Source organism: Marmota monax, unplaced genomic scaffold (assembly GCF_021218885.2).
Source record: "Marmota monax isolate L192 unplaced genomic scaffold, Marmota_monax_Labrador192_F-V1.1 WCK01_AAM20220418_F8-fsc00037, whole genome shotgun sequence".
In the NCBI taxonomy this organism is placed as follows: domain Eukaryota; kingdom Metazoa; phylum Chordata; class Mammalia; order Rodentia; family Sciuridae; genus Marmota; species Marmota monax.
This window is the reverse complement of record NW_026693245.1, coordinates 7190340-7334518: the sequence shown is the minus strand read 5'-3', so window position 1 is coordinate 7334518 and position 144179 is coordinate 7190340. Positions and strand designations below refer to the sequence as shown.

At 34.6% G+C, this 144179-nt stretch overlaps 1 protein-coding gene and 1 non-coding gene across 3 annotated transcripts; both read right to left on the bottom strand.

Moving 5' to 3' along the window:
* Positions 1 to 9694: 9694 nt before the first annotated feature.
* On the bottom strand, positions 9695 to 9804 carry LOC124100773 (U6 spliceosomal RNA). Its single transcript, XR_006854404.1, has one exon. It is a non-coding gene; the product is annotated as a U6 spliceosomal RNA (small nuclear RNA).
* Positions 9805 to 33855: 24051 nt separating this feature from the next.
* Ndufs4 (NADH:ubiquinone oxidoreductase subunit S4) lies at positions 33856 to 141298 on the bottom strand. Of its 2 annotated transcripts, none has more exons than XM_046456346.2 (5): positions 141149 to 141298; positions 95620 to 95698; positions 63572 to 63744; positions 52618 to 52691; positions 33856 to 34075 (listed from the first exon to the last, which is right to left on the bottom strand). In XM_046456346.2, exons 1-5 carry the CDS (start codon positions 141244 to 141246, stop codon positions 33972 to 33974), a joined length of 528 nt encoding a protein of 175 aa, XP_046312302.1. In that variant the 5' UTR covers positions 141247 to 141298; the 3' UTR covers positions 33856 to 33971. The 2 variants fall into 2 exon arrangements, with proteins under 2 accessions (XP_046312302.1, XP_058439101.1); XM_058583118.1 differs by lacking the exon at positions 33856 to 34075 and adding an exon at positions 41116 to 43279.
* Between the last annotated feature and the right edge of the window lie 2881 nt (positions 141299 to 144179).

The window sequence follows — 144179 nt, the reverse complement described above, 5'->3', positions numbered from 1 at the left end:
ATTCCACAAGGGAGAAATAGGGGCCTAGCAATAAGGGACAGTACCAAAGCAAGACCAGAAAAGAAGGCCTGAAGCTTCACTTACAGACTCTGGGGCCCATGGCACTGTGATGTTCTCCCCAAAGCAGGTATGTAGCCCTGCCCCTATGGCCTTGCTGATTGCAGCTCACATGTCCTCTTTATTGGCTAATTTCTGCTTGATTACTGCAGTTTTCCTTGGCAGTCATCCCACACGAGTGGCATCTCTTAATCTTGAGGATCTCCACTGAAGCCTCAGCTTCCTTTTCACACCTTCATGCATCACTCTCACAGGGACTCCAACCCTGCTACACTTTGTCTGGTCTTCCATGTCTTCCTTTGAAATCTTGGTAGAATCTTCCATGACCCTCTAACTTCAGCATCCTGAATTCCTACAGAACCAGCACTGTGGTTGATGCCAAGGTCTGTCACCATCTTGAGCAGCAGCCAAACCCCCTGGGACCATGATGAAACTGCCTCTGAGTGCTTGGGTGGCTAAGAATGGTGAAAAAATTTGCTAGGCCACCCTTGTGCAAGAAGTGTGACCCTATTGTATCTTCTTAAATGAATTATTGCTTTTATATCCCTGAACCTGAGATGAGTGTGGTATTGCCAGTTCCTGAGATGTCCTCAAACCATCTTTTCTTTTGTCTTTCTTTCTTTTCTTTTTCTTTTTCTTTTTTCTTTTTTTCCCTCTGTGCAAAGTAGTTAGCATCTGTTTAGTAACCATAGTGTCTTTAACAACAAGAACTTCCTTATCCCCAATTTCACTCACACTTTTCTGGCAAAATTGAAAGTTTTCAAGTATTTCTCCTTTGATTTCTGCTCCTGATTATCATAGGAAATGTGGCTAAAAACTGCTGCCTTGAAATGTCCTCTGCCTGATTAATTAGTCCATAACCTTTAAATTCAACCTTGTAGAAAGTCTCAGGATATGGGAAAAATGTAGACAACTTAGCCAGAACAAAATATGAATGACCTCTAGTCCAATTTCCAGTAGAGTCTGTCTCCCCTGAAACCTCATGAGCCAATCTTTACTGTCCACATCCTCTTAGCATTCCGGTCTTTTGAGATTTCGGCAGAATTGCTCATTAAGCTCCTCTTACAACATTTACAGCTTGTATAGTTTGCTTTTCTAAATTTTTGAAAATTCCTCTCCCTGCAAACTAGCATCAAAGGCTACTTAACCCATGGGCAGGTTAACCAGCAACAACCTCAGTTCTTGGTACCAATTTCTATTTTAGTCACCTTTTTCATTGCTGTGACTGAAAGACCTGACAAGAACAACATAGAGGAGGGAAAGTTTATTTTGGCTCATGGTTTGAGAGTTTCACTCCATGGTTGGCCAACCCCATAGCTCTGGGCCCAAGGTGAGGTCAGAACATCATGGTAGAAGGATGTGGCACAGTAAAGCATATTAGAACATTGAAACCAGGAAGAAGATAGAGATCTCCTCTCACATGGAACAAAATATAAACCCCAAAGATATTTCTCCAAAGACCTACTTCCCCCAGCCATACCCTACCCACCTACACTTACCAGCTAGTTAATCATATCATTGGATTAATCCACTTATTAGGTTATACCTCTCATAATCTAATCACTTCTCTTTTGACATTCTTGCATTGTCTCACATGTGAGCTTTTGGGGGACATTTTTATCTAAACTATAACAAGATACTCCCCCAAAATAACACTCTAGTTGTTTCTGGACAAACAAATTACCCTGGGATTCTCTTTTCAAAAGACTTTGAGCATGAAAGTTGTTTTAGTCAGCTTTTTCACTGCTGTGACTAAAAAAATACGACCAGAACAACTGTAGAGGAGGAAAAGTTTATTTGGGTATTTCTGGTTTCAGAAGTCTCAATCCATTCCTCAGGGCCTGAGGTGAGGCAGAACAACATGGCAGGACGGTGTGGCAAAGGGAAACAGCTTACATGATAATCAGAAAGCAGAGAGAGAGAGACTCCACTCTCCACATACAAAATATATACCCCATAGCCACACCCCCAGTAATCCCCTTCCTCCAACCACACCCCACCTGCCTCCAGTTATCACTCAGTTTACCTCATCAAGGATTAATTCACTGATTATGTCAAGGCTATAATCCAATCATTTCTCTTCCAAACTTTATATTTCTGTTTCACATGTGAGCTTTGAGGAAACACCTCATATCCAAATCATAACAAAAGTCTTTGAAATATATTTGCATTTCTACATATCTGAGCCTATGATAACTAATGAGTTGGCCATTTTCTGGGTTCTCTTCAGGCTTTTTTCTATTTTCCCAATGAAAGCACTTGACTTCTTTTTAATGGTGTTAACGTCCTTAGCAACTGCACCTGCCTAGCTGCAGGTTTAAATGTGATCCTTTTCTAGCCAAACTACAAGTTTTTCAAGTCTTTCAGCTCTGTTTCTTTTTGCTCCTGATTCTCACTATAAATTGGGCTAAAAGCAGCCAGTAATACCCATGGTACTACCTGTATGCTTTCCTGCTTTTCTACCAGATAAACAAGTCCCTCACCTTTAAGCTCAACCTCCCAACAACTGCATATCCAGAATGCAGACAATCACTTTGCCATGGTTTAGCACAGACAGCCTCTAGTCAAATTCCCAAGAGTCCTCATTTTTATATGAAACATCCTCTGTGTAATCTTTACTGTACACATTTCCATTAGCATTTTGGTCTGTTGAACTCCTCCTGGAATCATCTAGTAAGATCCATTTACAGGCTTCTAGGCTTTTGTAGGCCTGCTTCTCCAAGCTTTTCTAAATTTCTCCCATAAAACAGCTTCAAAGCTTCTTTACACTATCTCAGATATAGTTATACCAACAACCTCACTTCTCAGTACCAATTTTCTGTGCTAGTCAGTTTTCAATTACTTTAGTTAAATACTTGAGATAATTTATAAAGAGGAATAACTTATAAACTGGCTTACAGTTTTGAAGGTTTCAGTCCATAGTCAGTTGGCCCTTTTGATTTGGAGGCCTATGGTGGAATATTCATCACCTCATATACTTACATTTCTTTGTGCCAAGAGCAATTCAAAATCCTCTCTTCTAGTTATTTTGAAATAGACAATGGGGGAATGTGTGACAAAGCAAAAAGCCACTCATCTCATGACTGAGATTCAAAGGGAGAAAAAAGGAGGTCCAGGGTTCTGATATTTCCTTCAAAGTCATGTCCCTAATGACCAGAAGACATATCAGTATTTCCAAGGTCTTAAAGTTTCCATTACCTCTCCATAACCCCAAATTAGGGACCAAGTCTTTAACATAAAACTATAGTACTGACCAAAATCATCTTCTAAGATACATTGGTGTGATGCTGGAATGTTTTTCTTTTTCTTTTTCTTTTTTTCTGGACAAAATTAGGAAATTTTGTATATGTACATATTCAAATTTGTATACACACAAAGATATATACATACACATAACATATTTTAGAAATCATGAGTTTACATTGATACATTCAATTCTAACTGGTCCCACAAAAATTCTTTTTTTCCTTTTCTCATTTCACATTTGTATGTCCCTTCTTCCTTAGTGAAAACTTTAGCTCCCAAGAATATCAACACATTTATTCATTTGGTTAGTCTTATAAATCATTCAAATTTGTTTTGGAATCTTGTTGTCTATACCACTACATAAAACAAACATAACAACAAAAAAAGAGTTTAATGATTCATTTGAAATTCTCCCCCACTATCCAGCCCCATCCAATACTGTAAATATAAAGTCAAATGCTGTGTTCAAAGTAACTTGAATAAGTTCTTTCTTTTCTTTTCACCCTGGTTATGGTTTTAATTATAAGTACATGTGGGATCATTTGTTTCAGTTTGCTTTACATTTTAGGATTTCTTTTTTTCTTCTCATCTTTATTAACTTATGTTTTAAAAACATGTAAAATGTTGCATGCTGCCCCTTTTCATGCCTATGCCTTGGAGGTCAAAAATTTCATTATTTTCTTCATTTCACAAAAAGTAGAACTATATGGTTTGTGTACGGGTATAATGTATGCGTATGTGTACAGATCTCTATATCTGTATATATAAGTGTGTATAATGTATATTATGTATACATGTATATACACACATACTTTGTAATACCTGTTTTCCAGTAGATAATAATAACTCCTAAAAAATCACTCCATATCAATTCTTACAAAAGTTTTTTGCTCTTTTTCTTTAAACATGTAAATAATACCTGGTTGTGTTGATGTTCACTCAGCCAATTTCTTTTTTCGAATTTTGTTTTTAATTAACACATAGTGATTGTACATATTTATGAAGTAGAGTATGACATAGATGTACACCTCACATACTTACATTTCTTTGTGCTAAGTTAAATCTCCTGATTCTCAAAATCCTCTCCTCTAGTTATTTTGAAATAATCAATGCAATATAGTTACCATAGATAGTCATCTTATTGTGCAATAGGACAGCAGAACTTATTTTTCCAAAATTTAACTTTTGATCAATCTGACATTTTGATAGTTTCCAATATTGTAAAATTATGTTTAATTCTGTGATTAATCACTTTGTGTATATGTATGTATTTTTGTGAGATGAAGTTGTGTCTTTAAGATAAATTCCAATAAGTATGATTCCTGAGTCAAATAGTAAATTTACCTGCATTTTGTTATATATTTCTTTTCATAGGTGCTAGAGTTTGGATCTTGACTCTCCCTAGGCTGATGCTATTAGGAGGTGGAGCCTAATATGAAATCCTTAGGTGTTAGGGGTGTGCCTTTGAAGGAGATAGTGGAACCCTGGGTCCTTCCTCTAATTCTTTTGTTTCCTGGCCCTGAGATGAGAGGTTTGTTCCACTGTGCATCACCATTGCCACCTTGCATCCCCACCAGAGGCCAAGAACAATGGGCCTACTCAGTCATGGATTCGAACCTCTAAAATCAGGAGTCAAAATAAACCTTTTGTAAGTAGCTACCTTAGGTATTTTCTTATAGCCATGAAAAGCTGATTAACAAAATAAGCCTGTATCATTTGGCATTCCCAATAGCAATATACAAGAGTGCTTATTTCTCCATTACCTCAACAAAAAAGTATATTGTGTACTTTTTACCAATTAAATGGGTAAAAATATAGCATCTCAGGGTACTTTTGAGTGTGTATGGCACTGGAGATTGAACTCAGGGGTGCTCTACCACTGAGCTATATTCCCAGGCCTTTTATTTTTGAGAAAGAGTCTTGATAAGTTGCTGGGACTGGCCTCCAACTTGTGATTATCCTGCCTCACCCTCCTGAGTTGCTGGGATTATAGGTGTATGCCACCATGCCTGGCTCCTAGAGTGGTTTTAAATAGCATTTTGCCTTATTATAATTGAAATTATGTTTTTATCAACCACTTTCGTCTCTTCCTGTGAACTTGTCTATTCATGACTTTTGCCTATTTTTCTATAGAAATTTTTGTTCTTTCTGCCCTTAACTCTTAAAAATCCTTAGTTCATTTGGAATTGGCCCTTTAATTGTGATTTACCTTGGAAATATTTTCTCCCAGTTATGTGTTTTAATTTTTTTAAAAAATGTGTATATGGCTTTTTTGTTTTTCTTTTTTGTTACTGGGGATTGAACCCAGGGTTGCTTAACCATTGAGCCACATTCCCAGCCATTTTTTTTTTTATATTTTATTTAGAGACGGGGTCTCACTGCATCGCCTAAGGCCTTGCTAAATTGCTGAGGCTGGTATTGAACTTATAATACTCCTGTCTCAGCCTCCCGAGCTAAGATTATTGTGTTTTAATCTTGCTTATGATTTTTATATAAAAGATTTAAATTTTTATGAAATTAAATTTATTATTTCCTTTATTGCATCTGGATTTTGAGTCATAGGTTTAAAAGCCTTGAATTATAACTAAGAAGCCTATTTCTACCAAGGCTGTAGAAAAATTCACCCATGTTTTCTTCTAGAACTTACCTAGTCCATCTGCCGCCCTCCCTCTCTTATTATAATCTCTGACCCATTTGGAATTAATTTTTTGTAAGGTGTAACCAAATTTTTTTCTTTTCCAGCACCATTTATTTAAAAGGTCATCTTTGCCCCAAGTATTGTGAAATAATACCTTTATTGTATACTAATTTCTATCTGTAGTTTGTCTTCTTTTATCCCATTGGCTTATCCACTCATGCACCAGTAGAAAACTGTTTAATTATAGATTTGTGGTACATTTAAGTATCTGATAGAGATGTGATCTCCTCAGTTTTTTAAATTTAGTATTTTAAATGGATTTTTATATGCAAACTTTAGGATCAAATTATTGAGAGTCATTAAAGAAACATTGAATATTTTACTGGGATCACATTATATTTATAAATTAACTTAGGGAAAACCAACGTCTTCATGATGTTGAGATGTCCTATCAAAAGGATAATAGTAATACATACACATTTATGATTACAGCAGCACCATTCACAATAGCCAAAGTATGAAACCAGCTTAGGTATCCATCAATGGATGTATGAGTAAAGAAAATGTAGTATATATACACAATGGAGTTTTATGCAGTTATAAAGAAGAATGAAATTATGTCATTTGCAGGAAAACAGATTAAACTTGAAAGCATTTTGTTAAGTATAAGCTAAATTTAGAAAGTCCAGGGTCATATATTTTCTTTAATTTGTGGAAGCTAGAGAGGAAAAGGTGGAAAAGAGGAGGGTATCTTATGAAGGGAGACCAATAGAGTGGAAGAAGAGACCAGGGGGAGGGAAGGAGCAGAGCGAAAGAGGAGGTAGTGGGTAATGAAACTGAGCAAATTAAATTGTTGTCTTGTGTGCATGTATGAGAATATAACAAATCCCACTGTTATATGTAATTATAATGCATCAAACATTTTAAAAAATGTCATGATCAATTTTCTCTCCATATTTGATTAAGTTGCTTTTTGGTAACAGCAACTTAAGTGGAGTATGATTATATATTCTACATGTAAACACAAAATTTAGAGGAGAGTTCTCACAAAATGAATATATATATATATATATATATATATATATATATATGTATATATTAAATCCTAATAAAATGTCATTTCTGATCTTTTAAAAAACTAAGGATATCTCATCTATTCTAGTCTATTTTTGTGTCTTTTGGGAATGTTTATAATTTTCTTTATAGAAGTTTTGGACATTTCTTATTAAATTTACTTCTGTATATTTTATCCTTTATATCCTTTGTTACTATTACAAACGGGGTTCTCTCATTTATTTTCTCTTCTAACTGGTTGTCATTTGTATATATGAATGCTATCTGATTCTTTTATTGGGTAAACACATAGCATAAAATTCACCATCCTATCAATTTTTGAGTGTATTATCCAGTAATGTTAAGGATATTCATATTGTTGTGAAATGTATTTCCAGGACTTTTTTTTTTAACCTTATAAAAATCATCCCTGGTCTTTACCTTACATGGTTCCTAGAAGTATATTCAAGAGAATGTGGTAGACTCCCCAAACTCTGACATTCAGGAAGTTCTCACTCTCAGGCTGATCCACGCTCAACCTCCAGTGCTTGTCAAAATTGCTATCTAAGTATTCCTGCTAGTTTATGGCTGCATTAACTTTTCAAGTTAAACTGGTTTTGGCCATGGCTTTCTCTCCAGTTGTCTCAGGGGTCCAGGGAAAATTCCTAATTTTCAGCTTGTCTACTTCTATCTTACATGGATGTAAATGAAAACTTCTTACGTTTTGATATATTGGAGCCAAGACAGAGTACTTCATACTTCTAAAAGTTGGTGCAAAGATATTCTGACACCAGAACATTTGAGAACCATCGCTTTATGCTATCATTTTCTTCTTTTTTAAGATTAAAAAAAAAAGAATTTTTAAAACCAACCTTTTAGCATTTGACTATTGCTCTTTTCTTCTCTGGAATTTTATTATTCTCTCCACATCTCTTTAAGAGCTGTAACCTAAAACAAAATGCTCTATGGACTTGATCCTTCAGAAGCTTAACTGAAGCAACTCTTTACTTACTCCACATGTGTCCTTTGTCAGTAGAGTAACATGGCATTATGTGCTCCTCAGTGTCCTCAGTTATGTATTTACTCAACTCATCTTATGGTTCTCTGTTAATTACCCTTTGCCACCTCATTTCTAGCAATCTTCTTCTTTTTTGTGGAGAGTTCGATTATTCCTGTCTTGCATTCGTGTAATTTATGTTCCCCAGAGCACTCCCCTGTGTGCCTTTGGGGGAGCTGCCATTGTAAGCAAGTCTAGAGCTTGCCACTAACTGCAGCACGTACTACTTTAAACACACGTGGAAAGCTCTAAGGAACCATTTAATAGCTTTACATATTTACAGTAATTTTCCCTATTTACTAAATAGGTAAACTGGTGTCAAAATAATTTTGTTTGGTTTTCATATTTGTTGCCTTTACTTAATATTAACAGTTTAAATTGACTGGCTCATGTTTTTGTCAATTACTCTCATAATTACATGTACATTACTTATTTAGAAAGGCATAATACAAACTCTTGGCTTACCAAGTAATCAGAGGCTAAAATAAACCATTTATGAATTATATCATTGTTATAAAAAACAGAAAATGATGTTCATCCTGAAGAGGTGATCGGTCAAAATGTAAAGATCTGTTTTGTGAGCATCTTTTTCTATTATACATATTATTTCTTCATTCATACATACTTTATCAAGACAAAATCTTGAGATTCAAACTCTTTTAGGAGCTGATAGTTATGTATTGTCTTAGTCAGCTTTTTCACCACTGGGACCAAAAAACTGACAAGAATAATTAGTTAGAGGAGAAAAAGTTTATCTGGGGGCTCATGGTTTCAGGTCTCCACCCATAGATGGCCAACTCCATTTCTTGGAGCTCAACATGATGCAAGACATCATAGCAGAAGACTGTGGTGGACAAAAGTAGCTTAAAACACCATACCAGGCAGGAGAGAGAGAGAGAGAGAGAGAGAGAGAGAGAGAGAGAGAGAGAGAGAGAGAGAGGTCTACACAACAAACTATACACCCCAAATGCACATCCCCAGGGACCCACCTTCTCCAGCCACACCATACTTCCTCACAGATACCACTCGGTTAATCTGTATCAGAGGATTAATTCGCTGATTAGGTTAAGACTCCCAGAATCTAATCATTTCACCTCTAAATCATCTTTCATTGTCTTATATATGAGATTTTGGGGGACACATATCTAAACCATAACAGGTGCTCAAATTGAAAAATGCCTGTAGATATTATGTTGTAATCTTATTGGCAATTTTCTTGAAAGATTTTATTTACATGTAAATTTGAATGAGATGCTAGTAACAAAATCAACTATACCACATTACTCTATATTCACACATTGTTTCCAAGTCATTGCTCATTCATAAAATAATTACTTCAAGAATTTACAATTGGTCAGTGACATTCTCCATTTTTAAATTAATTTTTATTTGTTTTAATTGCATTTGGTACATAATACATAGATGGAGTATAATTTCTTATTCTTCCAGTTGTGCACAATGTGGAATCCCACTGGTCATATAGTTAGTTATATATGTACATAGGGTGATATCTGATTCATTCTACTCTCCCTTCTACCCTCATACTCCGCTCTCCTCACTTCACTTCCCTCTACCTAATCCAAAGTAACTCTCTTCTTCCCTAGCCACCCGCTTATTGTTGGCATCCACATATCAGAGAAAACAAAAATATGGAACACTTCACGAATTTGCATGTCATCCTTGCACAGGAGCCATGTGAATCTTCTATGTGTCGTTCTAATACAGCAAAGTCCTCTTTATTCTCAATTATAAGCATAACTTATGCTAAGTCTGATGAAAGAAGCAGATAGTTGAGAAGAAACATGATTGAACAAAGAGGGTATAATCTGATGGTAATAAATTGGGGAATCTTTCAAGGCCTGTTTGTTCAGATTCTTCTTGGCCTCTCTGTGTGGCGTTCCTTTCTTCTGGGTATAAAGCAGGACATCCATCACATGAAGGTCTTATGGTTACAGAGTTGGGGCCTTCTGAAAAACTGAGGCAGTGCAAAGACCTACCCTTCAAACCTCGATTCTTGCAATCAACTCAGATTTCAGACATATGAGTTGATTGCAATGAGAGGAAAATGGAAAGGGACACTCTCAAGGGAGAAAGTGGGTCCTCTCAGGAGAGGGACAATGTGTCCTTCCTGCACTCCAGTTTTATCCAGGATCCCAGAGATGTTTCCAGAGAGTCCCACCCAGGTCCACCTCTTGATTTTTGGCTGATAGCAGGGTGACATCAGACTTTCAAGTATCAATTGCCATGACAATTCTAGATCACTTTGGCCTATGCTGAGCAGTTCTAACTGGATTATTAATCATTTTTACAGGTTTTATGGTTAGGAGGAATTATCTTATCTTCCAGAATCTGGTCTGTGAAAAGGATCATTAAAATCTTTCCCTTCAAAGTAACTTGGTTTCCTCTTATCAACTTATTTCCTTCCTGCATTTCCTTGTAGATAACAAGTAGTTTGCTGAGGAAGGTGACATATCTTATCCACGTAGGCTAGGAAGGACTGCAGGTAAATTGCTTTTTGGCAAAGAAAGCACAGGGGATCAGCATAGTGGGCCCATTTTATCAAATTGTTCTGTGAACCTCTTATTCCCACCATCCTCATTTGTCCCTCCCCAAACATTATGACTGACTTTCAGTGGAGGTCCTTCAAAGAATGACCTTTCTAGGTCTTACGGCTTGATTGGGAGAAAGAAGTTCTAATTTCTATGACCTGCCTTGGAGGGGAGGAACTCTGGTATCAGTGACACCCATTGGGGAAGAAAGGATACTTCCACTGCCCTTCATTTGGAAGTATTCAACATGCCACAGTATCATACTTTGGGGTATTATCCTCTGAACCATGAAAACACTTAGCAATCTATACAGATGTGTAGCTGTTGAGCCTGTAAAAACTGTTCCTTGAGAGCTTCCAATCACTCCTGCAAGGTAGGCGGGCCTGCGACCCACCGGCAGAAGAGGAGCAGCGACCTGCTGAGAGGCAGAGCCGCCCCCTCCCCCTGCACCGGCAAGGTAGAGGGAACTGTGACCACGCACAGAGCAGGCCCAGCGGCCTGCTGAGGGGCAGAGCCACCCCCCACCCCCCGCGCCTGCCAGGTGACCACCGACAGAAAAGGCCCAGTGGCCCGCGGCGGGACAGAGCTTCCAATCACTCCTGCAAGGTAGGCGGGCCTGCGACCCTCCAACAGAAGAGGAGCAGCGGCCTGCTGAGAGGCAGAGCCGCCCCCTCCCCCTGCACCGGCAAGGTAGAGGGAACTGTGACCACGCACAGAGCAGGCCCAGCGGCCTGCTGGGGGGCAGAGCCGCCCCCCACCCCCCGCGCCTGCCAGGTAGGTGGAACTGTGACCACGGACAGAAAAGGCCCAGTGCCCCAAGGCGGGACAGAGCTTCCAATCACTCCTGCAAGGTAGGCGGGCCTGCGACCCACCGGCAGAAGAGGAGCAGCGGCCTGCTGAGAGGCAGAGCCGCCCCCTCCCCCCTGCGCCTGCAAGGTAGACGGAACTGTGACCACCATCAGAACAGGCCAGACCTGCAACCGAGAGACAGAACAGGCCCAGTGGCCTGAGGAAGGGTAGAGCCGCCCCCCCCCCCGCGCCTGCAAGGTAGGCGCACCTGCGACCCATTGGCAGTACAGCCCCAGAGGCCTGCAGAGGGGCAGTGCCGCTGCCTGAGCCTGCAAAGTAGACAGAACTGTGACCACCGACAGAACAAGCCTAGCGGCCCGCAGAGGGACAGAGCCGCCGCCCACGCCTGCAAGGGAGACTTTGCAACTATACAAGACCAATATAAATATATAGGGGGAAAATTCAATAGCACAACAGTTTCACCAAGTAGAAAGGAACGCGAACAGTATGAAGAGACAAGGAAAGAAAGGACCACAAGCATTGCAGGTCAACTCAACGTTAGAAGAGGTAATAGCTGCAGCAGATGGAATGTCAGATAAAGAATTCAGGATATACATGCTTCAGATGATCTGGAGTCTCAAGGAAGACATCAGACAGCAAAATCAGACAATGAAAGATCACTTCAACAATGAATTACATAAACAAATCCAAGAAGCAAAAGATCAACTATACAGGGAAATAGAGGTTATAAAAAACAAACAAACAGAAATCCTAGAAATGCAGGAAGCAATAAGCCAACTTAAAAACTCAATTGAGAATACTACCAGCAGAGTAGAAAACTTAGAAGACAGAACATCAGACAATGAAGATAAAGTATTTCAACTTGAAAAGAACATAGACAGCTCAGCAAGACTGTTAAGAAACCATGAGCAGAACATCCAAGAAATATGGGATAACATCAAGAGACCAAATTTAAGAGTCATTGGGATACAGGAAGGGACAGAGTTTCAAACCAAAGGAATGAGCAATCTATTCAATGAAATAATACGAGAAAACTTCCCAGACTTGAAGAATGAGACAGAACCCCAAATCCTAGAAGCCTACAGGACACCGAATGTGCAAAATCATAAGAGACCCACACCTAGACACATTATAATGAAGATGCCCAACATACAGAATAAGGAGAGAATTTTAAAAGCTACAAGAGAAAGGAAGCAGATTACATTTAGGGGTAAGCCAATCAGGATAACAGCTGATCTTTCAACACAGACTCTGAAAGCTAGAAGATCCTGGAATAACATATTTCAAACACTGAAAGAAAATGGGTTCCAACCAAGAATTGTGTTTCCAGCAAAATTAAGCTTCAGGATGGAAGATGAAATTAAAACCTTCCACGATAAACAAAAGTTAAAAGAATTTGCAGCTAGAAAACCATCTCTTCAAAACATCCTTGGCAAAACATTACAGGAAGAGGAAATGGAAAATAACAATGAAAACCAACAGTGGGAGGTAGGACACTAAAGGGGGGAAAATAATCAAAGAGGAAAACAAACCATGTTTAGTAACATAAATAAACAAATATGGCTGGAAGAACAACCCATATCTCAATAATAACCCTAAATGTTAATGGCTTAAACTCACCAATCAAGAGACACAGGCTAGTAGAATGGATCACAAAACAAGACCCAACAATATGCTGCCTACAGGAGACGCATTTGATAGGAAAAGACATACATAGGCTGAAGGTGAAAGGTTGGGAAAAATCATATCACTCATATGGACTTCGGAAACAAGCAGGAGTATCCATACTCATATCAAATAAAATAGATTTCAAGCCAAAGTTAATCAAAAGGGATAAAGAGGGACACTACATACTGCTCAAGGGAACCATACATATGCCCCAAACAATGGTGCAGCTATGTTCATCAAACAAACTCTTCTCAAGTTCAAGAGTCTAATAGACCACCATACAATAATCATGGGAGACTTCAACACACCTCTGTCACCACTGGACAGATCTTCCAAACAAAAGTTGAATAAGGAAACTATAGAACTCAATAACACAATTAATAACCTAGACTTAATTGACATATATAGAATATACCACCCAACGTCAAGCAGTTACACTTTTTTCTCAGCAGCACATGGATCCTTCTCAAAAATAGATCATATATTATGTCACAGGGCAACTCTTAGACAATATAAAGGAGTAGAGATAATACCATGCATCCTATCTGATCATAATGGAATGGAACTGAAAATCAACGATAAAAGAAGGAAGGGAAAAGAATACATCACTTGGAGAATGAACAATAGGTTACTTAATGATCAATGGGTTATAAAAGACATCAAGGAGGAAATTAAAAAATTCTTAGAGATTAATGAAAACACAGACACAACATATCGGAATCTATGGGACACATTGAAAGCAGTTCTAAGAGGAAAATTCATTGCTTGGAGTTCATTCCTTAAAAAAAGAAAAAACCAACAAATAAATGATCTCATACTTCATCTCAAAATCCTAGAAAAAGAAGAGCAAAACAACAGCAAAAGAAGTAGAAGGCAAGAAATAATGAAAATCAGAGCTGAAATTAATGAAATCGAAACAAAAGAAACAATTGAAAAAATTGACAAAACTAAAAGTTGGTTCTTTGAAAAAATAAACAAAATCGACAGACCCTTAGCCATGCTAGCGAAGAGAAGAAGAGAGAGAACTCAAATTACTAACATACAGGATGAAAGAGGCAATATCACAACAGACACTTCAGAAATACAGAAGATAATCAAAAATTATTTTGAATCCTTATACTCCAATAAATTAGAAGATAGTGAAGGCATAGATAAATTTCTTAAGTCATATGATCTGCCCAGATTGAGTCAGGAGGATATAGACAACCTAAACAGACCAATATCAATTGAGGAAATAGAAGAAACCATCAAAAGACTACCAACTAAGAAAAGCCCAGGACCGGATGGGTATACAGCAGAGTTTTACAAAACCTTTAAAGAGGAACTAATACCAATACTTTTCAAGATACTTCAGGAAATAGAAAAAGAGGGAGAACTTCCAAATTCATTCTACGAGGCCAACATCACCCTGATACCTAAACCAGACAAAGACACTTCAAAGAAAGAAAACTACAGACCAATATCTCTAATGAACCTAGATGCAAAAATCCTCAATAAAATTCTGGCCACTCGGATACAAAAACTTATCAAAAAAATTGTGCACCATGATCAAGTAGGATTCATCCCTGGGATGCAAGGCTGGTTCAATATACGGAAATCAATAAATGTTATTCACCACATCAATAGACTTAAAAATAAGAATCATATGATCATCTCGATAGATGCGGAAAAAGCATTTGACAAAGTACAGCATCCCTTTATGTTCAAAACTCTAGAAAAACTAGGGATAACAGGAACATACCTCAATATTGTAAAAGCAATCTATGCTAAGCCTCAGGCTAGCATCATTCTGAATGGAGAAAAATTGAAGGCATTCCCTCTAAAATCTGGAACAAGACAGGGATGCCCTCTCTCACCACTTCTGTTCAACATAGTTCTCGAAACACTGGCCAGAGCAATTAGACAGACGAAAGAAATTAAAGGCATCAAAATAGGAAAAGAAGAACTTAAATTATCACTATTTGCAGATGACATGATTCTATACCTAGCAGACCCAAAAGGGTCTACAAAGAAACTATTAGAGCTAATAAATGAATTCAGCAAAGTGGCAGGATATAAAATCAACACGCATAAATCAAAGGCATTCCTGTATATCAGCGACAAATCCTCTGAAATGGAAATGAGGACAACCACTCCATTCACAATATCTTCAAAAAAAAAATAAAATACTTGGGAATCAACCTAACAAAAGAGGTGAAAGACTTATACAATGAAAACTACAGAACCCTAAAGAGAGAAATAGAAGAAGATCTTAGAAGATGGAAAAATATACCCTGTTCATGGATAGGCAGAACTAACATCATCAAAATGGCGATATTACCAAAAGTTCTCTATAGGTTTAATGCAATGCCAATCAAAATCCCAACGGCATTTCTTGTAGAAATAGAGAAAGCAATCATGAAATTCATATGGAAAAATAAAAGACCCAGAATAGCAAAAACAATGCTAAGCAGGAAGTGTGAATCAGGCGGTATAGCGATACCAGACTTCAAACTATACTACAGAGCAATAGTAACAAAAACAGCATGGTACTGGTACCAAAACAGGCGGGTGGACCAATGGTACAGAATAGAGGACACAGAAACCAATCCACAAAACTACAACTACCTTATATTTGATAAAGGGGCTAAAAGCATGCAATGGAGGAAGGATAGCATCTTCAACAAATGGTGCTGGGAAAACTGGAAATCCATATGCAACAAAATGAAACTGAATCCCTTTCTCTCGCCATGCACAAAAGTGAATTCAAAATGGATCAAGGAGCTTGATATCAAATCAGAGACGCGCCGTCTGATAGAAGAAAAAGTTGGCTACGATCTACATACTGTGGGGTCGGGCTCCAAATTCCTCAATAGGACACCCATAGCACAAAAGTTAATAACTAGAATCAACAAATGGGACTTACTCAAACTAAAAAGTTTTTTCTCAGCAAAAGATACAATAAGAGAGGTAAATAGAGAGCCTACATCCTGGGAACAAATCTTTACTCCTCACACTTCAGATAGAGCCCTAATATCCAGAGTATACAAAGAACTCAAAAAATTAGACAATAAGAGAACAAACAACCCAATCAACAAATGGGCCAAGGACCTGAACAGACACTTCTCAGAGGAGGACATACAATCAATCAACAAGTACATGAAAAAATGCTCACCATCTCTAGCAGTCAGAGAAATGCAAATCAAAACCACCCTAAGATACCATCTCACTCCAGTTAGATTGGCAGCCATTATGAAGTCAAACAACAACAAGTGCTGGCGAGGATGTGGGGAAAAGGGTACACTGTACATTGCTGGTGGGACTGCAAATTGGTGCAGCCAATTTGGAAAGCAGTATGGAGATTTCTTGGAAAGCTGGGAATGGAGCCACCATTTGACCCAGCTATTCCCCTTCTTGGTCTATTCCCTAAAGACCTAAAAAGAGCATGCTACAGGGACACTGCTACATCGATGTTCATAGCAGCACAATTCACAATAGCTAGACTGTGGAACCAACCTAGATGCCCTTCTATGGATGAATGGATAAAAAAATGTGGCATTTATACACAATGGAGTATTACTCTGCATTAAAAAATGACAAAATCATAGAATTTACAGGGAAATGGATGGCATTAGAGCAGATTATGCTAAGTGAAGCTAGCCAATCCCTAAAAAACAAATGCCAAATGTCTTCTTTGATATAAGGAGAGTAACTAAGAACAGAGTAGGGTCGAAGAGCAGGAGAAGAAGATTAACATTAAACAGGGATGAGAGGTGGGAGGGAAAGGTAGAGAGAAGGGAAAATGCATGGAAATGGAAGGAGACCCTCAGAGTTATACAAAAGTACATACAAGAGGAAGTGAGGGGAAGGGGAAAAATAATATAAGGGGGACAAACGAATGTCAGTAGAGGGAGCAGAGAGAGAAGAGGGGAGGGGAGGGGAGGGGAGGGGGGATAGTAGAGGATAGGAAAGGCAGCAGAATACAACAGACACTAGTATGGCAATATGTAAATCAATGGATGTGTAACTGATGTGATTCTGCAATCTGTATATGGGGTAAAAATGGGAGCTCATAACCCACTTGAATCAAATTGTGAAATATGATATATCAAGAACTATGTAATGTTTTGAACAGCCAACAATAAAAAATTAAAAAAAAAATTAAACCACAGAAAAATTGAATGTATCATTAAATATTTATCAAATCTCAAAAAAAAAAACAAAAACTATTCCTTTAAAAAAATTATTGGCCTCCTCCATTTCTTATTTACCACCTCCTCTTCTTCATTTGCTGGAAATACTTTTCCCAAGAGGCTATTCTTGACCCCTTCTTTCTCTTTCTCACAATCTTACCCTTATTACACTATTTACTCCCATAGCTTTAATTATTACTGAATAGCCAGTAATTCTGTCCAGTTGGCTAAGCTCCAGACCCACATTTCCTATTGTTTATTATGCACCTTTGGCTGGATAGCTCTTTGGCATTTTGCAGTTGATATAACTAGAAATAAATTCATATTCCCATGCATAGGTTTATAAACAGAAGGCCAAATTGCAACAAAAAGCAAATGCTTCATCAAATAAGGTATGTTAAGAATTTTTCTTTGTTTTGTTTTTCATAATAACGGAAACTAAAGAAGTATCTTATTCCTTGGTTTTTGCAGAGGCCAGTTTTGAGTAATACTTCTTCCAATATTTCTTCATTTTGCCTGGCTCCATATGGGCCATCCTAGTCATGGTACAAATGATTGCAGGGATGGAAAAATCTGACTTTTGGATTATTCTGTATGTGAATTCTGACAATATGATATTCTCTACTGAGTAAGAAATTAATTCAAGTAACTTAGGTTGCAGTATTCTGACTTATCTTCCCTATAAATGTATTTCTGGATACTAAAAGAAGTAACAAAATCTTGAACTTCATCTGTATAGTTTGTTGCTAGTGGAGTTAGAGCAGCAAATTAAAAACTATTGTGTATGTATTATGGGGTAGAGCAAATGATTAAATTCACTGGTGTTAGAAATGGGTGGAGTGGAAGGAAGAACTCTAAGCTACTAGGCTGGAATTGGTTATCATGACATTGTGTGTGTGTATGTACAAACTCTGTCCACAACGTGGGCCTGTCAATGTACCAATGAGAACCTCTTCGTCTTGATTTCTACATATTAATTTCCATTAAAATGAAACATAGCTCCTTTGAGAAATGACTGATTCTAGGTAGAGAGGGAAATGTACAAGAAAAATCTTGAAGGTATTCTTCCAGATATCAACAAAGGGTCCCAAATAGATGAAGAAACATAAATAACATAGGAGTCAGTTTGAAGGAGCTCCCAATGGCCAACTCTGAGCCACTAAACATGACAATAATAAACAGAATTTTGCCCAGAATTCAGGTGGAAAAAAGCAAAATATAATTAGTGATCTTTGGGAGAAAATATGTTATTAAAATTAACACATTGTTACCAAGTGCCATAGTGTCACACTTTATTTGCGGAATCTACATCACATGCTTCCTCCAATAATGAAATCTCCTGGATGCATTCCTGTTAAATGCCTTAAACAATTGGGAATCCTGAAGCTTCTCCTCAGTTTCCTACAGTTGCCATAGATCCCAGTTTTCAGTTTCTTCAGACTAGATCTGCCTTCAAACAGAATCAAAAAGCAGTTGGGGACTGGGGATGTGGCTCAAGCGGTAGCGTGCTCGCCTGGCATGCATGCGGCCCGGGTTCGATCCTCAGCACCACATACAAACAAAGATGTTGTGTCCGCCAAAAAAACTAAAAAATAAATATTAAAAAAAAAAAAAAAGCAATTGGATTGCTTCTCTATTCATGGGTGATTAATTAAATCACAAATCAGAATCTAATTTTTCCTTTCAATTTTGTGTTTTAATTTAGGATTTAGACTTACTGTCAAAGAAATCTACTCGTAATAATTTTACATGGAACATTTTAAATTTTTGAGAATTTATGGGAAATTATTTTTAAATTATTAAAGATAGAGCACATCAATTTTTTTTAAAGAAATTGAGTCCTAAAATGACAAAATTCATTTGTAAAATACTTTGAATGTTCAGTGTGATTTTTAGATGAGTGTAAACAACTTTAACTTTAAATAGTTGTTGAATAGAGTCCCAGTAAATATCTACTTATAGTTTCAAAGAGATACCAGATGAAAACCAGAAGAGAACGGGACATACCAGCTTTGGTTTGCATTCAGAATTGTCCAAACAATCAACCAACCATGGTTTATCGAGTTTTCCTGAGTGTATGGCTTTGTGGAAAATATTGAGAAAGAAATTACATTTCTTACCCTTCTAGTCATTCACAGTCTGACGGGAGAGGTAACAGTTTACGTATTAAGATATAAAAGTAAAAACCTTTAATGTAAATGAAGTCATCTCAGTGTTTAAAAAATGGAAGATTATAAAGTCTAGATATTAATTAAACACCGTGTTGTAGAACCATGTCATAAGAAAACAAAGAACTGAGTGAAAAAAGTGTTTTAATTAGTGTAGTTTTCTTTCTTTTTAAAGTACAATGCAACTGGAACTTTATTTTATAAAAGCAAAAAAAATGCACATACATAGAAACATTACTGGAAGTATATCTATCAATTGTAAAACAATGATTATTTCAGGAAGGTATTATTTATGATCATATTCTTCTTTATGAATTTCTGTATCAAATACTTTTGCAACATTTTCATCATCAGAACACAAATATTTTAGATAGTTAAATACACACTAAGCACCAGAGGAATTGTTAGTTCTGTAAGACTGACTTCATTGGGCTGAAACACTCACGAGTGACTTCCAATTCTAGAAGGCAATTCCCACACAGCACGATGCACAAGGCCTTGCGTAGCACAGGAAATGTTCTGAATAAACACTTCAACAATTAGGCTATTAGTGCCGAACAGTCACTCTGACTACTTTATTAAATCTTTACTTACCCCATTGTGGAGATGAGGAAACTGAGACTGTAAGGAATGTAATTAATTTTATAAGGATCACCAAGCTGCTAAATGGTTGAACCACAATTCAAACCAAAGTGGCTGAACTTAGCCTATACTAAATCATAAGCCACTACTGGTGGAATATAAACTCTCTGTTCACAAGTTACATAAGAGCAGGGACTGTGACCCCAGTGTATTACATAGTATATAGTAAAAACACACACACACAAAAAAAATCCCTTAATTCCATTAGTGAATGGATTTTTCTTTTTCTGTTTTTTTGGTTTACAACCAAAAATCAGATTACATAAATGTGGGGATCAGATTCAGGATTCAGTCAGTAAAAATAATAGCTTGATTCCTATGGACATGATCAATTGAATTGTTAGCACTAAAAATTTGAAATTAAAATAGTGTGAAAGAGTAAGGCAGATGATATTAAAGGTGATTAAAATATTTTTATACTGACATTTAAACTTCTCACTGAAATATCTGTGGAATTTCTTTTCTTTTGGCTAAACTAATACAAATGTATTTCTCAAGTTCTAGAGGCTGGGAATTTCAAGATTCAGGTGCTTGATGCAGTTTCGAGTGAGGGATCTGCTGGCACAGGGATAGTTATGTCTTCCCATGATGGATAGACAGTTACCTCTCTCCCTCTTCTTATCAGGCCACAGTCCTATCAGATTAGAACCTCATATTTATTATCTTATTTAATAATTTTTTTAGCCTTAAAATTTTTTTACTTTTAATTGGTTAATAAAAATTGTACATATTTCTGAGGTACAATATGTTTTGGACTACACGTGGAATATACATTTGGGTATGGTCAGTTAGAGCCATTTAACATAATTTCAAAAGACACTAATCTTCTTTTGTTGTTTTTTATTTTACGTATGTATGTGCATACATACATACCAGGGATTGAACCTAGGAGCACTTAACTACTGAGCCACATCCCCAGCCCATTTATTTTTTATTTAGAGACAGGGTCTTGCTCAGTTGCTTAGGGCATTCCTAAATTGCTGAGGCTGGCTTTGAACTTGTGATCCTCCTGCCTCAGCCTCCAGAGCCACAGGGATTACAGGCATGTACCACTTCACCAGGGTTTTCACAAAATCTACTTTCACAATGCCTATTATCCTAGCTATTCAGGAAGCTGATGCAGGAGGATTGCAAATTCAAGGTCAGCATGGGCAACTTTGAGAGACCCTCTCTCAAAAAAAAAAAAAAAAAAAAGATAGGGGGCTGGGGATGCAGTTCCATCCTCTATATGGTAGTGGTTGGGGAAGACCTACTCAAGAGTGTAGTTGCTAAGAAACCTTCCTCGGCAATTTTTAATAACCTTGTTGGGGCTGGGGTTGTGGCTCAGCGGTAGAGCACTTGCCTAGCCTGTGTGATGTCCTGAGTTCAATCCTCAGCACCACATAAATAAATAAATAAATAAACAAACAAACAAAGGTATTGTGTCCAATTACAACTAAAAAATAAATATTAAAAAAAGAATAACCTTGTTATTGAGTCTGGCCAGTACATTGTACAGTAATGTCTTGAACTCACTCTTCCTACCCAACTTAAAATATGTATCCTTTCACCAACATGGTGATAGCATTCTATGCTTTGCTTCTATAAGTCAAAAGTTTCATTTCATTTTTTAAAGAATTTTATTGGGGCTGGGGCTGTGGCTCAGTGGTAAAGTGCTTGCCTTGAATGTGTGAGGCACTGGGTTCAATCCTCAGCACAACAAAAAAATAAATAAAGATACTGTGTGTTCATCTACAACTAAATAAATATTTTTTAAAAAAGAATTTTATTGTGTATATTTATGGTACACAAGATGTTATAGTATACATATAGATGGCAAAAAGTTCACTATGATGAAGCAAATTAACATCTACCATTTCAATTAGTCTCACATTTGTGTGACAATAGCAGCAAAAATATACTCATCTAGCGTGAATCACAACTATATTAGTTTTATTACTTGCAGTTCTCAAGTGGTACATTTCAACTCTCCAGACTCATCATCCAATGTACTTGCTACTTTGTATCCTCTGACTTACATCTCCCCTTACCCTCCCAAGGAAACCAAACCACTGTCCTTTGTCTCAGTATATCAAATTTTATTTTTAGATTTAAAATATAAGTGAGATCATGTAATATTTTTCTTTTTGGCCTATTTCACTTAGCATAAGGTCCTCTCATCTTATTCATATTGTAACAAATGCCAAGAGAGTGTGTGCTCCTACAGCACAGATTTTTTTATCCATTCATCCACCAACGGACACATTGGGGCGTGTGTGTGTGTGTGTGTATTATTGTGAATAATTATATTATTGTGAATAATGCTGCAGTGAACATGGAAGTGTGAATATCTTTATGAGGTGATGGTTTAAAATTTCCTTTGGCTACCTGCCCAGAAGAGGAGTTGCTAGGTCATAGAGCAGGTTTGCTTAAAATTTCTTTGGAAAACATAATACTACTTTCCATAATGGCTGTAACAATCAACAATCTCACCAACAGTATGAAAGTGTTATCCTTTTCCCACAACCTGGCCAATATTTTATCTTTTGACTTTTTATAACACGCATCCAAATGAGGTGGTATCTCAGTCTGGTTTTGATTTACACTTCACGATGTCTATAATGTTGAGCACCTTGTCATATACCTGTAGTTTTATGTCTTTAGAAAAATGCCTATTCAAGTCTTTTACCCACACCCATTTTTTGTTAGGTGGTTTTTTGACTATTGAGTTATATGAGTTCTTTATAAATTTTGGGTATTAACCCCTTATCAGATATACAGTTGGCAGATATTTTCCCCCAAGCCATAGGCTGCTGTTTCATTTTGTTGATTGTATTCTTTCTGGGAAAAAGCTTTTTAGTTTGATATAGGCTCACTTATTTTTGCCTTTATTTGCTTTTGTTGGTGTGATATATAAAAAATATGGACAAAGACCATGTCTAGGAGCTCCCCCCATGTTCTTTTCTAGGAATTTAATATTTTTGGTCTTATATTTAAGTTTTTATCCATTTTGACTTGTTTTTTATGTATGAGGTCAAACAAGATTCCTGCTTTGTTCTTTGGCGTGTGGAAATCTAGCTTCCCCGCACCAGTTATTGAAAAAACTGTCTCGCTGTCCTTTGCCTTTATCAGAAATTAGTTGACTACATATTTTTTAAATCAATTACAGGGTTTTCTATTCTGTCCCACTGGTCTACGCGTTTGTTTTTATGAAAGTATCATATCATGTTGATTACTGTAACTTTGTAATATAATTTTAAATCAGAAAATGTAATGTCTTCAACTTAGTTTTTCTTTCTCAGAATTGTTTTGCTTATTCTGGGTCTTTTATGGTTCCAGCAAACTTTAGGATTGTTTTTCTATTTCTGTAAAAAATGCCAGTGGTATTTTGATATATATTATGTTGAAACTATATATTGTTTTGGGTAGCATGGATATTTTAACAATATTAATTCTTCTGATTCATGAGCATAGGTATCTCTCCACTTATGTCTTCTTCAATTTCTTTTATCCATGTTTATAGTTTTAGATGTAGAGATCTTTCACCTCCTTAATTAATTCAGTCCTAGGTATTTAAATTATTATATTATATTAAATAGGATTTCTTTCTTGTGGCTTCATTTTGTTATCATTATTTGTTTATAAAATGTTTCTGGTGTTTGTATGTTAATTTTGTATTTTGTATCTTTACTGAATTTATTAGTTATAATATGGTTTTTGTAAAATATTTGGCAGTTTTTAAATATGGTAGTGTCATTTGAAGTTGAGATAATTTTGCATCTTACTCTCAGATCTGGATGATCTTTCCTTTTTTTTTTTTCCTAATTGTTGTTGCTGGTACTTACAGTACTTTGCTGAATAGAAGAGGTGAGAGTAGGCATCCTTGCCTCATACTGAATCTTAGTGGGAAAGTGTTTTCCCTATTGATTATAATGCTAGCTGTGGGTTTTCATGAAGAGTCTTTTTATTTTGAAAAACTTTCTATACCTAAGCTCCTGAGTTTTGATTACGAAAAAATATTAGACTTTGTTGACTGCTTCTCCTGTATCAACAGAGATGACCATTTTTGTGTGAATATATATGGGCAATTCTGGGGATTCAATCCAGGGACACTATCACTGAGCTACTACCCCTGCCCTTTTTATTTTTGAGACAGGGTCTCTAGGGTGTTGAGGCTCTCCTTAAGCTTACAATCTCCTGCCTTAACCTCCTGAGTTGTGAGTTAGCATATGCCAAAGCGCCTGATGAACCTATGGTTTTTAATCTGTCATTCTAATGTGAGGTAACACACTGATTGATTTGTACACCATCCTTTTATGTCAGGGAATAGCCCACTTAGTCATGATGAATAATCTTTTGGATGCATTGCTGGATTCAGTATGGAAATATTTTATTGAGGATTTTTGCATTAATGCTTATCAGAGAAATTGGCTTTTAGTTTCCTTTTATTGTGATGTCTTTGTCTGGCTTAGGTGTCAAGGTGATGTTGACCTTGTAATGTGTTTGAAAGTTCTCCCTTTAGTTTTATTTCTTGGTAAGAGTTTAAAAATATTTCAAAATATATTAAATATATTTCAAAGAATATATCTTTGAACATCTAGACAAATTCAGCTAAAAAGTCTTTCTGTTTCTGGGCTTTGTTGTTGGGATGTTTTCCTTTTTCGATCTCTTCATTTGCTATCGGTCTATTCAGCTTTTCTGTTTCTTCCTGATTCAATCTTGGTAGGTTTTTTCCTAGGAAGTTATCCATTTCCTTTAGGTTAGTTTGTTGACATATAATTGTTCAATAATGATCCCCTGTGATCCTATTTATATTTTGTGTCTGTTGTAATTTCTTCATTTGTATTTTTATTTTGAGTCCTTTTTTATTTTTTAAAGTAGCTAAGGGTTTGTCAATTTTTAGTTTTTAAGAAATCAAATAGAGATCCAAGATGGCAAGCTAGGTCACTCTGGGACCTGGGATTCAAGTAGTGGGAATATTGTTTCTCTGTGAGTGATTAGAGGACACCTAACAGCTGTTCTGTGCAGGATTCATAGCCTCAGCGCAGGTCTCCAGGCTTCAAAGTCCATGCAAGTCCTCTGGGTGCCCAAGTAGGACCACCAGCATTAGCACTTGCACAGGACACCTGGCTGCCCACCCATGCAGGAATCTTGATGGCTGGTTCCTGTGCAGAAAACCCTGCTGCAGGCCACATGTAGGAACTCCGGCCATCACTCCTGTGTGGACCCCCATCTACCAATGTGGGGCTCCTCCAGTTGCCTCCATCTTGGGGCACTGCAACCACTTCCACAGTCTTCTACATGTGGTAGCCTGCACTTGGGAAACTACACTGGGACCGGTGACAGCTGCCAGTCACAATACTTCACACCAGAGCTGCATCTCTGAACAAGCGGCTCAATGACACTGCCCGACCCCACCCGAACCGGCACCACATCACTGAAAGCAGCCACCTCCATCTTGGGACACCTTCGTCGCCATCTTCAGTTGGGGCAACTCCCAGATTAGAACACTGGCTGTGGCTTAGAAGCAATATCAAGGTACCAAAAGTCCCCAATTCTCCCCCTCTCCCCGGGAGGCAGCGGATGATATACACAAGTTAAACAGATCAGTTGCAAGCTATGAAATAGAAGATGCCATCAGAAGCCTACCAACAAAGAAAAGCCCAGGACCAGATGGATACATAGCTGAGTTCTACAAGATCTTTAAAGAAGAACTAATACCAATACTCCTCAAATTATTTCATGAAATAGAAAAAGAGGGAATACTTCCAAACTCATTCCGTAAGGCTAATATCACCCTGATTCCAAAACCAGACAAAGACACATCAAAGAAAGAAAACTTCAGACCAATATCTCTAACAAACATAGATGCAAAAAACTTCTCAATAAAATTCCAGCAAATCGAATTCAAAAACACATAAAAAAGTAGTGTACCACAATCAAGTGGGGTTCAACCCAGGGATACAAGGTTGGTTCAACATAAGGAAATCAATAAATGTAATTCATCACATCAATAGAATTAAGAATTATATGATCATCTCAATAGATACAGAAAAAGCATTTGACAAAATACAGTACCTTCAGGTTCAAAACACTAGAAAAAATAGGGATAACAGGAACGTATCTCAACATTGCAAAAGCTTTCTATGCTAAACCCCAGGCCAACTTCATTCTAAACGGAGAAAAATTGAAAACATTCCTTCTAAAAACTGAAACAAGACAGGGATGCCCTCTTTCACCACTTCTATTTCACATAGTTCTTGAAACTCTAGCCAGAACAATTAAAGAAAAGAAATTAAAGGGATACAGATAGGAAAAGAAGAACTCAAATTAGCACTATTTGCTGATGAAATGATTCTATACCTAGAAGATCCAAAAAATTCCACCAGAAAACTTCTACAACTAATAAATTTGGCTAAGTAGCAGGATATAAAATCAACACCCATAAATCAAAGGCATTTCTGTATATCAGTGACAAATCCTCTGAAAGAGAAACTAGGAAGTACCACATTTACAATAGCCTCAAAAAACAAAACAAAACAAAACAAAAAACCTTGGGAATCGACAAAAAAGGTGATAGACCTCTACAAATAAAATTATAGAACACTAAAGAAATAAATTAAAGAAGACCTTAGAAGATGGAAAGATCTCCCTTGTTCTTGATAGGCAGAATTAATATTGTCAAAATGACCATACTACCAAAAGCACTATACAGATTTAATCCAATTCCAATCAAAATCCAAATGGCATTCCTCATAGAAATAGAAAAATGCAGTCATGAAATTCATCTGGAAAAATAAGAGACCCAGGATAGCTAAAGCGATCCTTAGAAAGAAGAATTAAGCAGGAGGCATCACAATACAAGACCTTAAACTATCCTACAAAGCAATAGTAACAAAACAGCATGGTATTGGTGCCAAAATAGACTTGTAGACCAGTGGTATAGAATAGAAGACCCAGAGACAAATCCACATGAATACAATTATCTCATTCTAGACAAAGGCACCAAAAACATATTGGAAAAAGGATAGCCTTTTCAAGAAATTGTGATAGGAAAACTGGAAATCCATAGGTAACAAAATGAAATTAAGCCCTGGTCTCTCACCATGCACAAAACTCAAAGTGGATGAAGGACCTAGGAATGAAACCAGAGACCCTGCATCTAATGAAAGCAAACGTAGGCCCAAATCTTCATCATTTCAGATTAGGCCCTGACTTCCTTAATAAGACTCCCATATCACAAGAAATAAAATCAAGAATAAATAGATGGGATGGATTCAAACTAAAAAGCTTCTTCTCTGCAAAAGAAATAATCAGTGAGGTGAATAGAGAGCTATGGAATAGGAGCAAATTTTTACCCAATATACATCAGATAGAGCGCTAATCTCTGGGATATATAAAGAACTCAAAAATCTTAACACCAAAAAACAAACATATAACCCAAACAATAAATGGGCCAATGAAGTGAACAGTCCCTCAGATGATATATCATCAATCAACAAATATATGAGAAAATTGTTCAATATCTCTAGCAATTAGAGAAATGCAAATCAAAACTAAGATTTCATCTCACTCCAGTCAGAATGGCAGCTATTAAGAATACAAACAAAAGTTAGTGTTCATGAGGATGTGGAGAGAAAGGCACACTCATACATTGCTGGTGGGGCTGCAAATTGGTGAAACCAATATGGAAAGCAGTATGGAGATTCCTTGGAAAACTTGGAATGGAACCACCAATTGATCCAGCTATCCCACTCCTTGGTCTATACCCAAAGGACTTATAAACAGCATACTATAATATTGCAGCCACATCAATGTTATAGCAGCACAATTCACAATAGCTAAATTGTGGAACCAACCTAGATGCCCTTCAGTAGATGAATGGATAAACTGTGGTATATATATATACACAATAGAATATTACTGAGCATTAAAAGAGAATAAAATCATGGGATTTTCAGGTAAATGGATGAAGTTAGAGAACATTATGCTAAGTGAAGTAAGACAATCCCAAAAAAACAAATGCCAAATGTTTTCTCTTATATGAGAATGCTGATCCATAATCGAGATGGGGGGAGGGAGCATTGGAAGAAAGAGGAGGGAGGGGAAACGAGGCTGAAGGAGGGTGTAGAAGATGGTGAAATGAGATGGACATCATTACCCCAAGTACACGTATGAAGACACAAATGGTGTGACTCTTACTTTTTGTACAACATGAGAAATTGTGCTCTATATATGTACTATAAATTGAAATGCATTCTGCTGTCATGTATAATAAATTAGAATAAATTAAAAAAAGAAATCAAATGACAATTTTATTAACTTTCTATGTTTTTCATTTTCTAATAATTTCTTCTTCTACTAGGAAGGAAAGAAATAATAATAGTTCCATTTCTAGTTCCTTCAGGCATGATGTTAGATTGTTTACTTGGGATTTTTCTTATTTTGTAATGTAGGTGTAAATTTCCCTCTAAGAATAACTTGTGCTGTATCCCTATAAACTTTGGTATGTTGTATTTCAATTTCTGTTTGTCTTAAGGCATTTTTTTTAGTTTGTCTTTTGATTTCTTCTCTGACTCATTCATTGTTCAGGAACATATTGTAAAATTAGATTTCATCTGTGAAATCTTGTTTATATCATTGTGGTCTGAAAGATACTAGACTTTAGTTTTAATTTTATTAAGATTTGTTTTGTAGCCTAACATATGGTCTATCCAGGAGAATATTCTATGTGCACTGGAGGAAATTTTATATTCTGCTGAATATAAAGTTCTATATATGTCTGCTCTATCCATTTGATTAAAACTACAATTCTAGTAATTTATTTTGTCTGATTTAATTACATATTGTCAAAAGAGGGGTGTTAAAAGTTCTCTACTATTACTGTTTTACTACGTATTTCTCCCTTCATGTTCATTAACATTTGCTTTCTGCTGGGGATAGTGGCGCATGCCTGTAATTCCAATGACTTGGGAGGCTGAGGCAGGAGGATCGTGAGTTCAGAGCCAGCCTCAGCAACTTAGCAAGACCCTAAACAACTTAGTGAGACTTTGTCTCTAAATTAAAAAATAAATAAATAGATAAAACAGGCTAGGGATGTGGCTCAGTGGTTAAGCATCCTGGGCTTAATCCCTGGTACCAAAACTACAACAACAAAAACAACAACTACAACAACAACAAAACCTCGGTAACAACAACAGCAGAAAAATGGCTTTTTGTAAGTCCTCCAATATTGGGACAGCTTTTGACTTTATGATTATTTTATCAAAAACAAATATAGCCACCCTGGATTTCTTTTGGTTGCCATTTGCATGGAATATCTTCTATCTTCTATCCCTTCATTTTCAGCCTGTGTATCTTTAAAGCCTAAGTGGGTCTTTTATAAGGATTTTGTTTTTTATTCATTTAAACAATCTGTTGATTGTAGTATTTATTCACATTCAACACTAGTAGAGATAGGTAAGAACTTAATACTGTCATTTTAACATTTATTCTGTGGTAGTTTTATACTCCCTTTGTTCCTTTCTTCCTCTTGGTGTCTACCTCTGTGATATGGTAATTTTCTGTACTTAGTTTTGTGGTTACCATAAGGCTTATATAAAAGCTCTAACAGTTATAATCTACTATTTTAAGTTGATCATTTCTGTTGCATTCAAAAACCATAGGCTTTTTTGATGTCACAATTTACATCTTTTTATATTGTGTATTCTTATCAGTTCATTGTAGCTTTAACTATTTTCACTATTTTGTCTTTTATCCTCAGAGTAGAGATTTGTGTGGTTTACACAATGTCATAATAGTAGTGGAGTATTCTGGATTTGACAATGTATTTATTTGCCTCTACCAGTGGGTTTATACTTTCATATGTATTTAGGATAGTAATTATTGTCCTTTTGTTTCCACTTGAACAATTTCCTCAAGCATTTCCAGTAAGGCAGGTATAGTGGTAATAAATTCCCTCAGCTTTGCTTACCTGAGAAAGACTACTCTTTTATTCCTGAAGAATAACTTTTGCATGGTATAGTGTTCTTGGCGGACAGATTTTTCTTTAGGCACTTTGATTGCATCATCATGTATTCTCATGACATGTAAGGTTTCTGCTGAGAAATCCACTACAGTCTAATGGTAGTTCTCTTGTATGTGACTTGATGCTTTTCTCTTGTTGCTTTAAAAAGTCTCTTTCTTCAACTTTTGACAGGTTATAATGTACCTTATAGAGGACCTCATGGGGCTGAGTATACTCAGAGACTTTTGAGTTTCAATCTGGATGTTCTTATCTATTTTTTCGGAAAACAAAAATTCCCCCAATTGTCTCCCTCTTAAACTGCTATACTGTAGATACCTGTTTGTTTACTGGTGTCTCATATGCTGTCTTTATTTATTTTCCTTCCTTTTTTCTTCTGATGGAATAATTTCAGAAGACCTGCTTGGTTTTGCCTGAAGCTCCCAATTGTACTTGTTACTTCACTGATTGGAATCTTCATTTTCTTTTTTAATAGTTAATCTCTGTTGAATTTCTCATTCAGATCATAAATTTTCATGAATTCATTGAATTGTCTATTTGTATTCTCTTGTATTGTTTTCTTAAAGTTATTATTTGAATTGAATCCCTTCTTAATTTGTAAATTTCCAATTCTTTGAAATGTTACTGAAGTATTTTGTTCCTTTGGCATTTGACATTTTCATATTTCTTATGTTCCCTTGTTAATGTCTGTGTATCTAGTGGTGCAGTCATGTATTCCAACTTTGGAGTGGCTAGAGAGAATTCACCCATAGATAGGTCTAAGGGTGCCAGTTGGGCAAGGTATGGTAACTCTGGTTTTGTGTGGTTGTGGTGGTGTGGTTTCCAAGCAGCTTCTTCAATTGTGATCAATGCTAGCAATGACTATAAATGCGTCAGTGGTCTAGACAGTGACAGTGGCTGTGCAGGTTATCAGGGTAAGGGCTTTAGGGATGGATGTTCTTTTCCCTATCTTCCCCACAATGGGGAATCTTAACTGAGGGAATTTCTTTGGGTGCTGGGTGTGACCACCATACAGGTGCTTAGAGCAGCAGTGGAGTCAGGTTTCTGGGTTTAGCACATTATGAAAATACTGTAACATCAGTGACTTTGAGTCTTGGGTCCCTGAATAAGCCTGAAGCTGTTTCTCTGAGGTATCCTCCAGTAGCTCAGGCACAAGGGACTGCAAGATAGCCTTGATTCTTACCTACGTGGGAGGGGCACAGCACTGGTATAGCTCCAAGGAAGAAAGGATGATCTAGGGGCTTAGGGAATAGCTGTAGTTTAGAACCAGAAACCAACAGAGCACATGGCATCTTGTGCTTTGAGGGATAAGATACCATGTAGTTATGACTCTGAGCCCTCAGATGGTGGGACACAGCAGTAGGACAGGCTCTGTAAGCCAAGGTAGAACAGTAGCAAGGACCCAGAATTGGCAAGATGCTGTGTTAATTTGGGCCTGGGGTTACAGAGCTGTAATGTACCCACTCCTGAGGGAGGTGGGGTGCCTTAGGAAGCTCAGAATGCAGGGGAATATTCTACCTCTAGATAGGTGAGAAAACTAATAGCTCCACTCAGTCAGTGCAATTTATTCCGTGGCATGTTGAGCACCAAGAAGCACAGCTACATGGGTCACTGGACTGTCTGCATAATTAGGGATGGGGGTGCCACATCAGCTGTGATACTGGTAGGTACTAGTGCTCTGCTCTGATGATTCTAGAGGCCTGGAACCCCTGGGCACTGCTTCACAGGAAGGGGAGGGGTTACTTCCAGTGTGTAAGTAGCCCGAGTCCCCAGGAGCCAGGGTGTCACATCTGCTCTGGAGCCAAGGATATTGGTTTCTCCCCACACCCATACCTTGTAATGCATTTGGTTTGGCTTTGTGACAGGGGCAATGCTGACTTTGTAAAATAAGCTTGAAACTATTTCTTGCTTTTCAATTTTTTGAAATTTTTATTAGTTCTTTGAATGTCTGGTAGAACTCAGCAGTGATGCCATAGGTTCTGGGCTTTTCTTTGATGACATTTCTTTACCAGTTATTGGTCTGCTCAGATTCTGTTTCTTCATGCTTCAGTTGTGGTAGGTTGTACATGTCTATGTATTCACCCATTTCTTCTAGGCTAATTTGTTGGCATATATTTGTTCATCGTTATATGATCCTTTCTATTTCTGTGGTTAACAGTCTCTTCTTTTGTGATTTTGAGTGTGCCCTTTTTTTCCTAACTAAATGTTTGTAGTTTTTTTCTTCTTAGTTTTGTTAGTTTTTGTTGCTGCATCCCATAAATTCTGTATGTTGGAATTCCATTTGTCTGCCTAAAGATATTTAAAAAATTTCCCTTTTAATTTCTTATTTCACTCATTTGTTGTTCAAGAGAATGTTAATTTCTATGAATTTCATAAAACTGTTAACATCTTAACAGCTGTATTTTTTCATTGCTCAAAGTTTACCTTTCACCTGAAATAAAATTCTAATGTATTAGTTATTAAACAACACATATTTTCAAGAAAAGCTTAAGATAGCCAACATGAATTATAGTGAAACTTCATGTATATAACTGTGTATATATACAGGTGTGTGTGTGTGTGTGTGTGTATGGAAACATTTGCTACCCTGTCACTCCCACATGTCACTTATTATTCTTGTTTTTTTTTTCACATAGCAATATACTTGAACATAATTCTTAAAAGTTCATAGATATTTCTTGTTATTTTTAACTTCATTAAATAGACAGTTTCAAATTATTAGCTTTTAAAAACAATTCTGTAATAAATATCTTTGCATATTTATCTCTCTGCGTACCTTCATATTGTCTGCCTAGAATTAAATTTTTTAGAATTAACATTTTAAACAAAGATTTTCAACATGTTCTCCAAAACAAAGTTGTATAGATTAATACTCTGATGTATTTTCTTATTGATCTAGATCAATGTGCTATTTGTTTTTATGAAATGCAATTCTGAGAAAAAAATATAACTTTAAAAACATTAAAGAACATATTAACAATCCAAAGAAATAAGCTGCCATTAATCAAATCTATTTCTTTGTAACCATAGTAGTTAAGGATATTTGCTTTAAAGACAAGATACAGGTGCCAGTCCTAGCTTTGGCATATAAGATCTGTGTGATCATGAGCATGTTATATAATCCTTGTAAGCCTTGATTTATGTTTTTCTTGAGTAAAATGTGAAAATAATAGTACCTATCTAATGGTTATTATGAGGGTTAGTCTACAAAGGTTTATTAAAGAGCTTAAGAACATATAACCTGATAGTTAATCAATAAAAACATGTATTTACTTATATTTTCAAAAAACTACAGAGAACACTAAAGTTCCCAACAATGAACTGTTTTTTTTTTTCTTTGAATCTTTCATTTCCTAATTATAAAATATTCACTGGACACTTCACAGTCATGAAGTGTTGATGGGCAGAAATTAGTATGGAACACAATTCATTCAGTTTTATAAAAGCTTAGAAAATAAAAAAAGTTCTAATTAAAAAAAGAGAATTTTAATAAGGAGATTTGGGCTAATGTTTATCAGATTGTAGTGTTATATACTTCTCTACTTATGATAGAACAGAAGAATTTCTAAACATTTTAATAATGATGGCCGATATCTTAAACACCATTAACATGAAAATAGCTATATAAAAAGCCAAGCACAAAACTTCAAGGTTGCAACTGATTTCAAGCATTCCCTTTTATAGATTCTAAGTACCACAATTTCCTAGAAGTATGATCACCTAAAATCTCCTCTCTACATAGGAAATTGTAACGTGTTTGAGACATTAAAAAACAAAACAGAAACTGCAAAATATATCTATAATTTTAAGGTCAAATTTATTAGGTGATTAAGAGATGTATACATGGGCGATAAATACTGCACAGCTGACTTTATTCACAGTCAAGTAGAGATACAGTCAGTGCCAATCTATTTTGTGGATACTCTTGTTCTTTTGTTCCAAGAAAAGTTTGCACCGTAAGACTTGGACGTGGGTTTCGGAACTTTCCTCTCTTCAATGTTATAGCTCCATCCTAGTGGGGGAATAAACAAAAACATAAACTCAACAGAAACAGAATTTAAGAGGATAACTGAAGAACACAGCAAGCAGTGGCTATTATAATTTAATGTTCATTTACCAAGTGTAAATGTCAACACAACAGAAATATAAATACTTAGTAATTTGTTCCTTTATAATCCTCTGTGCCAAGACGGTCCAAACATTATCTGAATATGACTTATCAGATCTCAAAGGTATAATTTATGATTTAATTTCTCCTTACTCAAGTACTGATGGTTATGTGTTATTTAAAATTTAGTTTTCTCTATGAAGCTTAACATGTGACTTCGTTAATAACTGCAACGAAGAACACCGAACAATAAAATTCATCTCACTGTTCTTCTAAACTTGGTGTCTGTATGTGAATTTAGAACTCATCTGAGATGATGGAAAAACTTTGTGTGTGTGCGCTGTGTGCACAGGGCATACACATTCAGTTCCATCACCAGTTTTTTCCAACATGTGTTTCAGGGGCTATCTGTATCAGAATAGTGTGGAAGTACTTGAAAACTACAAATGGTTAGGCCTGACTACAGGCCCATTGGATTAGAGTCTCTGGTTGGGAACCAGAGAGCTGTCCTTTAACTCTCAATTCCAGAAGCTTTTATGCATGGAAAATTGAGAACCACTGGTCAAAACTATCTCCTAATTTCCTACAGTTTACAGTTTCTCTATACATTCTTTTCAAGGTTTATAATTTTGAAAACCGGTTTTATTTATGTCTACATATTCTTCATGTCCTGTCCTTCAGTCTAAGAAAAGGGGAGAAGACTGAGCAACCCCTTTAACTTTTACTTTTCATCATAAGATCCATCTTCTATTCCTGTAATTTATCATTCTTCTATCTGAGGACTTTCTTCACACAACTCACCTTGAAACATCTGATTCACGTAAGTCATGTATAAAATGTTCAAACTGAATATCATATAGTTCAAATAAGTGTCTCTTGATCTTATTATGTTCCAAGGAACTCTAGTGCCTCTTCGTGAGTACAGTACTTGCTGCCACAAAGCTTAAGTTTCAATAATGCCTTAGCCGAAGTTTAATTTTGTCACAAAGTAAAATCTTTGAAACTTAAGTCATTGAAATATACTACTTTGTGTCCAAAAAAGGAAAATAATAACATTTAACACAATACTTCAAATTGATCCTTTAAACTACCCTATTCCTAATGCTAGAACTCCATCTTCAAAGAAAAGTTCATTAGCTATATAGAAATGGGAAACATGAAGGCAAATTAAACATCAAAATTTGAGAGAGAAAATACTGATTCAATAATTTGCTCCATATAACCTTACTTTCAGAGCAGAAAAAATTGTTTTGAGTACTCCCTACTCAAACTCACTCCTATAAAGTAAGTATATTTATAAGTAGTTATTTCCCTTTCAAACAATTTACTAAAGAACATGAAATAGTTCCTACTTCATAAGGCCGTCATGAGGATTAAGCAAATGTATGTAAAGTGCTTAGAAAGCATTGGCACTTAATCATTTATTGAGTTCTATGAGAAAGGTACTTTTTCTAAAACCTATAAATAAATTAATACTATTCCCTTTGTATAGCTGAGTAAAACAAGGGTCAGACAGGTTAACTAATACAAGGTCATTCAGCCAGGAAGGGGTACAATTAGGATTTGAACATTTGATTCTAGAGCCCATGCCTCAACTATATTGCTGTGTTATCACTTGTGATTTATCATAAGCACTCAATAAAGGTTAAGCTATTATCCTAATTAATAACTTTTGTATAAAGGGTGGACGTGAACACATTTCCATCACATTGGAGTTCATTAAATTTTAATTTGCAATGTTGTGAGAAGTTTGCTATAATTTAAACTAGTTATTTACTACAGACCGGGGCTTCGGTTTTCAAATAAACTCAGCATAACTTCATAAATTTCTTAAGTACATCCCACAATAATCAGCAAATGTTAATAATTACAAAAAATACTCAACTCAATACAGCAGGTATAACCAATAATACTTACTGAACATTTGCTATTCACTTAATTACTGATTGCCTAATTTGTGTCAAGGACAATTTTCAGACACAGAATGCAAGACAATAAACAAAACAAAAATTTCCCAAACTTCTTTAGGTAGAAAAGAGAAATTAACAAGTAAGTGAATAATATACTAAGTTCTAACACAGTAATGCCTAAATTAAAATACTTATTATAGGCGAATGAGCACTAAGGAAACAAGATTTCAGACCAGAAAGACAAAGAAGGCTCCTTTCTCTGAGAAGGTAACATTTCAGACTTTCAGGAGGTCAGGAATGAACCATGTCGACATCCCTGAAAAGAGCTTTCAGACAAGAGAACAGCAACAACTACAAAGGTTTTGATATAAGAACATACATGGTGTACTGTTCTATGCTCTAGACCCTGTGTTAAGTGCAAAAAATGTACTTTATATATATATATATATATATATTTAAGTTTGTAAGTTCCTTGAATTATGAAGTATACCTTAATTTTATATTTAGTCATGAGGAAAAATAAAGCATAGAGAAAATAAATCCTAAGTTCACATGGCTAGTGAGTCCCAAAGCCAGAATTTTAATCCAGGTTGACTTTAAAGCTATGCACCTAATCACCTCATACAGATAACTAAATTATTTTAAAATTCCAAAATTGCAATTTTTATTTTGCCCGTTTCCTTTCAACTCATGTGACTGTATAAATATTTTCCAATTAAAAAAATATTTTGAAAAGACTTAAGAATCCCTGGAAAATAAGTCTGTTTCCCCAGTCCCTGCTGCTCCATACCCAATTATGGAGAACATACATAGGTTCAAGTATAGTTTTATATTTGGTTATAATGGCTATTAGCAAATTACTCTATGATCTTTTTGCTAAGTGATGGGAGTGAGAACTTGTGTTCTTTTCACCCTCAAAGGTTTCCGAATACACCTGCCAGATCAATAAGAACATTATGAGAGGAAATGCAGAAGAAACGAGAGAGCATTCGGAAATATTTAGGAATCGGAACTACACACAAACACACAATTGAGAGAAAAAGAATTCATTCATTTTACTACATCAGAACTCGGACATAGGTCTGATATCTGTTGTGGTCAGAAAGTTTCAAAATGTTGCCAGGGTCACTGCAATGTGAGAAGACTGGAGTTGTTCCATAAAGGAACAACTGGTTTGGGTTTTCTCCTGGGAATTGTGAGCCAGATTCTAGTTGATGGTGATGGTGATAACAATAAATAGAAGTATCATGATAGTGTTTAGAATATGGATGCAAAAAACACCCTAGGAAAAACTAACAAAAATACATGTGGAGGAAACCTGCATTTACCAACATAATCTCTTTATTACTATGCTACAACCATCTATGATTGTTAGGTTTATCTCCCTCACATTTTTCTGTGGAAAACAACTTTGTTACTAAAGATGAATAAACAACCATGCTTCTCTCATTAAGTCAAAGCAAAGAATGACATGAGGGAGTTTTATGGCAATTCATAGTAGAAATGGAAAATAAAACAAGACTAGAAAACTTTTGGTTTTTCTATCCATCATTCAGAAAACTTTTCTACTATATACGACTGTTATTACAATAAATTTTGCTCCTTTTTGTTATACTGTAAAGAGTCTGATCATATTTTCAAGCATCACCCCTCCAAAGTATTTTACCTTCCAGTGACTAGAAGAACACATTTACTGGTCTCACTATACTTGAACGTAAAAATTACTGGAGTAAGTGGTAAACTTTGGCCAAAAAAAGACAAAGTAAAAATAACAGCACTTGAAAAGACATTAAACATATACTTACCAATGGGAAAGTTACATGAATGACACTTGTCTTTCCTATATACACTTGAAATTTGTTTGTAAAAGGGAATAAAGCAATGTATCTTGCAAGAAATAAAGTACTGGAATTTAGGAAAGAAATAATATTTTTTAGCTTTTTTATTTTTTTAAATAACCCAAACATTTTTCTGATGAGTTCAAATGAAAACACTTGTACCCTCAAAAGAATGCTTATATGAAATGAAGGTACAGTCTAAAACAATGGTCCCATATGTTCTCTTTTTAGGACACTTAAAAACTAGCCTTTACTCTTCCCAGCTGCGCAACAGAAGATCAAAGCAACTGAGTCTGAGGCAACAGCCCAAAAGGATGGGGTAAATCTCTTAGGGCTGCCATCATTTCCCTCTGAGCAGAGTAGCCATATGGCATGGATTTGCCACAAATCCAACCACCAGCACCTAAATGATAAGTAGCTGATTCCTTTTGCTGTTTCACACTGGAATGCTTTAAACCCTACTATGGGAGCAGTACCTCTGGAAAATGTTCTAGTAAAATTAAAACGTGATCTTTAACAGCCAATGTCCAATTTTTTTTTCAAGAAACATGTCAATTTATTTTGTAGATAACCATATTGTGGTTGGAATGTTCTATTTCCTACGATATGACTGTTTGGTGTGACCTTTTCATACACCAAAGAAAGAAAAAGCCCCTGAACAAAATCAGATAACAGCAATGAACTTAACAACTTCCACGTATGAGACAAAAAGAAAATTAATTCCATTCATCTTTGTTTATGGAACCATTTTGTTTACGGTTCAGTAATGCAAAAATAAAGACAAAATTTCATTGATTCTTTTATTGTCTTACCTCTAATAATATTAATTCATGTCCTGTGAAAGATCTTGCTCCTTTAATAATATAATCTCAACCCTGACTTTAGTTTGGAAGTGAAGTTTAATTTATGCCAGAACAAGAACCATCACATAATTTGGCACAAGCTGACATAACTGGAAGTTACTGCTAACTATGGGATCAGAATAGCAAAGCTTTGGGAAGCTAAAGAGATGGACATTGGAACTTGCAATGTTTCAAGATTCCTCATTAGGCTGTACCCTGACATTATACCTGACTGAAAGCAAAGCATAAACCTAATATATATTTTAAAGTGGGGGGATAGTTTTTCAAGAATTTCACTTTATAAAATGTCCCTTGACTACTTTGAAATTAACCAAGTATCTAATATAGCGATTCCAAGAGAGAAGGTTTAGAATAATTTAAAAGTATCTTAGATATTCTTTTAGGAAATATTATGGAGGAGATATAATAAAGTTTTGTACACGGGCAAAGCAGTTATTTCCATGAAATTATCTATGATTTCACAAGCAAATAATGTGCAAACATGAGGCACATTTGAAATATATATTATTAATATCCTACAGTTACAATACCTCTCTAAACAAAAACTTTGATATCAGTTTAATGATCCCCTTAAATTTTATCTTTTCAAATAATAACTTGCTATATAGTTTATTCTTATTTTCAAAGCAGTAACTGGAATCAATGGTATTCAGAATTTGCCACAAATCAAAAGATTTTAATTATTGTAGCTTTGTGTTCCAAAAGTACATTTGAAACAATTGTTAGAAATTCATAACATGTTTTCTGAAGAAAGAAACTATACATGAATAGCCCCAAAATCACTCCCAGAAATTTTGATGTAATTGATTTGGGTATGGGCTATGCATAGGAATTTCCAGAATTGTATTTAACCCATAACACACTAAGCCACTATGTGTAACTCTACCAATATGAGAAAATTGATTTCAAACTTCTCTTCTTCCTCCACCCCTTTTGCTGCTTCCTTCCTGCCTTCCTCCTGAGCCCCTGGGATTAGAGACTGGAAGGAAAAGAGCTAGGTTAAAAAATAAACACATAAAACCCCAAACCTTTGTAGATACAAATAAACCTCATTATTTGTGAATTCATTTACTAAAATTTGCAACTCCTATATTAACACTCTTAGTGGTCCTATGGTCATTTATGACATGCACAGAATGGCAAAAAATTTGAGTTGCCCAATACACGTTCCCAGTTAAGGTCAAACAAGGTAATGTTCTGCCCTTCTTGTTTCAGCACTCACACTGTAAACAAGTGTACTTTTCAAGGTCTATTTAGAGTCACATTTTTTTTTTTTTGGTGTGTGTGTGGGCCCCCCCCACACACACACACGTGCACGCACGCGCACACTTCTTTTTGGTGATTTCATTTTTTAAAATGGTCCGCAAAGCATAGTGCTGAAGTCTGTCTAGTTTCCCTAAGCACAAAAAGATTGTGATATATCAATATGGGTGTTAGATAGGCTTGTTCGGGTATGAATAACAGTGTTGTTGGCTTCAAGTTCAATGTTGATGAATAAACAATACATATTAAATGAGGTGTCTTAAACAGAAGTACTTAGTATTGATCTGTTAATGAAAGGACATAACCAGAGGCTTGTGGAAACCCATGTGTGTTATTTCCTTAGGAACAATTGTTCAATATTTGCTAATTTGGTGTTCCTGGTGACTTTACAAAACATGATTATCATGAATAAGGTGAATCAACTGTAACTGACAGATACAGAAATTTTGTCCTGTCTCATTGTGATTTAATTCACCCTCCCACTTACCCTAGTCCTGGAAAAAAACAGTTTTGTTTCCATTTGCAATTTATCTCAATATTCCTTTACCCCACATAAACTTGTGTTGTCTTGACTTGTTTGAACTGGTTTATAACATCTGCCAGAATCACATAAATAACATAAATTATTTAATACATGTTCATTTTTATATTTATGTTTATGTTATGACTATTTTCCTGAAAATTTTCTCTCTACAATTTTGGAAATCCCATTGAGACATCCAACAGATTCAAAAACTAAAAGCAGGCAAACTTCTCCACCAAAGAAATGGCACACCCATTCTTAGGCCCACATATATCTTTTCTTGTCTCCATGAAGTGAATCCAAAGCAGCAAGAGACCTTTGCTGACTGTTTTGCTATCTTTGATTTTGAATTAATTTTGGGAATTGGTTTTACAACAGTTTGACCATTAGATGATCCCTGTAAGCAGATTAATAGTTTATAGAGGTCTATTCTTTGTTGGGTAAGGTAAGAGAGAGAATCTGGTTTATTAGTTCTTTGTATTTTGAGCTCAAATCAATTAAGAATTTATACTCAGTGAGAAGAGAACAGCTCTTTGGCATGAACCAGTATATTTCACAATTCTGTGTTTATTAACCCTTGGCTGATACTTTAGAATTGAAGTAATACTCTGTGTGACTGACAGAGCTACCAACATACAGTCATTACATACTATAATACAGAAAAACCTTTTCTGCTCAAGTGTATGTAGGTAATGTCTTTCTACCTCCACATGACATTAATGAATTAAATTATAAAATCTCTTTAAGTTCTGTTCTGATTAGTTTATACAGAAGTTATACGAATTGAATAACCCTAAAATTCTAAAAAACAAAACAAAACAAACACCCTGAATTTCTAATATCTTCAACCTTCTAGATTTACAAAGTATTATTAAAGAGATTAACAAACATTTTAAGAATTCAAGTTTGCATAATGTAGGTAAATCTTTGGCAAACAAGACTAATAATTTTGGCTTAATAAAAACAACTATGTTTTCTGACTGTCATTGTTAGACAAAATACAAACATGAATTATTTTACTTCAATATGTTCTTTCTAAAGCTGTAAGAGTTTACTGATGGAATAAATTAGCATTTTTGTTTAATGTGTATAGTCATGAAAAATTTAAATCTGTATTTTAACCAACTTGATCAATTTTTCAGGAATCTTTGTTTCAAAAGCAATTATATTCTACAGTTATGTTACCTTAAAAAATAATTTCTAAGATTATTCAGTAACTTAAAAACTTGGATGGTATTAATGGACATTTATTAGATACTTAGGTCATTTCTAAATAAGACAGAATACTGAGCCATTGATTATAATGGGGCTCAGAATACATTACCTCCAAATGTGCCACCTTGGCATTTAAGGAAATAGCAGAAGCAAAGGGCAACTCTTTCTAAGCCCTTATCCTTTCAAGCAGTACATAAAAGAATTCCTTGGCTTTCCTGTCATTTATCCTATACCCAGAAGAAAGGAATGCCACAGAGGGACACAGGATAATCTGACCAGGCCTAAGTTCTCCTAGTTTATTACCATTGGTTGTTCAATCAAATTTCTGTACAACTATGCACTACTTCATTGAAACATACGGATTTCCCTTTCTGAGTATTCATTTCTGAAGTCCATGTCACATAAAATTATATTAAATGAATTTGTGTACTTTCTCTATTTAATCTGTCCTTTGTTATAAAGTCTTAGCCATGAACCTAGTAATGAATGAGAAAGAAATCTTCTCTCCTGTATAAGCACTAAGCTAAATTTTGAGTTCATACATACATTCTTCTCCTTTTTATATGCTACTGACAGGCTCTATCTTTGCTGAACATGTTCATTTTTGCCACTTGGAGAAGCTGTAGCATGAATTCTGCCAGTTGACTAAAATACTGGTAAGTTTTAAAATTATTCCAGTTTCTCTATGAAATCAAAATAGCTTTGGTTAAAAGATACAATGATAGGAAAGGTAGCAGAATACAACAGTTACTAATAGGGCATTATGTAAAAATGTGGATGTGTAACCGATGTGATTCTGCAATCTGTATTTGGGGTAAAATTGGGAGTTCATAACCAACTTGAATCTAATGTATGAAATATGATATGTCAAGAGCTTTATAATGTTTTGAACAACCAATAAAAAAAATTAAAAAAAAAAAAAAAACAAAAAAAAAAACTCTTCATTAGGGCTGGGGGGGTGTGGCTCAAGTGGTAGCGCGCTCACCTGGCATGCAGGAGGCACTGGGTTCCATCCTCAGCACCACATAAAAAAAATAAAATAAAGATATTGTGTCTACCTAAAACTAAAAAAATAAATATTAAAAATAAACCTCTTCATGAATACTACTTCAGTTGCATCATTGCATTGAGGAACCATTGTTTATGCAACCATTCCAGTACTGTCAGACTCTCCCCTCTTGGATGAGTTTGACTCTCTCTGGAAAGTCTTCTCTGCTCCTATTGTCTCTTTTTGACTCCCTAGTGCCTGACAAAGCCAACAGGTGCTAGCAACAGGTGCTATTCAAATTTGCTGAAACCATAGCTGTTTCTGTTCTCCACCAGCTTGAGGCCTTACTCGTGTAAATGTACTTTGTGTATTTTTGATCACGGCAAATATAATCAAAAAATGTTTGATGACTACTGAATAGTTCTCTTTTTCAGTAGTCACATTTCCCATGTTGGAAAAGGAGATATTTTCTTGCACACATCCTGCATGGGCCAGGAAAAGGGTTCCCCTTTGGAAAAAAAAAAAAAAAAAGATACAATGTAAATGAATGAAACTCTACTAGAAGTTAATAGGGGCAGAGAGGTTATGACTTTATATTAAGGTAATGAAATAACTTTGTATGCAAAGTGACAAGATATAAATTGTATACTAGAGGAAAAACAGGCATGTCCTAAAGTAAAGTGTGCCAGAAAGAAAATGGTAAAAGACAAAACCTGGTCACATAAAGTTATATAAGATTTGCAAGAAAGAAAATTTTATTTGCTTTAGGTTAGAGTTTGTGCAAAAAAAAAAAAAAAAAATCTAAAAAGCTATGAAATATATTAAAATCTTAGCAAAGTTTGCTCAATTTTGCTGGGCTTGTTTCATTACTGTACTGTTTTTATGCTTTTTCACTTAAGAATTAAGATTCTGTATAAAGCAATAAGTTTTATTGTGACTTTGAAATAATCAGTCAAATATCATTTCTTCTTCGGCACCCATGATCCTGTACCTATCCTAAGTGTTCACATCTCCTGATGACTTTTGTTTGTTTTTTGTTTTTGCAGTGGTGGAGACTGAACTTAGGGCTTATTGCACATGCTAGGCAAGTGCTCTACCACTGAGTTACATGATTAGAACCACAACTTTTGATTTTTGCCTTCCCCAAATTAAATACTAAATGTAAAATAAAACTTTCAGGATATCTTTGCACCTAAAATTATCTTTGAGATTTTGCAAGAGGGCCTCTGGAAAATCACAAAGATATACACTTTCTTTCTGTAAAAAGAGAACTGCTTGAAATAATTAGGTTTATTTGATATATTACTACTAAAGAGGTTCTATGGAAGAGAGGAGATGCAGAGCAACCCTGATATTAAGTTTGATGGGTAAAATGTTATTAAAGTAAGTGTTCTCAAATTGTGTGATATAGGGATTTGTCAATGCCTTCAATGTCCACAGTATGTTCTATTCATAAGAGACCTTGTACTATGTTGCTTGATAAATAGATAACTGTTTTGGTCATATCTTTTGTTTAAATCTTGTATCTTCTAGGCTAGAAAATATCAAGTTGGAATCCACATCTCTTGTCTGACTTATATTAATATACAGATATTTAGGACCTACCCCAGACTTACTAAGTCTTTTCATAATTTCTATGTTTCTTCAGAATTTTTGTATAATACTATAAGCTTGGCATATTCATTGCTCAAGTTTTTTTCCTCTATAAAGCCTACTGTTGGGACTCAGAAAAATAACACCACAAAGCATAGTGCTTTGGCATGCTGAGTTTCTAAACTAAAGGAAAGGAGCTCAGAAGGAAGATCTTTCTGACCTGGTCCTGCAGGCCAGAGAACAAGAATTCCTCTTCCCCAAAGGTGGGTCATTGGCACTAGAACTACTTTTCCTCAAAACTAGCCATAAAATCTTAAAATATTACTCTAACCTCCCCTGACTTTCCATATAAGAGCTAGTCATAAGGTACTTCAGAGAATTTCCTTATCTGATAGACATTAAGACCCTTCTTTCAAAAGTGGGTCCTGTCCTTTACCTAGAAAGAATGCCACACAAACAAGCAAAGAAGAATCTGAACAGATAGGCCTTGCTGCCCTGCCCTCTTGCAGAATCTCAAAGATAATTTTATTACCATTATGTCACATTCACTTTGTCCAAACACATTTCTAAAGGTCTATCAATTTTTCATTGTACCAAAGGTTTGTGTATCATATTAAAGCCTTGATTAGATCTTCATCATGTGTGATTAGGCCCCAACTTCCTTAATAAGACTCCTATAGTGCAAGAATCAATAAATGGGATGGAATCAAACTAAAAAGTTTTTTCTCGCAAAACAAACAATCTGTGAGGTAAACAGAGAGCCTACATACTGGGAGCAAATTTTTATCTCTCACACTTCAGATAGAGCACTATTCTCTAGGATATATAAAGAACTAAAAAAACTAAGCACCAAAAAAACAAATAACCCAATCAACAAATGGGTCAAGGACCTGAACAGACACTTCTCAGAAGAGAATATACAATCAATCAACAAGTATATGAAAAAATGGTCATCATCTCTAGCAATTAGAGAAATGCAAATCAAAACTACTCTAAGATATCATCTCACTCCAGTCAGAATGGCAGCTATGATGAAGACAAACAATAAGTGTTGGAGAAGATGTGGGGAAAAACGTACACTCATACATTGCTGGTGGGACTGCAAATTGGTGCAGCCAATATGGAAAGCAGTATGGAGATTCCTTGGAAATCTGGGAATGGAACCACCATTTGACCCAGCTATCCCTCTCCTCGGACTATACCCAAAGGACTTAAAAACAGCATACTATAGGGACACAGCCATATTAATGTTTATAGCAGCACAATTCACAATAGATAAACTGTGGAGCCAACCTAGATGCCCTTCAGTGAATGAATGGATTAAAAAATGTGTCATATATACACAATGGAATTTGACTCAGCAATAAAAGAGAATAAAACCATGGCATTTACAGGTAAATGGATGGTGTTGGAGAAGATAATGCTCAGTGAAGTTAGCCAATCCTCCCCCCCAAAAAAAATGCCGAATGTTTTCTCATAGTAGGGTAAGAAGGGGGAGCATGGGAGGAATAGATGAATTCTACATAGGGAAGATGGGTGGGAGGGAAAGGGAGAGGGCAGCGGATTAACAAGGATGGTGGAATGTGATAGACATTATCAAAAGTACATGCATAAAGACACTAATTGGGTGTCAAAATACTTTAAATACAGAAATAAGAAAACTTGTGGTATATATGTGTAATAAGAATTGTAATGCATTCCGCTGCCATTTATTTACTTATTTTTTAAATCAATAAAAACAAAGCAAAAAAACCTTGATTAGATAAACCAGATGAGTGTTCACTGTTTTCTTTGAAAGTTTGCTTCAGTGGTTATATTTTACAGATATTTTCTCAACTTTTTGGACTTGAATTTAAGTTACCTTATTTTTCTTATGAACTCTGGTGAAAAATATTTCACTGTGGTGAACTATTCCACTGGTGAAAATTACAACTAATTTAAGTCTTTTATGATCCATAGTTTTGTTTCAGGCTTATGCTTCCCTAAAAGCTCTTGTAATGAGCTACAGGCCAAAGTACTTCATCTTCAACAAAGGAGCACTATCTCAGAATCCCATAGAAAAGGACTAGGGGATTATAGGTTTTTGATGCTGCCCCTTAATTTTAAGACCATTGCTAGTTGAATGGGTCAGGATTTCCAGTACTTTAGTCAAGAAGTAAAAACATTATGATCCAATAGAATAAGAATTATATAGGACTGAATGAACTGATAAAGGATGACCGTAGTTTTGTGTTTGCGATGTTACTGGTACTGTTTTACTATTCTGTATTTTCAATATATCAGGAAACCCTTTCTTTTTCCTAAGATGTTACAACTCATTACAACTTAGTACAGCTTTCTTTGTAAATGGAAATACTACAAATCTCATTCCACCTCCATGACACCTCCGGAATTTGGAATTTCTTACTGAATATGCTTAAATTTTATGGTAATATATTTATTTGCATATGTTTAATAGCAATCTATCCTCCTTTTAATAGGATGTGATTTGAAGCATTGATATGGAACGAATCCTTACTTGTAATGAGATATTTGAAAATGATGCTCTTTAATCAGATATGAGCAGACACTGTTAAGGAACAAAGTTTGACTTTATGCAGGAAAAATGGCCTGGCACCTGGCTTATAGAGTTCCTTGTCTTACAGGGAAAACATTCTGGGGATTTTGAGAAGGGAAGATTTGCCCAAATCAATAGGTACTGCACAACACATACACAGTGGCAAATTCTTAGCTTGGATTCCTAATCTGAAGAGACTTAAAAAAGAACAATCTGAGATTCTTTATGAAAACTCTGACTAAAGCAAACTTTGATATGATAAATTAATATTCTTAAAAATTAATTCTTGCTACACCTATATAAATAATCAGGGCAAAAAAAGTACATCAATCTTATTTTGTGATCATAAATAATCCCTATTTGAGATTATTTCCTATCAAATAGGGAGAAGCCAAGTACAATGTTGCATGCCTGTAGTCCCAGACACTTGGGAGGTCAAGATGGGAGGATACCTTGAACACAGGAGTTTCAGACCATCTTGAGTAACACAGGGAGACCCAGCCTCAAAAACCAAAAATGTGGGGTTGGGAGATGGGGTTAGGGGAAGAGCCTAACATAATTTCAATAGAAAAATACAGACTCTAGCATATCCTTCTCCTTCAACATTATAAGGCTTTCAGCTCATTTTCTTGTCTTTATCTATTTAGCAACTCTTTTTACGTTGTATACAACACACACACACACACACACACACACACACACACACATACAGATTCTGTCCTGTGTCCCACTGGTTCTTACAGACACCCTTCTTCCCCAAGGAAAATAACTTTTGTCCCCATTTGCAATTGACCTCAAATTCTTTATTCTACATAAATTCGCACTTGTTAGAACATCTGCCTTGTTCACTTATATCATGAAAATAAACTGTTCACTTATATCATGAAAAATAAATTCTTTTACTTGAATTTTGTACCCATTATGAAGAGTTTGAAAGTTATCTTTTAACAGTCACCTGGATGTGAGGTTGAGCTCATAAGAGGTTAAAGTAGGTGGGAAGTCCAGACCTAACTGATACACCTCAGGAAAGTTCTATCTTTTTCAGGATCCAGGCCTGGACCTGTGGGCTTCCTTTCCTGCTTCTACCTTCTGTTACTTCAGAGGTTGGCTTTCCTCCCCAACAGATCCACTGTGAACACAATGCAATTTCACAGCTTGTCCTCTGCCCTCCCTTATTTTGAGAATTTCAAAGAGTTTTTATAGCTAACAGCAATGAGAAAAACACAGGGGGCAAAATGACATACCAAAGAAAAGTCACAAAGTTTCAAATCAGATCAAATAGGGGTGGGATGGGGGGGGGCGGTGGAGAGGCATTTCTCGTTTTCATTAGCATGTAAATGGTAGTAGATCTTAGTCCTCTACTACCCACATTTTCCACAGCTGTTTTCTGCCACTTCTCTCCATGATGCAGCTTCCTTCTCCTCCCCATCCTTCACATAACACAAGGACAGACAAAAGCCACAAGGGTGAGAAAGGTGGGTCTTTTCAGTACACAAAGAATTGAAATAAGGTTCATCTACATTTCAGAGGAAGCCCCAGATATTCTCTTCTAATAAAGAAAGGTTATCTTTGAAGAGTTCCCTTTGGAATAGATGCTGAGCTTAAAGAGAGATGTTTAGGATGAGGCCTTGCAATGAAAGCCATAGACACAGGGGTACTTATATTTTCTTGCTTTGTGTATTAGTATGTTGAGGGTGGGAAAGTGAAGGATGGGAAATGGGGGAGGAAAGAAGTTGTAAGAGGCACTCAGTCTTTTCTTCTTTCCTTCCTACTATGAAATTTCAGAAAACCAAGCTTTCAAAAACAGCAAAAGCAGATAATTACAGAAATGATCAACAGCAGGTAGGAAACTATAGTTTCAGAGATGAGTGTACTCTTAAATAAAAAGACCTGTAGAAAAATGGTTAAGAAAATTAAATAATATTGAATAATATTTAAGAAAATATTATATTTTATAATATAATACTGGTCTTAAATATTTTATTTCACTATTATATGCAGTATAAATTTCTACTTATCCTTGATTCATAATAGAACTCTATTAAGTATATAATTCAAAAGATGGGTCCAATGGCACATGCCTAGAATCCCAGCAACTAGGGAGGCTGAGGCATGGGCAACTTAGTAACACCCTGTTACAAAATAAAAAATAGAAAGGGCTGGAGAAGTAGCTCAGGGGTAGAGCGCCCCTGGGTTAAATCCCCAGTACCAAAATAAGAAGAAGAAGAAGAAAGTCATTGGGCTAGAGGGTAAGAAATAAAGGCATATGAGCTGGTTCAAGGACTTAAAATCCTGAAAGAATATAGTTTTGAGCATCGCCCAATCAAACTTCTCATTTCAAAGATGAGATAAATACGTTTATCAAACATTAAGTGCAGTGAAGCAAGAACTGTTAAAGCTCTCCTGTGAAGGGGATAATTGTGGAATTAGAATCTAGGTTACCAGCCTCTTAATCCTATAAACCTTACATAATAGTACTTCTCAACTAATTTTTAAAAAAACAAATGCCAAATGTCTTCTTTGATATAAGGAGAGTAACTAAGAACAGAGTAGGGACGAAGAGCATGAGAAGAAGATTAACATTAAACAGGGATGAGAGGTGGGAGGGAAAGGGAGAGAGAAGGGAAATTGCATGGAAATGGAAGGAGACCCTCAGGGTTATACAGTGGAGGGGGTAGAGAGAGGGGAGGGGAGGGGAGGGGAGAGGAGGGGAGGGGGGATGGTGGAGGATGGGAAAGGCAGCGGAGCACAACAGACACTAGTATGGCAATATGTAAATCAACGGATGTGTAACTGATGTGATTCTGCAATCTGTGTATGGGGTGAAGGTGGGAGTTCATAACCCACTTGAATCAAAGTGTGGAATATGATATGTCAAGAAATTTGTAATGCTTTGAACAACCAACAATAAAAAATTCAAAAAAAAAAAAAATTCAAAAAAAAAAGTCCTTAAATTACCAGAACATTAGTTCACCTAATCTTCAACAGCACTGGTTCAAAATAAAATGATGATTGGTCTGAGGGGAAGGATTCTTTTTCACCTTATCACCTATCCAAAAGAGGCAAATCAGAATGGAGGGCATTGCTGAGGAATCTGGAAAAATTCCTCTAACACTTGATTCTGTAGCATTCCAGTACTGTTTATTTAGATCTAGCTTCCACTATAGCTGAAAAAGCAAGACTTATTTATTAAAAAATACATAATGTGTGGTGGCACATGCCTGTAATCCCAGCGGCTCGGGAGGCTGAGGACTGAGGCAGGAGGATCCCAGGTTCAGCAACTTAGCAAGGCCTAAGCAACTGAGGGAGACCCTGTCTCTAAATAAAAATACACAAAAAGAGCTGGAAAGAGCTGGGGATGTGGCTCAGTGGTTAAGTACCCCTGAGTTCAATCCCTGGTACCAAAAAAAAACAAAATGAAACCATAATGCTAAATGTTAACAAGGCTGATTACAAATGAATTTTAGGGTGTATATAATAACTGAGGAGTTCCCCAGGTGATCAGAGTAGCTTCAAGTTATTGAGTAGACCAGTATATTTTAGAATGTCTATAATTTCACTTGATACTGACATCATATGTCAGCTTTTGTGCCAGGTGCTTGGGATAAAATAGTGACCAAGACAGATAGTTCCTGCTGTGAAGCAGGTTAGAAATCCTGATCTGATCCACTGTTAGCCTTCAGTTTTCCTACTCACTATCCTCTATGTTTTTTCAAGTTATATTTCCTACTGATTTGGACAATATTCTTCAGTTTTCTTTCCTGGGAGGTAGAAATTAATTGAAAAGGCACCTGATTTCAATAGCAGTAGTGGCTAATTCACACCTACAATTCACATGGCAACTGCAGTCATACAGTCCTTGTGACCACTTAGAGACTAATCAGGGATTTAACAGTTTAATTAGATTTCCTGTTATTAAACTCATGTTACAGACCTCAAAAGAATAATTTTCAAGGTGTCAGTCATGAAATATAATCGGTTGAAAGGATAGAAAACATTAACAAAATGTTTTTGATAAATGGTAGTTTAATTAAAATATTAGTCTAAATCAAATAATATCTTGACAATATTAAGTCAAAATAATAAAGACTGACCACTTTGAGAACAATTACGTAATTAAGAAATTTAGAACTTGCCAAATATTAATATGGAAATGCACTTAAGTCCTTTGTAAGTTTTAAAGTCTATTTTAAAAACAACCATAATAAGATATACTTATATACTATTATATACTTAGTATGTGTCAAAACCAATTTTAAGTATTTTGTTTTTTTAACTCATTTAATCCTCACAGCAATTCCCATTTTACAGATGAGGAAATAAAAATACAGTATATCATAATGACTCAACATGGATTCAAACACAAAGTAGTTTGGTTTTATACTATTTTTTTGTGAACAGGACTGGAAACCCCCAGGCCCTTGAGCATACTCTACCACTATGCTACACATCTTGGTCTGTGGCTTTAGACTTTTAATTATAATCTGCAGTATTAAGTGGGGAAGAAAAACATTTTAGATAATAATGATCTTCACAAGGCTTTCACAGTGCTTTCATACTTATATGTCAAATAGATTAGAAAAGGGCTGGGGTTGTAGCTCAGTGGTAGAACGCCTGCCTAATATGTGTGAATCACTGGTTTCAATTCTCAGCACTGCATATAAATAAATGAATGAAATACAGGTCCATCAACATCTTAAAGAAATATTTAAAAAAAAATGATTAGAAAATGCTATTTTTTTTACATTTATATAATGGCTTATACTAACAATGTATTGCCAAACAAAATACATTAGGTACAAATGTATATCAGCATATTTAAATCTGCAGGACATAAACAAAAGAAATGCCAAAGATGCAGGGAGATGAGGGTCAGAACTAATCTTTACTAAGTATCTATTATATACCAGCTTCTCTATTTCAAATACGAAGAAGCATTAAGTCCACTATGAAATTAATCCAAAATCATACTGGTTCAAGGTGGAATGATAAGGATTAGAACCCAGAGTGGTCTAACTGCACATTTCCTTTCATTGTACTATTGACTTAACAGCAGAAAATAAGAAAAATATTTTGCACTATTGTTGATAGTAAGATCAACATAATCCAATGGTATAACATAGTTGTCCCCCAAACTAATATACTTTTAGACTACATTCATACAACCATATCTAGAAAAGTAGCAAATGCAGATATTTAGGCTTAATGAAAATTTAGTGAATATAATAACTATTTTCAATAAAAGAGCTGTTATATAGAATAATATGCATTAGATTCTGGATCAAAGTAAAAGAGAACTTAATAATAAAGTGTCAAAACTGCACTATGCTAACCTTATGACATAAGAGTTTAAATAACCAAATGTTAGTAATTTTGCAGAGGAATTCAGAAACAAGGTAGGTGTGTTAGACAAGTAGTCTTATTCCCTGCCCTGATCTGACTTCAGATTAGAGCATTTTGGCTTTTACATGTAACACTGGACATTCCATTTTAAATTTTTCTTTGACTTTCTTTTCTTTTGGAAGGGGGTTGTTCATCCTGTTGCAGCAAAAAAGCTAAGCAACACTGAACCAGATATTTACTGAAAGATTTCTTTCAACTCAAATTTTATATTCCTGAATGGTTTTAGTTAAGAACATAAAATCATATCTTAACTTTATTTGTGAAAAGGAAAAACAAAAATAGACCAATCATACCATTTTTTTCTGCAAAGGCAGCTGCATCTTCTTTAGTACTGAAGGTTAGAACCATATTGGACAAAGGATCAGCCCTGTAAGAAAGAATTTTTTTTTAAACAGGATTTAATATTAAGCTTTGGCTACAAAAATATATCAATATTTAAAATAAATATCTGGAAAATACACAGTTGCTATAACATTGAATACATACATTCTTGATGTAACAGTCTATTTGTAACAATCTAAAACTGTTTGTGGGCTGGGTGCTGTGGCCCATGCCTGTAATCTCAGTGGCTCTGAAGGATGAGGCAGGGGAATCACAAGTTCAAAGCCACCCTCAGCAACTTGTGAGGCCGTAGGCAATTTAGCGGGACCCTACCTTGAATGAATGAATGAATGAATGAATGAATGAATGAATGAACAGAAAGGAAGGAAGGAAGGGAGAGAGGGAGGGAGGAAGGAAGGGAGGGAGAAAGGGAGGAAGGGAAAGAGGGAGAGAGGGAGGGAGAGAAAAGGAGGGAGAGAGGGAGGGAGGAAGGAAGGGAAAGAGGGAGGGAGGGAAGAAGGGAAAGAGAGAGGTTAGAAAGGAAAGAGGGAGGGAGGGAGGCAAGGGAGGAAGGAAGAGAGGGAGGAAGGAAGGGAGGGAAGAAGGGAGGAAGAAAGGGAGGGAGGGAGGAAGGAAGCAAGAAACGGACCAAGGGAGGAAGGAAGCGAGGAAAGGTTGAGGATATTGCTCAGTTTTTAAATGCCCCTGGATTCTATCTCCAGTATATTCCTCTTGCCACCCCCACAAAATTTTTTTAGTAATTTACCTTTTTCTGTGTTAACTATTGGGAGATATTTTATAACATGTATTGTCAAATAATACAATTTATAATTGCAAAGACATTCAGCTAGTCTTTAATAAAATCATTTTATTCAACATTTTAAAATATATTTTTTAGTTGTATAGACACAATGCCTTTATTTAATTAATGTATTTATTTTTAAGTGGGGCTGAGGATCATCGAACCCAGTGCCTCACATGTGCTAGGCAAGCACTCTCCCACTGAGCTGCAACACCAGCCCCCATTTTATTCAATTCTTAAAAAAAAGCAAAGAGCTGGACATGGTGGCTAACAATACTTGTGAGGCTAAGGCAGGAAGATTCCAAATTCAAGTATAAACTTGGCAATTTGGTGAGACCTTTCTCAAAATAAAAATTTTAAAAAGGCAGCTGGGAGTGTGGTAGGGGGTTGGTGTCCCTGGAAAAGGGCCAGTGGTAAAATTCCCAAGTTCAACCCTCAGTGCAGTGTGTGTGTGTTTGTGTGTGTAATTAGAGATGAATTAAAAAGTCCAGGAAAATTATCAAACTGATCTTATAAATTTAATATCAACATTACCAAAGAGTACAATTGCCAGTACAACTGGCCCCCAGTTTATAATGGTGTGACTTAGGAATTTTGATTTTACAGTGGTGCCAAAGCAATACAAATTCAGTAGGCATTGTACTTTAAATTCTAAATTTTGATCTTTACTTGAGCTAACAAAATGTGGTATGATACTCTTGCAATGCTGGGACACAGAAGTGAACTGCAATTCCCAGTTAAGCACATGGTCCACAATGATACTGATGACAAATGATACTCTGCATTGTGCTATGTTGCTAAGCTACGACACTGGGTAGTTTAATTGTATTAAATGCATTTTGAAAAAATTATGATATCTTTAATTTGCAATGGGTTTATTGGGACCCATATATAGAGAGTATATATAGAGAGTTCTATATACAATCATTACCACAAAAAATAGACAATACTACCCATTCTTAACAACTTTCTACCATTAATAGTATTATTTTAGGGCACAGGCCTAGTTTAAAAAAAAATGCTACAAGATATGACATCCAGTTGAGTTCTTCAGTTTAGAATAGTGTTAATATTTACAATTCCATATATATATTTTTAAAAGTGCAATGTTATTTCAAAGATGCTACTTTTTATATATGAAAAGGTGGGACAGTGTTTGCTACAAGTAAACTCTCAGAAGTAAACATAGCATTCTGAGGAACTTCACTTAGAAATATGGAAGAAAATTTAGAAAGGACTTCAGAAGTAATTTGGATAATGGAGAGCAATGATATATAAACAAAAGAGAACATGGAAAGTACGTCTCCTTGAGTCACAGTCCCACAAATTGTTGCTGAAATTCTGGTCATATACTATAGTTGCTATTCTGGGACTCCTATGATCTCCCTATAATCATACACATTCCTATCATAAACCCCTCTTGTATGCAAAAGAATTTCAAATGGCTGGCTATATTAGTATCAATAACTGATGGTTTTATATTGATATTCTTTTTGAAAGCGGCTAAGTTTTCTCAGTTCTAATTAAATTAGTTATACTGAGAACAGAAGTGCCAACATAAATATGGTCCAATACTTTGATAAGTGTTGACAGGCACAATGTCTTAATTGAAAATATGAAACAATAGCAAAAAAATTGTAGAAAAAACGAGAACAGAGCTCTATTTTCTACAAAGGCAGTATAGCCTTTATTTAAATTATCCTAACTTTATTTATGAAAAAAAAAATATGTTAATAATAAACATTTGTACCAGTAAGTCTCCATCTTTCAGCTATTTGGTTTCTATCTTTATTAATTTCCTTCATCTCCTATGTTTTGAAATTCTTGATGGATATGTTGCCACCAATATCTTCCTAATTGATCTTTTTGTCTCTTTTCTTAACTCCCATTTACTCCTTGCTACGTTACCAGATTAAACTCAAAAACTTCAAATAGTTCCTACTTTCCAGTCTTTTTTTTTTTTTGTATCAGGAACTCCGGGGTCTTTACCACTGAGCTGCATTCCTCTCTCTCCCCCTGCCCCTTTTTTGTCACAGGGTTTTACTAGCTGTGGAGGCTAGCTAGGTTCAAACTTGGCAATTCTCCTACCTCTGTTTCTTAAGTAGCTGGGATATAGCTGGGCACCCGGCTGCTTTTTAATTACTCCCCTTAAAAGTAACCCACCAGTCAAATCAGACTCTTAATTTTTCTTATAAACACAGTCTGTACTTTCCCAGTAGTTCAATTTGTTCCTTTAATTTAGAATACTCTGCCATCTTCACTAATGGAAGTCCATCCCAACCATCCCTCAGGGTTCACCATAAATACCAACCTTTTCTATTAAGTATTTCATACCCCACCTTCCTCCAGCTATACATAATTTCTCTTTCAATCTTCACTAAATATAAGTTTGCTTTTATTTTTAAATTCAATTTGCTTAATTCTCAATTACTAAGGTTCCAATTGAGGCAATGACACAGAACAGTTCACAACTCAGTGTTTGTGCCAAACAACTACTCTGAACAAATCAGAAAAACCTGTGTTTGAAGGGACCTGAGAGTGACCAAGGAACTCTGGAGAGAATTCAACCTTTCAAAGGAATGACGGGGTGGGGGGGGGGGTGGGGGGTGTTGGTGGGGGAAAACAGACCCATACTGAATTAGATTCAAGTTTATATCCTTTCTCCCTCCTGTCCAGATAGTTAGGAACATAAGGAACTCAAGGAAAAGTCTAGTCTTACCAGCACAAGGAATATGGAGATGGAGTTTAGGACAGCTAGAGCAGTTTGAAATTTTGTTGGTCAGGGATGGTTGTATAAAAGGGAGATTCTGAAGTGTACATGAATGGGTATGGCTCTAACAATAACTGGGAAGGTTGAAAGAACTGAGCAGAGATTTCAGCAGCTGCCTACTACAGGACAAAATGAGTCTGGAGTAAGAAATTGGTAAACCTTGTGTTTTGCACTAGAACCTCAGAGAGATCATGCCTATTAAAAATTTTAAACACTATGTTCTAGTTGTAAGACATAAAACTGAAACAGATGCACTCTAACAAAGCATAAAAATCAATCCTCCCCCAGTTCAAGGTGTGCTCTACCAGTTATTTTTCTGCTAGAACACATCACATAGCTGCTATCATTAACTCAAGAAGAATAAGGAATCAGAGAATTAATAGATTATTGATTCTTCTCTACAAATTTTTGAGATTATTAACTGTTTTAGGGGTTAATTTGCATATCAGGAATTCACACATTACTAAAAGACATGTACAAGATCTTCACTTTAGTATTACACATAACTCCAAATGAAAATGCTGCTTATCAATAGTGCAATAGATAAATCTTGCAAACATAAAGTTAAGCAAAAAGAAACCTTTTTCAGAAGAGTACATAAAGGATAATTCTCTTTAATGAAAAATAAATCTATATAGTTAGAAGTCAGAATAGTGGTTATCTTTGGAAAAGGGCATGGAATGAAATGGGGACTGAAATGCTATTTCTCAATCTGGGTACATACTGAATAGATTTCATTGTAACCTATTACCCACAGTATTATTATTTTTTTAATTTTGGAAGGCCATTTTTTTCATATGTAAGATTTTTTATATTTATTTTTCAGTTGTATTGGATACAATATCTCTATTTTATTTATTTATTGTTTTATGTGGTGCTGAGGATCGAACCCAGGGCCTTGAATGTGCTAGGCAAATGCTCTACCGCTGAGCCACTACTCTAGCCCCATATGTAAGATTTTAAGGTTAACACGTGAAAATTAGTATCGTAAGTATAAATTGACATTTGACTTGACCTAAGAGAGCTATGACTGCATTAAAAATATCTGCAAAACCTTTGGCATTGAGAATTTTTATTAGATATTCTCTAGAAGGCAGAGAATGATAAGTAAATGAGTTTCTATGTGGGAAGGTTTGGCTTTCTTTTTTTTTGTTTGTTTCCAGTTTCAGTAGCACTAGTTGTTAGAAAGGGTTCTAAATGCTGTCATTGAGTAGCATCATTTAAAAATGTCAGGTCATCTTTCAGTAAACAGAATAAGAAACAGAGATAAAGACTAGAGAAAAAAGTAAGATTTATAATCAATATCTTATGGTTTTTTGCTTTAAAATATTTCTGAAGTAAGGAATGTCAGAGTCAGGCAATGATAAAACTTTAAACTTATACTCCACTAAGGATAGTATGCGTATATGTGCGCGCAAGCACCTGCGCACGCACATACATACACACACACAAACTCTTCTTTCACTCTTAAGCGAATTTCACTGATTAAGTGAGAAAATCTGAACTACCTCAACAAATCAAATCAAGCCAATATATAAATTTGTGCCCCATTAATAATTATCTAATTGGATCAGAAAATAGATTAAAAAAATATATAATTAAAGTCCATTACATGACAACAAACTAAATGTCCCTCAATAGATGTTGGGAGAACATTTAATAAAATTCAATACTCATTCCTGATTTTTGAGATGAGTCTCCCTATGTTGCCCAGGCTGATCTTGCACTCCTGGGCTCAAAGGATCCTGCTGCCTCAGCCTCCTGAGTAGCTGTGACTACAGACATAGGAAACATTTCCAATGAAGAAGGAAAGAGACAATAAGGATGTTGTATATAACCATTAACAGTCAACAATGTCTGAAAATTCTACTCAATGAAGTAAGGCAAGAAAAAGAAATTAACTGTAAATGTAAGAAGAAAAAACAAACTACTTCACGTTTTAGATTATACAACTACCAAATCAAAGTGAATTCCTTGGAAAGTCATAAAAACTAATGGGACAATACACGGGATGGCTCTGTGCAAAATTAACTTAAAATACTGGTGATACTCAACTAGAAAATGTAACCAAAAAAAATCATCCAAAACAATAGTGAAAACTAACCTAGGAATAATTTTAATAAGAGATGTGGTTTTCCTATGTTAAGAAAACCATCAAGTTTTGCCTTGAAGACCTATGAAGTCACATGTATGCATATACATGCAATGAAAAAAGATCCAGGAAAAACAATTGTTGACAAAGTTCACTTCTAAGGAGGGGGAAGATATGTGGACAAGAGACTAGTTTAATAGGTATGGAGAGGAATAATTGATAACATTCATAGTTTATACTGTATATATCCATACTATTTACATCTCCTGTGCAAAACATTCATTTACTTGTTCAACAATGTCAATAAAGAAAAGTAACAGAAACCTTTATTGAAAGATAACAAAAAAAATGGGCCATATGATTAAAGCAAATTTTAAAAGTGCCTTTGCATTGAGGTAGAGTAGTGTAAGACAGAAAGATGGGACAAATAATACTTCCGTTTGCTACTTATAAGCCAAAGGACTATCTACAAGACTAAGTATCCACCACTTTGATGACTTATTATGGCTTAAGGATCAAGTATACTACGTGAATAGTTAGGCAGTGAGAGAATTAGCAACATCCAAATTAGCATACACCTCTGCTTAAATTAGATGACCTTCTATGTCCATGATGACATGGAACAAATCCTTGTTTCCAAAAGCTGAATGACAGGTTCACAATTCTCTATTGAAAATTATTTTAAAAATTAAATATGGAAGTCATACTTTTTAAATATAATGAAATTAACACAGAAGGTAATGAGTCCAAGACACTGATTGTCTGTTGGACTCATTACCTTCTGTGTTAATTTCATTATATTTAAAACAAATACATTTAGGTTTTACAAAAATTAAAGTCCTGCTTATAGAAGTAAATGAAAACAATTATCATTCCAACAGATAAAAGATTGTTAAGAAACATTAACAACATTAACATAAGATTATTAACCAATAAATAGCTATAGTATTAAATGGGGATGAATCAACCAAACACCTGCCTTTGCCACCCCATGGGATCAAGATGATTTAAACAGTAAAAACTTGGGTCAAACTCATGGGAAGATTTTGAATCTTAAAATATAATATTTTTCATGTTTGCATAAAGATAAACCTTTTACCTTTGAATTCTAACATTTAAAGATTCAAATAATTAAAATAGCATAAGAACACTTCAAATATGAAAAAGAAATGTAAATATAGTATTTTAAAATGTGAATTTAAAAATCTAAAAACAAAGATCAAGCACATTTATCTTAAAATCCTACATGTGAACAAATGTAGCCTTTTACGATTATAAAAAATACTATACATAAATAAAAACAAAATTTATTTAGTGTATTTTTAAAAAAATCATATTAAGACAACTTTCACAATAAGGCCTTTCTTCTGCCCTCACTGAAAAACATCTGAGATTTCAAATTTCTATCACAAAATTACCACAAAGGTAACTTTAAATTACCTTTTCCATTAGCATTGCCTCTACTGTTCAAGGAAATAAGCATCGTTTTCTTTGTATTAATAGCAACTGCATGGAAAAAACCTCCAAAGGTATACAAAGATTATCTCTCTAAGTGTCATATTTGTCATCGTTTTTATCCGACATACTTCTTAACTCTCTATAATACTCCTATGTCATCAGGTTTAGGTGTCTATTAAATTCTCCATGCCACTCCATCCATGTGGTAGATTCTAGCCAGACGGAGAAAATGAATGCAGTTAAGCACACATCCTCTATTTTATGAAACTTTATGTCTTTATAAATGAACATATTTTGGGTATAGAATGAAAGGTCATTTCTCTTTTAGCATATCCAGGAATTATTTCTTTGACCAATAGCAAAAAAATCACATTAAAATATTAACATTCTATTTTTCCCATTAAATAAAGTAATTCTCTCATTAAAAGGAAATATTATAAACCTATATAGATATATCTACCTAGGTTTTAAATACTTTTGCTATACTCCACAAATCAATGTTAGATAAATAATGATAAAATATAAGCAGACTAAGAATTTAAAACTGTAATCAAGCCATGGATTTATCTGGGAAACAGATTTCTTAGTTAAAACGATGAACACTAAGTAGATGATGAGAAGCCTTCACTTTCCAATTATAACAATTTTATACAAGGGCTTAAAATGTCAGAAATTAGTATGTTCAAGCAATACTTAGCATTTTAACACAAAAAGATAGTATATAATAAGAATGAAAAAATATAACTTTGATTCTAATATTAGCAAAGAGCCTCTTTTTAATCAAATAAAATAATCAAATATTTAGACATAATTTTTTTTTCATGTTAGTGGTTTAAATATCAGAACCAAGAGAAGTAGTAAAGATTTTCTGTTGTTGTTATTTAAGATTCAAAACAATGCTTCAGACAAACCAACTTTATAAAGAGTTCTATCATTTCAAAAATACTTTACTTTGGAAAAACTACATTTTGAAAAGAACTTTATTTCTTTTATTTCCCAAACATAGAGTATAGCTCATTTTCAATTCATATGCAATAAAAGCAGTATTTCCCTATTCAGGCACAGTAGGTTTAATTTTGTTCCAAAAGCAGGAAGGCATTAAATAATAAGTATTTCAGAAGTTAGTTGTGCTATTTCTAGAATCAATACTATGATAATGATTGTAAAAACATTTTGCAAGCAGAGCAAAGTAAAACTTAACCTATAGAAAGGGTTCAGGACATGCTACCCCAAAATATGGCATCTTGGCAGATGAGAAAACAGCAGAATCAGGAAGTTATCTCGGGTCTTTGCTTGTCCTTCTCCCTTGAAGCAAGTTGTAACAATTCTCTGACCTCTTTCCAAAATAACCTATGAGACCATCATTCTAGAAGTGTCTACCCTATAACTAGAGGAAAGGGATCTCTGAAGACACAGGGGCACAGAAAAGAAAATAGACAGGCAAGAACAAAGTTCCCCCAGCTTATTACCATTAGATCATACCAGCTTTGTCCAATCATGATTATATACAATTTTTTTTTGCCAAACTTTAGCATAAAAATAAGTTTCCCTGTTTCTTTGGGTGTTCATTGTAGGGCTATATCACATAAAAATTACTATAAATGAATCTGTATGCTATTCTTATTAATTTATCTTTTTATAAATTGCCTCAGCCTTGAAACTTGTGGTGGATATGAGGAAAAAGTATTACTTTTTCTATTCTACAACTCTCAACCTCATATTCTTACATAAATAAGTATTCAGATAAGAGTATATCAATTTAGAGTACACAAGGTACAAATATTCAAACAATGATTTATTACTGAATATGTTGGAAATGTATTACAGCGAGTCTCAGATAAACACATTAAAATCTCATAATTCAAAATGAATGAGCACAACATTTCAATCACTGGGTATAGACAAAGTTTTTCCTTAAAGATTTCTTTAGTCTTTAGAAGAATGTGATTTACAAAAAGACTTCATATATTACACAAAACAATTTGTATTTGCTATACAAATACCTACAAATTAGCTTTTGTCAATGATCAGATGACTGTGTTGGTTTGTATCTGTGTCTTCCATTCTGTTCCATTGGTTTGTGTGTATGGTTTTTTTAATTTTTTTTTTTTAGTTGTAGATGGACACAATACCTTTATTTTATTTAATTTTTATATGGTGCTGAGGGTCAAACCCAGTGTGTCACATGTGCAAAGCAATCACTCTACCACTGAGCTACAACCCCAGCCCTGTGTGAATGTTTTTGTGCCAGTACCATGCAGTTTTTGTTACTATCGCTCTGTAGTACAATTTGAAGGTGGATATTGTGATGCCTCCTGCTTTGCTTTTTTGGCTTAGAACTACTTTGGCTATTCTGGGTCTTTTATTCTTCCAAATGATTTTAAGATTGTTTTTTTCTTATTCTGTGAAGAATGTCATTGGTATTTGATGGAGATTTCATTGAATCTGTCGATTGCTTTTGTAATGTAGCCTTTTCGATAATAGTAATTCTGCCAATCCATGAATAGTGGGAGGACTTTTCATCTTCTAGTGTCTTTAATTTTTTTCTTCAGTGTTTTATAATTTTCATGAGGTCTTTCACTGCCTTGGTAGGATGGATGGATGGATTGATTGATTGATTGATTGATTTTGAAGCTACTGTGAATAAAACTGCTTTCCTAATTTCTTTTTCAACAAATTCGGTATTGGTGTGTAGGAAAGCTATTGATTTTTGCCTGTTGAGTTTCCTATCCTGACATCACCAGCTTTTTATAAGTCTCTTGTGACTCAGTTACAATGTCAGTCAGCTCTATGTCCTTTTCTCCCTCCTTTCCCTTTGCCTTTTTCCATTCCTTTTTCTTTTTCCTTTTACACTCTGCCATTTTATAACTATAGAACTTAGGATAATATGTTTAATTCTCTGGGGACAAATGCATGGAGTACTGCATACATGCCTACATTAAGGGCGGCTAAGTGGCAGGCCACTCCCCTCATGCTAGGCGTGTGAGCAGCAAACAGCTTACCCATAGGCACAGCCCTGGGCATGAGACCACAGTGTTGTAGTCCCTGCGCTTGCTCCATGGCCCATTCCTCAATTGGTCGCTGCAAGGACAGTTAGCAAAAAATTGTATTGGTGGCTGCCTGTAATCTGCCTAGCTACTGCCCAAGTATATATACATGGTAACTGCAATAAAATCAGATCTGCTCCCCGCCGCCAAAAAAAAACGTACAAACTATACCTATATATCATTTGCTTAATAACATAAATTCTATTTCAATTGCAACAGGGAAGATGTTTTTAACAAAAATTCTCCCAGGTATACTGAAAAGATGTCCCTGAATAGTTTATTCCAATGCATTGAAAAAGTAATTTATTTTTCTCAAGAATTTACATGTTTTCCTCAAATTAGCTAATTTCTGAACTCAATTCCCAACTCTTTACAAACAAGATACGTAAAGGAGTTTCACTTTAATTTAAAAGCAAGTTAAAAAGTGTCAATAAATTAGCATTCACATAGTATCTTAGACTAATATACCTAGCTTGAATACCAGGCTAACAATCCTTATAATGTCAATCATTTTACCTAATAAATAGTATTTAGAATAATATTTCTGGTGTAATGTGTTGAACCATATTTATTTGATATGTATTTTTCTTTATATATTTTATATAAATATCTGTGTTTATTACAGTGATAAAGAGTCAAAATACTGTCATCAATAGACTGTACATTAAAGAATTTGAAAAATCAACATATTTTAAAGAAAAATCTACACAGAAACAGAAAACTGAAAACAATATTTATGTTAAAACAAAATACTCACGTAGATGCCCAACCCATCAAAGGATTTTCCCATCGTTCCCTGGTATCAAACTCCATCCTCCATTTCTTTGTGTTGTTTACTCCAGACTGCATGTTATTTCGAGCAGGAACAAAGATCCTGACTTTTCTAGTTTTGATATGCTCTTCTGGAACACCAGTTAATGTAGTGATATCCTAAAGAAAAACAAGCAAACAAATATGTTTCTAACAGTCTATATTCCCACTAATGTACTTTTGTTGTCCCCTATAATCATGCAATTCTATTCAGAGTTATTTATAAAATGAGATAAACTTTCTTGCTTATTTCACTACTATTCGGATATTTTACTACATAAACTGCCATTCTGATAACTGTAAATGGTGTATTTGAGAGGTGGTTTTAGGGAACAGTGGGAAAGGAATCATTAAACAAAATTTAAATCCCTTTGTCCAACAAAGCTTTGGTACTTCCTCATGCCCCCCAAGCACTCCCCACCACCTCCCCCACCCCAAGCACTCCCCACCACCTCCCCGCCCACATCCCCTCCCCACCCCACCCCACCCCAGCGCTGGGGATCTAATCCAGGGCCTCCTGCACAGCAGGCAAGTGCTGTACCATTGAGCTATACCTTCAGTACAACACTGAAAATTTCTGGAATCTACCTATAAAACCTGTAGTCAATATGCTCTTATTTTGCAAGCAGGTTCAACAGGTCAGACAAGGAAAAAATGTAAGTGGATATTAAAAGTAAAAGGATAGGAAAATAGACAATTGTAAGCAGAAAAAAAATCTTATTACCAGTGGTTTCTGTGTCAAATTGCTTAAAAGACACTCCCTTCAGAGGGAGGACTGAGCCTTTTTGTAAACAAAAAAAATCAAATAACAACTTTAATTGGCAATTTATCTCTCTAATGAAACCTACTGAAAGACTAGTAAAGCAAATCTAACCCATAAAGGTAAATTAAAAAGTTTCACAATTTTTGAAGAAATGGGAAATGAAAACAATAGTAACTTTCTTAACTCCCATTTTCTATTCTTTTATCTAGTAACAAACATTCAACTGGAGCATGCATAGAATTCTGATGCTACAGATTAGATATATTTGTCAAAACATAGTAGCAATCAGAACACCAAATAATAAATTCAGAGTTAAAATCTCCAGTTAATAAAGGCAAAAACTTTATTCTAGCAAAGTAAAATCATATTAGGGTTAACCATATCACTGTTTATAAGTATGCCATTTTAAAATCATTAAACCAAAGGGTAGAATTCAGTGGGAGAGCGATTTGCCTAGCATTTGCTAGAGTTCCAAAATAAATCCTCAGTGCCACCAAAAAAAAAAAAAAAAAAAAAAAATCACTACAGTAAATTTTCATTTTTTTTCTAGTTAAAACCAAGAAAGTTAGCAAGAAAATGATGTTATCAAACCTGTAAGTACTAGAAAACTTAACCCATTTTGTGAATTTTCATTTCTTTATCATATATCCCCTAAAAAAGCTAATGTCTATTTGCAGTTCTAATCTATCAGTGCTATGAATTAGCATAAATACTTGGTGCTGCAATATGTACTGGGAAAACACTAAGCACATTTCTGAATTGAGTAGCTTCTCTATCCACAAGATTAAAAAAACAATTCTTTAAATTTATTTCAGTTAGCAACCAATCCCTGCTTAACATAGTATTTTTCCAATTACACCAATTAGGTGTGGCTACTTTGTCACAACTTGTTTTGTTTAAAGAAATGATCCATCAAATATCAAAATGATCCATATAAATATTTAAACAAATATGCTCTCCTAATACATACCTACGTTATTTTTTATGTTTCTTTATATCTAGGATAAAGACAAGAGAATTTGTACATAATTTAAAAATATAAATACATTTTAATTGATCATTTTTAATTGTCAGGTTAAATTTCAAATAAAAGCAATTTTAAGTATTACTACATTTTAATGACCTTCTATAGCATAGTCCTCTAGTCAGGAGTGTGAAGTGACTCAGCTCCTGGGAAGTCCTCAATGCTTATTTCTCCTTTGGGTTCTATAATATTTGCAGTCTGCCCTATTAGTTTATAATTTAATAGGGACATATAAATCTCATGATATATGCTATTTCTTCAACCGTAGCTGAAGCAAGAAATGAACAAATACTGGAAACATGTTATAGAATTTTAAGGTGGGACATCTCCAAATTTCATAGCAACCCGTCCATTCTAAGCTAAGTTCCTAACAGGATCAGTTATCTGATTCTTCTTTAAACTGCCCATATTAAGGAAATGTTAAATTCTTAACACAAGTTGACTCAGGAAAATGAGAATACAGAAAATACTTTTTCTTTATAATTTCTATATTGTTATGCATACATGCCAAAGTAATTTAAAAGCCAATGAAATTTTTTAAAAAATTGAAACAGGTCTTTTGATTTTTACCATATAAAGTAGAAAAGGAAAGAGTGAATTTTAGGATGGAAAAATCTCTTCATTTGACCGCAAATTTGCTAACAAGATGTTTATATTCTGAACTCATCACTACCAATCTTTCACATCTTCTCAAATTATTGCAATGATTTATAGGATATCTTTCCCCCAATTTAAAGTTGGCATTTAAAAGCAAACAAGTTTCTGAATTTTTAAGCCAAAGTCCTGACACAAAATCAATTTTTGCCTGCAGAAGACTGGTAAGGTACTGTAACCCAGTTGAGCTGCTGCCAAAGATGCAGAATAAAAAGGCTTGGCATCTCTAACATACTTGACACCTAAAGGGCATAGAAGCTCTAAAATTCCTAGTCCCTGTAGACACACTCTTAGTCTAGACAAACTGATTTCTCACACTTTTAAAATGCACCAAGACACTCTATTGTTATCATTTCATCCACACAGCTTCAGCTAGTGACAGAAGAACCTGTTTTCTAAGCGACACTTCAATGGGCTAAAGCTCCCACTTCAAGATTCCATTAAAACAATGTAACACTTGAAAGGCACTATGTCCAACTCTACTTGTCTTCCATGGTGTTATCCCTCTAAATTTTCACTGAGCTATCTGTGACTCACACTTTTACAAACAATAAACATATAAAACATCTGCAAATTAAACTATATTGAATTGATATTCTCCATATATTTCTACTTCTATATCCTAATACAAATCACATGAATTTTCTAAAAACCTATTTATAAGAGAAATGCACTAAGGTTGTTATTATTGCCTTTTGTAATTTTTCATCTTACTGGTAACATATTTTAAAATAATAATTCATAAATCTTCTGATTATAAAAACATTAAATCACACAAGGTTTGAGAAGCTTTTGAGCTGGCAAGTAAAAAACCTCAAGACTTACCAGATTATAATTATCTGTATATTACAATGAAGCAGGTTACCCTAGAGATAATACATAGATTTACTGAATGTTAACCTTCAATTTGTAAACAATTGAGTCATGCATGAAATGTACACTTCTACTATTAAAGACTATGTACATAATTTTCGTGCATATATAATTATGCTATTAGGAAGTGGTAGTCAGTTAATCATAATTCCCAAATGAAGGGCATCCAAATCAAAATTTGCTACTGAAAAGATGCATGTCATAATTCCAAAATTCCATTCTTTCAGTACCATCTTTTTCATAATTAAAAATTTTGGAAGAACTAACAGCTGACCTTCCATTTTTGAAGTAAAAGAAAGAGCAATTTGAAAACTCACTAAAATATATGTGTATCATTTTTTTCAAATACCAATTTCCACTATAAAATATTAGTTTTCCATATAAAAACTGTATGATTCGGTTATCAACTGTCTCCATTTATCTTGTGTGAATTCAACTTTTTTTTTTTTTAAACAAAGGAAGCAGGGAACAAGCAATGGGAAGTTGGTGTCAAAATGCAGAAAAACCTCCCAGCAAGCTTCTTGCAACCACCCAGGATTTAGAGTCTTGCTGGCCACTCTCTTTTCAATACCAGAATTTCACACATTTCAATGACTATTATAACTTCAAAGAATCAAATTTTCATCATTGTCCGTCATCTGCCGGTTGATTTGTATAAAGGAGTTCTTCTGCATGCACTCCAAACAAAGGCCTCCTTACTTTTGTGGCTATATATCAAGTTTAAAAGTTTTGTTTGTGACAGTTGTGTCTTTGGTAAATTAGGGTAACACTGAAGGAGTGCAGCTGCTCTGCAGGAACCTCCTTTTTGGCACCATTTCACTTAAATAAAAACTGAATAATTAGCTTCTGCCTTTATTAAACCACAAAAATGCCACTGGCCTTAGTAATTACTTCCGGTTGCCCCACCCACTTAACCTTAATAGTTTACACTAGTCATAAAGAGAAATAAAAGGATTTTGCACTTTGGAATAAAATTTTGCTAGCTTTCTTAGCATACCCAAGGAAGGCAAAATTTTTATCAGGCTTTTGGGAAATAAGTTAACTAAATATTGCATTTAGTATTGATCAATGTTACAGTTTTAACAGAACATATACTGGAACATTAAGTACAAACATTTATTATAGAAACTTACGTCTACTAGAGGCTATTAGTTACCAATCGTGCTCAAATTTATTTGAGTTAAAACTAATCTAAATTTACTGACTTTATTTTTTCCACATTTTTTATTGGTGCATTATATTGTATACAATGTGGGATTCATTGTTACATATTCACATATGTATACAAGATAACATATTTCTTGGCTAATTGATAACTATATTTATATTCTACTTCAACCATGAAAGATGCTAAAAGAAAAACAATTTTAGATCTGTAACAAAAACTTCAAATAACCAGCAGACACTTACAAGGAACTCGTTAAAGGTCTAATAATTAATGACATTTTACAAAATAAGTTTTAAAGTTAAAATATAGTTGATAGCATAATCATACCTATTTACTTACTATGGAAGAACTTCACACACTTCTAAAAAGTTAGTGGCCACAGGGATTCAGATATAATAAAAAATGTTAAGGTAAATTTGAGTTGGGCCAGTAAAACAAAATTTTGCTTGTTAATACAACAAATTGTTGGAATGTGACATCTGTTAAATTTTACACTCTGGGCAAAGGTGTCATGGACTCAGAAATATAGTTTTAAATGGATTATTGTGGAGCATGTAGGAATAGATCATGCAAATGATGCTGCTAATCATATTTTTTTTCTCAAAAAAGAGTTCAAGATGTATTTCAAACTCAAAATATTTTTATTACTCCTAGATCCTTCAGAGCAGGCCAGAGAAGAACAACGGCTAAAAGCAAAAGGCTGTGTCAAACTGGTTGAAATCCCCAACTTTCAACTTTAATCTTTGTAAATCACTTTATTGCATAAAAGTAAAATAAAGGCTAAATAATGAACATAAAGTGCTTACCTTGAGCAACAAAAAGACCCTCAGAACCTACTACATATTAGATAATAGATACAATGTTCAACAGTATAGACATTTCTGTTGAGAAGAAATTACTAGACATTTTTTTAAAGGATAGTATGAACAAGTAATGGGAAGCTGGTGTCAAGATGCAGAAAAAAATGAGTTAGTAATTAAAGTGTTGTAATTAGAATAGCTTCGTGTATGGGGGAAGGAAAAAAACTTTAGTTTTTCCTTTTGTAAGGGCTGAATACTTCCTGCTTGTTTATGTCAATAAACATATGTTTATTATGTCAATAAACATATAAAAAATAATATGTTAAGTAAATTTAAGTGTACTGGGCACATACAGAGACATCTAGTGACATTCATGAAAATGAATAAGATATGATTTATCATTACTTGTTTGTTTCAATTCAAATTCAAAGATCCTACTGTATGCAAAGTTAAGTAGCCTAGGGGCTGCAAAGTATATAATGATAAGACTTTATTCCTGAATCTACAATGTCTATAATCTATGTATCCATGGGGTAGGAGGATGGGAATAACAAATAATTATACTTCAATATTAGTTAAGAACAAGAAATTATGATTTCTGCACATCTGGAGGAGCCAAAGCTCCACCATTTGCTACCTGTGGGTACTGACAAGTTTAGTTGCTTAAACTCTGAATGTCATTCTCTTCCTTTAAAATCTATACAACAAAACCTACTTCATACCTCTGTTGGAAGGATTAATTCCAGACATGAATAAAAGAGAAATCCTATTTGGTTTCAAAGATGGAAAAATGTTAGAAAATACCTGACCAAGGAAGGAGGCAGAATATTATTTTAGGATATTTATTTTTTAAAGATATTATTAAATATTATAGGAATATTAAATTTAAAATTAATGATAAGACTTTATTCCTGAGTCTATAATTTATATATCCATGGGGTAGGAGAATGGAAAATTAAAATTAAATTTAAAAACAATATATTCTTATGTGAAATGCCCTAGCAACTGTCTCCTTATCTGTACTACCTACCAATAATTATCCATATGCATATCTACTTTACAATAGCTACATTACCTATATTGCATTGAGCATTCCTAAGTAACATAACATCATTTCCCCCATGAGGTTATCCAGTCTTAAAATCCCGTTTTAATGACCATAATTGACTTAAGTCAATATTTCATAACTTCTTAGCCTATTTGTTAACAATGAAAAAATTAAATTTTTGTTATTAAGTATACATAACTACAATGAAAATCCAGTCACTTAATTCTTTTAAGGTTAATCACTAAAATTAGAATAAACTGAGACAAAAGTTATAAGAATTTCCATAATCCCAGACATGTTAGACAATTACTTTCCAAAAGGGGGTCAAATTTCATATTGCTAATAACAATGTATAATTTTGCTTTGACTTTCAGGACACTTAGAAGCAGTTATATGTTAACTGGCTTGATGCTATTTAGTTTACATTTTTCCATTGAAAACTACATAAAAGAGGATGAGTTTGATTGTTGATATATAAAACCAAAAAGTAATAAAATTTCCTCAAAATCGACCCAACTGATAAGTTCCTCTGTAAGAGCTACTGCCATAAGAAATAAAAATACAAAGGAAACACTCACTTAAACCCTAATTAACTGCTTAAAAATATAACTCTTTTTGTAGGAATGGCAAATATTTTCAGATATCCATTTATGAATTTATATTTTATAATGTTAGAGTCAGAACTCATTATCCCTACCATGGCATGTTGGAGATTACTCTCTGACTTTCTACCACCTCTCTCCCCTGAACCATGGCCATAAAAAAACTCTGGCCCACCTCACCTGAAAAGAGATCACATGAGGGGTCCTTCCAGCTCTACACTCAGTGGCCAAGAAGAATCTGAATAAAAAGGCTTTACTGAATTCCATCCAGTTAATTACCATTAGATCATATCTTTTTTGTCCCATCCTACTTTTACATGATTGTCCATTCTTCATTGAATCTAAACATAAAAATGCACCCTGGATCTTTGGGTATTCCTTTGTGAAGGCTCCTGTGTCACATAAAATTCTGGTTACACAAATCTCTAATTTTTCTCTTATTCATCTGTCTCTTAAGGTGTCAGACATGAACCTCGTGATGGGTATGGAAAAGAAACTATTTTTCCCCTACATTAGAACATTATTGACATATGCTATATAGCCAAATTAAGTCTACTAAAAAGCTATTTTATGAAACAATGCCACAATTTTTTAAATTGATCTAAAATAACCCCTCCCCCAAATCAGGAAAATCTATTGGAAGATGTCTTTCATTTTTATAGGACACTTGAAACTATCTTTATTTTCTACTACTTTGTAACAACTGAAAGCTAAGTTGTTAAAAAAAAATTGTGCTTAACAAATAAATACATGATCAATACCGTCTTAATGAAAACCAGTATGCTCCACTGACACATTCTGAAAATTATGAAACTAATATTATTTTAATAGTTACTAAGACAATGATCAATTTTTAATATCTAAAATGGCTTATTTTTAATCCAATATTCCAGAATTTCTTGGATCTTTAAATCATTGAGTCATATAGTTAGGTTAGGACAGTAACTTTTAAGAAGCTGTAATAAAAGGGGAAAAAAGTTTGGCCACAGGCACTTATAATTTACACAACATTACTTTTCGAAGAGAATCAATTTTGTTACTTTCTTAATCTAATAGTATCTTTCATTCCCTGGTAAATTAAAGGCAGAAATACAAAGCAACATTAACTATAAATTATGAAAACAAAAGGCATGGTAGCAGAGAACTAAATATAAAGAACATGCATAAACTTTGAATATCAAGTGATGGTTTTAGCAATAAGTGAAATTAATTAAACCCAAAAAGGAAGCTAGAAATAATAGAAATGAACTTAATGGATCGAAAGTTGAATGTCTTTAATTTAAAAAAACAAAAAAATTACCGAGACAAGCCAGGCATTGAGGGCAAAAGCCCAGGAAACTAGGGCAACAAAGGGGGGGAAACTCATGAGGCAATGATATCTAGACATACTAGGTTGCAAGGAAGCACATTTAAAAAGTGTAAGTCAATTTTCTTATTAATTTGGCATAATAATAAAAGTTAAACTGTTCAAAAGACTTCTCCTTTCTGCTGTTAGGAACTGGTTATTTGGTTAGTTAAATAAACAGTAGTGAAAAACAGGATCACTAAGTAATAGACACATGTAACTGTGCCCACGTACACATATATACATACACACTCAAACAGTGTACTGTAACACAAAAATTATATATGTACATTCTTTTAATAAACTTCTGATATATGGCAATGCCTTTTTCTTTGATAGTGACTAGAATTTCAACAACAAAATATACCCCTACAATTTATAGCTTTCATTTTTAAAATATAAAGTGAGAATTTAAAGATGATCATAAAATAATGAGAGTCCAAAATCTAAAATTTTATGACTTCTTTTTATAACACAATCTTTTACAATTGTTTCAGCTCCATCTGCTTTGACAAAATTATTCCAGAGGGAAAGGAAATATATTTTCCTTTACTATGACAGTGGGTCCCATTTTAAAAAAAAAAAAAGGCATATTAACAAAAGAAAAAACATACCAATTTCTTTCATGTATGTTTTATATAACACAGGAGGTTTCATGAGAAAACGAAGACCCAAATTAATAATTAAACCTGGGTGTTTTTATAGGTTTGATAAAGACTATATAGTTGTAGAAAAATATGATAGAGCAAAAAGGTATGATCCAATGGCAATGGATTGAGGGAAACTTAAGCAAGGCCTATTCATTCAGATTCTTCTCTGTGGTCCTTCACATTCTAAGATAAGGATGTTCCTTTCCCCTAAGTATGCGGAGGGATGGCATCTCTCCCATAAAGACCATGTGCTGCTTCAGGAAAAGGTTAGAAAATCCTTTGTTTTATAATCAACTTTGGTCGCCAGCGTGCACTCACAAAAAGTATACCTTGGGGAGCAAGATGGGCAGGGGTGAAGACCAGAGTGACTTTCCTGCTTCTGCCATTTTCATAAAATATTCAAAATACCGAGGTGACATATTTTGGGGTGGCATAAATTGAAAACCATCACTAAAAATTCACCTTTATTGTCTTTTCAAAGTATTCAACAGCACTGTCACAGAAAGAACTCTCTTGTCCTCATATAGCATCAGATTATATTATTCAATTAAATTATATAATTATAATGTCAAGTAAAATTGGCAGAGAAAGGTACTTGAAATAAGCATACTGAGTCTTTGTAAAACATTTGACTCAATTATTGAGAGCTGAGTTTAGCAGTATACTAAATAAAGCCTAAATTAAACCATATATGTAATATGTTTTAGATACAGAGCTGAGTGCAATAATTGAGCAAACTCTCAAAGGTAAAAAAGTAAAGACTCATTAACAAAGCTATTATTGCAAAGAAATTACATGGAATTCTGTTACCATCCATAATGCAATAATAAGTAACAGACTACCACTCCTGATAAATACAAATGTAAGACTTGGAAAATTATTTTAAACAACTATTTTTCAGATGTGGAACAACTGGATAACAGGCAGCCTAGTACTGAGCTTTTGGACAGAAGGAAAACTCAAAATGTAGTCTTATAATTGTTGTAGTCTTATGCCACTAAGGCACATTTCAGACTAGTGCAGAGATACACCATTCTCACTGAATAGAAAGGCTAAGGTGATTGGAGTTCAGAGATACTGAGAAAACAAACATTTGTGAAGAAAAGTTATGAAGAGGAAGAGTTACATAGAGAATGCATGGTTGAAATGGGGTTGTGGCTTAGTGGTACAGCGCTTGCCTAGCATGTGTGAGGCAATGGGTTCGATTCTTAGCACCACATATAAATAAATAAAGTCCATTGACAACTAAAAAATTATTTTTAAAGAATGCATGGTCTTCGAGTCAAAGGAGACTGTGAAGTAGGACAGGTAATGAGAAGCCTGCCCAAGTGGAGACACTATGAATACTCCATGCTTCCAGTGGAGACACAAGAAAGGTCAAACCTCAGAAGTACAGCAACTCTAAACCCATCTAGACAATGTTTATTATCAATCACTGAAAAAAATCAAGTTGATCAGTCAGTAACTGGCTGCTGACACAAAATACTCTATAAAGAAAGACAACAAAATCTAGATGTTCCCCATACTCACCAAAAAAGCAACCAGAATATCAATTACACACTCAAAAGCCACTAAATACATACCTAAAAAGGAAAATTTGTCCCCCCAAAACCTACAATAACATAATCAATAGAAATATACCCTGAAACAATAAAGGTGCTGAGATTGTTCAAAGATTTATAAAAAATGATGGACAAAATGCGTGAACAGATAGGGAATTTCAGTAGAGAAATGAAAACTACAGAAAGAATTGAATAGAAATTACAGAACTGAAACATGTATCTAAAATGATACTGTAAAGGATTTAACAAAAGTTGGACACTATGGAGGAAATGATCATTAAACTTGAAGATAGGGCAACAGAAATTAAACTAAACTGAACCATATGGCAGAAAAACACTAAGAAAAAAAAATCACAACTAAGTGAACAATAATAGGTGGTGTAATATATAGTGTTAGAGTTCCAGAAGAAGAAAAATTGAGACAGAAAATTTTTGAATAATAACTATAAATTTTCAAATTTGACGAAAATATCACCACCACCCCCCAAAAAAACCCCAAGGATCTTATTAACTCCCCAGCAAGGTAAATGTAAAGAAAATCACACGTAAGCACATAATAATCAAATTTCTGAAGTTTAAAGATACAAAGATAATCTCAAAAAGCAGTCTTAGTAAAGACATAATACACACATAGGAATAATGAGAAAAGAAAATAAAAAAGTTTAAAATCTTTTCCTCTAAGATTCAGAACAAGACAACAATGGCCATGTTTGTTATTTCTACTCAGTAAAATACTGGAAGTTCTAGCCAGATCAATTAGGTAGGAAAAAATAAAAAGCATCTAAATTGAAAAAGAAGTACACAAATTATCTTTGTTTCCAGATAATATGAACTAATATGTAGAAAATCCTTAAATATTCCACCAATGAAACTTGTTAGAGCTAATAAATTCAGAAAACTGATAAGAGGCAAAAAAAAAAAAATTAGCTGTATTTTATACATGAATAATCTGAAAAGGAAATAACATAAACAACTCCGTTAATAATAGTATCAAAATGATTAAAATAATAATTAAGGAATAATCTTAATCAAGAAGGTTTAAGACTTCTACATTGTAAAATATAAACATTGTTGAAATCAAATATATAAATGAAAGGTATCTTGTGTTCATGGATTTATATAGTCTTGTTAAAAATGACAATGCTACCCAAAGTAATCTACAGATTCAATACAATAGACAAATGCATCCTAAAAATTCATACAGAAGTTTCATTTTAAAACACTATAGAAAAAGAATAACAAGGTTGGAAGACTCACTTATCTTGATTTCAAAACAATTCTGAAGCTTTAATTACAGCGGTAATTAAACCAGTGTGGTAATGGCACTGAACAGACAGACACACAGATCATTGAAATGAAAATCTCAGAAATAAACCCTTACATATATAATCAGCTGGTTTAAAACAAGAATGCTAAGACCATTCAAAAGGGAAAGCACCAACAAATAGTGCAGAAAAACTGAATAACTAAATGCTAAAGAATAAAGTTGCAAGCTTACCTTAACCATATCCAATAATTAAAACGCAAAATGCACCAAATACCTAAATTTAAGCACTGACACTCTAAAACTTAGAAAACATAAGGGAAATATTCTTGACATTGAATTTGGTGAGGATTTCTTAGATATGAAAACTGAAGTATATGCAACAAAAGAAAAATACAGAGACACTGGATCTCATCAAAAGTAAAATTTTCATTTATCAAAAGGCATCTAACACAGTATTAATATTAATAAGTCAGTAACATTGATAAAATATTAACTATTAGTATTAATAAAAATATCTTAAACTTATCCAAATTCAAAATGGAGAAAGGACTTGAATAAATATTTCTCAAAAAAAGATATATAATCAGTAGTAAACTCATGAAAATATGCTCAACTTAACTAGTCATTAAAATATGCAAATTCAAAATCAAAATGAGCTACCACTGAATACTTGATAGGCTGGCGATTATTTAAAAAATGAAAAATAATAAGCACTGGAAGAATGTAGAAAAACTGCAACCCTTATACATTGTGGAGAGTGTTGCAGCTACTGAAAAAATAGTATGGCAGTTCCTCAGAAAGTTAAACACAGGATAACCACATGATCCAACAATCCTATTATGGAGTATCTACCCCCCCAAAATTGAAAGCTGGAACTCAAACACATATGTGGACATATATGTTCACAACAGCATTATTCACAATAGCAAAAAGGTGGAAAAACCTAAATGTCCATCACTATATAATGTGATATATTACATACAATGGAATATTACATAGCTTTTAAAAAGAAATTCTGACACATGATACAACATGAACCCCGAAAACATGCTAAATGAATAAACAGCAAAAGGACAAATATTATGTTTCTGATTATATGAGTTATTTCAAGTAGGCAAATTCATAGAGGCAAAAGTCTAATTGAGATTAGAAGGGGCTGGGGAGAAAGATGATGGAAAGTTATTGTTTAATGGGTACAGAGTTTCTGTTTGAGATGATGAAAAAGCTTTGGAAATAGATAGTGGCTATGGCTGCACATCATAACTGTGGTTAACACCACTAAACTGCACACTTAAAATGGCAAAGTGGTTAATATTATGTTCTGCATATTTCACAATTTAAAAAAAAAGAAACCTGGGATGTCATCTTTAAAGTACTAAAATAAAAACTTTTAATCTAGGATTCTATAGCCAATGAAAATGTCTGTTATGGATTGATTGTTTGTATCCCCCTTAAAATTCATGTTAGCCCAAACCCTAAATGTGATAGTACTGGGAAATGGAGGCTTTGGGAGGTAACTGGGGTTAGATGAGATCATGAGGGTGGTACTCTCATGAAGAGAATAGTGCCCTTATAAAAAGAAAACCAGATAGACTGTGCATGCACAGTTCTCTCCCTGCTCCCTCTGTTTCTCTCTCATCCATGTAAGGACAAGCAAGAAAGCAGGCTTCTATAAACCAGGAATAGAACCCTCAACAGAAACTAAACATGCTGGCACCTTGATCTTCAACTTCTAGCCTTCTGAACTACAAGAAAATAAATTTCTGTTGTTCAAGGCACCCAGTCTATGATATTTTGTTATGGCAGTCAAAGCTAATACAAAATCTTTTTAAGGGGAACACAAAATAAAGGCATTTCCAGATAAGCAGAAGCTGAGAGACTTTGTCCCAACAGATCTACCCTATGAGAAATAATTCTTCAGGCAGAAGGAAAAGGATTTATGAACAAAGTAAGAGTAACAGAAATGGTACACTGGTAAGTAAATATGAAAAAGATTTTCTTCTCAGATCTTACAAAGATAAGTATTTATAACAAAAATAATAATTTACCATGGAATTTATAACATTTATGAAAGTGAAATGTGTCAACATTAACATGAAGGACTATGATAAATGGAACTACTGTTTTAAGGTTCTTACCCTACATATGTGATATATTATTAGTCCGTGGTGGACAATGAAAAGTTGATGATGCATTTTATAATCACCAAAGCAAATACTAAAAAAATTTTTTTAATTAAAAAAAAAAACAGAAAAAAGAATCACATAGGACAAGCAGAAAACACCAAGATACTAAACTTAAATTCTACCATATCATTAAATGTTGCATATAGGAGTTTTAAACATTAAAAGATAGATGTTATCAAAATAGATAAAAAACCAAGACCCAAACATATGCACAAACTCATAAATAAGCTAAAAATAAATGGGTGGAATAAGATGTACCATGCAAACTAAGAATAATCTGAAGCAGCTATATTAATATCAAAGTAGACTTCAGAATGAGGAATAGTACCAGCACAAAGAGAGAGGTCAACTCATCAATAAAATACAATAAACTTCACCATGTGTGGTAGCATACATCTATAATTCTAGCTACTCAGGAAGCTGAGAGATGAAGATAGCAATTTTGAGTTTACCATCAGTAACTTAGTAAGAGACCCTGTCTGAAAATCAAAATTAAAAGGGTTGAGGATGTAGCTCAGTGTGAGAGTACACCCCTGAATTCAACCCTAGTACCAAAACAAAACATTAATCTAGACAGACCTAGGGTTGGGGATGTAGCTCAGTGATGGAGCACTGATAAGGCATGCACAAGGCCGGGGGTTTGATTCCCAACCCAACCAAAAACAAAGACCATACATATGCTGGGTGATAAAAAAAAGTCTCAAGAGTGGCTGCGGTTATGGCTCAGTGGTACAGCACTTGCCTAGCATATGTGAGAGACTGGTTTCAATTCAACACCACATAAAAACAAATAAATAAAATAAAGGTACCATGCCAATCTACAACTAAAAAAAAAAAAATTTAAAAGTCTCAAGAAATTTCAAGTGTAAAATCCTACGGAGAGTGTTATTCACTACAATGTAAATAAATTTGAAATCAGTAACTACAAAGTTCACCAAATAAATGATAAAGATAAGTTTTATAGATATTTCTGATGATGATGTTCACCAGTGCTCTAGAAAGGCTTTATAAATAACAACAAAAGAACCAGACTGACATATAAAAATAGGAAAAAAGCTTCATTAACTTACTCAGAGTCATTCTTTATACTACAAATGTTACAATAGTTGTGGTAATATTAGTTTAGTAGCAGCAGCTATAGTTAACACTTCTGTAGCATTATTGGCCATACATTGGGCTATTTTATATATCTATGACAGAAATTCTGTCAACTGGAACATCCACAAATTTATAGTACAATGATAGCTAAATTTATAATGTTAATCCTTAAGATGTACTAAGCTTTGAAGTACTAATTCAAGTACATTTATGTATTATATATTTTTATTGTTTTCTAATTTTTAGACATATGATATTTATCTATTAGGTGGAACCTGCTACACCCCAAATGTCAGAGACTGAAGAAATCCACAGAATTAGACCATATGTACTAAAATATAGACTATGAAAAGTTATCTCTCTCAAATGATACAGAATCAACTGGTTCAAAATTTCTAGAAGTATTCTGTGTCAATTGTCTTTAGGTTATTAATAAATAACTTAAATGTCAATGCTAGGTTCTTTGATTTAGTAACCTTTCTTGAAAGAGTTGAACCTAAAATAAAGATGCTATAAAAGACCAAAACTTAGGTATAAAGACATTCATTCCAGTATTTTGTATAACTGCGAAAAATTGTAAACATCCTGCAGTATAGCAACTATATACTGGTTGATGCATTATGGTAGATAAAATGGGTGGTTATATATTAATTTACAATTGTGCTTTTGAGCAATTTCTAAAACAATATGACATTCACAATAAAGTGGAAAAAAACAGAATAAAAATGATTTGTCATATGTAAATATGCTGGATATTAGTGTGGTTAAATATTCATATAAAAAAGAATTAACCAAGACTGAAAAAGTAACTTTAATTTTCTTCTTTATATTTTATCATTTCTAAATTAATGTTTTTACAAGGTGTGTTTGTGTTTTGTTTTTTAAAGGTACTAGGGAATGAACCCAGGGGTGATCTACCATTGAGCAACATCCCCAGCCCTTTTTATTTTGAGAGTGTTTGCTAAATTGCCCAGGCTGGCCTCAAACTTGCAATTCTCCTGCCTCAACATCCAGATTCACTGGATTACAAGTGTGCACCACTGCACTCAGCACATATTACTATTTTATTTTTCACATGTATTTGCCTTTATTTTTTTAATAAGCAAGAAAAAACTATGTATTTATGGTATATAATGTGATTCTTAATATAGTCATGTGCTGTGTAACATTTCAGTCAATAACGAACAGCATATATGATGGAGATGATAATGGGGCTGAAACATTCCTATCACCTAGGGACATCATAGCTATCACAGTGCAACACATTACTCACGTGTGTGGTGATGCTGGCATAAACAAACCTACTGTGTTGCTAGTTGTATAAAAGCATAGGACATGTAGTTATGTATAGTAAAATAGTGATAATAAACATCATTGGTTTATGTATGTATTTACTATACTACATATTTGTCATTATACTCCTACTTAAAGTTTACTATAAAATAGTAAAGAGGCCCTACTGAGTGAGTGATGAATATCAGTTTTGTATAACTATACTTCATGATGTTTGCATAATAAAACTGGCTAATGATGCTTTTGTGGTTTGGATCTGGAATGTCCTCCAAAGCTTCATATGTTCAAAGGTAGGGCTTTGGGAAAGTAGTCTTGACTATGAGGGCTCTGACCTCATGAAGGTATTGATTCTCTCCTCTCCGCCCCACCTTTCTGGCTGCCATCAACTAAGAAATTCTCTACTACCCCCTTTCGCCATGTTCTGCCTCACTTCTGGACTAGAACAATAAAAGTTGATCAACCATGGACTGAATCCTCCAAACCATGAGCCATAAATCTTTCCTCAAGTTGTTGTTGTTAAGTATTTTAGTCAGAACGATGAAACGCTGACTAACGCAGATGCATTTCTCAGAATGTATCCCCACTGTTACATAATGCATGGATGTATACATGCGTTACTACTAAAATCATTAAAAAGGTATCTTTAATTGCATAGTTTGATGACCAAATATAATGTATAATATGAGCAGGTTGTTTAGAAACTTTGGAATAATAGTTCCAAATTTTCACCATTAAAAATAGATAATAGCTAGGTGCAGAGGTGCATGCCTGAAATTCCAGCAACTGGTGAGGCTGAGGCAGGAGGATCACAAGTTTGGGGCCAGCCTCAGCACCTTAGTGAGGCCCTGTCTCAAAATAAAAAGAGGAGGGAATGTAGCACAGTGGTAAAGCACCCCTGGGTTCAATCCCCAGTACCAAAAAAAAAAAAAAAGATTTTAAGTGACTAAAGAGATTTCTCATTGGAAGGATAATTGTTTAGCAATACAGTTACCAATAAAGAATTACAAAACTGTCCAAAACTATGTAAGAGAAGTCATAATATTATAGATGACTTACTAAAATCCATAGGTTGTTAAAAAAGGCAAGTTATATGACAAAACTCAGCACCACCTGCAAAAATACATACATATATAAATGAGCACACATAACTGATACAAAACTGAGGCTAACATCTTGCTCCCAAATCCTCTAGAACTCAATATCTGAATAGCAGATGTAACTCAGAAGAATGGTATGCTTAATTAATTCACAATCAACAAGATATCAATTATAATCCAGGTTACTTCTCTTTTCACACTAACAGCTCCAATTTGAATGATGAACACAAATAAGACTATTATACTCTGCTGTTTCATGTATGTACTCAATTAACTTTCAAAAGAAATCTCAAAGCTATTATTTTTATTTTATAAGACAAGGACACTTATAGTGGTTAAATAACTTGCTTGAGGTTATATAGCTAAGAGGATGGGATTAAAGATCTAAGGTTATACCTATAAATAAATCTATCGTCTTTTTATTATTTCATGTTTCTCATCAGGGTGAAAATTTCAAATAATATAATAATGTACAAATCACAGCATTTCTTTTTCCAGTAACTACATTACCCTAAAAGTTGTATTTACTTATTAAATGGGAAATAACGAATAAATTAAAAGAGCACCTGTACAGCAGGGCCTTCTCTGTCTCTCTCATTTAGTTTGCATGTAGTTCCCTAGTCATTTGGGGAGAGGAAGAAGAAAAAGAATGAAAGAAACAGAAGTGTAGAAAAAGAGAGAAAGAAGAAGAACAGGAGAAGTAGAACAGAAAGGAGGAGTGGAAAAAATAATGATGATGTCATTTTATTCAGCTTTGCATCACTGTGACCAAAAGACCTGACCAGAACAACTTAGGAGAGGAAATTCTTAATTTTGCTCATACTTTCAGAGATTCAGTCCATGATTGGCCAATTCCATAGCTCTGGGCCGGAGGTAAGGCAGACTATCATGGAATTGGAAAGCAACTCAGGATGTGACATGAGGAATTAGAGAATTCAATCCACCAGAGACAAAATATAAATCCCCAAGACATTCCTCACAGTGACCTGCTTCCTCCAATCACACCCAATCTGCCTACATTAACACACAGTTAATCCTATCAGCAGACTAATCCATTGATTAGGTCACAGCTCTCAATCTAATAATCTCACCTCTGAACCTTCTTGCACTATCTCACATATGAGCTGCCAGGGCACAACTTGTGTCTAAATCATAAAAATGTCTAAAGAATCAGACCAGACAGAGACTGAGAGGAAGGGCAGAGAAAGAAACAGAAAGGAAGGGGGATAGGTATGTATTTTGGGGGTGAGGGAGCAAAGATAGTCACAGAGGAAGAGAGATGACTATCAGATATGTAGTCAGCAATAAGAGGAACACAGAGTCACAAAAGTAGAGGAGGAGAGTTACACAAACAACTGTGAAGAATGACAGATTCCAAGAGGAAAAAGAGAGAAGAAGTGGAGTCAAAGTTAAGATGGAAACAACTATCACCACCAGCCAAGCCACTGGCTGATACAAGGTGCAGTGCATAGAGTATTTGGGTCTCATCAGCACCTACTTGGTGGACAGCAGCTTAGACAAATTTTTTGTTTTTTTCTTATCTTTCTTGAACACTATGACAAACCTCTATCAACTCTTTTATCCTGTTTTTGGGGGATAGAGAATGAAGGGTCATAGAAGTGAGAAATTAGATTTAATCTCCAGAAATCCCCCTGTCCACCACAATGAAGAGCAAATTCTGAAGATTCTTTAATAGAAAAAAATTTACCTGTTTTATCACATATAACATTGAAAATGCAAACACATAAAAATTTGTTCCTGTTAAAAATAATTAAGAATTCACTTTTATCAGTGTATAGAATGCTTTGCAAAAATCATAAAAATTACTTCATGAACATCAAAAAGGGCATTTGAGAAAATAAAAACAGCAACAAAATAATCTAATAATTTCCTTTGTGAAGTCCTTTGAAGTGATTTTTAACCATAACAGCTATTCTCCAGTTTTTCTGATCAGTAAATCAGATCAAATCACTTTTTTAAATTTTTTTTTAAATTTTTTAGTTTTAGGTGAACACAATATCTTCATTTCTATCTCTATGTAATGCTGAGAATCAAACCCAGTGCGCCTCACACATGCCAGGCAAATACACTACCACTTGAGCCACATCCCAAGCCCCTCAAATAACTTTTCTACTGAAAACCCTGTAAGTTTCCTATTAGAGGTAAAATAAAATTTAAACTTCTTACCATGGACCTGAAGAGTCTAATAACCTGAGTCTACCCCACTGCTCGTATATCTGACCTCATTTTAGATCATTTTCTCCCTTTCTTATGGTATAACTTTCCTTCTGTTCTTTAACTACCACCAGCTAGTTTACACTTATGGTTATTAGTTTTTCCTCTAAATGCTCTCTTGCAGTCTCACATAATTGGCTCTTTCCTATCATTCTAATCTTAGTTCATATACCACAACATCTCTTTCTTTGATTGTCCTATTTAAATAACCCTTATCCATCCCAATTCCCAGCTACTTTCTATCTTGCCATCCAGTTTAACTTTTTTTCTATAACATTAATTAATTTATGAAATGTATCTTAATTATTTATAGAATTGGTATGAGCTTTCACTGAGAATATAAACTCTAAGCACAAGAATATTCACTGTATTCCCAGGGCCTAGAATATGTTATACAGTAGGTGCTCAATGAATGAAAGAAAAGTTCAATATATTTTAAATAAAAGTAAAAAAAAAAAATCTCTTGATGGATCTTCACAAACTACTTCAGATTGTCTTAGCTGAAAACCACCAGCCCTAGAGAAGTTTTAATCTTTGAATATTCTAGGCACAGACTATATGACCATAATTAAGTGTTTGATATATTATGATCTTACAAAATCAGGAACCCTGTTTTAGTTCTTTAATGTCAAATCTCAGACTACCCAAGTAAGTTCCAAAATGCTTTTCATTGATAGATTTTAATTATAACAACATACACTCATTGTATGTCAATCAGCACACTAAGCAGACAGAACCTCAGTTCTTCAATTTAAATTAGCATTCTGAGCCCAACATTTTGGTATGTCTCTGTATTTTATATGTTGCTTACAGAAAACTTAAAAAAATTATGTCTATTATCTTAGAAGCCTTAAAACTTTCAATAACTGATATGCAATATACTGAAAGCCTTTTGAAGAAAAGCATTAAACATGAAATATCAACTGAACAAAAACCCTATTAATACATTTCTAGAAAAACACCTCTTATAAAGACGTAGTTTTGTGGAGGCACATTATACTGCATACGGTAAGGTCTCCATATTACTGACCTATTATTTTACACCTACCCATCCTGTAAATTATGAATATCTGCAAACTTGCAGGTGGTATTCTGAAGAGTAGAACTGAAACAGAGACTACATCATATAAACTTAGAAAGTTTGAACAAAGAAAATCAAAATTTGCTGCTCAGACATTAAGGTCTACATTCCTCTTTCCTCTACTCTAATTCTACTTCATGAGATGCATGACATAGAAGAGAAAAAAATAACTGTCACCAAAAGACAGTACTCTTATTTTTTTTTTTTACTTTCTCTTATCCCTACCTTTATTTAGAATTTATTATAAAATGATGGGTATGAAGCTTTAACAAGTTAATATGGGTGTTTGGATGAATCCTTATGTTTTGAAATTGCCTGGCAAGCTGGCCAATTTAAAAAGCTTTAACTCTAAAAACAAAATACTATCAAGATTAAAATCAACCCTCCCCAAAATATGCAACAAAAACATAATAGTATAAAAAAATAAACCATCAGGTACTCATATTCTAATATAAATTTAAAAATTAGATTATATTCAGTTAAATGAAAAATTAGGTAAGCCATTTGCAAGGAGATAATATACACTTTACATACTTGGAATTCATTAAAGATTAACAGATTAATGTATTTTCACATATGAATTGTATCATCTTTAAAACATGACAAAAACCCTTTATATAAAATCCAAACAAATATCAATTCTCCTTTATTGAAAGCCAAAGCTTATACATAATAACATGCAAGAATTTAAAATTCTTGAAAGCAAGTGTCAAGTGCTATACACAATTTCCATACACAGCAGGTAGTAAAGCAAGGAAAGACCCACATAGTTACTTTCCTTAACAGAGACATACAATGGAGAACTGTTACACAGCCCTAGCATACTACAGGTCTATGCATTTAAGATGTTGTGGCTATTAACAGTTTAAACCTTTACTGTATTTTGCTAATTGGTACGTAGAACTTTAAAGCTTTTGAAAGATAAAACATTCCCGTCAGTTCAATTCTCCAGCATTGTTCAAGTATTCTAAGTAGGAACAAAGAGGAAAATAAATCTGCTTTAATTGCTGAAGAATCACAGATAATAAGATGGCTGAATATTGTAGAGGAAAGATCTTTTGTTCTTTAAACAATTAAAATACAGAAAGACACTCTCTATTTTAAATTTTAATGGTTCCTGTGTGCATGTAAAAACTATTATTTCTATCACTCACCTCCCTTGTAATAAATATTACATTAAGTTTTATGTAGCTTGATAATATGAAAAAACAACTAGGCAAATATCTAAGAAAACAAAAACAAAGTCCTGCAATCATCTAAAGAATTTTTTGAATAATTACATATAATAAGTAATATGTCTTGGTTAATAATTATAACTGTTAAGAGTTAAATGCACTTGTTTTAAATTGTTATGCCATTTAGACATTTTTCTCTTTTAAATGACCCAGCAACTCTATTTAGAAAATTTTTAATTTTTATTTAGAAATGTTTTAATTTCTCAGCATGTTCAACCCATAAACATTAAAACTATTTTAATATCAGTTCACATGCTTAGGTATGTATATCATGTTATAGGAATTTGAGACACAATTTAATAATATAAACAAATGAAAGCAATCACTCAGGATTAATATTATGGGTACATAATACGTTTACTTATTAACCGTTTGAAAATTACAGAAAGAACCTTTCCTTCTAGTTTTACTAAGTCTTAACATTTTTTTCATTGAGTCTTTGATACTTTTCAAAATCAATTCTCCCTTCCCTCCCATGCAAGAGAGTACTAAAACACAGTCCAAGTAAAGAATAACTATTTCACTATAAAATTTATACTTTCAAAATCATTAACCAATATTTCTTAGAATTTTAATCAATAGTATAAAGGCTATTCATCAATTTTTTTCAGCAGTTTGGGTAGCATAAAAACCAAAATAAGGAAGTATGTTGTAAAACACTACAGTTGTTTTTAAAATATAAAATACATTACAAACTAACATTTATATTCACTTAGTGGTTTTTATCTTTTGATTTTAGTAGTCTTACCTAACTAGAAGAATACAAATAAGCATTAATGAAGACGGAAAAACTTGAAGAAACATTATCCATATTTAGTTAAACTCTTAAAGAAAAAAAACTCACATACTAAACTGCCACCATGGTAGGTTCTCAAAAGCTGCTATTCTTTGATGTAAAATGAAATACTATTTAGTGAATAAAACATTAAAAAAAAAAAAAAACTCCTGTCTTCCCTTCAAAGAGACATATCCTTTGACCCAGTGCTCCAGACTAAAGCCTTGAAATTTTTGCACAAGAATGCTGTGTGAGTAAAGTCCAGACAAAACAGACACTTGAGATGCTAGAAGGCTGTATAACCCCAATCACAGACACTACTCCTTATAATCTCGCAGAGATAGTGCTGCATACACCAAAAGAAAGTAATCTCACCAAAAGAAAACTGACCCTTTAAAGGGGGGTGGGAGGGGAGCAAACAAAGTAAATGTAAGCCTTTAACTGAGGTTTATCTTCTTGTGCAGGTCACTTCTTAATGACCAATTTTTAAGTCTGCAGATTTACAAAACATTTTCATCCATAAACTTTCAGTACATTAGGAAGAAACACAACATAAAACACTTATAACAATATAATAATTGTTTAATTTTGAAGGTCTGTGAAAATCATTCAATCTTACAAATTTTAGAACAAGTTAAAGTCCTGAAAAAAAATTTTAAAAACTCTTAGTGACAAAAAAATGGATTAAACAACTTGCCACTTATATACATTATAAAACACTAACATGAAAACCTCATTGACTAAGCACGCTGCTAGTATATGTGCTTATTAATCAAATAGCAATTCCTTAATGCAAAAATAAAGTTTTAATTGCTCTTTTATTGCTATTTGGAAGAAGTTGTTAAGAAATAAAACAACAAATTGGCAACATTCAGAGCACTGATTCTGTTTCACATGCACATGTCTGAAATGTTAGGATTTTACATTTTAATAGCAATGACATAATTTTTCAAAAATGCTTTGAAATGATAGCTGCCTTTCTCAATTCCACATCATCTCCCCACAGATTTAAGATTTATAAATTACTAAATGTCGCTTTTTTTCACATGCATTTAAATTGAGGATACATGTATAACTAATCATAATACATTTATAAAAATTAAATCAGGTGATGCTTAATGGTTTTTAAACAATAAACCATGTAAATAAAAACAATTTAGAGTATGCAAATAAACACAGAAGCATAGTGTGTAAAACATGCTCTGCAAGCATTTATTGAATAAATAAAGAATGAAGGAAAGAGGACAACCAACATAATTTTTACAAAATCACGAATAAATCCAAACATTCTTACATTTTATGGAAATTATTTTTCTATTTTTTGTATTAATATTTTAACCGTCATAGTAATAATTAATATAAGGCTACTGTGACGAATGAAATCAGTAAGTAAAAACCAGGTACTAAAAATGATTAAAAAGCAAATTGAAAGTACACCTATGTAGATCTAATTTATGCTTTGTATGTTTTAGGGGGGAGCATCTACTCAAAATCTTTAAAGAACATTGCAAATTTAACTTCTCTCTTTTGTATAATCAAAATGAATATAAAAAGACAACACATGCATTGGACGTGGGTATTCATCAAATGTACTGAAAGGAGATTGAGGTGGGGGGACACATAAAGGAAAAAAAGTTACCCTCTTAATAAAGCACAAAGGCAAAGACATTCTTCACCCAACCTCCATGGCACAGCTTCTCCTGCAACAAAACCCAAGGGCCAATCAAACAACCATTTGTAAGAGTTCCTTATTATCTGCAGGAAGTATCACATATTTGGAAACCATGTTACGACCCACAAAAAGATCTTTTTTAAAAACATTGTGCTTCTAAACATAAATTTACAGGATTATTCTACGATGTTGTCATCTATTCTTTTGATATTTAAATTCTTTTTAGTTGCAAGAGTAAATAAAAAGATTAATTAGCAGTTTATACACAAGACATTCTTAAAAGTGATTGATCAAAAATTTAATATGTATTCTGATAGAAAATTCTTTATTAATAGTAATTAGAATTATGACAATTTTATTCTCTGAAAATTTGTTCTCTATTAACAGACACCCCATTTTAAAATAAAGATAACAGAATGTTCCTTATGCTAAAAAAAAAAATGCTACACAGATTTTTCACTTTCTACATTTTATGCCAAGAAAAAAAGAACAGGATATACATTGTCAATATACAATTGAAGAAAACAATTTTTATTTGTACTTACAATGGTACTAATATCTGCAAAACACTATGAAAATTTCCTTAATTTATAAAATTCTACATGTAAGATGTAACAGTAAAAATAAGCTTCACTTGGTAACACGTCCTTTGAGTGAATATGAGAATAACAGTTAAAATAATAAGCAGCACAAGCTCAAGGAGGTAGAAATATGACTTGCTAATGGTACACATAAAAGGATCTGAGGTTTTACCTCTCCCTGAAATCCAGATAAAAAGTATGAGGACCTAAATTTTAAGTGGTCTTACTAGAACTGCTGTGATTAAAAGGAATAGAGATAACAATCCTTATCACACCCTGTACCACATGTGTAGTATAAGAAACCATGGCAACAATATTTTAAAGAGATTTAGTGCAAATGGGAGGTAATCAAGATGATTAATTACCTGGAATGCATGTGAAATAAATCAAAGTCCTGGGATGGTTAAACCAGGAAGGAGAAGACTTAGGAGAACAATATCATCATCATCATCAACATCAACATCATCATCATCATTTATTTTTGTCTCAGGACTCCTTTACACTGTTGTTTTTTTTTTTTTAAAATATCTTTTCGTTATCAATGGATTTTATTTATTTATTTATTTATTTATTTGGGATGCTAAGAATCAAACCCAGGGCCTCATACATCCCAGGCAAGCTCTCTATCCCTGAGCCACAACTCCAGCCCCTCCTTTACACTCTTAAAAGTTACTGGGACAACAATGAGATTTTGTTTACTTGAGGCATTTCTATAGATATTTACCGTGTAATAAAATAAAATGGATAGAAAATTTAAATGTATACTAAATTTAAAATGTCAAAATATTAATATAAACAACATTTTAGCAAAAAAATAAATATATTTTTTAAATTTAAAACGTCAAGTGAGGAGAGTGGCACTAATTTGCATTTTCTTAAATCTTAGGGTGAGGGGAGGATTGTAAGTTCAAGGCCAGCCTGGGCTACTTAGTGATATCCTGTCTCAAAATTAAAAAAATAAAAAACAGCTGGGATGTAACTCAGTGATATAAGTGTCTCTGGATTCAATCCCAACTAAGAAACAGAGAGACAGAGAGAGAGAGACAGAGAGAGAGAGAGAGGGAGAGGGAGGGAGGGAGGGACACAAAAGGAGAGAGGGAGAGAAGAGGGAGGGAAGGAGGGAGGGAAAGAGAATAAAGGAAAAATGAAGAAAGATTGATTCTTTAATGTCTAGCTTAGTAGAAGACAAGATCAATTCTAACATCTGTTCTTGTATTCAAACTATTGTGCCAGGTTGTTTTGGTTAAATAAATAATGAAAATCCATCATCATACAGATATGAAATTAGAAAAAGAAGCATGGGGGCTGGGGTTGTAGCTCAGTGGTAGAGCACTTGTCTAGCACATATGAGGCATTGGGTTCAATTCTCAGCACAGCATATAAATAAATAAAATAAAGGTCCATTGACAACTAAAAAATATATAAAATTTAAAAATATATAAAAATTAAAAAGAAAAAGAAGCATGATGTCATCCATAGTGGCACACACCTGAATGCAAGTTCAAAGTCGCCTCAGCAACCTATCGAGGCCCTAAGCAACTTAGTGAGACTCTGTATCAAAATATAAAAAAGAGCTAGGGATGTGGCTCAGTGGTTAAATGTCCCTGGGTTCAATCCCTGGTATCAAAAAAGAAAAAAAAAAAAAAGAAAGAAAGAAAAGAAAAAGAAGCATGGTGGCACACACCTATTTCATCTCCTTGGAGGTTGAGGCAGGAAGACAGTGAGTTCGAGGCCAGCCTGGGCAACACAGTGAATATTCTTCTCAAAATAAATAAGTAAATAAAATTAAAACTTCATACTGGGTTACAACAAAATCCATTGTTTTGTCTTACACTTTATTTTGTTTTTGTGGTGCTAGGGATTGAACCCAATGCATGCAAGGCAAGCACTCTACCAACTAAGATATATCCCCAGCCCCATCTTGAACTTTACATAGAAATTTTTACCTATGCGTGAAAATAACCCCATATGGAAATAATGGTCTATGGAAATATGCCTATCTTCTAAATGTTAATATGTTTCATTACTACATGTGTTTGTGTGTGTGTGTGTATATGTATACATATAAAATACATTTATTAATATCTTCTCCAATCCCAATCCCATTAGAGCAGTCTTTAAGTCCTAGAAAGGTGTCAAAATGAATCACATCACTGGCAGAGTCAAACGCTATAAAAATTCTAATTCTCACTTGAAACTCTGAAGTTTATTACAAGCAACATTTTTAAAGTGGGAGGTTAATTTCTGATAAAATATCTACTAATCATAATTTGTCATCTGTTGTTTTTTCAAATAAAGGTTATATATAAAAAAGTGGCTAATTCAGTTTATAACAGCAATAAAAGCATACAAAGTTTTTTCCTTAAACACTGTAGTCTGTGTTTTATGTGTTCTTCTGTTTTGCTATATGGGACATTAAAAGAAGATGTTTACAGAGATGTGGTGGCACAAACATGTAATACCAGTGACTTAGGAGGCTGAGGTAGGAGGATCACAAGTTCCAGAGAGCATCAGAAACTTAATGAGACCCTGTCTCAAGATAAAACAACAACAAAACATTTGGGGATGTAGATAAGTGGCAAAATATCCATAAGTTCAATTCCCAGTACCAAAAAAGGAAAAAGAAAAAGAAAATATTTTCAGCGCTTCACTAAGTAAACTGGAGTCTGGGTTTTTTGTTTGTTTGTTTGTTTGTTTTTGTTTTTAAAGAAAACATGACTGCAAGGAAGTGCTGCCTTGATTTGTGCTAAGATGCCAACAGTTTTTTCTCAATTATTTTGTACCACTAGTATAAATGTCAGCACACACAAAAAAAAGGTCAAATAAAGATACTGTATAATTATAAAAATGGTCTGACGGGGTGGACCTCTTAAAAAAATTCTTAGTCTCCTCTACAGATTATCCTTTAAGAACCACTGAATCAGGAGACCAATGAGCTGATTTCAAATTCGGTTTATAGAGGTTGTCACATAGAAAACAGCAAGCCATATAAATTATTAGTTCAGACTGTGAACCAATTGATAGAAGTTATAAAAAGTAGATTAACACCAAACTGAGAAATAACCTTCATCCCCTTTATAAAAATTGATGTAATTTATAAACAATGTACAAATTTTATGGTTTTTCTTCTTTTACAAATGAATACAAATATGAGTTTTAAAAAACAAAAAACCACCACCTCAACCAAGAATAGTTACATAATTCTCCAAATTTCATGTTTCTTCAGGTTCCCCATCTAGCCTAGACAACCACGGATCAATTTTCTGTTCCTAGAGTTTTGCATCATATAGGAATAAATGGAATAACACAATATGTAGCCTTTTGAGGTTGGTTTCTTTTATAAGTGTTGTTTATATTTTCTGAATATAATTCTTTAATCAGGTATGTTTTCTGCAAATGTTTTCACCCAGATGGTGACTTCTCCTTTCATTCTCCTAGCAATGTCTTTTAAAAATATGGTTCACACTTTTGGTGTCATAACTAAAAAATATCTGTTTCGCCCGAGTTACAAAGATTTTCTCCTATATATTTTATTAGTTTGAAATTTGGAACAAAGTTTATACTTAGAACCTGAGAGTTAAATATTGTCTATGACACAGGTATAAATGAAGGTTCTTTTAAAAAAATTTTTCTTATAAATACACAATTGTTCCATCATCATTGGTTGAAAAAACTATTCTTTATCCATAGGAAAAGCTATCTGATATTTATGGTTGATCGGTAAAAAAAGCAGCATCAGAAAGAAATGAGTCAGTTAAGTGGAAATTTTTAAAACCAAAGTTGGAGAAACAGATGTTCAATCTAATTAAAAAGGACAAAAGATTAAACTATTTTTCCAAATCTCACTCCTTGAAATCCTCTCAGAACTCAACTCTGGAGCCTTATAAGTGTTTGCGTATGCCCTGCCCCAAATCTTACCTCCTTTAAGCAGTTCAGCTTTTATCTATTTTATTACTATTACATTCCCATGTAATATTTCTCTTGAAAAAAAGATTGAGTCTCTTTAAAATTAAAAATAATCAGATTCAGTAGCATCACTAGATAACCTGAAGTTATCCTCTAGGCTTAAATTCCTAAGATCTGTTTTCAGAAAAGAGAAATACCTACAAATAACCATGAAAACCAATCCTCAACTAAAGTTAATTCATACACACAAGCACTAGGCTTCATATTCATCTTTTTTTTTTAATTTAAAAAATATTATATATGAGTATCTAATAGAGGTCATGATAATGGGAAGTTCTCATAATTTCAATTAAGATTCTAGCTTCCATCCAATTTCAGGTACAAATATGACCATTATCCAGTTTTGCACAGTTAATAAAAATATTATACTAATCTAAAAAATTGGCTTATATTATATAATAGTTATGTTAAAATGATGTTTCCACATCTTTTATAATACTCATAGGCTTTACCTTATAATTTGAAATATCTTTATCATTAATGTTGGGATATATTTATATTTCAACTCTTTTTTTGTTCAAAATGCAAATATAATCAACTCTATTACTCAGTATTTCCAGAGGACCCTCTTGAGCTCCTGGTCTTGTCATTATGTTACTTACTTACTGATTGAGCCCTCCATTAGGGGGGGCATTGGAACAAGATGCAAAAATCTATTAGCATTATGTCACTTACTGGATTACCTAATGCTTTACTTTTGATGTAAAATTAAATGAATGGTTAAAACTCAGGTTTGTATTAAATATTTGTATTAAATATTACTTCAATAACTATAAATAAGACCTCCATTGATTTCACCTGGAATACCATACTGACATTTTGATTCATATACTTCAAGAAAGATAAAACAGGAAAACATATACAGAGCAACAAAATTCATCAAAGGTACGTGACTAATTTTAAAATATATAATTAAAAATACCACACTAGTCTATATACCTCTCTGGTATTCTACATAACACCTTGTTTAGAGTAGTATGTTTATTGGCTAATTCATTCATTCCTTAAACTTGAAATAAGAGAACTCAGAAAGAAGTATTATTGGAAAACTCTTATGCCTCAGGCTGAAAACTCTTATGCCTCCTGAGTATTACTCAAACCATTACACCAGAATAAGAAGTCAACCTTTTGGGCTTAAAAGAGATGGTCATAGGGCCAGGAGTGGTGGCACATGCCTGTAACTCCCAGCAGCTCAGGAGGCAGAGGCAGGAGGATATTGAGTTCAGAGTTAGTCTTAGCAATGGCAAGACGCTAAGCAAGTCAGTGAAATTCTGTCTCTAAATAAAACACAAAATAGGGCTGGGGATGTGGCTCAGTGGTTGAGTGGCCCTAAGTTCAGTCCCCAGTACTGTCTCCGCCGCCCCCCCCCCCCGGAAAGAGATGGTCATAGGAAAAATTAAAATACTATCCTCATTAAATAATGAGCACATGGAATGTGAAAATCCTTCTCTCACACATATATAACTTTCTCATCTTTTTATACTTAAATAAACAAATGACGTTTCATTAATAAAGAATAAATTTTAGATGGTGACTGGATAAAGATCTAGGGACTGGTCAAAAACATGTAGGTTGCATGAACAGGAACTCTGAATGCTCTGAAGCAGGATAAAGAATAGGAAGTTCTAAGGTTGGTATGGCTGGAACACAGAATACTGTAAAAAAGATATTAGTACAAGATAAATTAAGAGGAAGGCAGGAGTTAAATCATATAACAACTTGAAGACTATGTTAGGATTTTAATGTTTATTCTAGGGGCAATAGGAAGCACCAAAGGATTTCACAGTAGAGGGTGACAAAAATAGCATTTTAAAATAATAATAAATAGCTATCCTGGGGAAAATCAATCAGAGGAAGATTAAAGTGTGTGAGGAGATCAACTGGGAGACTTGAATCAGTCTAGATGATGATGGCAAAATCAGTAAATAGCCTAAGAGATAACCTGAAGATAAAACCAGCCAGCCAGCCTGAGGCATAAGAGTTTTGCAAACTGTCTGCTTGTTTTTCTATTTATCTGTCTATATCTTTAATGGTGCAAACACAAATTTGAGTGTGACTTCTTACTTAGATTATGCTAACAGGCTCAAAGTTAAGTGATAAAACACTATGCCATAAAAAGGAGAGTAGTTAAGAAATACACCCACATACTTGTTAATAGTAAACCAGACATAAAAGGCAAAGCACACTTAAACTATTATACATTTCTATCAGAAGTCTTGGGAACATTACAAAATTTATGCTATTACATCATGTAAGCATAAATATCAACTTGCATTTAAAGTAACAGGCCACATACTAAAAACTTCAGTGATGGCTGGCAAAATTATATTTACTGATGAACAAAGAATTATTCACTTGTTTCTAGTTGTAATGTTCTAACTTAACTCTCCTGTGCACACAGAAATGCTATGTATGTAAATGTATATATAATATGTATAACAATAACATTGCATGGTTCTGGAAAAACCCAATATATTTAATTTTAGATAGTACTGGTAAGTATCTTACAACTTAAATAAGAGTGTTACACTGAGAAAATAAAAAATACTTCATTATAAATAAGCATTCCAATCACTACTTATAAACACCACGAAAGCTTTCATCATTTTAATTTATGACAATATTTTTGTATCATGTTTAACATAAATGATTTTTTTCTCTGAAAATACTTAAGATTTATGTATAATCACTGTGCACAGTGATGCACGCCTATATTCCCAGAGGCTCAGGAGGCTGAGGAAGAAGGATCATGAGTTCAAAGCTAGCCTCAGCAACTAAGTGAGAGCCCTAAACAACCCAGTAAGACCCTGTCTCTAAATAAAAAAGGGCTGGGGATGTGGCTCAGTGGTTAAGTGCCCCTGAGTTCAATCCTAAGTACAAAAAAAAAAAAAAAAAAGATTTATTTATAATCTAGAAATTCAAACTCACTTTCCTAGAAGAACCTAGAAGACCATATTGAATATTGTTCAAAAATAATCCTAAACGCAAAACCATAGCAGAATATAGTAAAGAATTCTTACCAATTTTTCATCAACTGTTATAAGTTGAGTGTCTCGAGTTTGGTCCTGTGCCAGCCTCCATGTGGATGTGCTCAACAATCTGCAGTATAAGACTTCAAGTTAAAAAGTGATCCACTCAATGAGAAAAGAGAAGCAGACAAATCTTACATAAACAAGCTACTTTAACAATATCTGTCTTATTAAAAATTAAGAAAGAAAGAGAGGAGGACACAAAAGTCCTTTTTCTCCCCAATTAGTTCTGTCTGCTAAGTTTTTGGCAGACTCTCACGTTACAGTTCACAACAGGCAGCACTTTATGTCAGTCTACAGGCTCTCTGTCACAGAAAGGCCACCAGTGACAAGTACTGTACTGCTCTCTATGAGAACACAGTGGTTGGTTTGTCAAGACCAAGCAAAAACATGCAAACCTATATCAACTACTCTGGAATGCTGATTCCTAAATGATGGCATCAGAAAGGAGGGAAAATCTCAATCATAAGAAAAAATTTCTTTAAGTTTAAACCATAAGTAATTTAAATATAAATGATGTGTAATTATTTAATTAATGTTAACAAATTAATCCTGTATCCTGTTCAAAAAATTTGAGTAAAGTCTGAATGGTTAAAATAGAAATATTAAATTGTAAGTAAAACAGGATTAAAGTCTATTTCCTTTATATTAAGCATCTTCCTATTTCATTGCAAAGAAATTACTTAAAACCAACAGGGTTTTTATTTTTATTTCATGTACACAATATCATTTATACTAACAAAATGTCATATTAATCCCTAATTCTGACAACTTAACACTTTAGATTTATCCAAACTATTAATCCATCTTATATACATTTTTCTTTCAAAAGTAAGCTAGTGCCAGGCATGCTGGTGCATACCTGTAATCCCAGCTACTCAGGAGCTGAGGGGAAGGGGATCATAAGTTTAAGGCCAGCCTCAGCAATTTAGTGAGTCCTCAAGCAACGTAAGAGAGATCCTGTCTCAAAATAAAAAGTTACAAAAGCTGGTAATGTAGTTCAGTGGTAAAGTATCCCTGGGTTCAATCTCTAGTACCACAAGAAAAACAAAACAAGACAAAACTCAACAAAAGAAAATAGAACCACCCAATTAAAAATAGGAAAAGGACATTTATACATTTATACAAAAAAGACATAGTCAATAAGCTTATGAAAAGATGCTCAACATTACTAAGAATCAGGGAAATACAAAGAAAAATACTAGGAGATACCATTTCACACAGTTCAGTAATGTTAGGCAAAAACAAAATATATGTGTGCTGACAAAGATGTAAAGAAACTGGAACCTCTGTGAGAATATAAAATCGAAAAGCTAGTGTGAAACACAATAAGCTGGTTTCTCAAGATATTAAACACAGATCCAACCATTCCATTTCTGGGTATATACCCCAAAGAAATGAAAGTAGGGACTTGAAAAGAAACTTGTACAGAAATGTTTACAACAGCATTATTTAGAATAGTCAAAAGCAAAAAACAGCCAAAATTAAAAGATACACTTTTTATTGGGCAATATATCATAATAATTGAAAGCACGCATGTAGAAATAATGATTAACATGTAATCATCAGAAAATAAATGGTAATTTTACTTAAATTTAGTAAATTTACATACTATTGAGTAATCTTCTGAGAAAATAAGAAAAACTTTGTTTGCCTCATAGTTTGCCTTTATTTCTGCCTACCTATTTGTTTTATTAGTCTGTTCTCATTTCCAGTTTCTGAAATATCAATCTTAATTTTGAGCCCAAAGGATAATTTTGAGTCTGAGGGTCATGACTATTATCATCAATTACCATTATTAAAGTATAAAAGTCATTTATTATATTTAGCTTTTCTGTATAAGTTTCCTGTAAGAAAGAGATTGGAGATCAAGAGATCTTATTTCTAACCCTGGTCCTATAATTTACTAGATATCTATGAACAAATCCCTTAACTTCTCTGTATCTAAGTTTCATTCTTTGTAAGTCTGTAAAAAATAAGAATCATGTTGTTCTAAAGTGTCTTTCAGTAATGACACTCTCCGTGATTCTATTAGTGAAATGGAGTATGGTTCTAGTTGATTTTAATAATTCTCTATGGAAATTCTATGTAATAATTACTCAACTCATAAAATAATTTGTTCTTTAAGCCTATGCAGCCAGGCATGGTGGTGCACGCCTATAATTCCAGTGGCTTGGGAGGCTGAGGCAGGAGAATTACGAGTTCAAAGCCAGCCTCAGCAATGGCTAGTCACTAAGCAACTCAGCCAGACCCTGTCTCTAAATAAAATACAAAATAGGGCTGGGGATGTGGTTTAATGGTCAAGTGTCTAAGTTCAATCCCCAGTACAAAAAAAAAAAAAAAAAAGTCTGTGCAGTTACAATTTATAAAAATATATATGTAGACCACAGTTTCTTTATCCATTCACTCATTGATAGACATTGGGTTATTTATGCTAAAAACATTCATGTGCATGCTCTTGTATGGACATACAATTTCAGCTCATTTGGGTAAATATCTAGTAGCACAAGTGCTGATCCTGTTAAGACTGTTTTACCTTTGTAAAAAAGTGCAAAACTGTCTTTGAATGTGGCTGTATCATTTTGCAAATTGCATTCCAACCAGCAATGAATAGGATTACTTGTTCTTTTCATCTTTGCCAGCATTTTGTACAGTCTTGACCATACAAAATGTTTAGGATACTAGCAATCCTACCAGGTGTGCAATGCTATCATTATTGCTTTAATTTGCAATTTCCTTATGACATGATGGTGAATCTTTTTATCTGCTCATTTGTCATTCATGTATATATATGTATGTGTTATGTGTGTATGTACCTCCTCTCTGAGAAGTTGTCTTTTCAGACCTTTAGTCCATCATCATTATTATTATTATTATTATTATTATTTGCTAGAGATTGATCCCAGGGCCTCATGCATGCTGAGCACATCATACTCTATCATTGAGCTCTACCCTACAGACCCATATCCACTTTTTGACTGGACAATTTTGCACAGTTCTTTATGCATTATAGATACAAGTCTTTTATCAGATATGTTTTGCAAATATTTTCTCCCAGCCTGGGCTTGTCTTGTCATTTTCTTTGCAGTATGTTTCACAGAGAAGTCCAATATTAATTTTCTCTTTTATGAATCATGTTTTTGATTTCTTCCTATCTATAATAAATGCTTATTAGGATCATCTTAGAATTTCTTTTCTTTCAGTACTGGGGATTGAACCTAGGGGTACTCCACCACTGAATTATACCACCAACCCTTTTTATATTTATTTGAGACAGGGTCTAAGTTGCCTCAAACTTGTGATTCTCCTGCCTCAGCCTCCCAAGTTGCTGGGATTATAAGGTGTACATATAGATCATATAAATACTGTTTTTGTTTGTTTGTTTGTGAGACAGCAACTAGTCGAGGTTGGCCTCAAACACCTAGGCTCAAGCATTCCCCCACCCTCAACCTACCAAGTATCTGGAACTATAAGCATATGCTACCATGTCTAACTTACAAACACTGAAAAGATACTTCTCATAATCTTAAATGGTAAAAAGATAAAAAGAACTCATTTGTAATAATAAAAAAAAAGCATCCAAATAAGAATGATATCACTGACCCCTTTTGGAGCAAATAAACTTTATCAACTAAGAATAATTTTTTCAAACTCCCCTATTTCCTGTGGCAGTTTGAAAATAGGCTCCAAATTTCTTTGACCCCCCTCTCTGCCACTAAGAACTTGAAATTTATATCCCTCCTCCTAGAATATGAATTCTCTGACTGCATGATCACTTTATGACAGTAGAAATGAAGGCTATGTGTTTCTAGGGTCAAGACTTAAGAAGTGGCAGTTGACATTTCCTATCTTTTAGAACACTATTTCTTGAGATATTTCACTCGGAACCCAGCCATCACTTTGTGCGGAAGATGAGGCTGTCCCATAGAGAGAACACCAAAAGAAGAACTGACAGCCAAAACTACTTTACAAGTTATGTAAGTAAGTTATGTTGGACCTCTAGCTGAAGTTGAGCTATTCTGGCAGACAAGCTTCCTTGAAAAAGCCAGTGTAAATTATAGATTTGTGAACTAAGTAGACTATTATTGTTTTAAGCAACCAAATATTGGAGTGGTTTGTCATGTGTATGTATATATGTGTGTGTATATATATATGTGTGTGTGTGTGTGTGTGTGTATATATATACACACACACACACACACAAACACACACACACATATATATATATATATACACATACATACATACATACAGGTATATATGTGGGGGGGGTGAGTATGTGCATAAATATTGCCTTTCTTTGGTGAAATGTCAGCTATAGGGTTTTTTTTTTTAACTCTACAAATAACCGAATATGGCTAAAAACATTAAAAGCGAATTAGTAGACCTAGGAGAGGGATAGCTGGGTCAAATGGTGGTTCCATTCCCAATTTTCCAAGAAATCTCCATACTGCTTTCCATATTGGCTGCACCAATTTGCAGCCCTACCAGCAATGTATGAGTGTGCCTTTTTCTTCACATCCTTGCCAAAACTTATAATTGTTTGTATTCATAATAGCTGCCATTCTGACAAAAAACAAATGCCAAATGTTTTCTCTGATATAAGGAGTCTGATTCATAGTGGGGTAGGGAGAGGGAGCGTGGGAGGAATGGGGGGGGGGAAGGGAAGGAGTATGGGGTTAGAAATGATGATGGAATGTGATGGACATTATTATCCAAAGTACGTGTATAAAGACATGAATTGGTGTGAATATACTTTGTATACAACCAGAGATATGAAAAATTATACTCTGTATGTGTAATAAGAATTGTAATGCATTCCACTGTCATATATAAATAAAAATAAAAATATAAACAGTGAATTAGTAGTCTTAAGGGACCAGAAATAATCTGTTGGAGTTTTAGATAAAATGGAATCCCTAATCTTGTAGAAATCTTTTAAGGAATTAATTAATACTTAGCCTTTTGATTAGAGCCAATTATGTTTTTTTTTCAATCTATTAAAAATTTATCAAACCAAATTCCCATTGAATCAGAAAGGGTTTAGTTCTATGCTAAACTATAAGAAATATTACTGAAAGTTCTAACTGAAATTATTATAAATAATACTAAACACTGTCCTTGCTACAATAATCATCTTGGACCTAAAATATGTTGATATTTGAGTCAATCACCTTTAAATTAATGATCTTGAAGCTTTTCAAGATTTTGAAGAGAGAAACTTTAAAGTGTGTTCATCATATTGTACTCTCTCAGCAAAAGCAAAACAGAATCAATTGTCCATGGGAAAATTAAAGCGTTAAGGAAACACTTAATATTTGGGAAAAATAGAGCGAATGAAAGAAAAAATTCTACCAATCCTTTGGTTACTTCAAAGGAAATAAGAGTGAAGAAAATTCACTTATCTCTTTATAGAATCTAATTTCCTTTATCCTAATTCTAATTTATTGCAACAATTTCTAGTCTTTACCCATAGTACTTAATATGTACTTAATATCATCTTAAAATGTTTAGCTGTTAAAATTGGTAAAAAATAAGAATGACTTTCTACTGATGTCCTTTTTCTCATTCTGAGCCAGGCAGATCTGGTGGCAGGAACTATTACGGTGCATGCCTGCAATCCCAGAGGCTCAGGAGACAGGCAGAAGACTGTGAGTTCAAAGCCAACCTAAGCAATTTATCAAGGCCCTAAGCAACTTAGCAAGACCCTGTCTCTAAATAAAATATAAAAAATGGCTGAGGATGTGATTCAGTAGTAGAGCAACACTGGGTTAAAGGCCCCTACCAAAAAAACAAACACACACAAAAAAACAGATGTGTCTCAGATAAAGTCTAGCCCCAAACTGAATCTTTTCCAATGGACTAAGGAAAGACTAGTGAAAGAAAAGTAAAGGTAATCATGCCCACATACTACACTTTAGAATGGAAATGAAGAGTAATGAGGAGAATGTGGGCAATGTATTAGGAGGTAATAATAAAGAAACTGTAGGGAATGATGGAAAATGTAAGGAGAAAAGAAATATATTCAATTTATAGCAATAATTTAACAAGATAAACATACATGAAGTAAAATAAGGGGAATAAGTATACATATGTCATGATAATGAGAATAATTATATTACAAATCACAAAGAATATATGATAAGTTCAAATTTAGCTAAGTTATATCACTGAACTCTAATGACTACAAAACAATACAGTACCTCTACTGCTCTAAAATGTTTTAGAGGAAGAAATTGTGTTGTTGTACTTTCACATGTCTTACAAATAACTGGAAGCAAATTTACCATAAAGATGTCAATTATTAGCCTGAAAATTGAATACAACAGTAGTTAAAATCCTAATGACATTTTTATGAAATTATATGATTCTCACTGGGAAGAAAAATATTCACAAAAATAACCAAGAAAATTTTGAAAAGTAATAAAGAAGTAGAATTTGCCTTGCCAAATAATATGTTACAGTAATTAAAATACCAGGGTATTATCACAGGCACAGACAAATAGATCGAACAGTACAGATCAGATTACAAAAACAGACCTTCAGATCTGAAGATCCATTATATAATAAAGGTGAAATTTCATATTAGTGGTGGAAGTCTGAAGTTATATTTAGACAACGGGCTATTCTTTCATGGGGAAAAAAAAATCTGAATTCCCTTCTAAAACAGCTGCACTGTATAACAAAGAATTCCAGATGGACTTAAAAATATATGTATCCACATATATACTATACATGTGCACCTGTGTGTAAAAATACTAAAATTATGATTTCTTTTTAAAAATTTTTATTTTTGTAATTGCAGATGGGCAGCATGCCTTTATTTTATTTTTTTAGAATTTAACCTTTATTTTTATTTTTTGTTGTTTTTGTTTTTTATGTGGTGCTGAGGATCGAACCCAGGGCCTCACCAGCTACAGTCCCAGCCCCTAAAATATGATTTCTTAAAAATAACTATTGGGTAGATAAAGTCTTCCAAGTCAAGACAAAATTCCCACAAACTATGAAATTAGAAAGCAAAAACTGTCATGGAAAAAGACATACCATGCTAACACTAATCAACTCTTTCTGCAGTAGGTACATTTATTTTCTAAAAAGCAGACTTCAGTGTAAGAAAAATTATCAGGGACAAAGAAGGGCATTATGTAACAATGAAGGGGTCAGTTCTTAAATAAGATATTAACCATCTTCAAAGTGTTTGCACCTAACAAGAGAACATCAAAATATGCTAGAAATCCATTGTTACACTTGGAAACTTCCATATTCTTCTAGTAGTAATTGAAAGAACCAGAAGGCAGACGACCAGTAAGGACACAGTTGAACTGAGGAGCACCATTAACAAATTGAACATAACATCTATCAACTACTTCATTCAACAATAGCAGAACACATTCTTTTCAAATTCAAAACATTCACCAGATGACATTTTAAGACATAAAATAAATCTTAACAAACTGAAAAGAATAGAAAACACACAATGCATTAAACTGTAAATCATTATCATAAACTGGAAATCCTCAATTATCTGGATATGAAACAATATTCCTACATGATTCATGAGTCATAGAAGAAATCCCAAGGAAAACTTTTGAAGTATTTTGAACTAAATGAAAATACAACTTTCAAAATTTGTGGGATGCGGCAACAGCAGTGCTGAGAGGAAAATTAATAGCAATGAACACATACAATAGAAAAGAAGGTCTAAATTTGATAATCTAAGCTTCCATACCATAAGAAATAAGAGGAAAGAAAAAGAGCAATAAACCTAACACAAAAGGAAAAAAGTTTAAATATTATAGCAGTTATCAATGAAATTATAAATAGAAAATTGGTAAATAAACAAAACCAAAAGGCTGTGGTTTGGAAAGATCAATAAAATTTATTATACCTGGGCTGAGGCTGTAGCTCATTGGTAGAGCGCCCGCCTCTCATGTGTGAGGCACTGGGTTCGATCCTCAGCACCACATAAAAATAAATACTGTGTCCAACTACAACTAAAAAAATATTTTTAAAAAATTATTATACCGCTAACCAGGCTAATAAAGTTTAAAAATAAAAAAAAGATAAATCACAAATAGAAGTGAAACAAGTGTCACTACTTCTGATCTCATGAACATTAAATATAATAGGAAATAATTATGAATATTTCAAGTCCATAAATGGACTAACATCTGAAAACACAAAGTATCAAAATTCACATGAGAAATAATTTGAATAGACTTACATCTGATTAAAGATATTCAATCAATAACCTTCCGAAAAAGAAAGCACTGGGCCCAGATGGTCTCCACGTAAATTCTACCAAACATTTTAAGAATAAACAATACCAAACAAATACATCCTAACTTATTCTCTAGGACCAGTATAATCTTAATATCAAAACTAGATAAAGGCATTGGAAGAAATAAACATTACAGATCATTCTTTTATGAACATAGCTACAAAAATCCTCAACAAATGTTAGCACAGTGAATCCAAATATGTCAAAAAAGATGAATACACCATGACCAAATTGAATTTATTCCAGGTAGGCAAGGCTTGCTCAATATTTGAAAATCAATTAATTTGTTCTAGCACACTGGCAGGCTAACAAAGAAAAATCAAACGATCATACTAATTGTCATATAAAAGGAATCTGACAAAACACATATCCGAGCTAAAAACTTTGTACAAACTAGAAACAAGGGAATTTTTGCAACTGGATAAAACAACATTTTCATACATTCTACAACACACTTGACACTTATAGCGGAATAACTACATGTTTGAATATAAGTGAACTAAATTCCCCAATTCCCATAAGCTGAATTGATACACCAACAAGATCCAATGATACGTTGCCTACAAGAAACTCACTTTACCAATTAAGACACACACAGACCAAAAGTGAAAGGATGGAAATAGATATTTCATACAAACTGAAAGAAAACAAATGGAAAACAAAAGTGAGCCGGTGTAGCTCTTCTTATAGCAAAGTAGACTTAAAAACAAAAACTGAAAGAAAAGAAAAAAGTTCACCGTACAATGATCAAGAGATGAATTCAATAAGATATAACAATCACAACTACATATGCACCTAATGTCAGAGCATCTCACTTTCATAAAACAAATATTATTAGTTTTAAAGGAAGAAAGTGAGTCAAATAGAATAGTAGTGGGAAACATAAACACTCCACTTGTATTGATGGACAAAACATCTAAACTATTAAGTGTAAAAGCTGGAGTCTGACAGCTGGGGTTCAAACCCTGGCATCCTCTCTTACATACTGTATGAGTTAGAGCAGTAAGTAAGAGAACCTCTCTATTCCTCAACTTCCTTATTAGAAATGGGGAACAACAGCAGAAGTTATCTCATTAGTTTGAACAAAAAGAACTAAATGAATTAACATACAGTCCCAGAAGAGTACCTCTCACCATCAATTATTACTATCCTTTTCTTCTTTGTGCTTGACTCATTTGAGTGCTCTGGCAAATGTCTTTCAAGAGAATCTTTTTCTTTATCCAGGAAAAAAAAAAAATCCAGACCAAAAAATCAACAAAGAAACATCAGAATTAAACTATACTATAGACCAAATGGATTTAACATTCACAGATACAGAACACAAATTCTTTTCATCAGCCCATAGAACATTTTCTAACATAAGCCATATATCAAGCCACAAAACAAATCTCAACAAATTTTAAAAAGTCAAAATTATATCATGCATCTTTTTCTGGCATAACGGAATAAAGCTACAAATAAACAACAAAAGAAACTTCAGAAATTATATAAATTCATGGAGATGTAACATGTTACTGAAGGAACAATGGGATATAGCAAAAGCAGTACTAGGAAGGAAATTTATAGGAGTAAACACCTACATTAAAAAAAATAGAAAGATTCCAAACAACCTAATGATATATCTCAAGGACCTAAAAAGAAAAAGAGATCAAAAATTAAAAGGAAAAAAAATAACAAAAATCAGAGCAGAAATAAACAAAATAGAGACTAAAAAATAATACAAAAGATCAATGAAACAAAGTTGGTTTAAAAAAAAAGATAAGCAAAATCAATAAACTTATTTAGGTAGACTGAAGGGTGCAGGGCAAGAGAAACCCCAAACAAATACAGTTACAAATGAAAAAAAGAGACATTACACCTGATACCACAGAAATACAAAGGATCATTAGAGACAAAGAGACAAACCCACATACATACAGTTATCTAATACTAGACAAAGGTGCCAAAAATATACTTTGAAAAAAAGATAGCCTTTTCAACATATGGTGTTGGAAAAATTGTAAATCCATATGTATAAGAATGAAACTTAATGTCTCTCTCTCTCTCCCTGAACAAAAGTCAATGCAAACTGAATCAAAGACCTAGGAATTAGCCTAGAAACTAACTGCTAAGAGAAAATATAGGCCCAACATGTTGGCAAAGGAACAGACTTCCTTAACAAGATTCCTAAAGTGCGGAGGACCAAGTTAGCTGGCAATAAACACCTCTTTGCTGCTTACATCGATCTTGGGTCTCTGGGGGTCCCGAATTCGAACATAACATAATAAAGACAGTATTGGGGAGCTGGGGTTGTGGCTCAGCAGTAGAGCGCTCGCCTAGCATGTGTGAGGCCCTGGGTTCAATCCTCAGCACTGAAAGAATTCCCCATGCAAAGACACTTCGCCAGGAGAATTCCAATTTTATTGCAAAAGGCTGTGTGCTTATATAGATCTAAGGGGAGATGGCAGGGCTTAGATAAATGGCAGACCACCCGTTTATTGGCAAGTTCTTCCAGATATCAGCTCCAGAGCCCAGGAATTAGTTCTTATTGGGGCTAAGGTTCCCCGCCAGAGAGAGAGTTCACACGGGCGGGAAATTTTCGCGCCAGTGAGAAAAAGGGGAAAGTAGGAAGAGGAGGTGGTTAGGCGCCATGTTGGGGTTTTTCTCTGGGGTGCGGCTGCCGTTTATACTTTTCCCAACAAGCACTACATATAAATAAACTAAATAAAGGCACTGTTTCCACCTACAACTAAAAGAAAAAAAATTAAAAATAAAGACACTATTGTAGTGTCTAAACAATAATCAGGTCAAGGAACAGAACTGATAGCCCAGAAATAAACTATTTACATAGAGCCAACACATAAAGTTATTGAGAAAGGAACAAAGGCAATTCAATGGTGTTAGAACAACTAGGCATCAACTTGCAAAAAATGAATATATACAATGACCTTCCAGCTTTCACAGAAATTAATTCAAGGGGCTGGCAGTGTAGCCAAAGACAGACCCTGTCTAGCATGTGTGAGATCCTGGGTTCAATCCCCAGAACCCACACAAAAACAAAACAAAAACCTCAAAATTAATTCAAAACAGAAATACCAAGCTTCTAAAAAGACAATGTAAGAAAATAGGTGACCATGGGTTTGGCACTGAGTTTTTAGATACCAAAAGCATGATCCATGAAGGAAAAAAGGGGTAAGGTTGCACTTCATTGAAATTAAAAGTTCCTGTTTTGTGAAATATATTAAGAGAAAAAAAGACAAGCCACGCACTGAGGAAAAAAACAATGAGTAAAACACATATCTGATAAAGGATCACTGTCACAAAAAAAAGGGGGGGGGGCAGAGGATCACAATTTTGAGGCCAGCCTGAACAACTCAGTGAGATACTGTCTCAAAATAAAATTTAAAGATAGGGCTGGGGGCAGGATGGGGATGTGGCTCAGTGGTAGAGCACTGGCTTCACACATGTGAGGCACTGGGTTGGATCCTTGGAATCACATTAAAAAAATAAAATAAAATAAAGGTACCCATCTACAAAATGAAAGAAAGAAAGAAATGAAGCAATACCAAGGGCACTATTAGAAAAAAAAAATAGGGCTGGGGGTGCAGCTAAGTTCTATGAACAATGTAGCATGTGAGAGGCCCCCAGTTCAAGCCCCAGCATCAGAAAACAAACAATTAAAAGAAAGTTCAACAACTAAAAAATAATTTAATAAAGAAATAAGTATTTAAAAAAAAAGAAAGAAAGAAAAGAAAGTTCAACAAGAGAGCAACCCAATTAAAACACAGACAAAGGATCTGATCAGATATCTCACCAAAGAAGATATACAGGGGCTGCGGCTATAGCTCAGTGGCAGAGCACTTGCCTGGCATGTGTGAGACACTGGGTTTGACCTTCAGCACCAGATAAAAATAAATAAATAAATAAAGATATAAAATAAAGACAGTCTGTTCACCTACAACTACAAAAAAAATTTTTTTAAAGAAGATATATGAACCATTAGGGATGGGGGGAGAAGATGGCGGCGAGGGGAGTGCATTGTCCCCGTGTGCTTCGTCACTGTGTGGGAGTATGACGAGTCAGGACGGCTAAAGGCTATCTTGTTAGGAATTTCCAGAAATAGTGGGGTGCTCCAGAACCTGGAGGAAGGATTTCCATCGCACGAGGATCGGCTACAGGGACTCTTATTCAGCAAATTGCCCCGCGGCTAGAGTCTGCAGCGCATGCTGGGAAACGAGGAGATAGCAGTGCAGGGATACAGCGCTGCAGCTTCTGCCAGCCGTGCAAGCACCGAACTCAGTGCTGAATTCTGGGTTCGAGACGGGGGAAGGAAGCGGTCCATTTCGGTTCTCCACACCGGTCAGACCACAGAGGAGGACAGCGGCCACCATCTTGGAGAGCTGACGTCACCATCCCTGTTTTCAACTGACCGCAGCTCATTCAGCCATAGAACAGGTAATTTCAGGCTGCCATTCGCCTGCGGCTTGCAGACAGATTACTCAGGCTCAGTGCCTGAGTGCTTCTTGGAGCCTGCTCTTATCAGAGCATACACCGAGCACGGAGCGGCCGAGTTCCGGCTCCCGGAACTGCTCTGGCCCAGGGCTAAGGAGCCCGCGGAAACTGCTTCTTGGAGCCTGCTCATATCAGAGCATACACCGAGCACGGAGCGGCCGAGTTCCGGCTCCCGGAACTGCTCTGGCCCAGGGCTAAGGAGCCCACGGAAACTGCTTCTCAGTCCGGGTCCTGCTGAGGGCCGGTCAGGACTCACCCGTTGCTTTGGTTACCCGGCAAAGGGAACGAAATGCTGCCATTCGCATAGGATACCAACATGGCAGAGATCTGATGTCATCAGAAAGCAGCGGAGGAGAGAACTTCATCAATACCAGCGGCGACAGAAACAGTTGGTCTCCTGGTAGGGAGGGTGAGGCACAGACACCCGAGTCTCTCTCGATGTGTCATCGAGCCAGAGGGGAGGAGCCGGAGCCGGGCCGCTGCCTGCGCCCGGAGCAGGCCAAGCGGCTCGCCGGCGTGGTGGTCGCGTGACCCCAATTGGAGAGGGGGCGGAGCGGGGCCGCCACCCGCGCCCACAAGGTGGGCAGACCCGCGACCCAGTGGTACACGGGCGTGGTAAGACGGGCAGGGTAGAGCCGCCGCCCGCGCCTTCAAGGTAAGCAGACCTGAAACAGACTGGCGGGTCAGGCCCAGCGGCCTGCCAGCGTGGTACACACGTCACCCCAACTGGAGTAGGGGCAGAGCAGAGCCTTCGCCCGTGCCCGGATCAGGCCCCGCGGGTGTGGTGGTCACGTGACCCCAACTGGAGTGGGGGCGGAGCGGAACCGCCACCCATGCCCGCAGGGTGAGCAGACCTGCGACCAACCTGCAGATCAGGCCCAGCGGTTCACAGGCGTGGTAGGAGGGGCAGGGCAGAGCCGCCACCCGCGCCTACAAGGTAGGCAGACCTGCGACAGACCGGCGGATCAGGCCCGGTGGCCTGCCGGCGTGGTACACTCGTCACCCCAATTGGAGTAGGGGCAGAACAGAGCCGCCGCCCGCCCATGGAACAGGCCCAGTGACCTGCTGGCGTGGTAGTCACGACACCCCAATTGGAGTAAGGAGAGAGCAGAGCTGCCGCCCGCGCCTGCAAGGTAGGCAGACCGCCGCCTGACCCTGCAAGGGAGACTTTTCAACTATACAAGAGCAATACAAATATATAGGGGAAAAAAACATTTCAAAAACACAACAGTTTCACCAAGCAGAAAGAAAAGCAAGCAGTATGAAAAGACAAGGAAAGAAAGGACCACAAGCAATGCAGGTCAACTCAACTTTAGAAGAGGTAACAGCTGCAGCAGATGGAATGTCAGATAAAGAACTCAGGATATACATGCTTCAGATGATCTGGAGTATCAAGGAAGACATTAGACAGCAAAATCAGACAATGAAAGATCACTTCCACAATGAATTACACAAACAAATCCAGGAAGCAAAGGATCAACTATACAGGGAGATAGAGGTTATAAAAAACAAACAAACAGAAATCCTAGAAATGCAGGAAGCAATAAACCAACTTAAAATCTCAATGGAGAATACTACCAGCAGAGTAGAACACTTAGAAGATAGAACATCAGACAATGAAGACAAAGTATTTCAACTGGAAAAGAACATAGACAGCTCAGCAAGACTGTTAAGAAACCATGAGCAGAACATCCAAGAAATATGGGATAACATTAAGAGACCAAACTTAAGAGTCATTGGGATACAGGAAGGCACAGAACTCCAAACCAAAGGAATGAACAATCTATTCAATGAAATAATACGAGAAAACTTCCCAGACTTGAAGAATGAGACAGAATCCCAAATCCTAGAAGCCTACAGGACGCCGAATGTGCAAAATCATAAGAGATCCACACCTAGACACATTATAATGAAGATGCCCAACATACAGAATAAGGAGAGAATTTTAAAACCTACAAGAGAAAGGAAGCAGATTACATTTAGGGGTAAGCCAATCAGGATAACAGCTGATCTTTCAACACAGACTCTGAAAGCTAGAAGATCCTGGAATAACATATTTCAAACACTGAAAGAAAATGGGTTCCAACCAAGAATTGTGTATCCAGCGAAATTAAGCTTCAGGATGGAAGATGAAATTAAAACCTTCCACGATAAACAAAAGTTAAAAGAATTTGCAGCTAGAAAACCATCTCTTCAAAACATCCTCGCCAAAACATTACAGGAAGAGGAAATGGAAAATAACAATGAAAACCAACAGTGGGAGGTAGGACAGTAAAGGGGGGGAAAATAATCAAAGAGGAAAACAAACCATGTTTAGTAACAGAAATAAACAAATATGGCTGGAAGAACAACCCATATCTCAATAATAACCCTAAATGTTAATGGCTTAAACTCACCAATTAAGAGACACAGGCTAGTAGAATGGATCACAAAACAAGACCCAACAATATGCTGCCTACAGGAGATGCATTTGATAGGAAAAGACATACATAGGCTGAAGGTGAAAGGTTGGGAAAAATCATATCACTCATATGGACTTCGGAAACAAGCAGGAGTGTCCATACTCATATCAAATAAAATAGATTTCAAGCCAAAGTTAATCAAAAGGGATAAAGAGGGACACTACATACTGCTTAAGGGAACCATACACCAACAAGACATAACAATCATAAATATTTATGCCCCAAACAATGGTGCAGCTATGTTCGTCAAACAAACTCTTCTCAAGTTCAAGAGTCTAATAGACCACCATACAATAATCATGGGAGACTTCAACACACCTCTCTCGCCACTGGACAGATCTTCCAAACAAAAGTTGAATAAGGAAACTATAGAACTCAATAACACAATTAATAACCTAGACTTAATTGACATATACAGAATATACCACCCAACATCAAGCAGTTACACTTTTTTCTCAGCAGCACATGGATCCTTCTCAAAAATAGATCATATATTATGTCACAGGGCAACTCTTAGACAATATAAAGGAGTAGAGACAATACCATGCATCTTATCTGATCATAATGGAATGAAACTGAAAATCAACGATAAAAGAAGGAAGGAAAAAGCACACATCACTTGGAGAATGAACAATAGGTTACTGAATGATCAATGGGTTATAGAAGACATCAAGGAGGAAATTAAAAAATTCTTAGAGATAAATGAAAACACAGACACAACATATCAGAATCTATGGGACACATTGAAAGCAGTTCTAAGAGGAAAATTCATTGCTTGGAGTTCATTCCTTAAAAAAAGAAAAAACCAACAAATAAATGATCTCATACTTCATCTCAAAATCCTTGAAAAAGAAGAGCAAAACAACAGCAAAAGAAGTAGAAGGCAAGAAATAATGAAAAGCAGAGCTGAAATTAATGAAATCGAAACAAAAGAAACAATTGAAAAAATTGACAAAACTAAAAGTTGGTTCTTTGAAAAAATAAACAAAATCGACAGACCCTTAGCCATGCTAGCAAAGAGAAGAAGAGAGAACTCAAATTACTAGCATACGGGATGAAAAAGGCAATATCACAACAGACACTTCAGAAATACAGAAGATAATCAAAAATTATTTTGAATCCTTATACTCCAATAAATTAGAAGATAGTGAAGGCATCGATAAATTTCTTAAGTCATATGATCTGCACAGATTGAGTCAGGAGGATATAGACAACCTAAAAAGACCAATATCAATTGAGGAAATAGAAGAAACCATCAAAAGACTACCAACTAAGAAAAGCCCAGGACCGGATGGGTATACAGCAGAGTTTTACAAAACCTTTAAAGAGGAACTAATACCAATACTTTTCAAGCTACTTCAGGAAATAGAAAAAGAGGGAGAACTTCCAAATTCATTCTATGAGGCCAACATCACCCTGATACCTAAACCAGACAAAGACACTTCAAAGAAAGAAAACTACAGACCAATATCTCTAATGAACCTAGATGCAAAAATCCTCAATAAAATTCTGGCGAATCGGATACAAAAACATATCAAAAAAATTGTACACCATGATCAAGTAGGATTCATCCCTGGGATGCAAGGCTGGTTCAATATACGGAAATCAATAAATGTTATTCCCCACATCAATAGACTTAAAAATAAGAACCATATGATCATCTCGATAGATGCGGAAAAAGCATTCGACAAAGTACAGCATCCCTTTATGTTCAAAACTCTAGAAAAACTAGGGATAACAGGAACATACCTCAATATTGTAAAAACAATTTATGCTAAGCCTCAGGCTAGCATCATTCTGAATGGAGAAAAACTGAAGGCATTGCCTCTAAAATCTGGAACAAGACAGGGATGCCCTCTCTCACCACTTCTGTTCAACATAGTTCTCGAAACACTGGCCAGAGCAATTAGACAGACGAAAGAAATTAAAGGCATAAAAATAGGAAAAGAAGAACTTGAATTATCACTATTTGCAGGTGACATGATTCCATACCTAGCAGACCCAAAACGGTCTACAAAGAAACTATTAGAGCTAATAAATGAATTCAGCAAAGTGGCAGGATATAAAATCAACATGCATAAATCAAAGGCATTCCTGTATATCAGCGACAAAGCCTCTGAAATGGAAATGAGGACAACCACTCCATTCACAATATCTTCAAAAAAAATAAAATACTTGGGAATCAACCTAACAAAAGAGGTGAAAGACTTATACAATGAAAACTACAGAACCCTAAAGAGAGAAATAGAAGATCTTAGAAGATGGAAAAATATACCCTGTTCATGGATAGGCAGAACTAACATCATCAAAATGGCGATATTACCCAAAGTTCTCTATAGGTTTAATGCAATGCCAATCAAAATCCCAACGGCATTTCTTGTAGAAATAGAGAAAGCAATCATGAAATTCATATGGAAAAATAAAAGACCCAGAATAGCAAAAACAATGCTAAGCAGGAAGTGTGAATCAGGCGGTATAGCGATACCAGACTTCAAACTATACTACAGAGCAATAGTAACAAAAACAGCATGGTACTGGTACCAAAACAGGCGGGTGGACCAATGGTACAGAATAGAGGACACAGAAACCAATCCACAAAACTACAACTATCTTATATTTGATAAAGGGGCTAAAAGCATGCAATGGAGGAAGGATAGCATCTTCAACAAATGGTGCTGGGAAAACTGGAAATCCATATGCAACAAAATGAAACTGAATCCCTTTCTCTCGCCATGCACAAAAGTGAATTCAAAATGGATCAAGGAGCTTGATATCAAATCAGAGACACGCCGTCTGATAGAAGAAAAAGTTGGCTATGATCTACATATGGTGGGGTCGGGCTCCAAATTCCTCAATAGGACACCCATAGCACAAAAGTTAATAACTAGAATCAACAAATGGGACTTACTCAAACTAAAAAGTTTTTTCTCAGCAAAAGAAACAATAAGAGAGGTAAATAGGGAGCCTACACCCTGGGAACAAATCTTTACTCCTCACACTTCAGATAGAGCCCTAATATCCAGAGTATACAAAGAACTCAAAAAATTAGACAATAAGAGAACAAACAACCCAATCAACAAATGGGCCAAGGACCTGAACAGACACTTCTCAGAGGAGGACATACAGTCAATCAACAAGTACATGAAAAAATGCTCACCATCTCTAGCTGTCAGAGAAATGCAAATCAAAACCACCCTAAGATACCATCTCACTCCAGTAAGATTGGCAGCCATTATGAAGTCAAACAACAACAAGTGCTGGCGAGGATGTGGGGAAAAGGGTACACTTGTACATTGCTGGTGGGACTGCAGATTGGTGCAGCCAATTTGGAAAGCAGTATGGAGATTTCTTGGAAAGCTGGGAATGGAGCCACCATTTGACCCAGCTATTCCCCTTCTCGGTCAATTTCCTAAAAACCTAAAAAGAGCATGCTACAGGGACACTGCTACATCGATGTTCATAGCAGCACAATTCACAATAGCAAGACTGTGGAACCAACCTAGATGCCCTTCAATAGAAGAATGGATAAAAAAAATGTGGCATGTATACACAACGGAGTATTACTCTGCATTAAAAAATGACAAAATCATAGAATTTGCAGGGAAATGGATGGCATTAGAGCAGATTATGCTAAGTGAAGCTAGCCAATCCCTAAAAAACAAATGCCATATGTCTTCTTTGATATAAGGAGAGTAACTAAGAACAGAGTAGGGACGAAGAGCAGGAGAAAAAGATTAACATTAAACAGGGATGAGAGGTGGGAGGGAAAGGGAGAGAGAAGGGAAATTGCATGGAAATGGAAGGAGACCCTCAGGGTTATACAAAAGTACATACAAGAGGAAGTGAGGGGAAAGGGAAAAATAATACAAGGGGGAGAAATGAATGACAGTAGAGCGGGTAGAGAGAGAAGAGGGGAGGGGAGGGGAGGAGGGATAGTAGAGGATAGGAAAGGCAGCTGAACACAAGAGACACTAGTATGGCAATATGTAAATCAATGGATGTGTAACTGATGTAATTTTGCAATCTGTATATGGGGTAAAAATGGGAGTTCATAACCCACTTGAATCAAAGTGTGAAATAGGATATATCAAGAAATTTGTAATGTTTTGAACAACCAACAATAAAAAATTTAAAAAAAAAGATATATGAATGATGAACAGGCACATGAAAACATGTTCAACTGCATACATCATTTAGAAATCAAATTAAAACAATAGTGAAATGATACTGATCATCTATTAGAATAGTTAAAATCCAAAACACAGACCACCAAATGAGAAGAACATGAAATCTAATAGGAAAGCTAATGGGAATACAAAAATAGTCACTTTAAAAGATAAGTCTCAGTTTCTTACAAAGCTAACCATGGTCTCAACATATAATGAGTAATTGTGTTCCTGAACTACAAACTTAAGTCTACACAAAAATGTGTGCCAGAATGTTAGGGAAAACAAAACAAATCAAAAACTCCTCAAGATACTCCTTCATACCCATTGAAATGAATGGCCATTTGTAGTGGTGATGTGAACTTATAAGCACCTCAGTAGGCTGAGGCAGGAGGATCACAAGTTTGGGGTCAGCTTCAGCAATTTAGTGAGATTCTGTCTCAAAATAAAAAAGAGGTGGAGATGTAGCTCAGTGGTACAGCATCCCTGGATTCAATCCCAAGTATGGAAAAAAGAACAAAACAAAACAAACAAACAAACAAAGATGGTTGTTATTACTAAAATAAATAGAAAGTTATCAACTATTGGCAAGGATGTGGAGAAACTAGAACCCTTGTGTTTACTTCTGGTGGTAATGCAGAATGATGCAACTACTATGGAAAATAGTGTGGCAATTCCTCAAAATATTTGAAATGATTGTATGATCCAGCAACTCCACTTTGGGGTATTTAATCAAACAAATTGAAAGCAAAGACTCAGACATTTGTATATCCATGATTATAGGAACATTATTCACCGTGGCCAAAAGGTGGAAATAACTCCAGTGTTCACTGACACATGAATGAATAAACAAAACATAGTATAAATATACAACAGAATATTATTTAGCCTTTAAAAAGAAACAAATTCTGGCACATGCTACAATACAAATGAACCCCGAAGACATTAAGTGAAATAAGCCAAACACAAAGAAAAATCAGTATATGACTCCATTTATATAAAGAGTCTAGAGTTAGTCAAACTTAAAGAAAATAGAGTGGTGGTTGCCTGAGGCAGGGGATGGGAGAAGGTGACTGGAGTTATTGTTTAATAGGTAGAGTTTCAGTTTGGGATGATGAAAAGGTTCTGGAGATGGACAGTGGTGATGGTTTTGCATAACAACATGAAACTAAATGTCAATGAATTATACTTAAAGATGGTTAAAATGGCAAATTTGTATGTATATTTTATATTTTACAATAATTTAAAAATAAAGAGTATACCTTGTGAAGAAACTGTTGAACCCTGGTTTCTACTACCAATAAAGAATAACAAATGCAAAAGTTTGTTTAAGCTGAAGATTCAGAACTTTGCCTAGAGAAAGCCTCTTCACATATGTATGTAGAAATACTATGTCTGTATATATTAACCACCCATTTCACAAAATTCTAGAAGTCCAGATTGAAACTGTTGAACTTCAATATAATTATTCATTTGTACTGCCTCATGTAGCAAATTTTCCAAAATTATACACTTTTTAAAAACTTCTAGTGCATGTCTATATAACTCGAAATATGGTGATACTTTTTGTTACCATATGTCCTACCAATTACCAACCTTGTGAGTTTTCAGACCTTTCACTGGCACCATTATTCAAAACATCTTGCATAAAAATAGGGGATGATTTTGAATATTTCTTTACTAATAGATTTATGTTACAAGCAAACACATAATATCAAATCTTCCTTAATATCCTTATGAAAATGTCATGAACAAGACAGGAAAAGTAGGCCCAATAAATCAGGTGATTCCTCTAGGTAAATAAATAACTACTGGACATTTTCAGTTACCTAGTTTACCTTTCAGTTTCAAAACCCATGATTTGATCAAAACAGGATTACTTCAGAGCAACTTAGTTAGCATCTGTTTAAAAAGTTAATGTACTAATCAACTATGAATAATATGTATATTCTTCAAAAGACTTGTGTTAGGGCTGTGCACTAATGCATTAGAACTGTACACTAATATTTCAGTTCTTCTAAGCATATGGTGAGGTTATATTTCCTTGCCACCTCTGGAGTTGGGTGTAAGCATGTGACTTACTTCGGCCAATGAAATATGGGAGGAAGTAACACTATTTTGCACAAATTTTAAAAATCAATGCCTAACTATTCCTCTGCCATTAGAAACCAACAGTGGTCAGTGTAGGACACCAAGTGTGGACATATGGAATAGAGTTCCTAGTTGTCCCACAAAAGGTACGTATTATATCATGAACAAGAAACAAATGTTATTTTAAGTCAGAGATATTTTCGGGTTTAGTATCAAACTGATACAGCTTGATAAGCAATTCTCTAATCATGAATTTCTTTATGGAATGCCATATGATATGCTATATGATGTCTGTTTATACTGTATGAGGTTCACAGTATTATATCTTGAGAGTTCCCTATTTTCAACTGAATAAAGATGTTACATTTGAAAAGCTACATTTTGGGTGTAAAGGACAGCACGATTTATTTTATTATGCCTTAGAAGCTCAGAAGGGATCAAAAAGCCTTTGGATAATTTCTTCACAGCAGCTCTAAAGCTACTGTTTCATCTCGGACAATCTACCTCCCAAATAAAGAAGAAAGGGCTATGCATTTAAAAATTTCCAATTTGTTAATTTTTACTTTAGAATAAAACAGCCCCTCGTGGTTGCCCATGCCTATAATCCCAGAGACTCAGAAGGCTGCGACAGCAGGACCCAAGTTGAAAGCCAGCCTCAGCGAATTAGCAAGGCCCTAAGCACTTTAGTGAGACCCTGTCTAAAAATAAAAAATTAAAAGATCTGGGGCTGTGGCTAAAGGTTAAGCAACTCTGGGTGCAATCATCCCGGTACGGGGCGGGGGGTGGGGTGGGGGGGATTCTTTAAACAGTAAATAAGATTGCAGAAAGTATGCTGAAATTCTAAGACATGACAACAGTGAACAGACTAACAACATTATATCATAACAACATCAGAGAAAAAGCTAGTGGTAGATGCTGCTTGCTCTACAATTCAAAGACAATGTGTCTGTCCATCAGCAAATATGACACTCTTGGACAAATATTTCTCGAGGCTGATGATCACATGATTAAGAATAATAACAATGTATTTAGAAGAAAAATCATAAACATTTATAATTTTTTCTAATAGCGTTAGATCCGTGTTAAAATTTCAGATCTGCCACTTAACAGCAACATGATCTTGAACAAATTATTTCACAACACTAAGCTTCAATTTTCTCATCTGCACAAGAAAGTATAATAATGCCTCAGAGTTACTGGTAGAATTAAATAACATGTTAAGTAATTGGTATGCAGTGCCTAGTGTAGAAACAAATGTTCATTTCTTCTCCTTTAGCAACAAGCAGAACCAATTCATTTAGTGACAAGAGTAGAGAGAATACTACAAAAAGATGATCAAGCACATCTCTTCCAGACTTTGCCTGAACAAATGTAAATAGCTGACATTTTTCCATACCATCAACTGCAAAGTACTACCAAATCCACCTCTCTGTTTCTGTCTCCATTCTTTCTCACCTGGACTAATAGAACAATCATTTAACTGGCCTCCCCGCCTCCAGTCCTCTCAAAAATATTTTCCAACCACTCATGCCACTCTTTACTTAAAAGTTTCCATTTTTACATAGAAAATAGAAGCATTTGGGGATGGAGTACCATGACAAGTATACTTGTCATGAGAAGTACACTGCAAATGGCTTAGGTAAAAGAGAATATATGCATATATGCATCTTACTCATTCATATCCACATATATGCAAAATAAGCAAAAGGATAGCAAAATATTAATAAATGTGAAATTTAAGTGGTATGTTTGTGGATTCATTGTATTCAAATTTTTTGCATGTGTGGAAACTTTAATAAAAGTAGTAAAATTGAAATAAAAATCATAATTAATATACCTCATCTTTTGGAAAAATGCAGAATAAGAAGAACGGATTTTCTTGAGTATACATAAACAAATTCCACCAATTAGAAACTAATAACAATGATTTGGAAGGTGATGGGTGGAGACAGCAGTAATAAATAAACAGGTAGAAGAAGAGATGAGAGGGAATTACACAAAATTTATTTTATGCATATGCATATATATACATATATATATATGTGGAAAGGGAGGGGGAGGGGGAGAAGGAAAGATCTCTTTGCCATCGACTATTCAAAATAGTATACTGAAAAGCAGTTGGGTGCGGTGGCATGCCTGAAATCCCAGCAGCTTGAAGGCTGAGATAGGAGGGTCTTGAGTTCAAAGCCAGTCTCAGTAATGGAGAGGTGCTAAGCAACTCAGTGAGACCCTGTCTTTTTTTTTTTTTTTTAATGTTTATTTTTTAGTTGTAATTGGACACAATATCTTTTATTTATTTATTTATTTATTTATTTATTTATGGTGGTGGTGAGGATTGAACCCAGGACCCCACATGTGTTAGGCGAGCACTCTACCGCTGAGCCTCAACCCCAGCGAGACCAAAAATAGAGCTGGGATGTGGCTCAGTAGTTGAGTGCCCCTGAGTTCAATCCCCAGTACTCCCCTCTACAATATTATACTGAAAAGCAATGGTAACTGTATTTCTACATATGACATATGGTTACTGTGAGGATTAAATGAGATAATATATATAATAAAGTCTTAGCAAATACTTGGCACATGGTCAATAAATGTTTGCTAGTCCAGCTGTAAACACAAGGAAAAAAAACCTTCAATATTAATAATACTACCTAATGTATACAAGTTAATTTAAAGTACACCCTAAGGATAGTTATTTACACTTTCCAGAAGAGGATATTCAGGGACATGTACTTTATATACCATTATTAAAATTTACATTAGGGACTGGGATTATGGCTCAGCAGTAGAGCGCTCGCCTAGCACAGGTGGGACCCGGGTTCGATCCTCAGCACCACATAAAAATAAAAGATGTTGTGTCCACCGAAAACTAAAAATAAATATTAAAAAAATTTTTCTCTCTCTTTTTAAAAAAATTACATTAAATATGGGTTTTTTTTAGTTAGCATAAATCAAGGTTTAAATGATTTTTCCTTGATGAAATGAGTGGTATTTAAAATACATATTGTTGGCTAGAAAAACTATATGAGCACCACAAGGTTTCACAATGTAATGAGCTCAGCACACTAACACTAACAATGCTAAAAGCTCAATCTAGGCCTAGGCTCTTGTACATTGTGAAAGACATTTTTCTATGATCTGACCAGTCCTGCCATCAAACTACTATGGTTATTTAGCTTTACTGAATCAAGATTCTCATCATAGTCCCTGAGAGCCTTCTTCATCAATGACATGCTGTTTGACTTGACTATATGGATGACCACTCATATCATCAGAATGTTATTGTCCTATACTACCTTTAGTATTGTCTACCTTTTGTCAACCAAAGTATCACCTCATAGAGCTTCTGTGAAGATTAAATGAGATATAAATGTTAAACACTTAGCACAGTTCCTGACATAATCCAAGCAAAATTATTAGCAACAATCATTATTATTAAGTTTGAGAGACTAAAGTTGTTAAACTAACAACTGAATTCCATTTAGAAGCTTTAAAAGTTTTTATTAGCTTAATCTTAAAATCCATGACAACTTTAAGGCATGGATTCAGCTAAAATAGATTCAGATTGAAAAAATAAATAATTCATTTTCCTAAACAACTATAATATTTTCTATCTAAGGCCTATTCTAAAGCAATCATTGTTTTGAAATCAAATACATACCAAGGAAAGATTTAATAACAAATTACTTTATCTATCAGTGAGTTATTAATAAAAGAAAAACTGAAAATATTCTGTACTACTAGGCAAAGCAGTGTCATTTGAAAAAAAAATAATTCATGTTTGTAAACTTGATAGACCTATGAATTTGTTTAAACTTAAAAAAGAAAATCCCAGTAGAATTTTAAAACAAAATTACAAAATATGGTCATCTATCACCTCAGAAATGAAAGAGAATGAAATATATATGAATACCAGTACTAAAAGCTACCTAAAAATAAATTATGACACACAGATACAAACACACATAAAACTTCATAGTAGTTAGCTGAATGAAGAATAACCTGCTTGTTATTAAATTTGGTTTTATAGGCCTTCCTACCATTTAGGAAAAATTTACCAACCATTTTAAGATTCATCCAAATCCAGTCAATTAAACTGTGACCAGAGTAATTTAAACTCCCACTGTCTTCTCTTAGTAAATTACCCAACTAGAAGTCTAAACCAATGACTTTTTAATAAGAACTACTGTCAGAATTGTATATGCAATTTGATTTTAATCACAAAACCAACATAATAAAAAATAAGCATAAAAACCAGTACTTTTTCCATGGACTATTCATACTAACATTTCTTCATTTAAAAAAATACTTACCTGGCCTGGGGATGTGGCTCATAGGTAGAGCACTTGCCTAGCATGCACCAAGTCTTGGGTTCCAGCCCCAGTATGAAAAAAAAAAAAATAAAGAGGAAAAAAATTCACCAAAAGAAGCTATTTTAAAACTTTAAAATAGTTTTTGTTATATTAGTAAACACTGAAGCAATAAAATACATGGGGTTTAGAGGGATAGCTCTGTAGTAGAAACCATGCTAGCATGCTTGAGGTCCTGGATTCAATTTCCAGCACTGAAAATGAAAACAAAAGAAAATGACCAAAGAAAGAAAAAAATATAAAATACTCTGAAGAGGAATTGTAAAAATTGGGCAAGAGTTAAAACTGATTAGCTATATAACAGTGCACAGTGCATCTACCTTTTTTAAAAACTCAGTTGAACTTTGTAGACAATATATACTTAAAAATATATACCAAAATTTTAATTGCTATTCTCAACTCATCAAATATCTACTGAAACATCTACTATATAGATCTTATGCACAATTCTAGCTAGACCCAATAGCTAGCTTTCAAGATTTTATAGTTTACTAGAAGTTAGACATATAAACATAATTTCAATGTAATTGATTTGAATGCCAATTACAAATGATTATTCAAATTATTCAAATGATAAAGGTATATATGAGGTATTTTTTCTATGCAGAGAGGAAAAAACTATGTATTTGAGAGTAATGTGGTGTAATTATGTAGGATTGTCAGAAAAAAATTCCTTAGGAAACCATACTGAAGCCTATTTGCCTGTCCTGTCCAGATACTTTTGCTTTCACTGAGTATCCAATGCCCCAGGATTAGGAAAGATTTTTAAAATGTTTAGCAATAGTACCGGGGAATGAAACTGATCAAACTATGTCATGTGCATGTATGAATATGGTACATTGAAACCTATTATTCTGTATCATTATTATGTGCCACTTTAAAAATGTTTAGCATCACATTACTGTGAATCATTCACATATTTAGCACTTGTTATGGTTTGGATGTGAGGTGTACCCTAAAAGCTCATATGTTAGACAATGCAAGAAGGTTTGGAAGAGAAATGATTGGGGATAGCCTTAACCTAATCAGTGAATTAATCCTTGATGGTATTAAATGGTAACTGGAGGCAGGTGGGGTGTATCTGGAGGAAGTGGTTCACTGGGGGTGTAGCTTTGGGGTATATATTTGTATCTGGCAAGTGGAGACCTCTCTCTCTACTTCTAGATCATTATGTTGGCCACTTCCCTCTGCCATACTCTTCCACCATGATGTCCTGCTTTACCTCAAGCCCCAAGGAATGGAGCCTGCTGTCTATGAATTGAGACCTCTGAAACCATGAGCCCCCAAATAAACTTTTCCTCCCCTAAAACTGTTCTGGTCAGATCTTTAAGTCACTGCAGCGAAAAAGCTGACTAAAAGAGCACTTATTATGAATAGTACAGTTTTGTCAATCAGATCGATGATTTATTTTTAAATTTAAGCATACTATCATATAACCAGTATTTTAATTTTGGTTGAAAAGACATGAATTCATGTCCCCAAATATTTCTACCAATACTTATTTTTGTCTCTTTCCAATTCCCTTCCAATAATTAAATAAAATGGTAAAATGTAACAAACCTATAATACTCAAATATGCCTTAAACCATAGGAGATTGTTTTTGAATTACTTTTATTTCTAACATAAATACAAATGAATAAATTTAACTGAATAAAATCATGTGGTTGTTCAACAACAGAATCTTTTCAACCTCCAAAGCCAAGAGACTTTATTTTGCATTCTGAGTAGTCCACCATTCCAAAATCTACAGCATAATAGCTGTACCATTATTCATTACAGAAAATAATAATAATAATACTTTATATTGGCAATTCATTAGATTTGAAATAGATTTCCATTCTTTTATGGAAAACTTTTAATATTCTAAGAAGAACCCAAATCGCACAAAAATCTATCTTACAGAATTCCACTTGCACCTTTTAGTAAACATTGTTTTAAGTTAATGTTTATGATGCTATTATTCAATAGTATGGAAGAAGCAAGAAGCATCAGAAAACTACAAAAGCTATCATTTTGCAGTAATCTGTGATATTTATTGTTCAGGATGGTTATATTTAAAACCCAAAGTTATTTCATAAGAAAAAGAATCCCTAAAATGTTATTATCGGGCTTATAGGGATGATGCTGTGGAACATATGTAATCTCTACACTATTCCACCATCAAATGAGTCCACAAATGTATATTAAAAATCTATTATATAATAAGCATTGTGTAATGCTGTGAAAACACACTGGTAAAGAAGAAAACAGTTCCTGATTTCAAAGATCTTAGTCTAGAGGGAAACAAAGACAAGTAAATAAGGAATCACAATGAAGTATAGGAAATACAGGTTGAGCATCCCTAATCTAATAATCCAAAATAGAAAATGCTCCAACATCCAAAACTTAATGAGCACCAACATAATACTATAAGTGGAAAATTCCATAGTACCAAACTTTATTCATGCACACATTATTAAAGACATTACACAGAAATACCCTCAAGCTATGTGTACAAGGTATATATGAAGCAAATGAAATTCACATTTAGACTGGAATCCCACCCCCAAGAGATCTTATTATGCATATACATATATTCAGAAATTTAAAGAACTACAAAATCCAAAACTATTCTGGTCCCAAGCATTTCAGGTAAAAGACACTCAATTTGTACTAGAAAGAGGTACAAGGTAACAACAGGAACTCTAAACCCACACCAAATTAGTACTTAATCTAACTCTGTAAATTCAAACAATGTTCCTCAAAGAATGTTTAAACTGTTAGCTAATGAATGAATAGGACTTAAAAGGGCAAAGGGTGTTAGGGGTGGAAGGCAGGGGCACAGCAGGCCCAGAGACAAAGGAAGAAGAAACAGTCTAGTAAAACAGAATCTTAATTACAGGGAGAGAAAAAGCATTCAGGAATTGCAAGTAGTTCAGAAACACTACAACATAGACTTAATGTATAGCTGAAGATCAGTCGAGGAAGAAACTATTGAAAATATGAATGCCTAGGAAAGAACAGAAGATGTGAGCAGTGAACATGAAGTACTCAGTGACATTCTAAGAAGTTTGGACTTCACCCTGTATGCAATATGAAGTACAAATTAACACTGATCAAATGGAGACTGGTCAAGAAGCAGGATGATAGTAGCTACAACTGCAGCAAAGATGGAAACTGAATAAGAAAATGAGTACTAGGATTTAATAACTAATTGATATGAGGCCCAAGAGAGGAAGGATATAAGAACAAAGCTTAGGTTTCTAGCTTAGACAGCTGACTGGGTACTGGTGACAGTAACTAAGAAGGGAAAAATGATCATCAAATTGTTTGAGATATGCTGAGATGGAAGCATATGCCTGTGAAAGTCCAAAGTAGATTAGATCAAAGTGTCTAGAATTCAGAAAAAAAGGTACAGAATCACATCTTAAGCAGAGAGTAATTTTAAAGTGTTAGAAACACTTAGATTGACTTAGATTGGCAAAAATAGCAACTAATAAAAATAACCCCAGAAAATTATTTAGGAATAATCCCCCAATGGAGACCCACAACCATCTCTCTTAAGACAGACAGTTCCACAAATTACTCTTCCTCTAGTTGAGTACTAAATGACTGTCAAGTAGAAAAAAATGTAATGATCAACTTCTGGTTGCCATGTATGTGTATTAATTTTCTTGAATTAAAAAGTACATATGAGGGCTGGCTCGGCGTAGCACATGTGAGGCACTGAGTTCGATCCTCAGAACCACATAAAAACAAATAAATAAAATAAAGGTTAGAAGAGAAAAAATGCTTAAAAAAAACAAGTACATATGATAAAAATGAAGTATACACGTTTAGGATTTAAATAGATGGTAAATTGAAATCATGGTAGATAATGAGATACAAGGACAATATATGAGTTCCCTATAGCTGCTGTAACAAATTACCATAAAGTTGGTGGATTAAAACAACATAAATTTACTTTCATACAGTTCTGGAAGTAAGAAGTGAAACATTAATTTCCCAGGCCTAATATCAATGTACAAGCAGAGGTGGTTACTTCTGGAGGTTACAGGGCAGAAGTAGTTCCTTTCTCTTCCAGCTTTTAGAAACTGCTTGCATTTCTTGGTATGTGATCCCATCATTTCCAATCTCTGCTCAGACTACACTGCCTTCTACTCTGACTCCTGTGTTCTTTTTATAAGGACCATTGTGATACCACAAGTTCCACCAGGATAACTCTCCATCTCAACATCTTAAACTTAATCATAACTGCAAAGACTCATTTGCCATATGGTAACTTTCATAGGATCTAAGATTTAGGATATGGACATATTTGAGGAACCATTTTTCAACTTTAAAATGTACAAAGAAAAAGGGTACTGGTAATTCACCAGAATTTATTTTGCTATTATGCTTCCTAACATATTTGTTAAATATACTCATGTGTATGTGAAATATTACACAATTTAAACATTTAGAAATTTGTTAAAAGTGTAAACAGCTATAAATCAAACTCTAAGAGACACTGACAGTTCAACGATTGATCAAAAGATAACAGTTTTCAAAGGGAACTGAGAAAGAGCAAAGTCAAAACAGAAGGGAAAGGAAGAATCTTTCAAGAATGAGAAAGTCATCTGTTTGGATTGCAAAAGTTACGTAAGATAAAGACTGAGAAAACTCTATATTCAACCTAGCAACAGGGTCACTGCTGACCTTGATGAAAGCTATTTCAGTGGAATGGTGAGTGCCAAAGAAAAATTGCTTTGGGTCGAGGAATACATGGGAGGTCATAATCTGAAAAAGTCAGGTGTAGAAAATTCTTTGATACACATGTGAACAAAACACTATGAATAAATAAAGACAAAATTCAGGATGTTCTGACAACCTAGGAAGAGAAATTTACAAAAGGAAAAGAAATAAAGAGAAAGGAGAAAGGAAATAAAAAAGAAAGAAAATATAGGAAATAAAAAAGAAAGAATAATGATGATGGTGTTCAGCACCACACTATGTACTTTATATACTTTGCAAAATAGCAATTTTATCTCTATTTTACAGAAATGGAAATAGGAACAAAGCACATAAATAAAAAGTATCAGAGGTGAGACTCAAGTGCAGGTAGAGCTAATCACAGAACAAGCTCTCCTAACGACTAGGATAAATGGATGTAATAAAGTAATTCAAGATGAAAAGGCTAAGAATATAGCCCAACAATATGGCTAATACCAACGTGTAATAGAAAAGCTCTAGAAAGCAGTGTTTCCCAAAACTTGGATCAAGGACTTGTTAATAAATTATTAAGGGAGCTGGCCATATCAATAGTTTGAACTCAAAAGCCAAAAGATTCAATTTAGGACCAAAATTAAAACCTGAGGCCTAACAAGGGGCCACTTGTAAGAAATAACTACAATGGACTCATCAAAACAATAATGTTGTGAATGTCAACCAAGGGATAAGGAAACTAAATTTGTGAAATAACCTCAGATGAATATTATATTCATCCCAGTGCTAATCATGCATTAAAATAGTATGCTGAGACATTAATAAGATGGAAGACAAGACTACCACCACAGTTATCAGGGAGAGATAGCAGAAAGGGAAGAACAAGAGCTTAAAAGGCAGCTGTTGAAGAAAATGAAAATATGTGCTTACCCAGGAAATGAGATCTTCTAGGCCACTAGACTATCTATCATATTCTCAAATTTAAGAGGAAACTATAGATTGATCTTTCTTTGCTGGAATGTTATACTGTACACAGTTCCTGGTCAATCCTGGCACATAACAGTTGTCTCACTAGGTTCAAACACTGTTTACCCTGAAAGCAAATATGCCAAAAATACACATACTAATAAAGTCTATAGAAATTCAGGCTTTTAAAACTAGAAACAAATTTGTTGAATGAGTGAATAAACTCCAGAAAAGTTTCAGAGTTCATTAGAAAGGAGGTCAACCTATACAATATTATACAAACTTTATTCATTCCCTAAAGACATTGCTATATAAAATATTCCTGTTCTTCATTTTTGAAGGCAAAGGGAAGCTTTCATTACATCCGACTTCCAAGGTTCCTGTGATCTATATGCATATGATACAAAGAATAAGTAGAATTACAAACACTGAGTATAATAGTAAAACCTGAGGCTGCAAATCAAGTTTTTCCCTAACACCTACTTACACATCTTTCCTCTCTCCCTCTCTTCTTTTCTTGCTTTCTCTATTTATTTTTGATGAGGTTAAATATTGAACTCAGAGCTTCATACATACCAGACAAGAGCTACAACTTCAGTCCCTCTCCAGGATTTTTAAATTTGGTATCAGAAAAATGAGATTTTTTTCAGTCCTTCTCTGGTAATAAAGCTATAAAATATAAACCTGAAAAAAACTACCATCAGTTATGACACCTGCAATATATGGAAAAAGTAACCTGTAGTAGTAATGTGACTCAGAGAAAGATAAAGATATATTATAAAAAGACAGCCTGGTAGCTTTCTTGCTCTTTTCTCTGAGACAGTTAGCTGTACCCTTATCCTTTCCATGGCTTGGTGATATAGAGCAATTCCCTCTTCCCGCCTAAAACAGTCACCTGAGTTTCTAGCCTTCTGACATGTTAAAGTAAAAAAAGATCTAACACAAGAGCTAGCATAAACAATATAATTCTAATTTTATGTATGTGTATAATATACATATTTGTGTATGTATTCTATTTATTAATTTCAATCACCAAAACTTCCACTGATTATTCAAAATTCTGACCTTCACATTCTCTCAAAAAAGTTAACAATTATTGTTTGATGGTCTAAATTAATGATCCAACGTAATTTTCTGCCTCTAAACCACTTACAGACTTCCGTCTTTTATTAAAATGTCATCATTTTCAACCAAGAGCACATGTATTTTGAAACTCTTTCTGTGCTGCATTTCTAAGATACTGATATATGAATTCTTCCATGTCTTCTGAGTTGAGAATCAACTGGTTCAGAATCTGACCATATAAGAATTTTTTTGTCATTTTAATCCTTCAAATCTACTCAGATATGCTAGAATGCAAGAAATATTCCAAATTAGCTTTAAAAATAATTCATTCTAGGATGGTAAGTGTAATTAGCACACTTCACCTTGTCTTTCCCACTGAATGCAATAATAAATCTGGACAGGATACTTGCAGCAGAAATTTGGAGCCTCTGAAAAGTAAAAAGCAGGCAGACAAGGCAAGATCACCAGAAATCACTGATCTAACAGTTTACCTTATTTTTTGCCTCAAAGGTCCCCTGCCGGAATTTAACTGGAAACCAGAACTGCTCTTAGAAGAAGCCCTCTGCCCCAAGCAGCAAGAAAGGGAATTTATGCTGAGAGACTATGGAAAATGCCTATTTATTTTCTCTCTTCCTTTTATTATTACACACCATGGACCAGCCTTAAGCAATACTGTGACCACATGCAGTGGCAACAATGGAAATCTGCAAGAGCCAAAACTCTACAGGAGGATTTTCTCCATTCATTGGAGCTGTGGTTCTAAGAAGGTGGGGTCAGCATCCATTGCTCTTTTGGATTCCCCCCCCCCCTCTGTCCTCTAGTTCCTTAGCTTCTGCTTTTGATAGAACAATGTTATAGATCAAGGTAAGGAAAGCCACAAGTTTTGTGATAGATACCGCAAAGGGAAAGCCCAAGGAACTGGATTCTCAGAGAATAATGAAATTAAACTAGAAATCAATAAAAGAAAGAAAGAAAGAAAAATCTCTGGAAATTAAGCAAAACGCTTCATTTAGATTATTTAAATCCATGGATCAAAAATCAAGCTTTGGGGAAAATAAAATATTCTGAACCAAATGAAGATAAAATATAGCTTATCAAAATTTGTGAAATGAAGTTAGAGCAATACAAAAGAAAACAAGATGAGGAAACACTTCCTAGCTTATGTTATGAGTCCAGCATCACTCTGATACCAAATTTAAACAATAATAGTACAAAGAGAGAAAACTAAAAATCAGTACTCTTCATAAACATAACGTATAAAAATCCTCAACAAATTCTTAGCAAATCAAATATGGCATTATACAAAAATAAAACAACACAATTAAGTGGGGTTTATTCTGAGAATGAAAGGCTAATCCAATTTGAAAATCAAATAGATGTAATCCATCATATTTAACAGTTTAAAGAAAGAGACCCACCAAAACGTACCAATTGATATATAAAAGGCATCAGGCAAAAAAAAAAAAAAAAAAAATGCGACATCCATTCAAGAAAAAAAACTGTTAGCAAACCAGAATCAAAAGGGAACCTTTTCAATCTAGCAAACGGAATATCTATTTAAAAAAAAAGAAAAGAAAGAAAGAAACTTTACCTAACATTGTACTTATTGGTGAAAAACTGAAAGTTTTCCCTAAGAATATCTAACATAACAGCCTCTTAGAAATAAAGAACCTAGAGATTAGAAAGGAAGAAATAAATTGTTTCATTCCAAAATGCATGGTTATCTACTTAGAAAATCACAAAGAATCTATTTTTTAAAATTACAGAACAAGTGAATTTTGCAAAGTTTCAGGATATAAAAATCAACACAAAATTAATCCTACTTCTACATACAGCAAATATACAATCAGAAAATGAAACTTAAAAAACACTGCTATGGGCTGGAGTTGTGGCTCAATGATAGAGTGTTCGCCTAGTACGTGTGAGGCACTGGGTTTGATCCTAAGCACTATGTAAAACTAAAATAAAGGTATTGCATCCACCTACAAAAAAAAAATATATATATATATATATATATATATATATATATATATAAAATAAAAGTGCCATTTTATCACAGGTTCCCAAATTGCAATACTTAAGCATAAATCTAAAGAAATATATATAGGATACGCATATTCAAGTCACAAAACATTCATGAAAGAAATCAACAAATAAAAGACATGCCATGTTTCTGAATTAGAAGACAACATGGAAAAAAATGTCAATTCCCCCAAACTGAATTAAAGCAGTACTAATCAATATTCCAGCAGGATTTTTCAAAAAGACAAATTGATTATAAAATTTAGATGGAAAGAAACTAGAATAGCTTTAAAAAAATAAGAAAAAGTAATATTAGAAGAACCGTAACTACTCAATTACAAAAAACATATAAAGCTATAGTAATAAAAACTGTGTGATACTGACAAAGGGATTTAGGCAAATAGATCAAAAACTATTTTTAAAAAAATAGGAATAATTAGATAGTCTGGGAGTGTGGCTCAGTAATAGGGCACTTGCCTAACTAGTGTGAGGCTCTAGGTTCCATCCCCAGCATCACCCCCAAAAAAAAGAAAGAAAGAAAAGAAAATGTAAAAGGAAAAAGACAACTTCAATAAGTAGTACTGGAACTGTGTACATCTATATACACAAAATATTAACCTTGACTTAAACATTGTATTTTATACAAAAGTTCATACGAAATGGATCAAAGATCTAAATGCAAAACATAAAACTTCAAAATTTCAAGAAGTAAATATTTTTTAAAATCTTCATGGCCTATGGTTAGGCAAAAAGCCCTTAAATACAATAAAAGCACACTTCATTAAAAAAAAAAAACTGATAAACTGGACTTAATCAAATTTAAGAACTTTTACTTTGTGAAAGATATTGTTAAGAGAATGAAAAGCTACAGATTATTAAAAAAATGTTTATGAACTACATACCTGACATAACTATACCCCAAAATATGCTACTTCGGCATACTGTAGAAGCAGGAAGCACTCTCTCATCTTCTTCCCCTACCCTTCTTCCTTAAAGCAGGTTATAAAATCTAGGAAGGGATTTCACAATCTTCCCTGCAACACATCATTAAGACTCTCATGTGAGTGGTGCTCTCTCTATGCCTACAGGAAAGGCACACCCTTTATTCTGAAGTGTCAAAGAATGAACAAATATGGCTTGCAAAGTTTCTCCTACTACCCTTAGATCACATTCTTTTCCCTATGGCATCTCTCCTGACTATTCACTCTTGATCAAAACTAAGAATAAAAAACATAGGTTCAACTGTTACTTTAGGTCTTTGTTTCCTTAAGAAATCTCCTGTATCAAGTAAGACTTACATTAAATAAAGTTGTATGCTGTTCTGTTCATCTGTGTTTTATTAAAGGGGAACTCATCCATGAGTCCCTAGGATGAGTCATCCTAGTCAACAAGGATGAGAAAAATAACTTTTTTTTCCTGCCTTAAGCGACAAAAAAAAAAAAAATTTTATCCAGAATATTTAAGAACTGTCAAAGCTAAGGAATAAGAAAATAAAGAGCCCGATTAAAATATGGGCAAAACACATAAACAGATACTTCACAAGTTCAACATGGGGAAATGCATATTAAAACCATAAGGAGCCAGGCAAAGTGGTGTGTACCCGTTAATTCCAGCTACCAGGGAGGCTGAGGCAGGAAGATTTTGAGTTCCAAGCCAGCCTGAGCAACTTAGCAAAACCTTGTCCCCAACACTAAAACAATGACAACAGCAATGACAAAAAACCACAATGAATTAGCCATCACAGAAATGCAAATCAAAGACATGATATCACTTTATTCTCAATAAGATGGCTATAATTTTTTTTAAAAAAAGACAATACGAATCTGAAAGGCTATGAAGACACCAAACCCCCCATTCACTGCTGGTAAGAATATAAAATGGGGGCTGGGATTGTCGCTCAGAGGTAGCACGCTCGCCTAGCATGCATGAGGCACTGGGTTCGATCCTCAGCACCACATAAATATAAAGACATTGTGTCCACCTATAACTAAAAAATAATTTAAAAAAAAAAAAGAATGTAAAATGCTGTAGCCACTAAAGAAAACAATTTGCATTTTATCCAAAAGGCTAAACATAGTTATCAGATTATTCTGCAATTCCATTCCTAGGCATACGACCCATAAAATTGAAACACGTCCACAAAGAAGCTGGTACACAAATGTTCATAAAACATTATTTGTAATAGCTACAAGGTGGAAAAAACCCTAGTGCCCATCAGTTTATCAGACAAATTAAATGTGGTACATCCATACAGATGATTCATCAACATAAAGGAATCAAATACTGATACAATCTATAATTTGAGTAAACCTTGAAAATATTATGCTAAGTGAAAGAAGCCTGACACAAATACCATATACTCTACAATACCATATACTCTACAATTCCATTTATATGATAGGTCCAGAACAGGCATATTTATAGAGACAAACAGTAGATTAGTACTTACTTAGGGCTGGAGGAAGGGAGAAACAGGGAGTGACTGCTGATATATATAGGGTTTCTTTTTGGAATGATGAAAATGTTCTAAAATTGACTGTGGTTATGGTTGTTCAATTGTGTCAATATACTAAAAATGATCAATTAGATACTTTGATGAGTAAATTTTATGATATGTGAATTATAGGTTGATAAAGTTGTTACAAAATAAAAACTCAATGAATATCATTACTCACCTATTAGATTGGCTTTGCCAAAAATACCAATGTTAATTAAGATGCAAAACAACTAAAACTTTCATACACTGGAGGTAGAAAGCAAAATGGGACAACCACTCTTGCAAAATGGTTTGACAGTTTCTTATAAAGTTCTACATACACTTATTAAACTCTGATCCAGGAATCTCCTCCCCTGGTATTTGTTTACTCTTAAGAGAAATGAAATCATGTTCACATAAAGCCTGGTAAACAAATGTTTATAATAGTTCTATTCATAATTGCCAAAAAACAGAAATAATCTAGATGTCTTTCAATAGGTGAATGGATAAATAAAATGATACATCCTCATAATGGACTATACTTAGCAGTAAAAAGGAATGAACTATTGATATATACAACTTGGATGAATCTCAAAGACATTGTGATGACTAAAAGAAGCTAATCTCAAAAGGTTGTGCACTGATTAATTTTATTTATATTACAGTTAGAAAATTATTAATCTATAAAGATAAATGTGGCCAGGGATTACAGAAATCAGGGAGGGATAACATGAGGGAGTGGGGTAATGAAGTCTTTTGGTATTCTGTACTGATTATGGTGGTTATTACAGAACTCTCTACACCAGTTAAAATTCTAAGAACAGAATGGATGTGGGGGGGGGGGCAGATTCTAAGAACTATATGCCACAAGAAAAAGGTAAAATTTCTTTCATGATAATCTTTTAAAATAAAATGATTAAAAATTTAACCTAGTGTCAATTTTCTTCAATTCAAACTTAGCTGAACTATAATCTGATAATCTCATTTAATTAAAATATAGAATACAATTCAAAGAAAGACAATGACAAAATGGAAAACATCCCTAGGGAGTACCAAATGGCAGTAAAGCATCAGGAAATATGGTCACTAATAGAGTAAGAGATCTGAAGATGCTAAGTCTAGAACATAGACCTGGAGGGAGAATGAGTGAAAACCAAGTCTTCAATAATGTGAGGGGTTGAAAAGTTCACAAGGGGTTTAACCTGTTCTGTATAGTTTTAAAGAGAAATATAACGTATCAAGGAATCTAAAAATATTGAGCATTTTCTAGAGCTCCCAGAAATTCACCATACTTCCTCAACAGCTAGATAATCAAGAAGAAGAAAAGTTCTCAAGACCCTTGCATTAACAAAAGGATTGGGTTGGATGAACCTAGAATTTTCTTTCAAGTCAAATATTATAGGAATCTACGAACTATAACTTGTAAAGTTAACATATGATAGAAGGCACTGACCATACACAAAGGTATTCCTTCCTGTCAAAACATCACTTCTTATCACACAACATTGTTAACAAAGCATTTTAAGTTCCACATTTTTAAAAAGTTGAATAAATACAAGAAATGAACAAAAGCTATGAGATGTATTTTACTTCTCCAAATCTCATTTATAATAAGAATAGTAAAATTACTACTATCTAATTAAGGTTAATGAAATAGAAACAAAGCTTATATGCTTCATGCAAATTTCTATAAGTATACTGAAAAAAATTTCTTGAAAAAAGAAGTACTCTTTTCATTCAGAGTGGTAGTCCTCAAAAGAACTGTAGTACTCAAAACATCTGTATTCACTTTAAATCTCATCAAGACAGACTGACATTTTTAGGAGAACCATATGGCTTTCTTAACAGTCATCTAGAACAGGATCTTTTGTCTAGTAAGTCCTATGAAGCAGCTGAATAAAGGAAAGAATATATTTCTAAACCCTAGAAAACACAAAGAAATAAACTCTTCATCTAGTTTTGTTAAGGATATAGCAAAACATTATAAAAGCAGTCAGATCTTTACACTCAAAGGTGGTGCTCCCCAGCATCTGAAACAATTCTAAAAAAAAAATCACTGAAACAAGAGAACCCTAGAGAAGCAAGAAACTTTCTTAGAGAACTACAGTCAGCCAAAGACCACCTCCCCCACAACAAAACAAAACAAAAACATTTCCATTTTAAAGGATAAAACACTTCTTAAAATGTTGAAGGGCAGAGTTCAACAGCTGCTCTATATTAAACCCGAGCCTTCCAAAAGGAAGAACAAGAGTCTCTAGAGAAGAGTAATATGGTCGGCTTTCTCCAAAACTATCAAACTACCTTCTCTCCCTTTTAACAACCTCCTCCCAAAGCCTTTGTATTGCACATGGGTGAAAAGCATAAAACTTAATTTAGATTAAGAAAATATTCATCAATAAAAGCAATTTTCTTTCTGGAGATTTCCTCTATCTCTCTCCCAAAGAAAACTATTTCTGAATGAAAACTTACCAAAAAAAAAAAAGTTTTCAGCCAGCTTCCCATCAGAAAATCAGAATCACCACAGAGTTAAGCCTCAACCTAAACATACTGGACCAAAATATTGGGGCCACGGCATCTGAATTTTGTATACATAAAACTAGTAATTTTGATGCACAGCAAACATCTAAAAACCACTGAACTGAAAAATGATCTCAGAAAAAAAAATTAAGTCCACTGACTCTAGACAAGAAGAAAAGATTACATTTGAGCAACTAATTATTAAGAACCCAAGGTTGTATTTAACTATCAAAACAACAGATAAAAAGAACTGAACTTTAAATAGCACTTCTAAGTTGTTCTCCTATCAGTATGTAAAGGGGGCAAGACTTAAAATAGTTTACTAAAATATTCAAATATTTTAATGATAGTCACTATAAAAAAAGTGGCCACTGCTTAATTCAGTTACAATAAAGTTCTACCAGAATCTTTTAATTTTTTTTTAGTTATACATGGGCACAACATCTTTATTTTGTTTATTTATTTTTATGCGGTGCTGAGGATGGAACCCAGTGCCTCATATATGTGAGGCAAGCACTGAGCCACAACCCCAGCCCATCTACCAGAATCTTTGGACTGTGCAAACAAAACAAAGTTATTAGAACTCAAATATTAACTGTATAATCCATCAGCCTTAAAGAATTTTAAGATTTTAATCACAATAAAGTTCAGCCATTATCAGAGTTTAATTAAGCCTTAATTAAGAGCTTAATTAAGATTTAGTTGCTTAATATTCAAGCATATGATAAATGAAAAGAGGTGGTGAAACAGCTAAAGGAAAACAGGCTGGCAAGAAAGAATACAAAGGGCTGAGATTGTAACTCAGTGATAGAGCACTTGTTTGGCAAGTGTGAGGCACTGAGTTTGACTCTCAGCACTACATATAATAAAGGTCCATCAACAACTAAAAAAAATTTTAAAAAGAATACAAAAACATTATTAAAAAATACTATTAAAAAGCTGACATAAGAACTCAAGTATCATAATACACACTTGATAAGGTTTTGAAGGTAGCAGAATATAATGACTGTTTTCCTAATTATCACTGCAGTAAGGAAAACATAAAAAGTTATGTTCAGCATACCTCATTTAAATGTATTTAAATACATACAAAATTATGTATTTTGTTTAAGAGGGTAAAAAAAGTATAATGAAGTCACCTATAAGAAGTCACTCACAAAATAATTACAAAATTGAGGGAAAAAACACATAGTTTAAAAATATTAACCCCTTTCATTTGTATAAAAGGAACAAGAATAACATAAGAATATCAGATAGTTTTGCAAATAAAGAACACAACTTGCTGAAAGGCAGAAGATACTGAGGTTTTAATGTACAATTATCAGATACAATATTCCTAACTGCAAAAGTCAAAATATTCATTTAGATAAATAGGGCTGCGGATATAGCTCAGTTGGTAAGAGTGCTTGCCTCCCATGTACAACTAAATCAGAATATTTTCCAAGCAATATAAACTTTAGTAGTTTCACTTTTGTACCCTCATCTGAAAAAAAATGAGAACACTGAGTTCACAGGGTTACTGTGGGAAATACATGAGATAATGACACACTAGCTGATATTCAGGAAGTGAGAAATAAATGCTAGCTGCTGTTATTCATTGGAGCACAAAATAAATACATAAAAATGATACTCAGATTGGGAATATAGTTCAGTAGTAGACTGCTTGCCTGGAAAGGGTTCAATCCCCAGGACTGTACCCACCCGCAAAACATTAACTTTTACCAAGGGATATGATACATTTTAGAAGTTTTTCCGTTTGACATTGTTTGTATTTGGTACATATGTATTCTACCTGAATTCTTCATTTACCTCATCCCCAAAGTGACCTCTTCCAGCAGGTATTACACAGGAATCAAATTATTCCATCTTTCTCCACTAAGCCCCTCATATAATTAAAAAGTTATATATAAAGATGAAGTTAGTTACCCTAATTACATGAGGCTGTCATAATCCAATAAATACCCTTTCCCAAATAAATCTATTTCTGCCTCTTGCTTTTTAAACTGAATAAAAAGAGGGGGTCAAGATGCTTGTCAAAGTGTATGAGTACAAAAATCTACAAATAACACAATTTCAATCCAGAAATTAATAGAATTCAAGGTGAAAATCCTAAATTCAAGCCACTACAAATAATTAGAAAAGAATAAATATTTATTGTAGGTATTTTTTAATTCACATTTATGTATGTTACTACTTACCTGGCTTTCACTGATGAGGCTATTATCAGAAACACTGCCTATGGCTTCCTGCCTTTCCTCACACTCTCTCATTTCTAAATATGTATTTCTTCATCTATGTGATAAGAATTTACTTGCTGTGTGCAAGCCATTAAACTAGATGCAGTATAGTATACAAAAAAAAAGGATTTGTTGCAGCCTTCAAAAGGTTTGTGATTTCACTACTGATATCCTTATTTCATATGCTAAAACATGCTCATTTGCAAATGTTTGTGGGTCCGTGTTTTAAAAAAAAAAGTATAGGTTGTTATGCTGAAGAAATCAACAAATCAAACATCTTTGTGGCTTACAACAAAGCTTTATTTCTCATTCCATTTACATTTTATACAATCTACAAAAACCAGTTTCTGCTTTGCTCCATGTTGTTTTTCTGGTCTAAAGGAGCAGACTCCACCTAGCCCATGATTATCTCACAGCAAAGAGAAAAGGTACATGGCAGAATAGGACAGCTCTTTGGGCTTCAGTTTGGCATGGCACATCATTTCCACTCACATTTCACTGGCCAAAGCAAATCGCCTGGCTGAGGACTAGGGACATAACAATCTATCACAATACCTATCAAAAGTACTAAAGAAGAGAAAAATATTTAGCCTATTCAAAACAATAATAAAATTAGTATTTATTTAGGGAAGGTTTACTATGTGCCAGACACTATTCTAATATTTATATGTATTGAACTATTCAATTTTCCTAAGAAGAAATCAACAAACATGTATGCTATTGATGAAAACGGATCAACCAAGTTTGGGAATTTGTAATGAGGAAAAATATTTCAAAAATACTTCAAAAATATTTCAAGCTCTCAAACACTGTCTGATACGTTAACAAAGACAGCAAAAGTAGCTAGCTGCACCTGAGGGATAGGAATCTGTTTATCCATTTTATCTGAAGTAGAAACCAACCTATTGGTTTTAAATGTTCCAAAAGTTTCTCAAATTTTGGCTGAGCCTGTTTCACCGAAAGATGAAATATACATAGAACTGTTATTAATCTTAGGACCCCTTGCTCATCAGTGGTCCTTGCAGACTCAATTGCATACTGGGAAATAAAGCAACAGATAAAACTATAGATTGGAGCACAAAATAAACTTTACAAAGAGGTCTCAATCACTTAGTCCCCACTATAGTCATTAATTAACAACCACTGAGGATCTACCACCCTAAGAACTATGTTTGAGGTAAACACAGATCAAGTTTAAATTGAGAAGTTGATATAGGACTAGGTGAGATAAATATATATGAAAACATCAAAATGAATAAATAAATAACACCACATCAAATAACCTAAGTCCCAAGTATTGCTATTTTGAAAGAATGCAAATTTATCTGGTGACACATTGCTATCCTAAATAGTTAAATTTACCCTGGAAAATTCCTTAGGAAAGTAAGGATAAATGTAGATGATTTATTAAGTTTTCTCTCACCTCAGGCTCAATCCAGGGAAATGGACACTCTATGGCACAAGCTCAGTAGATCAGCTGAAATCACTGGCTCTATTTAAATAACCTTTTCTCTAGCTTGTGTGTATATGTTGTTGGATTTTGTTTAGCTTTTTGATTTTTACTGATATACTGTAAGTAAATTCAAATGTTAATGTAGCAGCTTACTACTTCCTTGATAGTTCTTTTCCTCTATTCCCAACTCCCCTCCTTCCTATATGCCTTCTGATTCCACTCTCATATTTTACTCAAAATATCTGAAATGTCATTTGCAAATTTTTAAGCATTACAATAAAATTTGATGCATTATTTCCCCATTAGTTGGTTCTTTTTTCACTCAACCTTTTCAGATTCTCATTACTCTCAAAGCATAATAGTAAAAGAGAGCTTCAAAATAACATTTAAGGGAAAGGAACCACAAATTTCCCTCAAAGTAAGATGAACATCATTGGCTCTCTGGGGAAAAAACAACAACAAAATGTATAAAACGTAAATAAATGTATTAATTTGTATTTAAAAACTATTTACCTTGGCTTAAGTTTTTTAAGATGTGAATCAAAAGTCATCTTGAATGATTTAAAATTTTATTTTCAAATCTCTCATATCAGTTGCAAGCAAAAAAAAACTCTTAAATTTGGATTTGTAGTCATAATTATCATCAATTCCCAAAATCTAAAATCTTAGATTTAGAGATTTATCTATAAACCCAAAAAAATGGCTGTGCCCTAAACTTAGATATATTGACAAGTTTTTATTAACCTACAGCAATGATCCCTTCAAACTTGATTTCAGTTCTAGGGCTACCATGAGTACATTATTATTTATGAAAGTACAGTTAATCCCCAAAATGTCCAAGGGGGAAGAACTAAACAGGATTACCGCTATACTAGCCTTAAGTTATTCAGTAGAGTATTTTACTTCAGAGAACTACTTTCAAGTTCCCCAAATGTAGAACACTAAATTAAAAATTAATTTTTACCTTTCCCCAGTTTGAGAACCTTACTTTTTTAGCTATTCTACATTATGTATTGCTCCACAATTGCCTTCAAGTCTTTTCAGAAGCCACTAAACTTATCTAGTAAACCCTCTTCTTTTCCACATAACAGTATTTAAAAGCCTAATAAGTCACCTCCAAAAGTTCCAATTAACTCGTTTAACTCTGCATTACCGCATCCCCTTTATGTTTGTTTAGCGTTACATTAATAGCATTGAAACGCGTTTTCTATTCAATCTTTAACCACTCACATTCCTCCTCCCACCCCAATCCTACCCCTGTCCAATCTTTCCAACTTTGGTCTAAGCATTTAGTGTAGTCTCCACAGCATGCAGTAGACATTTAATATAAGCCCCTAGGTTGTATTTATAATAGGCTGTGTAAAAAGCGACAAAACATTAAGACTTTGCTGATGAAAATGCTAACCTGTGTATGTAACGTGTGTAGGCTGTTAATACTGAAATGAATTCAGAAAAATTCAGAGAAATATGGAAGTGAAGGATTAAGTAAGGCAGTAAAAAAAAATAAAACCACCATCACATTGTATTGCTTCAAAGCAATACAATAAAACAATTGCTAAATTATTGTGATGCTTTAGTAAAACTATGGATGGGAACAATTCCGGGACTACCATCAGTCTAAAAAATTACCTTCCCTGGCTCGGGATGTAGCTCAGCGGAACAGCTCGCACCTGGCAAGCGAGGCCACGGGCTCCTCCCCAACACCGTATAAAATAAGAACTAAGAAATGTCTTCCAAAATTACTAGCAATGACATTTTTAATAACACTAAATTCCTAAGAAAAAAGTTTTCCTGCCACGCAGACTAATTAAACAATCTTTCTGTTCGGAAGCCCAATAAACACCACTTACACCAAAGACCGAAGTGGTGAGCAAACAGGTGACAAACGGAAGGGCCGCGAAAGTGGGGAGAGAAACCAAGGAGACTCCTGTCCTTCTCTGAAGGCAAAGGTTCCGCTCAGAGTTCCCGAGATAACCACTCCCCAGAGACCCTCTACCTCGGCCACGGACCAAAAGTTTCCAGGAAACCAGAGGTCCGGCTCCCTCTATCCGCATTCACACCCCCACTCGCCAGGCCAGCGCCGGCGAACGCAGCTAGTCGTAAGTCCGCCGCCCTCTCCCGAAGAGAGGGTCAGCGGAGGACGCTTTCCCGAGGCCTCCTCCGGGACCCGGCCAGCAAGGACTCCTCAACTGTGGAGGAACCTGAGAATCTTGAAGGAGAAGCCTGACAATTCTGTTACCTGGTTGGAACCCTGGAAACGGAAATAGCAGCTGTAGCCGCTGCTCTTCTCCCCAACAACGCCTGCTTCAGCGCCACTGACATTATGACCGCCGCCATCTTGCTGCAGGCAAATGGCAGGATGGGAGGACGGATCCCCGCAAGGGTCTAACTTCCTTCGTTCTCAAGCCAGTACAACCGCAACGTAACGGATTCGTGTGGTGTCTGCTTTCCTTCCAATACTGGGGTTTAGAAAAGAGTTAAAAGGTTTGGTTGAAAGAGATAAGAAGGAAAATGGATGAAAGAAAAATGAAGAAGTGCATTGAGTGTAAATATTGCCCCATAAAAAAAAATAATCCTTATTAGTTGGTAGGACTTATTATTTAAAATGATAATGGAAAGTCCAGAAGAAAATAATTGAAAATTTAAACTCCTGCAACTCATAATTTTTCAAAGAACTCAAAATATCAAGAGCTGAGCCCATTGGGAGAGCCAGAGAGCTCGTTGAGTCCTTGAGAAACAAAAGTAGCACTTTCCCAAAGTGTTGCCAGATTGAGTTTGCAAGCCCCCAGGACAGGACTGTATTCCGTTTGAATTTCTATAGTTATAATGATCATATTTTCCACAAACAATCTGGCCTCAGGAAGGATTTTTTTCAACATGTGGACTCATTTGAAACCCAATGGAACCTAATAATTTTTAAAATTTTAATGTATGTTTTGATTCAAATTATTAAACATGTATGAAGTATAATGTGGTGTTTTGTCATAGGTATATCTTGCATATGGAGCACTATATTTGATATTACTATTTCCTCAGTAAATCCTGAACGTGTGATCATAATTCATAAACATCAAAGATATTATTTTAGTGCTGGGAATTTAACCCAGGGCCTTGTTTATGCTAAGCACAAGTACACTCCTAGTCCCCCAAATATTATTAATAATATTTATTTAATTAAATTTAATTTATTAAATATTAATGCTCAGTGCAATAAAACAAAAACTATCTTCCAAAACAAGTGTTGGATATGTGTTTGTATTGTGGACTACTGACTTTTAAGAACAATGATTAGCTGTAAAAATTATAGAAATGGAAACTAGAAGTTGCCAGTGGTTAGGACAAGAAAGGAGTAGCCCTAGGTTGACCTTTGTTGTGATGGAGTAGTACTGGATTTTTATTGTGATGAGGCAAATTGACATGTTAGAGAATAACATAGGACTATACAAACACTTTACATCAATATCAGTTTCCTAGCTTTGATATTGTACTACTACATTTTGAGACTGTGTGATTCTATTTATATAACTATAAGTAGATTTATGCAATTTGTGACCTTTTGGGATTGGCTTCTTTCAGCATAATACCCTTGAGATCCATCCAAGTTTTTGCATGTATCTATAGTTCATTTACTATTTTTTATTGCTGTGTAGTATTCCATGGTATGGATAATTTAACCATTCACCTACTGCAGAACATTTTGATTGTTCTCTGTTTAGGGCAATACAAATACCTGCTTTGAGCAATCATGTACTGGCTTTTGTGTTTTCATTTCTATGAGATAAATGTCCCAAAATGCAATTGCTAGGTCATGTGGAACATGTGTGTTTAGATTTTTTTTTTTAAGAAGCTACCAAACTGGACTGGAGATATACATCACATCTGGGGGGTGTACAGCTTAGTGTTATAGTGTTTGCCTAGCATGCGTGAGGCCCTGGGTTTGATCCCGAGCACCACAAAATTACAACAAAACTACTTGTCTAGGGTGGGGTTGTGGCTTAGTGGTAGAGCACTTGCCTCTCACGTGTGAGACCCTGAGTTCATCCCCAGCACCACATAAAAATAAACAAAGATAACCATCTCCTTCCACCATCCTTGTTATTCCCCTTCCCCTTTCCTCCCACCCACTATTCCCTATCTAGAGGTAATCTTCCTCCCATGCTCTCCCTCCTTACCCCACTTTGAGTCACCCCCCCCCCTTATATCAGAGAAAACATTCGGCATTTGTTTTTTGGGGATTGGGTAACTTCACTTAGTGTAATCTTCTCTAATGCCATCCATTTCCCTGCAAGTGCCATGATCTTATTCTTTCTTATTGCTGAGTAATATTCCATTGTGTATAAATGCCACATTTTTTTTTTATCCATTCATCCACTGAAGGACATCTAGGTTGGCTCCACAGTTTAGCTATTGTGAATTGTGCTGCTATAAACATTGATGTGGCTGTGTCCCTGTAGTATGCTGTTTTTAGGTCCTTTGAGTATAGTATGAGAAGAGGAATAGCTGGGTCAAATGGTGGTTCCATTCCCAGCTTTCCAAGGACTCTCCATACTGCTTTCCAAATTGGCTGCACCAATTTGCAGTCCTACCAGCAGTGTATGAGTGTACCTTTTCCCCACATCCTCGCCAACACTTGTTGTTTGTCTTCATGATAGCTGTCATTCTTACTGGAGTGAGATGGTATCTTAGAGTAGTTTTGATTTGCATTTCTCTGATTGCTAGAGATGATGAGCATTTTTTCGTATATTTGTGGTATAAAGCTATATTAAGAATTGTAATGCAAAAAAAATCAATAAGAGAGCTCATGTATAACGGCATAATTTGGCATGAACATACTTTATATACAGAGTTATGAAAAATTGTTCTGTGAATGGATAATAATGAATGTAATGCAATCCACTCTGTCATGTATGAAAGAAATTTAAAAAATAAACAAAGATAAAGATCTTGTGTCCATCTACAACTAAAAAAACTTAATAAAAAATTACTTGTCTATTTTCCAGAGTATCATATTATTTTATATTCCCACCAGCTAATTATAAAAATTCAGTTTCTCCATATACTCACCAACATTTGGTATTGTCACTGCTTTTTTTTTTTTTTAGAGAGAGAGAGAGAATTTTCTAATATTTATTTTTTAGTATTCAGCGGACACAACATCTTTGTTTGTATGTGGTGCTGAGGATCGAACCCGGGCCGCACGCATGCCAGGCGAGCGCGCTACCGCTTGAGCCACATCTCCAGACCGCTGCTTTTTTTTTTCCTCTTCCCAA

Bases quoted from the DNA above. Each gene is read 5' to 3' on its own strand.
- Ndufs4 (XM_046456346.2), bottom strand. From the start codon at position 141,246: ATGGCGGCGGTCATAATGTCAGTGGCGCTGAAGCAGGCGTTGTTGGGG. The intron at 52,692-63,571 runs GTGAGTATTTTG...TCTTTCTTACAG, and splicing joins TTGATGGGTTGGGCATCTAC to GGCTGATCCTTTGTCCAATA. The intron at 34,076-52,617 runs GTATGATTGGTC...TTCCCCCACTAG, and splicing joins TGCCTTTGCAGAAAAAAATG to GATGGAGCTATAACATTGAA.